Here is a 130925-nt window from a genome sequence, read left to right on the forward strand (position 1 = left end):
GTGGATAGAGCGTCGGCCTGTGGACTGAAGGGTCCCAGGTTCGATTCCGGTCAAGGGCATGTACCTGGGTTGCGGGCACATCCCCAGTAGGAGATGTGCAGGAGGCAGCTGATCGATGTTTCTCTCTCATCGATGTTTCTAACTCTCTATCTCTCTCCCTTCCTCTCTGTAAAAAATCAATAAAATGTTTAAAAAAAAAAAAAAAGAGAAGTGGGTAATATAAGATGGAACTTCCAGATAAGGGCAAAACCAAAGGTTTGATAACATCAGTCATGCTATTTGCCATCGCAGATAAAAACAATAACAATTTTTAGGCATTATCGCTGATGTTATGAACTATGTAAGGAAATTTTTGAAGCCTATATAAAAGCTTATCATGGAATCTCTATTTATTTCTTTAGATCAAGAATCATTTCAAAGTGAAGTCTGATAATTTTATCTAGTTAAAAATTTTAGCTAAGTAATTTAGAGATTAAAAACAGTTAAGAGATTAATTATACTGCAGTACTAATATATTTGGTCCAATGATGCATTTCATTAAAAAAATCTAGTTGAGTGGCTACTATAAGCAAGATACTGCCATATACACTGGAAACAAAAAGAAAAACAGTAATTTGTATTTTGAAAATGGAGGCAGATGTAGAATAAAATCAATAGAAAAATATATAATATATTCAGACATGTTTTCAAAAGCTGAGTGGAGGATAGGTAAATTTAGAGATAGGTGGGTATATAATTTTAAACATGGTGGTCTACGAGAGACTTTCCATAAAAGGAAACTTTTGAGTAAATACCTAAAGGAAGCAGGGGATCAGGGCTTGAGTGTTGAGGAAGAATATTTAAGGCAGAAGAAACAGGAAATACAAGGTGCTGGGGTGTGAACATGCCAAGATTGTTCAAGGGACAGCAAGAAAAGCGTTATGGCTGCAGTGGGGAGAGGAGATTAGGTCAGAGGGGTAAGGGCTTAATAAATTACTTCTAAGTTATTGGACTTTCATTCTGAGTGATATTGGAAAGCATTATAGGATTTGGACCATAGGTGACAAAATGGACTTCCTATTTAAAAGGATCACTCTATTAGATCTGTTGATAATTAAATTTAGCAGTATAAGAATGAAAGGTGCTAGAAAATTAGGTCATTGTCATTCTAGGTAAAAGATGATGATTTCTGGGATCAAGATGATAGTGTGAGAGAGAATGAAAAATTATCCACTTTGGGATATATTTCAAAAGGAGAGGTAACTAAATTCCCCGATATATTGAAAAAGGGGCATGAGAGATAGAGTGGGGTCAATGCTGACTCCAATTTTTGTATCGCGATACACAGAATAGTGTAAAGGAAGCAGATGTTTGGGGAAAGGGGGGAAAGAGATAATTTCATCGAGTTTGAGATCCCTTTTGGATATTCATGTAGAAGTGTTGCATAAACAATTGGATGTGCAATCTGAAGTTTAGAGATGAGAACTGGCTACAACAGATTAATTAATTTGAACTATGTTGGTAACTTCTAATGGTTCAATGCACATATATGTAATATTAAATCCACAAGATTAAACAGTACTACCAAAGGCAAGAGTTTAGACAGACAAAAATCGAAGTATTCTAATGTTACTGGGTCAAAAAGATGAGGAGATTGGTGGTAAGGGTTATGTAGGAGAGAAATTTGCCTGCACTTGAGGTGGCCACAAGGGAAGCTCTCTCCCAGGACACAGACTTCAGTTTGACCAAGCGTGTAAAAGGGACTTTCCGGAAAAACATTAAGAACATGTTGGATTATGTTGATGACTGACTATAAATTCCAAAGGGCACAGCAAGGTGATTTCAGGAGTTTAGCAGGAGTGGAAGCCAAGGTCAGTAAAAGGGATATATAGAGATGTGTAAGCATTATTTTGTTGGACTTCAGGGCTTGTATAACAATCCTCAGCTTCATGCTAGTGACATAGTATTAACTATAATAATGAGATTAGTCCTATGGTTCTCAAGGTAAGGGAAGGGGTTGGAAAGGTGATTAAATAGACAAAGGTCATGGCAGAAGCATGGAGAATTCCGGGCAGAGCTCACTCCTGCTATTAGTGGTATGAGGGCTAGTTACGCAGAGCAGAGTAACTAGGATATTCTCATGGTTCCTTAAAAAAAAAAGCACCCAAAACAAAACACCAACTTAAATCAATAGCACAGATACAGATTTCTCAAATTATGGGGAAATAACAATGTGCTAAGAATAGTTTCAAAACTTTTTATCAACTTTCTTCTCTACATGTGAAATGTTAGATTTAGATTTTAATCCCACATCAAAAAAGAAAGTTAATTTTGTTTTGAAAAGAAATTAAGAATTGTAATGGTTCTTTGAGGCATTTATTGATCTCTTATCATTCTTTGCTCCACAGATGGAAACTTCTTATGGGATGGAACACTGTCTAGTTGGTGCTCAGTAAGAACTAAAAAATGCAATCTTCCTGGCAAAATGCTCTCTGCCCCCAATGTAAATCTCGTGTTCTTCAAAGAATAACACAAGTTCCAAAACTTTCTTGAAGTTCCCCCCAATCCTTTCTCTTTAAATACAATTATGTCATTATAATCAGTGGAATTTATCACTTTGTTACTCTAAAAAATTTTTAATTTTGTTATTCTTTTGTGTGAGTGGAAGTCATGATTCATAATGACTTAAGCTGCAATAGATATTGAGCATTTGCTATGCTCCCATCAACAAACTAGACACTGTGCTACTTTACTTCAATTAATCCTCACACATGTGAGATATTATCCCCACTTCACAGGCATGGAAACCGAAGATTGCCGACATTTAGTTACTGGCTTAAGACTAAAGAAAGTTGCAGAGCTGGAATTTGAAGCCAAGTTACTTTGAATCTAACTCTTAGCTCTTTATCAAGAAGAAATATTGCCTTAAACTTTTTACATTTAGCCTAAACTGGGCACAACAAAGTAACTCATTTAGTTGACTAGTTGATTAACTGATTAAGTTAATCTATCATTGGAAGTCAATGTGAATAATTAAAAAGCCCAAAGTGGGAATCAAATGGTTGTGTGATTTTGTGCAAATAACTACCTTTCTGGATCTTACTTAAATAATAAGAACTGGATCCACAAATGTTTACAACCCACCTCAAAGCTCAAAAATCCTCAAATAGTTAAAAAAGAACATAACTCTTTAATAACACCAACTGATGAGCCACATAAAGTGCTGGATGCTGTCCATGCCTTCATTCACTCCTTGAAGACCAAGTCCCTATGGTGCACCAAGCTGTGTGCTGGTTTCCAGGCCTGCTGAGATGCACAAGCAAGATACATTCCCTGACCTCAGGATAATTAGTAGACTGAGACAGTTATATAAACTGATGAATATTATGAGCTAGTTCAATTTTCCATTCCCAAGAGAGAGCATTGTTTTCTCATTTGCTTAGACTGTGTGATGGTAGTTTATCTCATTTACACTGTAATCCATTAGTTAGTAATAGTTAATAAATTGAGTGCCCAACCCCAGATAACTCTTTAATGGCAAAATAGAATTTGAGATCAGATCTATTTCCATAATTAGTTAAGTCTTATGTAATTTCACTGATCTTCATTTTAGTGCATTTTATAACTGATTCCCAAGCCTGATTTTTCTCTCATTATTATTCTCCATTTCTTTTCTCTCTTTTTAAATGTTATATTAGCTCCAAGATTACAAGAAAAATTTTTATTGATTTTCTCAGCAATTCTGAGATTAGTCAAAATAACTAATATCTCCACACTCCCTGAAAGAGAAAACTGAGATTAAACTGTTTAAATAAGCTTACACTTAGCAGAGACTTAAATCCTTATGTGCTTTTCCTCTATGTCACATGATAAATATACATGTTCTAATAGGATATCCACAATGTTTAGACTCTATGGTGGCCAGAGGGAAGGGGGCTGGGGCTGGGGAGAGGTGGGCAAAGGTGGGGGAAATGGGGGCATCTGTAATAGTGTCAATAAGAAAAGTAGTAAAGTTTGGCCCAGCCAGCATGGCTCAGTGATTGAGCATTGATTTATGAACCAGGAGGTCACAGTTTGATTCCCAATCAGGGCATATGCCTGGATTGTGGGCTGGATCCCCATTGTGGAGTGTGCAGGAGGCTGCTATACAATGATTCTCTCCCATCATTGATGTTTTCATCTCTTTCTCCCTCTCTTTTCCTCTCTGAAATCCATAAAATATATTTTTTAAAAAGAAGAGCTTTAAAAAAGAAATATTCAAAACATTCAAGCACAATCTTTAAATAAATCAAAGGAAAAATTACTTTTTGATGCATTTTCTTGATTACCTTTATCCATGCAAATTTATGCAGACAGCAGACTTGATCTAGTAGATTTATAAGTTTACCTTATTCCATGAAAAATACATCATACAAGTTCAGCATCTTCATATATGAGTGAATCTCAAATTAGAAATTCAGTCTGTGGTAAAAGTAAAGTCTTTCGGGATCTTCTTCATTAGTGTTTGGCCAAAGTTTTTAAAGTTCTCTGGAGGCAAGGAGAAACTGAAGGAAAAAACTCTATTGGCTTTGGAATCAGCTAACAAGAGGTCTAGCCCTGAATCTGCTGCTCATTTTTCTTAGGTAAATCACTTCACATGTTTGAGTCTTGATATGTTCATGTATAAAATGGAGATAATAAAAAGGCAGCTCAATAACACCCTCTCTGAATACTGCTGCTATGTAAGAAAGTAAGGACTTCCCTAAAATGCCTTACACTTGGTCAAGGATGTCCATCATAATCACAATCATTTTCACTATTATTTGCAGTTGTTTTCTTTTGACATTGCTTCTTGTTCTTAGAACTATCACAAGGTCATTATGGGGAAGGTCATTGTGGCTACTAGACCACTATTTAAAAATTAGATGAATAAATGAATGGCTAAAGGAACTCTGGTTCTTAGGCTGCCAAATGGAGTTAAGTGGATCTTGAAAGATTAAAAAATGAGAACGAGAAGGAAGTTATATAGTCATGGAACTCTCAGGGGACAATACCTTAAGAGTTACAAAACTCTTTATCTCACTTAACTGGGGAACAAGTGATTAATGTGTCTATGGGGATCCAGCTCTGCTTGTTGAGGGAGATCATGGGTTCATTTGCACTATTTGCAGCAATTCTCTTTGTTCATGCACAAAACAAGCCACAGCAGTAGTAGATTGCAGATAAGTATGAAATTTAACATACTATATACTCACTATTTTCATTTGCTTCTGACCCAAATTCCTTCCACTTTTTATTCTATACATTCCCCCAATTTTTCACACAATATTCCTCTTCTAGGTAGTGGCCAGTCCAGCTATTCCAAGTAAGAATTTATTTCCTGAGTCATGTTTTAGGGCGGTAGTGAGAGAAGTAATGAGAAACTATCCAATTCTGGACATATTTCTGGATTTTCTCATATATCAAATATGGAGCATCAGAGAAAGAAGGAACATTGATGACTTCTGGTGTAGTGATGTAAGCCATGGTGTAGAAGAAATAGATGTTTGGGAAAGAACAAGAGAGACCACTGCTGCTTAGTCATGCGGAGTTTGAGATTCCTTTTGGCCTTCCAAGTAGAAAGGTTGCATAAACAATTGGACTCACTGCATCAGATTATATTAACTACTTCTCTGAGATGAGTGTGATTGGTAGGATTAATCTTCTACAGACCACTTGTCCTCAGTTACTTCTGAGAAATGAAAATAATGGTAATAATTACCAAACAATAATATCAGTAATAGCTAATATTTACTAAGTTTTAACATGAGCTAGGCATTAGGTTGTAAGAATTATGCCAGGTAACCTCTATAAGACTTATCAAAAACATTACTATTATGATTGCCACTTTATAGACGGGAATTCTAATACTAAGAGATTTTAGTAATTTCCCCAGTGTTGCATCACCTGAAAATGATAAAACAATATTTAAAACTGGGAAGTCTGATGGCAGCAGCCACAGCCTAAGCTACATAATAAACTACCCCCCTGATTAAATAAAATAATTATATAATAGCAAGCACTCAATAGGTCAAAGTGATGACTAGTATTTTGTCTACTAAGTACTACCTTTGTGCAATCATACTTTGTGCTAGTCTACAGTCAAATATTTCTTTCCAGTGTCAGAATTTATTTTAGTTTTTGCAGGGTTTTTTCCCCAGCACCCCTGCTGATATGAAGGCTCAAAATTCTCTTAGAGAACAAGATTTTTTAATTCCTAAGAAGATATAGCATCTCTCCAGTATGCTCTGCAAAGCTCAAGCCTCTGGATTGGTGTCTTTTATCCTCTGTGCACTTATGTGCTCATCAAATTTTGAAAGGAAGTCCCTGAACAACAACAACAGAGAAAGGTTAAGAACCACAGCTTGGGTGACTATGGCTGAAGCCTGGCTGCTCTGTTTATGACAATCTGGGATTCGGTGCCTTCCTCCCTAGTTGAGTTTTTGTATTTAATGCCAGGTACCACCTAGATTCTCTTTCTGTCAAAGCTCTGTGGGACACTGGCATCATTTTATAAGTCCTAAAAATAATTCTGTGATATCAAAAACTTTTCAAAGTTTGGAAACAATGTTGAAAACATCCTAGAGTCAAATGCCCATTAGCCGATTAAAGATGCTGAGAAGTATTGCAGTAGACAAAGCTGCTTAACTGTAAATTGCTCAAGAAAACGCTTTTTCCTATGTAAACCTATTAACTCCCCACATTATTAGTGTTTGGGGAAAAGAATTTCCTAGTAGACAGAAGTTTGTAATCCATGAAATTCCTACCAAATGTACTCCCTGCTCCTCCTCCCCGCCCAGGAGCAATGCCTTTCAGAGTTACACAGTTCATGCCAACTTTCAGGGGATCATTTATAATTTTCTCAATTTCATGATTCTGTCTCTTAGCTTGAGCAGTCTGTGAGAACTCACTTTGTCATGCTTACCTTCCAAATACCTTCAAAATGTCCGAAATGCATCAGTTATTAGTAAATACTTTGCGAATAAATGAATAACAGAACCTTTTGTTTCATTGGTGGAGAATAGAGTAACCAACCATTCCCATTTACCCAGGACTGAGAGATTTCCTGGTATTTGGGACTTTTGCTGCTAAGTCCAGAAAGTCCCAGGCAAATTGGGGCAAGGTGTTCATGCTAGGTGGTAGTGATTCTTTTTTGTTGATTTTCGGTTTTAGATATTTGTTGTTGTTAATCCTCACTGGAGGATATTTTTCCATTGATTTTTTAAAGAGAAAGTGGAAGGGAGGGGGAGAAACAGAGAGAGATACATTGTTATGAGAGAGACATACCGATTGGTTGCCTCCCGCAGAGCTGGGGATGGAGCCTGCAAAAGAGGTGCATGCCCTTGACCAGAATTGGACCCTGGACCCTTCAGTTTGTAGGCCGACACTCTATCCACTGAGCCAAACTGGTTAGGGCATTTTTAGCTATCTTATATGTGCACTCTCTCTGTGTTGGGAACTGATTTAAACACTGGTGGTGAATTGTTTTCTTTTAATCCTCATAACAATGCCAGGAAATAGGTATTTTTTTATCTCCATTTCAATGATGAGGAAATTAGACAAAGATTCCATGCTTTCCCCAAGAACACAGCCTTAACGCCTCTCTAGCTCTAGAGCCTATGCCCTCAACCACTTGTTTTGTGCCTTCCAAAATGAATTCTGCAGGGACAGCAAAGAGAATAGAATCATGAAATTCATCTTTGAAAATAAGCACTCAGTAATTCATGCGGAAAATAATGTGGGCAAGCATAATCCACTTCCTGCTGAGTGAGAGAGATCCAGAGAGAGAAAAAACCTGGAAAGCCATAATCTTAACATTAATCCAAGAGGTGAGTGACTTTGAATATGAGCTTTTAATATGTTATATACAGGCCAAGCAAGCTGAGAGCTACTTTCAGCTGAGTTATGAAATGCAATCACATGGACAGGTGGCCTACATTTTAGTTTCATAGTTGGTGAAGAGTTGGTGTTTTTTTTTTTTATCTAAGTGAGAATGCCACTCCACCAACCATGTTTGGGAAAGGCAGCTGGAGTCCTAGAGATGCTGAGTAGAAGAACTAGCTGGTGTTGTGAAGTGGGAGATATAGAAAACCTGGGTTTGGCCTCTGTGCTGCCACTCTCTGGCAATATGACTTGGAAAGAGCTATGTAAGGCTTTTGTGCCTCAATTCCTCACCTGAGAAATACGAGGTGGAGGAGAGCAATCAAGATACAGTAGAAGGCATGGGAGAGCCAGAAAATAGAATAAAGTCCTGGTTCTACAACTTAGCACCTGTATATCTGAGCCACAGTTTCAGCATCTGTAAAATAGAAAATTTAACTCATCCCTCACAGTTTTATCAGGAATTTAAAAGAATGTACATTATGATATAGCAAACATATCTGGCATTATAACGGTACTTAATAATGTAATTCTCATTTGTTGAATGTTCAATTATTCATGCACTCAGTGAGAATCATTGAGCACCTGCTACCAGTATGTTCCAGGAAGTGATAGTTACCTTGGGTGAGGTGGTACCCTTCAGCTGAAGGCAATTCCTGGAGGTCCAGGCAGCTCAAGGCATCCACTGTGGATTGGGGGCGGGGGTCATTATTATTGACATGCAAAATTGGAATTAAAGAAGGAAAGTGTTAAGATTAGCTAACAGGAAACAAAGAAAAGAGATTGCTGCAATTAACTTGAAAGGCAATATATTGGCTCTCCAGCTGTGAACAGGCCAACTTGTCATTCAGGTATAAAGTGATCATTATTTGAGGAGAGAATGAGTAATGTGTTTATAAAAGCAAAGGATGACTCTATCAGAAATATGCAAGGAGAAGCAAGCACAAAATGGGTTGTGGCCACCATCCAGGGCAGCTGTGGGGTGTGCGGTATGGTCTGCAGTGGTGGAATACAGCATAAGATCTGTTGGGCCACTTCCTGGATGAAAGACCCTCAGAGGCCACTTCCCCTCCCCAGGCCTCAACTTCCTTGTCTGTAAAAAGCAACGGTGGAACAAACATAGACCTAAGATCTCTCTCTTTCTATGTACCAATAATTCCAGGTCTTTATCAGCATTGTTAGCAAGAAAAAATGATTGCAAATGGACGACTTGGTAATGACTTCCCTTTCTGCTGGTAAGATAAATGTGGCAATGCTTTCTCTGCATTACTAATTTTCATACAAATTTGCTAGTTGAAATGCTTACAGACACCTCTTGTGTTATTGAGAGTTTTTTAATTCTATGATTTTAGCATTTTACATGTCACTCTATTTTTCAATTTTTTGGAGGACAGGGACTTATCACTTGTTCAGTACACAGTTCTTGAAGGAGTAACTCTCATGTAGTAGATAAATGAGTTATATTTTATTACAGAGACCAACTCAGGCTAATGTAAAGGAAAAAAACCAGGAGGTAATTGAAAGGATATCAAGAGGTTGACAGAATCAAAGCCAAACTAGGCAAAAGGTAAGAACCCCAGAAACAAAGATGGCAGCATAGGTAAACACCGGAAATTGCTGCCTCCCACAACAACTTCAAAAATACAACGAAAAGACAAAACAGACATCATCCAGAACTACAGGAAGGCTGGCTGAGTGGAAATTCTACAACTAGAAGGAAAGAGAAAAGCTCACTGAGACTCAGAGGAGCTGTGGAAGTAAAGTGCAGAGGTATGGAGGCTCAAGTGCACACGGAAAGGGGCTGGTACCTGAGGACGCGGCTGTCTTTTTTAATCGGGAGGGAGTCAGAAGCTCCCACCTGCTCTGAACTCCAGTTCCAGGAAGTCTCTGGGGACCCAGGACTCATATGGGGAGAAACTGGACTGTCTGGCAGCAGGCAGAACTCGGAACTTGAGGGTGGCTTTCCCTCAGAGGTACTTGCAGCAATTACCAGGACACTGAGACACGGGGCCCCTTAGGGCAGGGCTGAGGATCAGCCATAGCTGCTTGCTCCGCCCTGTTGATCCCCTGAAACCCCACCCCACCCAGGCTTCAGCAGAGGCTTTTGCATATGAATGCCCTGGCCCTTTGCAATCTGAAAATTACCTAACAAATTGCAGCTGGGCCAGACAGACCCAGAACTTCCAAGAGAAAGCCCAAGGCCCCACAGCAGCTTGCATTGCTTCACAGCTGGGCCTCATCTGGGCACCTCCAAACCCCCCCAAAAAGAAGGGGAATCTGCAGATCTCTTCGTAGCTCCTGCTGGGTAGCCTCAGGCAGAGGCTAAATTAACACCTCCTTAGATCCAAGAGCCAGTGTACCCAGTTGTCAGAGTGGGACCATCCAGATTACAACTCCTCAGATCCATAAGGAACACACTCAGGGGGCAGACTCAGTGAGCACCAAAGCACCACGGAAGCAAGTCTTGCCCCAGAAGGGTGTCTTCAGCATAGAAGTTCTCCCACTGCAGACACAGCTGATTCTCACAGCCAATTGGCCTGGAGGTCAATTCCTCCCAGTGATACCTACAACAATCAAGGCTTAAATACAACAAGACTGTGCACAAAGCCCACAAGGGGGTGCACCAAGAGTGTCCACCTCAGGTAATTGGGGAGGCTGAGCCACTGGGCCCTATAGGACACCTAGCACACAAAGCCACTCTACCAACACAGGGAAGTGACCAAAATGCAGAGACAAAGAAACAGGTCACAAATGACAGAAATTGAGGAAAGCAAATGACTGGATATAGAATTCAAAACCACGGTTATAAGGTTTTTCAAGAATTTTATGGAAACTGCCGATAAATTTAGTGAGACCCTGGAGGATATGAAAAAAGACCAACTAGAAATTAAGCATACACTGACTGAAATAAAGAATAATATACAGAGATCCAACAGCAGACAAGAGGATCCCAAGAATCAAGTCAAAGATTTGAAATACGAAGAAACAAAAAATACCCAACCGGAAAAGAAAAAAGAAAAAAGAATCCAAAAATATGAAGATAGTGTAAGGAGCCTCTGGGACAACTTCAAGCGTACCAACATCCAAATTATAGGGGTGCCAGAAGAAGAGAGAGGGCAAGATATTGAAAACCTATTTGAAGAAATAATGACAGAAAACTTCCCCTACCTCGTGAAAGAAATAGACTTACAAGTCCAGGAAGTGCAGAGAACCCCAAACAAAAGGAATCCAAAGAGGACCACACCAAGACACATCATAATTAAAATGCCAAGAGCAAAAGACAAAGAGAGAATCTTAAAAGCAGCAAAAGAAAAAAAGTCAGTTACCTACAAGGGAGTACCCATACGACTGTCAGCTGATTTCTCAACAGAAACTTTGCAGGCCAGAAGAGAGTGGCAAGAAATATTCAAAGTGATGAATGCCAAGAACCTACAACCAAGATTACTTTATCCAGCAAAGCTATCATTCAGAATTGAAGGTCAGATAAAGAGTTTCACAGATAAGGAAAAGCTAAAGGAGTTCATCACCACCAAACCAGCATTATATGAAATGCTGAAAGGTATTCTTTAAGAAGAGGAAGAAGAGCCCTAACCGGTTTGGCTCAGTGGATAGAGCATCGGCCTGCTGACTGAGGGGTCCTGGGTTCGATTCCGGTCAAGGGCACGTACCTGAGTTGCGGGCACATCCCCAGTGGGAGATGTGCAGGAGGCCGCTGATCGATGTTTCTCTCTCATCGATGTTTCTAGCTCTCTATCCCTCTCCCTTCCTCTCTGTAAAAAAATCAATAAAATATATTTTAAAAAGAGATTTAAAAATATATTTTATTGATTTTTTTTACAGAGAGGAAGAGAGAGGGATAGAGAGTTAGAAACATCGATGAGAGAGAAACATCGATCAGCGGCCTCCTGCACACTCCCTATTGGGGATGTGCCCGCAACCCAGGTACGTGCCCTTGACCGGAATCGAACCCAGGGACCCTTGAGTCCGCAGGCAGACATTCTATCCACTGAGCCAAACTGGTTTCAGCAATAAAATATATTTTTTTTAAAAAAAGAAGAGGAAGAAGAAAAAGGTAAAGATAAAAATTATGAACAGCAAATACATATCTATCAACAAGTGAATCTAAAAATCAAGTGAATAAAAAATCTGATGAACAGAGTAAACTGGTGAATATAATAGAACCAGGGGCATGGAAAGGGAGTGGACTGACAATTCTTGGGGGGAAAAGGGTGTGGGGCTACAGGAAGAGATTGGACAAAAATCATACACCTATGGATGAGGACAGTGGGAGGGGTAAGGGCAGAGGGTGGGGTGGGAACTGGGTGGAGGAGAGCTATGGGGGGGAAAAAAGAGGAACACCTGTAATAATCTGAACAATAAAGATTTAATTAAAAAAAAAAAGTAAGAACCCAGGGCATTACAGAGGGTGAAGGAGTAGAAGTCAGCAGCAAAGAAACCATGAGGATGGCCCAACCAGAATCCAATCTCTGAGACAAATGAGTTCCAAGTCCTCATGTTGTCCTTGCATCACTTGCTGCAGATTCAAATCTGGGGAAGTGAGAACTTGTTATTGGCATAGCTATTGGCTCATGCCTGCCCCTCTACGTACCTCTATGCATTTCTCTAGACTTTTGAGTCTAGAGGGTACAGGAAAGAAAAGGCTCTCCTTGCCCAAGTTTCCATAGACTTGGGTGGGCATGTGGAGTTATTCTTCCATCTACACAATGATTAGGAGATCATTCTCCAAAGAAGTCAATGTTTTGAAGAAGGAAAATGGATTCTGGATACAATATCTGCTAGAACTGCTGCTCAAATAACTTTTTAGGAAGATATGTGCTCACACATAAAATGCTGAATAATTTGGCTGAAGCAACAAATGCTTTACCTTAACATAGGCATGTAAGCAAAATTGTTCCAAATGTTCTTCTACAGCAGATGGGATTCCACTCTTAGCTCTGGCATATGCATGATGCCCAGACTTTCTCAGTGGAGTTTGAATTTGAAGTTTAAATTTGAAAAATCTTAATCCCCTACCAGTTGAGTACCAATTTATAACATTCCAAACTTATTTTCCATTATTTCTTTTCATGCATATTATACTCCAGATGAACAGAACACTGTTTGCCTAGTACATCTGCATAGCTTCCTTCCTATTTCACTAAACCTATCTTCTTTGTCCAGAACAAATGTTATCTTCTTTAATTCCCCGTCCTGGGATCGATTCTTTCTCTATTCTATCATAGCATTTTATATGTATCTCAGGTTGGTTTTTATCACTTTCTACATGGAATTAAAGTTATTTATATGTAGGTGCTATCTCTAGTTTATACTATAAATTTCTTAAATATAAGAGCTCTGTTGAATATATCTTTTTTACACATTTCAATTGTGATATATATGTACATATGTATATGCATAAAACATCTAGCTTGAATTTATTAATAATTACAAAGCAAACACCAATGTACAGTTTATCCACCATCCCAGTCAAGAACAGAGCAGAGGCCTCTGTACATGCCCACTCCCACATTCTTTTTGTATCAATTGTGGTTTTCTTTATTTTTACACAACAATAGAAAGATGGCTGAAAGACTTGGGAAACACCCCCACAAAGGCGTGTTTAATTTCATCAGTAGTCAAGGAAATGCAAGTTAAGACAATATTAGCACTAAGGTCTCTCCAAATTGGCATAATTTAAAAACCTAGTAATACCAAGTGTTGGCAGTGGGAACTCTCAACACTGTTGATGGGAGTATAAATTGGTACAACCACTTTGGAAAATAGTGTCACATTATATAGTAAAGTTGAAAATATATCTAACCTATGATTTAGCTATTCCATTACTGGCTCTTTCTACATTCTCTCTTCAAAGCCTGGCTCAACTTTGACTAGTAGCTAAGTCTCCTTTCTTGAAATTCTGGGCTCTTTCTACATTCTCTCTTCAAAGCCTCACTCAGCTTCTACCAGGGAGCTTTCCCTGCCCACAAGATTCTTTCTCATCTCTGAAGAGTTCTAATTATTATTTCTATTTTACTCCCTTGACAATGACCACAAATGCCTTAGCATATATGTATGTATAAAGTGTATACATTAACTTTTTGCTGGTTAAATGTGCTACAATAATTTTATCCCCTACCTCCATCCCCAACACACATATCTTAAGAAAAAAATCAAACCAACAAGTGAAAAACCCCATGTTATGAATGGGAGGTAAGATTCTGGATAGCTGAGCCATGGGATTCTACAGAAATTCCTCTATAAAAGTGTCATTTCTCTGAAAGAACTTGTTTGTTCTCATAGGTCCAGGCTCTTCATCCAGTTCGATGAAAGAAGATCGAATGGCCCATAGAAGTAATGGACTGAGGAGTTGGAGGTTCTTCTTACAAGCTCCAGCCAACAGAAGCTGCTATGATGTTCCATCCATGTATAAACCTGGGTTCAGATGGCTCCCTATTGGTCAGGAGCTCAGGAGCTCTCCATTCAGCTCTGCTTATAATTACCAATGGAGATACTATTTAGGAAGAAGATTAACAATTTTTTGTTTGTTTATTTGTTTGTTGCCATATGGGCTTTCTTTTTTCTTTATTTAATTTTATTTTTTAAATTTTATTGTTGAAAGTATTATATATGTCCCCCTTTTCTCCTCATTAATCCCCTCCAGACTGCCCCCACCCCCTACCCCAGGCCTTCACCACTCTAGAAAGAAGATTAACAGTTATAAAATACTTTCCCACCCATTATCTTATTTGACCCTCATAACACCCTTGAGGAAGGTGTGGCTGGTGCCATTATCTCTACTTTGATGCTGAGGAAATTGACACCAAGATAAATGGCTTGTGCCAGCCTTACAGATGGGGGTAAGTTGTTGAGTTTTGACTAGAAGCTAAGTCTCCTTTCTTGAAATTCTGGGCTCTTTCTACATTCTCTCTTCAAAGCCTGGCTCAGCTTCCACCAGGGAGCTTTCCCTGCCCACAAGATTCTTTCTCATCTCTGAAGAGTTCTAATTATTATTTCTATTTTACTCCCTTGACAATGACCACAAATTCCTTGAATTGCTGTCTATCATGATGTATGTGCCCTGTTTCTCTGCACTGCTTGCATGCTGCTCCTGAAGCAAGAACAGTGTCATGTAGCACCTGGTTCCTTCACAGATCTCACACCCTGCCTCTCCTGCAGCTTGTGCCTACTAAACACTGTATGGAACTTGGCTGTCTCTGTGGACTGCAGCATTCAAAAAGCCAACACCAGCCGGAACCGGTTTGGCTCAGTGGATAAAGCGTCGGCCTGCGGACTGAAAGGTCCCAGGTTCGATTCCGGTCAAGGGCATGTACCTTGGTTGCGGGCACATCCCCAGTAGGGGGTGTGCAGGAGGCAGCTGGTCGATGTTTATCTCTCATCGATGTTTCTAACTCTCTATCCCTCTCCCTTCCTCTCTGTAAAAAGTCAATAAAATATATTAAAAAAAAAAAAAAAAAAAAAAAAAAAAAAAGGCAACACCAACTACCAAGACTAAAACAAATTTGCCCTGGTCCATTTGTGTTCCATAGAGTATGGGAAAAAATTGTTGCTGACAGAGTTATTGAACACTGAGTCATTAATCTCCAAGTACATTACATCAGTCACCATATATGCAGGAGGATTTGCTTTGTTCAAGAAAGAATTACATCTTATAGTCTTATATTTGTATTCTCCAGGGCGCCTTTCCACACAGCAGAAAATTATCATGAAAGAGTATCTGTGAATGATTCATACATCAAATAAGTCCTCTTTGAAATTTACTATCATATAAGGCTACTTTTCTCAGAGAATTGGTCAAAGAAGGCAAGATTGGCTCCTCAAGTTAACAGTAGGCAGTCAAGTTAACTTCTCAAAGCTTTGGTTTCTTCAACTGCAAAATTAAAGCACAAAAATCTGTCTCATGGTGAACAAATACAGATAAAAATGCAAAAATGTCTTTTGACACATCAAGAAATTTCTGGAATTTACAAGATGAGTAAGAATCAAGTAAGATTTGGTTGTCTGTGAATTTAAGCAAGTTAAATTGTGGGAATCAGGGTTTTCTATTATAAAATGATAGGGTTGGTTTAGACTATTTTTAAAAACTCTTTGAGGGCTAAAGAGTTATGATTCTGTAATGCTAGCCTCAATTGTCAAGAACTCCTAATATTTTATTTTTCCTTTTCCTATACATAAAGCTAAACAAATCATCTAATGCACAAAGGGAACCTCCTACTTGGACTAATGTGTTTTCACATTGTTTTCAAACATTTCAGAAAGGGGATTCTTCAATGCTTTTACTGCATTATCTTGATCTATAGGCCTTACTCACATTGTCTCTCACTCATCAGACCATTCCTGCAGGGAGAGGGTGATGTTGTTAATACCCAATGGGCATTTGGCCTCCATTTGACAGATTTCCCATGTGGAAGTGAAAAAGCTCCCCACAGGAATGTGTATTCTGGCAACAAGACATCTCCTCCTGAGTAGCTTCTATAAATGGATTCTCGTGTAGTGGCAGCTTGAAATTTGTCTGCTGTGGACTGGGAGTTTGGAGGAAAGAAAGTTAAACCATAAATGAAAATAAAGGCTTGGATTTGGACAGGATGGGGACAGTGAGGGTCCTTGAAAGTGATAAGTACAGGAACAGATACATGAGAGCTATTCCAGTAATCTCAGCTGTATCAAATACACATTAATTATGCCAAAACTTGTTCATATACTTTATTAAATGTATCTTCACAGTTTGTCCTGTGTGTTGTGTTCAAAGAAATGAAATGCCTCTTTGAGGTCACACAACTGATATGAAGAGTAAAAATTTTCATCCAATTTTGATGTCAGAGCTAGTACTCTTTTATACCCATTTTCAGTTAACTGTTACACTGTGGGATGACTTCAACAGAAAATTGAAATATGTAGGCATTAGGCCTTTAACTCTCAGATGATCCACATACATTTCTGCCTTAACTAAAAAAGGCAGAAAGAAACATGCCCAGAAACACATCTTACTATGTAATGTCACAATTACAATATACAAACTATAGACTTTAATTTCTTATGGGGACCTAATTAATGGCTTAGTGGTGAGGAAAGTTCTTGTTTGGGCTGAAGACAGAAAGCGATTGAGGAGGAAGAAAGAGGAAGAGGAGAAGGGAACAGAGGAAGTAGAAAAGGAGGAACAAGAGGAAGAGGAAAAGGAGAAGGGAATAGAGGAAGTAGAAAAGGAGGAACAGGAGGAAGAGGAAAAGGAGTCAATTCTATCAATCAAATATGAAAAGAAACTAAGCTAAGTCTAGAATGCACTCAGTGCTTGAATAGCAAATCTCCAAATTTGGGTACTTTAGCTTTTGTACCCACTGAGAAGGACTTCTACATGAAGTGGATCCTGACCTTGCAAGGCTGTTCTTTGTGTGTTGCTGGATAGGCTCCATTGTTAAAAGGGGGAAGCAGGAAAATGCATGAGGCAGATCTTGGTTGTCATGGCCTGGGATCCAGGAGAAGCTCCTGATATCTTAGGAGCCGGTGGCCTTATGCCAGAGAAATCTTCTCCTACAAATCAGCCTCACGTTCCAAAATTCTTTCTTTGCTCCTTTCTCCACAAGACTCATGATCAACCCTTCTTATACAGACACTGCCCTGTGCATAATAGAATTTGATCATCTCGAAGCTAATTTTCTTGATTTAGCACATCAAGATTTCTGGTTTTCACATTTAAAATATCCATTTTTTTGTGTGTGTGTAATCTTGAAATCATAAAATATGGGATGTCTTAGACTAATTATAGCTATAAACGCCATCAAGCAGTTGATATGTGAGAAGTTAAATTAATCTTCACTCCCTTGCCATGCACACACATTCACTCACACCCTCTAGCACATGAAATAAGACCTGCTGGTAGACTTGCCGTTGTGCGTCATAGTGCCTTTCCTATCTTAAGAATGCAATTTCCACGGGCTTTTTTATCCTCAGAGCATCTAATTACAGAACATCAGAAAGCAACAGGGTTCCAGAGGTGAACTGATCATTGAAAAAACAGAGGCAAAGAGGGCACAGAGAGCTATTATGTGTGTTTTCAATAGATTCACCAAACTTAAGGGTGCTGAGAAAGCCAAGCATTTAATTCAGAAGACAAATATCCTCTTTTATAACTCTTGTGGGAAATTGCTTTTTTTTTTTTTCCAAACCTTCTCTGCAAGTTTTGGTAATGATGTTAGAAAAAGGCCAAAAGCATAGAACAGAATGCAGCTCTTTAAAGAAAGATATGTTTATTCAGGTTAAAGTTTAAACAATTTATCTGCTGAAGCTGTCACATACACAAGGTAACTAATTGTTTTCTACCAAGGCTGTCCCAATACTTCAATGGAAGGAGATGGAGAGTATGACACACAACTGGTGAGCAAGAGTGACCTATGGGTGGGCACAGAAGGTGGGGAGTTGGAAGGATTTAATACTGGGTCACCTGACTCTTGGTCCAGTGCTCTCTAAGACATTACAACCTTCTCTAAGACATTATTAAAAATACTGAAACATCTTTTTCAGCATTAGAAACTTTACTTTGCAATCCATGGACCAAAGAGATGAAAAGCAACACACTGTTCAGCCCAGTTGAAAAATATTATACAGGGACAATGTGATCCTGACACCAATTTTTATTTTTTTAAATTTCTTTATTGATTAAGGTATTACATATGTATCCTTATCCCACAATTGCCTCTCCACCCCCACCCCCTCACCCCCACTTATGTCCTCACCCCCATGTTGTCTGTGTCCATTGGTTAGGCTTATACAAGTCCTTTGGTTGATCTCTCTCCCTTACCCCCACCCTCCCCTACCTTCCCTCTGAGGTTTGATGATCTGATCAATGCTTCTTTGTCTCTGGATCTGTTTTTGTTTATTAGTTTATGTTGTTCATTATATTCCATAAATGAGTGAGATCGTGTGATATTTATCTTTCTCTGACTGGCTTATTTCACTTAGCATAATGCTCTCCAGTTCCATCCATGCTGTTGCAAATGGTAAGAATTTTAATAGTGAGTGGAAATTTCTTCCCATTAAAAATAGGAAGGGGAAATTCAGTGCATTCAGCTTGTTTTCATCTTTTGCTTTAAACCATGTCAAGAAACAAATGCAAGAAGGATGTAAATGTCCCATGCTGCCATTCACCAAAAATAAAATTATCTTCCTGAGTGAGACATTTCAAAGTGCTGCTTTTACAACATCTCCTAATAGCAGAAGTAACCACTGTTTTTGGAAAAGAAAAAACTGAAATCTGTCAAACCTCAAAAGTCAGGAAGGCATTTAGGTCTGATATTTTAGGTATCTGCCTATTTCCTTCTCACACCTAAAGATTGGGAGTGAAGTATGTTGAGCATTTTCCAGAGAGCATTTTTCACTTCTTTGTTTCGAAGGCTATAGATCAAGGGGTTCAGCATGGGAACCACCACCGTATAGAACACAGATGCTGTTTTGTCCGTGTCCATGGACTGGCTGGAGCTGGGCTGTAAGTACATAAAGATGACTGAGCCATAGAATATGGTCACTGCCGTGAGATGCGACGCGCACGTAGAGAAGGCTTTCTTCTTTCCTTCAGCAGACTGTATCCTCTGAATGGAGATGTATATGAAGAGGTAAGAGATGAGAATGACCGTGAAGGTGAAAAGGACATTAAAGCCAACAACACAGAAGACAAACAATTTGCTGATATATGTGTTGGAGCATGAAAGAGCTAGGAGTGGGGGAATGTCACAGAAAAAGTGATTAATTTCATTAGAACCACAGAAGGAGAGTCTGAAGGTATTTGCCGTGTGGATGGAAGCATTGAGGAAGCCACAGATATAGGAGCCGATTGTCAGGAGGGCACACACACCTGTGGTCATGGTGCTGGTATAATGAAGAGGCCTGCAGATGGCTGCATGGCGGTCATAGGCCATGGAGGCCAGGAGGTAAACCTCGACAGTGGCAAAACCCACAAACAAAAATAACTGAGCAGCACATCCATTGTAGGAGATGACTTTGTTCCCTGACTGCAATGCAGCCACCATCTTCGGAGCTACAGCTGATGAGTAACCCAGGTCTACAAAGGACAGGTTGCTGAGGAAGAAGTACATTGGAGTGTGAAGGTGAGAGTCTGAGTGGATTATCACCATGATCCCACAATTCCCAACCAGAGTAATGAGGTAGATGAACAAAAATACCAGGAGGAGGGGAACCTGAAGTTTGGGGTCATCTGTTAATCCCAAAAGGATGAACGTTGTCACTTCTGTGCTGTTCTCCATTGAGGTCAACTTGAGTTTACCCTGGCAATTAAAGAAGAGAAGCCAATGAAACTCAGATGTACAAGAGGAATTTTGGGATGTTATTGTCAGGAAGGGGGAGAAATCCCCCCTCTACCCTTCTTCAGTTTCTAGAGCTTGACTAATAATAAAATAATAACATTGATGCAAGAATAGATTAATAGGAGAAAAAACAATTTAATATGTGCACACAAGAGAACCACAATATGATGCTCAGATCATAAAATGAGGCTCAAAGAAATGATCAGACTAGGCACCCTTTTGTACTTTTTTAGACAAAGAGGCAATAAATTTATGAGAAATTGACAGGACAACATCAGTGCTCACTAGGAAGGAATCTAAGCAAGGTTGGGCTTGGGTAGTAAAGGTTATGAAGTGTGTTTATACAGACTTTTTCAACACTGACTTGGGATTTTTTTAGTATAATAAATTTTTTATATATTTATTTTTATATAAATAATATTATGCATAAACAACTATTACCTTTTTGTTTATGGAGATCGATTCTCAAAGTCTTTTTAGTTTTGTTTTCCAAAGGCCAGTCATATTTTAAAAATAGGAGGATGATTGCTCAACTAGAATCTATTAAGATTACAAGTTGTCAGAAGCCTAAACTAACCAGAATTTTTAATAATGCACATATTAGGAATGATAAATGTTTAGAAAATAACAGTTATTCTTTTAAGAATGCATTATTATATCAACACTGACAAAATTTAGCTCATTTTTCTACCTTCTAAAAATCCAGATCAACCCTAGCCCAACTGAACTTCAAAGAGCCTTAGTTAATCTGCACTCTGGATTTTTTTTTTGAGTTTTGTGATGGGGTTGTCTCTCAGCCCTCAGGAATGGAGAGGTCACCTATCACACAGAGATTTATTTTCTGCATTTAGAGAGACAGAGGAGAGACAGAGAGCTCCTCCCATTCCTGCTGCTTCTCAAATCACTTTAGTTTGAAATAATCAATATGCCATTGTGGGATATCTTGGGGCATCCTGCTCTGGGCCCTGACAATATAAAAATAGAAAACTAATATATATTGATAATCCCTCACTATAACCCAAGCATTGTTCCAAGGGCTTTACTAGTGGTTAACTCATTTAATTTTCACACCAATTTTTTGAGTTGATTTTCTTATTTTCCTCATTCTACACAAGGAGTAACTGTACAGATGAACATAATCCACTCCCTCATTTCCAACTTGTCACCTTCACAAACAATGCCCCACAGGATAAAACATGCAAACAGAGCATTTTGCTTTCTTATTGGGTTATATCCAGCTGTCAGTCTAAGTTACACTTGGTCTCTTTTTTCTGACTACTCTCTGCTCCTAAAGTGTAGTAGCTTTTAGATGGGGACTGGAGAGCTATTACTATAAAATGATGATAATAACAAGAAGAAGAAGAAGAAGAAGAAGAAGAAGAAGAAGAAGAAGGAGGAGGAGGAGGAGGAGGAGGAGGAGGAGGAGGAGGAGGAGGAGGAGAACTACTGCCCAAAGTCAGATAACTGATAAGTGTTGGAAGTAGAATTCAAACCTTGGTCTGTTTGATATTAAATCTAGAGCTCTGAACTACAACATTTAATGTCTTTATGAGTTTACCTTTCAACAATGATTTAACTGAAAGTCATATTTATATATTTACATGGAGATAGATACATCTCCACATCCTATCAGAAGTCTTTGTTATTGATCCTGGTTACTTACCATTAAGTCCTTCCTTCTCTGCTCTCTCAAAGCACACAGGTCTTGGTTGATTATCACAGTTTGTTGGACAACCACCCAGCTCCTTAATGGGTCTTAAGCCCTTTGGGATAGAGATGTCTTCATCTCTTCTGCCCACCAAGCCTACCATGGTCCCTTGCACACATAAATAAATATTTGGAAGAACATCAATAGCGAAGTGTTTAAACAAATTTTTCATGCTAACTCTACAACAAACAGCTGATTGTTCTCTTGTCTAGCTGGATCCAAGTTTCCTGCCAAAATATTAGCTTCGACTTGTGGTATGAAAAATATTCAGAAGTAAAATGAGATTGGGGATGGGCTGGCCTGGAGAAAGGCTGGTGACCTATTTCTAGAGTACTGTCTCTCATTGTTTTTCCTCAGACTGAGGTGTTTATAGGCCTTCCTGTTCTTGGTCACAGAGTGGATGGCAACAGGCCCAGATAAGGGAGGAGAGGAAAGATGTGGAGAAAGGAGAGAAAACAAGAAACAAGGGACTAGAAGGAAAAAAATGTTTCAGCTCTGCTTGACCTTGGCTTACCTTGGAAAGAAACTGCAGTGATCAGATTGGAAGGAGCCTTTTCTATATCACAAAAAGGGGGTGGGGATGTGGGGTGGGGCACCAAAAAAAGGGGAATGGGGGGGTGGGGCACATAAAAATGGGAGGGGGGGCAGCCCAATCTGTCCTGCCAGGACAACAATTACACACATAGTATGTGGCTGGCATCCTAAGAACTGGCTCAACCAGCTTGTGAACCAGTACTGGTCAGGAACCAGGATGACATTCCACTGCTCTTTCCCAATGTTTCACCTAAAAACCATGTTCCAGTGAATACCCTCAGACATGTCTTCTCACCCCTCTTTCGTTTTCCTTAGGATAAATTCCTAGAATTCTATACTTTCATCCGTTTTTTGTTTATTGGTAGAGTTCTATCCAATAATGTACCAATTGACTTTAGAACCAGCAAAAATTTCCGTTACATTTATCCAATCCTTTTGATTTTTTTTCCTTTTGACTTTTGGCATATGCATTACTCCCAAATTTAATGGACACAGTGTTCTATAATCTGTGCCAAGTAGTTTCCTGATCTTACCTATTAGAAAACTGAGGTATGTGATGTCCTTCAAGGTCACACAATTACTTAACTGCAATAGCTATACAATGCTACAGAGCAGAATTTCTCATCCTTGGCTCTATTAGCATTACAGCAGGACAGTTCTTTGGCTGGAGGTGGGGTGGGGGCCAGGGGAGGCTGTTCTATGCATTACAGGGTGTTTAGCTGTATCCCTGCACTCTACCTACTAGATGCCAGTAACACCTCCCTTCCCCAGTTGTGACAACCAACATTGTCTACAGACACTATCAAATGTTTCCTGGAGCAGGGATAGGGGAAGGCAACAACATCATCCCTGGTTGAGAATTCTAGAGTCTTTAAAACTCTGTTTTCCCTTCTTCATGTAATCACAACTATTCCATGAGTTACATATTTTATATATTTTATAGCATACATATATATTTTATGTCTATGTGAGATAAAGTGGCTGGTTTAAGGTCTAGAGTACCAACCAAATATTGCTGCATTGATGGGGGGAGTCCAAGAAGAGAAAACTCCTTGCCGAATACTATGGTTCTTTGACTAAAGAGATATTCACCCCCTTACCTCATAAACTAACCACTTTCCCAACACAAGCTAGAATAATTGACCTGGGAAAACTCCAAGAATGAAAGGCATGGATTCTGAATTCTATTCCAAAACACCTTCTCAAATGCTTATTCAATCAATTTCCTTGGTTAATACTGACCACCCAGTTACATTCAGCTATAGGTCTGATTTCTAACAGTTATCACACACTGCCTATATTGAACTGCCTCAGATTGCCATCTCCATACAGCAGCAATTAATACTCAAGGGATGGTCTATGACCTCTTGATGAGCAACTCTTCCCATTATGCATTGCAGTCACTGTTAATAATTGTGCCTGGATCCAGAGCAGAGAGAAATCTGGAGTCATGCAGAGAGAGGAAAGACCCCAACCCAAATCTCATTTGCTTCTGCTGCTGGTGTATTTCCTCCCACCCAAATCCTGCCAAGGCCAAGGTCTACTGCATAGGCTGAAAATAAATATCTCAAGGAGCCTCAAATGAGCAAAGACATTTTGAAAATATTTGAAGATAATACATGTTGGACTGTTTTATTGAATAGCAAATGAGAAACTGTGTTAAGGGGTTATAGAAGTCTAAGCCACCAAGATAGACAGTCTGAAAATAAAAGTTTTATCAAAGTTGTTTCCAAAGGGATTTGAAGAATTACTCCCCCCTCACCCCCACCCCCCAGTCATCACATTCCATTTGGGGAGTTCCAAAGAAGACTCTTAATAGAAAACTATCAGACTAAATTTCATGAAGAGACAAAGTTGTCACTGTTTTGTCAATCAGTATTCATGGCCTAGACTAGTGCCAGGCATATAGATTTTTAAATATTTGTTAAATGAATGAATGGACTAGAAGCTGAACCATTGAGTTAGAATAATGGTCTAAAGCTTAATAGCTGTGGGACTATAAAACAAGTCAAGTTCTTTCCATTAATAGAGGATTAGTAAGATAAAATATGAAAAAAATCAAGCCACTGTGTGGCCTATGGTGGGTTCTCAACACAAACTAATTTATTTATCTTTTTATTAAACTGTTGATTGATCATATGGACTTGGTTCCTGGGTTTTATTAATGCCAGTTGGTAGCAACATTCTATCTAGCAATGACTATGTCCCTTTCTATTTAAGAAAATGTGACCTAAAATTACCTATGGGAGGCTTACACTATCTTGATTTTTTGTAAGATTGTGGCAGAGGAGAGTGGGGAAAATGGAATTGAATCATTTTTATACCCACTTCTGAGCCCTTTTCTCCTAGACAAACCCATTATTTCTGCCCACAGTGTGAAGAATGCGGCTTTAAAAAAAGGTCAGGGAAAACATACCTCGCTCCTTGGGAATTGTGAGATCTTAATTTAGAGCTGCCTTCAACTACTGGACTTTTTGAAGTCTGAAAAGGAAAAAAAAAAAAAAAAAAAATGCTGTTTTGGTTTCTGAGGACCTCAGATTTCAAAGAGGAAAAGTTTACCTGAGGCTGTGTGCTAAAAGTATAAAGGCATTTCAGCTGCCTTTGCAGTTGGTTTCAGAGTGAATGGTACCAAACTATGTGGTAAGGCCTGGGTCCGCCAGAAGCTGGCATCTATGTAGATCTGGGATCCTTAAAGGGAAGGTCTCTAAGGTCTCAACCCCAAGCGACCTAAGGTTCAGTGACAGTCAAACAAGTAATCAAGTGAGGGGTTGCTTTCCTGAGGGAGTGAAACATTATTATGCCACGGAAGCAAAGGCTCAGGGGGGAGCCCGTTCTTCAGGCTAAATGATTGATGATCAAGTTCCATCAAAAATACCTTCAAAGGAGCTGGGGGGTCCAACCATTTCCTACTCAACCCACAGAAGAGTATTGCTGTGAGTATTGGGACCTAAAACTAAATGGGGAGAAGTTTTAAAATGCCAAATAAAGATGATAAACATCAGAATCTCTATTTTGCCCAAACCCAGCTCTGACTAAAGAACCCCACGTTCCTAGGAGCTCTGTGGGTCAAAATACTTTCAGAAAAAAATATTTCCCAATCAACTTGGTTTTAAATGAACTTTACAGAAAACAACAGATTTTATTTCAGCCTCTACTACAGCGGTTCTCAACCTGTGGGTCATGACCCCTTTGGGGGTCAAATGACCCTTTCACAGGGGTCACCTAAGACCATCAGAAAACACATATATAACTACATATTTTTTTTGTGATTAATCACTATGCTTTAATTATGTTCAATTTGTAACAATGAAAATACATCCTGCATATCAGATATTTACATTACGATTCATAACAGTAGCAAAATTACAGTTATGAAGTAGCCATGAAAATAATTTTATGGTTGGGGGTCACCACAACATGAGGAACTGTATTAAAGAGTCGTGGCATTAGGAAGGTTGAGAACCACTGCTCTACTGAATTTTCATATACTGGATGCCTTCTATATTTCAGGCCCTTGTTAAGTACTATTTGTGTGTTAGTTCACTTAATATTCACACAACCCTATGAGAAATCTATTATCTTTCCAATTTTACAGATGTGAAAACTTCAGTATATAACCAGTGCCCAGATCTTGGTTTCTAAAAATATCTATGATAATAAAAGCATTATTCCGGACATCATTCTGACGTCCTTCCAGACGAAGCTGCTGCGGCAGGGGCTGAGGCAAAGGTGGTTAGGGGCAATCAGGCAGGCAGGCAAGCGGTTAGGAGCCAGTGGTCCCGGATTGTAAGAGGGATATCCAACTGCTAGCAGTCGGACACCCGCTGAGGGGTCCCGGATTCTGAGAGTGTGCAGGCCAGGATGAGGGACCCAAACTCTCCCCCAACCCCTGTGCATGAATTTCGTGCACTGGGCCTCTAGTTTTTCAATAAAAAGAATCAGGGCTTCTTAGAGAAATGACTGATTCTAGAACTAAAGCAGGAAATTACCATATAGACCTGGAACATCTTGTAGTTCCAGAAAGAAAAGAGATGCTCAAGTCTGTCTGACTCAAAGTCTACATACTTTTACCCTGTGCCTACTGCTCCTATCAATGTATCTCCAATCAATATGGTGAGCAGAGTCTAGAAAAAATTCCTAATTCCCATGGGGACTCACAAATGCGTGTTCCAGTAAAGCCGGCTACAAAAGTGAAGCTTATTTACCTTTTTTATTTCATAATACTATTTTCATAGAAGAAGTTTTTGTTAGAATAATTTTAAAAATAAAAATGAGAAAGGGCCAATTAAGTGGCAAGCAGGTGATAGGAGGCCAAGGATATTTTTGTACCACTCTTGGAATTTTGTAGCATCTAATATCCTGATCCCAAAGACTATATTTCCTACTCATTATTTTTTTTTAATATATTTTATTGATTTTTTACAGAGAGGAAGGGAGAGAGACAGAGAGTTAGAAACATCGATGAGAGAGAAACATTGACCAGCTGCCTCCTGCACATCTCCCACTGGGGATGTGCCTGCAACCAAGGCACATGCCCTTGACCGGAATCGAACCTGGGACCTCTCAGTCCGCAGGCCGACGCTCTATCCACTGAGCCAAACCAGTTTCGGCTCCTACTCATTATTGTAGTGGATCAATACAACAACCAAGCAAAAACAAACAAGAGGAAGAGGGAGAGAAATAGGGAAAGAAGAAAAAAGAAAGAGAAGAGAGAAGAAAAGCAAGGAGGAGAAGGAGAAAGAAGTGGGAGGCGGAAGGGGAGAAAGGGGAAAGAAGAGGAAATTTCACCTGTAGCTTGAACACCCTAGCAACTGAGACAATCTAACCCAAATATCTGGTTCTATGAAATAATTTAGTGCTCTCCTTTATCAGCGTTAAACATTCTAAAAAAAATTAAATAGCCTATGAAGACTATTAACATGGCAATGTGTAATGGTCATCTGCTAGTTACTAAATGGATATCTTAGATAAATCATTAATCTCTTTGAGACTCATCAATTCCTCATGGCACTGAATTTATCTTTCTTTTCCCTCCCAAAGGCTCTTCATTTCTGGGCCAATAATTCCACTTTGACCTCTCTGGCTCCTTCACTGTTGGCCTCCTTAAAAAAATCAAATAGTGACTTTGCCTTCAAATAGTATATGTTAAGGTTTTGGAAAAATAAAGGAAGGAGAAGCAAGAGGCCAACTCTGACTTTTGAATTAGTTCAAGGCCAGATGGCAGTATCTGTCCATCCATCTTCAAGTTAATGCTTCCACCTACTGGCCATTTCGAGCCTTTCATGTGATGAGCTATCCCATGGTGCTGGCTGGGAAAAATGAGAGGTTGTCTTCCTCTGAGGCACTAGCCAGTAAGTTCATAGAGGAAAAATACTTTGGACTTAGAAGAGGAATCAAGAAGCTACTAGCCTGTCTAAAAATGTTAATTTCATGGTCACATCGGATGTCAGTACCTTTTAAGACCTAAGCAACCACTAGTTGTTAAGGTGCACAAGGCACCATAGCCCAGAGGTGATAAGTACAGTCCCTAGAGCTAGATGCATAGATTCAGATCCCAGCTCCCCCTTCTAATGCTTGGAAGGCTCAGACAAGTCATTTAGTCTCTCCAATCCTCCCTTTCTCATTACAGGGTTGTTGTGAGAGTTAAGTTAATAAATGTAAAGTATTTATAAAACGAGCATTATATAAATATGTCTTGCTTTGTAAATATCTAATTTGATCAAGGAATAAACTGAGATTGTTAGAGGTGATCTGCCTAAAGCCACTCATTGAAACCTGTGACTCTAAGACTCTCGACTTATTTCTGTTCATCGATTTCCCCAGAATTTCCCGAGTGTCTGTTGACTCTTCAGGCCCATTCAGATATCCGCACCCTCTGGATGGCATCTTCATCTCCTTTACTAAGATTGGGGCCATCTAATGTTAATTTCCCCTTAACCTCTCCATTTAAATCAACCTCGTCCTCTTCTGCCTTCCTGTCTCAGGACCTCTCCTCTTTTTCTCTTGCCCCCTCCATCTATACTGTTGATTCTCTCTCTACTTACTTTTGTGAGCTCTCACAATAGCAATTAGTCCCTGTTCTTTATATTCTTCTTTTCTTGCTCCTACCAGACTTATCCACAAATATGCTTGTTACCTATCCCTTCTCTCAAAACTCTAAAGAAGCTTTCTCCCACCCTAATATACCCTAGTACAGATGTCCCTCCTTCAATTATCAAGAGTAGTCTACATTCTATCTTCAGTCCATTGTAGTCTAGCCTCAACTACTTCCACCCTCATTCTACTGAGACAATATTTAAAGGTAATTCCAGAGCCAGTTTCACAGATAGGCATCCAGTGTTGTCACACGGGTCTCAGAAAGGCCCCATCTTGGGGTTGAATGCCCTGCACTTGCCATCTTCAAATCATCAATAATTTTACCTTTGCAACTGTGTTTTGTAAGTAAAATCCAATGGGATGATGGAGCATGCATGGGAAGCTTGGACCCTCAGCTGCTTCATGGTCCCACCTTCCACTGTCTCCCATTCTTTCTTCAGTCTATGGTGTTCAAAACCTGATTACTTGCTTGCTGTCTACAAGATAATGAGCAATAGAGGTGGGATGGATCATAAAGTCTTCCTTACCTTTCAACTATAACTTCAATACATCAATCTCAAATGAACCAAACTGATGCAGGAACCATGACAGTGTGTTAACTAGAAGAAAACAGGTTTATGACTCAACAAGTAGAAATCATTGACCGTGGAGGCCAATTTGAATACATGGACGAAGATATGTTCACCAAGACACAACTGGAGATCACTCCTCAGCAAATAATGTCTGTGATTGTTAATTTTTTTTAAAAAAGATTATTTTGGAGTAGAATGACTTTTCATCCCTAAGAGCAGAATATGCAAAAATAAAACTTGAAGTACATCAGTTAAAATAATAGTAACAAGTGAACTGATCAAAGTCTGAACCGTTGCAAAATTAGACTTTAATCTAGAAAAGAGGAGAATAAAAGAATCGTAACCATTGAGTGAAAGGAAGCTGCTGGAAATGAGGACAGAAATGGTGGCCTGCACGCCCCGCCAGATCAGGCCCTCTCCTAGACAAAGAGAAAAACAGAACTAAGGTTTCTCACCTCAAAATCATTCTCTAGAAACAGAAGTTTGATAATATGAAAAATTTAGTAAGGTGTGTATTTACGTGCCTACCAGTAGCTCTGGGATTTTTATCACCTGTGGATATAATAAAATGTAGTGAGTTAGGGATTGGTTAACAGAATGAAGCCACCTAGCTGGAGATCAGATGTGGAATTATATCCTTGCTACTGTATTCTTTTAAGTAATTGCATTGTAATTCTTTAAGTTTTGAACTGGATTGTGTCCCCACAAAATTAACATGTGAAGCCCTGATTCCAAATGTGTTTGAATTTAGAGACTGGGCCTTTAAAGCAGTAATTAAGGTTAAATTAGGTCATGGGCTGGGGTCCTAACCCAATAGGACCAGTGTCCTTATTAATAAGAGGAAGAGATACTAGAGAGGCACACAGAGAAAAGGCTATATGAGGACACAGCGAGAAAGCGGCCATCTGTATGCCAAAGAGAGAGACTTCAGGAAAAACCAAACCCAATGACACCTTGATCTTGGACTTTCAGTCTCCAGAACTGTGAGAGAATAAATTTCTATTATGTAAGCCCCCAAGTTTGGTGTTTTGTTAAGACAGCCCTAGCAAACTAATACAAGTAACAGTGATGATAGGAATTTTCCTGGGAATTTCCCTTGAACTATGGTTAGGCCATTGATAGGCAGTGAAAACCACTGCAGTGGAAGCTTCCTGAACTTTTTTTGTGTGGTTCTGCTCTGTTAAACAAACTTAGCTGTTTTCTATCTGTGGGAAACAGCTAACTGGATGGGTTTCCTGTGCCACAGAAATTCACTTTGGAGCATTACTTTGTCAATATGTTGCCGCAAAGGAAGATTATGAGCTCAAACTCAAGCTCTTCTCCTAATCTTCCAGTATTTTCAGTTCCATCAGCTTTCATCCTGAGCCTTTAAAAAGATTTGTGAAATCATCCCAGAACAACGAAGGGCCAGCTACAGTTTCAGTCTCTGTGGAAATGCTAGAAGTTGACTTCACTTATCTCTTGGACTATTTTGCTAATGCCTTTCAGCCTTTCATGTATGGTTCTTGGCAGTTTACAAAGCCCCTTCTCACTTATTATCTTGGTTAATCCTCACTACAAACCCACATAGGAAGTATTATTGCCCATGTTTAGCATACTATGAAACTGAAGTTTGGAGAAGATAAATAGCTTAACTGAGGTTTACACAGTTTGTAAGTGGTAGAATCAACATTTGAGTGTTGGTTTGTCTTGTGCCAAGGCTACTGCTCTTGTTACTATCCCCCAAAACAGCATAAGCTACAGCCGTGAATCATTGTCCTGCCTTCATGCCCATACTTGTCCTTAAAAATTCACCCTGTGGGCCATGTTTCTGAACTGTGCTTCACATTGTTGATATAGAGCTTTATATATATACTAGAGGCCCGGTGCACAAAAATTTGTGCACTGGAGGGGGAGGGGGGTCTGCCAGCCTGGCCTGTGCCCTCTCGCAGTCTGGGACCCCTGGGAGATAACGACCTGCTGGCTTTGGCCTGCTCCTGGGTGGCAGAGGGCAGGCCCAATCCCTAAGTGCAGCCCCTGGTCAGGTCAGAGCAGGGCCGATCGGGGAGTTGGGGCACCGCCCCGTCATGCACAGAGCAGGGCGGATTGGGAGGTTGCGATGCCACCCTCGGTCACGCTCAGGGTAGGGCCAATCAGGGGATTGGGGCGCTGCCCCCTGTCACTCACAGAGCAGGGCCGATCAGGGGGTTGGGGCGCTGCCCCCTGTCCCTCACAGAGCAGGGCCGATCAGGGGGTTGGGGTGCTGCCCCCTGTCACTCACAGAGCAGGGCCCATCAGGGGGGTTGGGGCTCCGTACCCTGTCACACACAGAGCAGGGCTGATCAGGGGGTTGGGGAGCTCCCCCCTGTCACACACAGAGCAGGGCCCATCAGGGGGTTGAGGAGCTCCCCCCTGTCACTCACAGAGTAGGGCCGATAGGGGAGTTGGGGCACCGCCCCCTGTCACACACAGAGCTGGGCGGATCAAGGGGTTGGGGCGCTGCACCCTGTCACACTCAGGGCAGGACCAATGGGAAGGTTATGGCTCTACCCTGTCACACACAGAGCAAGGCCTGTGGAGGGGGGTTGGGGCGCCACCCTCTATCACCCACAGAGCAGGGCCGATCAGGGGGTTGGGGTGCCGCCACTGTCACACTCGGGGCAGGGCCGATGGAGAGGTTATGGCTCTACCCTGTCACACACAGAGGAGGGCCTGTATGTGTGTGGTGGGGGGGGGTTGGGGCGCTGCACCCTGTCACACACAGAGCAGGGCCGATCAGGGGGTTGGGGCGCTGCACCCTGTCAAACACAGAGCCGCAGGGCAATCAGGGGATTGGGGAGCTCCCCCCTATCAGGCACAGAGCAGGGCTGATCAGGGGGTTGGGGCGCCTTCCCCTCTCACAAACAGAGCAGGGAGGATAGGAAGGTTGTGGCCCCGCCCCCTGTCACACACAGAGCTGCAGGGTGATCAGGGGGTTTGGGCGCTGCCCCCTGTCACACTGATCCCGGTGCCGGGATCCTCGCTGCTCCGCTGATCCCAGTGCTGGGAGGCATATTACCCTTTTACTATATAGGATAGAGGCCTGGTGCACGGGTGGGAGCCGGCTGGTTTGCCCTGAAGGGTGTCCTGGATCAGGGTGGGGGTCCCCACTGGGGTGCCTGGCCAGGCTGGCTGAGGGGCTGAGGGCTGTTTTCCGGCTGGCAGGTGACTAAAAGCTCCCAACAGCTCCTTGTTTTCTTTTTTTTTTTATTCTGGGCCAGCTTTAGCTCTGAGGCCTCACTGCTGAAAACATCGATACAATGTTGCGGTCCGGGGCTGACTGAAAGCCGGTTTCTGGGGTTTTGTTTAGCTTCTATATTTGCAACATAGTACATAGTTGCTTAGAGTTGCAGCTGAGAGGCCGGCAAGTGAGGCGGGGAACGTTGGAGTCCACAGTCACTGGAGCAAGCAAGCCTCATGTTCACTTCCAGCTGCCTGGCTGCCGGCCGCCATCTTGGCTGACAGTTAATTTGCATAAGGATATGCTGATTAGCCAATGGGAAGGGTAGTGGTCGTACACTAATTACCATGTTTCTCTTTTATTAGTGTAGATAAAAAAGGTCTTGGGTAAAGACTAAGCAAACCTTGTTCTGGTTCTAGTGTTATCACTAAAATTGAATGATCTGTTCATGTAATAGATCATTTTTTTCATAAGTAAAATGGAAATAATAATCTTTGTCCACTCCCTTCCTCAATCCTCTCCACCATTGCAGCACTAGATTAATGCATTAAGCTCCATAGAGCTAGGAAAATTGTAAAGCTTTGTAAATAAATGTCTTACCACACATTCAAAGTATTGTGATTATTAGTGATTTGAATAGCTTTCCAATGAATTTTTTCTTATATGCTTACCCTTTCCTAATTGTACCCAAAGATGCTGTAAGTTCCCCACCCGTATCTGTTGGCACTTACTGCTAGGTGCACGTTGATGCTTTCAGGCACCTGTGACTTACACTAAGGGCTTTCTTCGACCAGAGAAGCATGTCCAGCTTGCATACAGGCCAGGCCAGAGAAGGCAGAGTGGGGTTGGGGAGATTGATTGACATTCCACATGTCCTACGCTAAATCCCAGAGGTTCTCAATAATATGAGCTCCGCCCTGACTGGTTTGGCTCAGTGGATAGAGCGTCGGTCTGCGGACTGAAAGGTCCCAGGTTCGATTCCAGTCAAGGGCATGTACCTTGGTTGCGGGCACGTCCCCAATGGGGGGTGTGCAGGAGGCAGCTGATCGATGTTTCTAACTCTCTATCTCTCTCCCTTCCTCTCTGTAAAAAAAGCAACAAAATATATATATATATATTTTTAAAAAATAATATGAGCTCCAACTTCATACAGCAATAACCTGGTCTTTAAAACATACTGCATTGGCCTAATTTTCTTTGCTATCTTATTTCTTCATTCTTCTACCTGTGTATCCAGAGTTGCCATAATAAATAGATTATTGCATATAATCCTCATCTCAGGGTCTGCTTCAAGGAAAACCCAAACTAAGAGACACCATAGGGTAAGTGATAGTTTCCCCAGGCAGTTTGTATAAAGAAAGTAATTGAATGAAAAGACACACCACCACCACACCCTTCTTTTTCTCAGGAGAGTGTGTTATATGTAACCCTTCTGGTTTCCCATGTTTCCTCCTTTGCTGGAAGCTCTGGAAATTTCAACTTGCTCAACTCACAAGTTCTTTTAGGTATCTTATAACATTCTCCCCTCCTATTTTCCTCTTTCAAAAATTTCACATTATACTAGAAAACTCTCTCTCCTTCTAAGCATCTCACTTTATTTTTACACCTTCAATATTTAATTCATGTCTGAAAATTCAAGAACCCCAGAGTGAGAAAGTCATACTTTCCAAGTGTCATTGAACACAATGAAAATCATCACCATCAACCTCCAAACTGAAAAGTTTCTCTAAAACCTCCTCTCAGATTCATTGGAAATGTCTTCTTTCTCTTCTTTGACCTCTTATAAACCCAATTTTCCTCAAGGACCAACTTTTCAGGATAAATGTAAATCTAATTATGTTGTGATTTAAAAATTTTCTTTGTTTTTATTTGCAAGGAACACATGAAGATTTTTTAAAACTATTTTTATTACAAACTAGAGGCCTGGTGCACAAAAATTTGTGCACTCGGAGGGTCCCTCAGCCAGGCCTGTGCCCTCTCGCAGTCTGGGAACCCTCGGGGGATGACCACCTGCTAGCTTAGGCCCGCTTCTAGGGGGATTGGGCCTACGCTGGAAGTCAGACATCCCTCTGGGAGCCCAGCAGCCCTCAGGGATGTCCACTTGCCAGCGGGGAGCAGGCCTAGCTGCAGTCAGACATCCTTAGCGCTGCTGAGGAGGCGGGAGAGGCTCCCACCACCACCACTGTGCTGGCAGCCATCAGCCTTGCTTGTGGCTGAGCAGAGCTCCCCCTGTGGGAGCACACTGACCACCAAGGGGCAGCTCCTGCATTGAGCGTCTGCCCCCTGGTGGTCAGTGTGTGTCATAGTGACCATTGATTCCCAGTCGCTCTGCTGTTAGGGTCAATTTGCATATTACCCTTTTATTATATAGGATAGAGGCCTGGTGCATGGGTGGGGGCTGCCTGGTTTGCCCTGAAGGGTGTCCCGGATCAGGGTGGGGGTCCCACTGGAGTGCCTGGCCAGTCTGGGTGAGTGGCTGATGGCTTTTTGCAGGCTAGTCACAGCCCCTTCAGGGTAGGGATCCCTGCTGGGGTGCCTGGCCAGCCTGGCTTAGGGGCTGATGGCTGTTTTCAGGCTGACCAAGCCCCCCAGCAGGGACCCTCATCCAATGAAGGTGTGGCCAGCCTGGGTGAGGGTCTGATGGCTGTTTTCAGACTGGCCAACCCCCCCAGCAGGGACCCTCATCCAATGAAGGTGTGGCCAGCCTGGGTGAGGGGCTGATGGCTGTTTACAGGCTGGCCACAGCCCCAGCCACCCAAGCTCCCAGTGGAGGCTGGCTGGAAGCAGGTATCTGGGATTTATTTGTCTTCTATAATTGAAACTTTGTTGACATGAGGGGAGGCCACAGCCGCCTCAGGGCAGGCAGGAAGCTTGGCTTCCTCCATCGCCCAGGCAACCAAGCCTCCTGCTTGCTCCAGCTCTGTGGCTGCTGGCCGCCATCTTGGTTGGGTTAATTTGCATATAGTCACTCTGACTGGCTTGGGGCGTAGCGAAGGTATGGTCAATTAGCATCTTTGTCTTTTATTAGTGTACTCAACATTACAGTAACATTGAAGATTTAATAGTTTTTTATGGATGAACACTAGACAAAGCAGCATACATAACATATTTGACAGCACATTTTTGCATCTTAGAGGATGACAGTACCCTCCACTTTCCTTACTGATATTGATACACATTATTCAACTTTACTAACAAATTGGACAGGAAAAAGAAGTTTTTATTCTAAATATATCAGCTATCCACAGGATACCTTAGACTTAAAATATGAAGTGTTTTACTGTACGCCAATTTAAAAGCATGGGGAAGTGATCAGATACTATTTTTGTCTATTTGTTTTTCATGGTGACATGCACATTCTGTGCCACTGTTGAGTGTATTTGTTCATTCATTTATTCATTCTTCTGCAACATGTTAAGCTTGTAAGAGAGAGAACATATCTATTGTGCTTACTCAGTTAACTGGTGAAAGATATCCACCTCAAATAAGTTCAAATAAAAAGGGGTGTGCTGAGCCAGCTCAGCCAAGGGTTCAAAAGCCTGAGTGAGGGTGGCAAATGGATGAAGAAATGACAGACAAAGAGAAAAAGCTGGGTCTAGGTGGATCTTCCTGTGCCTGGCTGAGGCCACAGAGAGGGATCCAGAGGCAAGCTGAGCCTTTATTTTATAGCCAGAGGTAAACAAGGTAGTGGTCACCATAGTTACAATGTTCTTGTGAGTTTCACTTGTTTTGGCAGCACTTGCTACACCTCCCTCAGCCCATTAGCTTCCCAGATAAGATCTATGGAGTGTCATAAGGTCAAGCCTAATTATGCTAAGAGGACTGTGCCCTCTAAGCTGGGACTTGTTTGTGGCTTTACCAGCAGGTCAGTCCGAGGCTTAACCCTATAACCGCGCCCTACAAAGGGGAATTTATTTATTCACATAATTTCCAGTCTGGGATTAAGACACTGATGTGGCAGGATTGAGTGCTCAAAGAAGATAAAGTCTCATCAGTACTCAACTCTACTTTCCTCTGTATTGGTTTCTTTCTCAAGCAGGCTCCCCTCTAAATGATCATAAAGATATTTCTCAGCAGCAATGAATTTTTTATTATTCTATAGATAGAATCCCAACAGAATGAGAATACCCTTTTCCCAGTAATTCACAAAGGTCCTGGGGAGCAATCTGATTTGCTTTGCTAGGGTCACATATCTACTCCTGATCCAATCACCTTGGTCCAGAAGAACAAAATAGCTTACTGGTCAGGCCTGACACTTGTATATATTCCAGGAGCTGATGATAAAGTCAGCCCATCATAAATAACTACATGGATCAAGCAGGAGAGAGATGTGGTTCCTTGTGGAGAAACTAGACTGAAAAAAAATAATGCTGAGAAGTGTGCTCCCATTCTATTTCACATCTTTGATTATGTTCAGTCATATTAGTTATCATAGTTTATCATAGTCTAACAGCAGTAAAATCCAAAATCAAATTGTCTCACCTCCTTCAAGTTCAAGTTTAAAGGAAGTAAAATCCTTTGTCTTATTGGTGTGCTCATTCTCAGCTGTACAAATTGTTCCAAAAACACCTATGATCTGAGGTATCTCTCATAGGAATTGGGGTAGTTACAGGCAAAACCTTATTTCTAGAGTAGTTTTATTTTTTGTTTTGTTTTATTGTTTTGTTTTTTTAAAAAACACATTTTTATTGATTTCAGAGAAAAAGAGAGAGGGAGAGATAGAAACATTAATGATGAGAATCATTGATTGGCTGCCTCCTGCACGCCCCCTACTGGGGATCAAGCCCACAACCTTGCATGTGCCCTTGACAAGAATCAAACCTGGGACCCTTCAGTCCAAACGCCAACGTTCTATCCACTGAGCCAAACCAGCTAGCGCCCTAGAGTAATTTTTGTTGAGATTTGGTGATATCCAAAATACAAAGGGGAGATGGATCATTCTCACCAAAATGCCAGGAAGTCTATGTGATTGTCCAGACTATGAACCTAAACACAATTAGGAGCTGTCTTTGCACAGGAAATTAATTTGGACACAGTGCATTTGATTAATTTAGACACAATCAGGAGGTGGAGCCTCTTACATAAACTGTCTCCTTTCTTACAGAATCAATTTAAGACATTGCTGCTTCCTGGCAAAGTTATACATTTGCCACAAGCACAACTCAATCACCAACTCTTATCTGACATTTCTTTCTTTCTCATCCTGCAAATCCCAGTAGATTCCAGGTTCTCCTTAGAGTGTGTTCTCAGCACTTTCATGCTGTCCTGATGGTGAGTTTTATCTAGTGAAAGAGCCTCCACAGTGTTGTGGGGCAGACTGATGCTTCTTAAGTGCCATATTTTAGTGGCTGCCACTACTACCCTTATTGAGGACTTGTTCATGCCTAAGACACTTGCTCCTAAAGAAAGTTGTTGCATTTTCTCACCTTTATTTCAGCTAGAAGAACTCCCTTTTCAGATTCCCAGACTGACGCTGCTGAGGATGCTTCTTATTGCTGTGCCCTACGGGCCTAGGGAAGACCAATACCTCCGGCCTGGTGTTATTTATAACACCATTATTCCTGGCTCTCTTCTATTTTTGAACTATGCAGAGTTCTCAGACATGTTCCCTCAGGGCACTGGGAATATCTATTTGCTTACTTTCTGTATTACCTTGAAACTCAGAAAACACTTTAATATTTTTGCTTTAAAAAATCTGAAATGTATATGTAATACTCTTTGTAATACTTTAAGCAATAAAATGATTTTAAAAATCTGAAATGTAAAGCTTTTTAAATTAAAGTATAGTTGACACACAATATTATATTAGTTTCATGTACAACATAGTGACATTTATTAGAAAGTGATCATCACAAAAAGTCTACTATCCATTTGTCACCATACAAAGTTATTGCGATATTGGAATATGTAGTCATATAAATTGAAGATTTGTTGTCTCCTTTCCAGTAATACCCAGATTTTTTTAAGTATTCACATCTCCTCCACAAAGTCCTTGTGTTTTCAGGAATTTAGTCCTGCTCCTAACTCTGGGAATGGTCCAGTTTGGTTTAAGACAAGCTGTATAGTCCATTCCCCCAGCAAAAAATCACTTGCAGGTGAATGACCTAAGCTAGCCCAGTTAGAACCTCTGGGCTTTTCTTGCTAAACTAGACGAAAGCACTCTTTCTCCCTCTACTGGTCATGAAAAAGAAGTTCATGTGGCTGGCAGCCTTCCTACAACCAACGGTAAGAGAAGTACATGTCAGAACGTGTACGACAAATAATTGTCTTTAGCAAAGTATCACCTTGGAGGATTATATACTTATTCTAAAGAATAATTGGCCAACAAATTGGTAAATTCCTATTTGAAAATAGAGTTTCCAATGTATAGCACAATTCTTTTAGGTATATATACCTCACTGGTAGAAAAGCACTGCTCTTTGAGGGTAGCTTTTATTTTTATTTAAAAAAAACTATGAGTTACTCAGAATCAAGGGTAAATAGGTGATCAGTTTGAGTAATAGTACTTATGGCTTTTTTTAAAAAGGAAAATATTTCACTTTCAAGTGGCTTCCTTGTGGCTAAAACATTAGTCCCAAAGGCATCATATCTTTTTGAACAAGTATAACCACTTATATTTATTGTGAGAAGAAAACATCTTCACTTCTTAGTTGCACCTTATTGAACTCTTGCTTTTCTCCGACATTTTAAAATATTTAAACCTACTGAGATTTCAAAATAGCTCATCCTTAACGAAAAGTTTTAGCACCTGACATTCTTTCTTAAAGGCTAAAACCCCAAGTTTACTTTGTCAAATAGCCCAGGCAACCATGAACACTGCCATATTAACACCTGCATATGACATCATAGAGTCAAATACAGTAAAGGGGATGTTTAGAAGTTGAATGTAAATTTTGCTTAGTCTGGTACTCTCAGCCAACCAAATAGGACATGAGGCCAGATGGCTCCCTATCTGTGTGGCCTCCTACATAGCTTGGATGCATTTGAAGTTCCTATAACTGTTACCACTTTCTCTTAACTCTCAAAACCCCTTATTATTCATTCTAACAAATGGGTGCATGTGAAAAATGTATCTGCAAAGTCACTAGATAGCAGGACCCAGATAGATGTAATAAAGCTTGGCAAGAATCATTTAATCTATCAGTTCTCCAAGAAGTTCTGTGCCCCTACCAATCTAGACACCAAATCAGTTCTATTTTCAAGAAATACCTTTAGTTAAGGAGTTTTCCACAGTCCCTTAATCTACTTTTTAACAAATAATCCTATGGTATCTTTAATACCATTTTACGAATGATATAGTACAGATCTCATCACTATCTCTTTTGAATAAGGATAACTCCTTTGAGGCTTACTTGAGGTAGGACATGAGAAGGTAAGATTTCTTTAATAACCTGACTAGCTTTTCTACAACTTTACTTATAATATTTTGCAGAGGAGGAAATAATTAAGTGGAGACTTTCACCGGGGGCTTGAATTTCCTAATCCAAAGTAGAAAATGGTAAATGATCTTTTATAACATCTGTCTTCAGAGATGTTCTAAGAACAGCCACCCTGTTTGTCTTCATGAGACAATTGTGATGTTGAGGAAGATGCATTTTCATTTTTTAAAGAACAGCTTTATTGAGATATAATTGATATACAAGAAATCTGGACATATTTAATATATACTTTTTTTTTTAGTTTGGAGACATGCGTTTATATGCAAATAAAGATTTGCAAGTGCCCAGTGCAGATACAGTTTTTCTCCTTTAGTAAACAAAGTGATGAGAACAATTTTAAGAGGCTTTGCCATATTTTAAGATGATTTAATTACCTAAGTGCAAATAAAATAAATGTTATAGGTCCAAATTAATTAAAAAGTTATTGAAAAGGAGTCCCTCCTTTTAATTTAAAAAAAATGCTTTTGTATGGATGTAAACAAGAGGCACGATATAAATGTAATTAGTTGCACAAAAGTGCTTAGTTTATTAATATGAGAAGCAGAAGGATCATCTACCAAACTACATGATATTGAGTCATCAAAACACAAGCCACTTGCCCTGGCCAGTGTGACTTGGTTGGAGTGTCGTCCCATACATCAGAAAGATCGAAGGTTCAATTCCTGGTCAGGGCACATACCCAGGTTGCAAGATCCATCCCTGGTCAGGGTGCGTATGGGAGGCAAATGATTGATGTTTCTTTCTCACTTCTATGTATCTCTCTCTCTCCCTTCCTCTCACTCTAAAATTAATGAAAACATATTTAAAACACATACACAAAAGCCACTTTGTCAATTATGTCAACACTCAAATTTGTCCAGTTAAAATCTAATACCTCTTGAAAAAGAGAAATACACTGAAAGGAGATGCAAGGAGCTTAAAAGTGCTATCATGATTCCTGACAGCAAGGAGAAAGTCCACAGCCATGACTCAGTGGGGAACTGAGTCACATGGAAATATGGAAACTTGAAAAGGAGATTAGATGTGAGCAGGGCCATCATAGGGGTGAAAATGGAGAAATCTGAGAAAACCAGTTATGAAATGAATGTCTGCATGTGGAAAATATATTTGCAGAGGCACTGGCTAGCAGGCTCCAGATCTAAATCCAAGTACTCAATTAAAAAAATTAGACTAGAAATCTGAAACTTAAGGCTACAAGCCTAACATCTAGACACTCCCTTCTTTGTTCATCACCTTCTCTTTCTCTTAAGCCTATTGAGCAGAAGGTCAGTAACAGCAAATGTACTCTTTCCTCTCTTGGTTTAAATGTTAAAGAGGATCTGGAGGGGCTGTGGGTTCAGCTGAGATTATATTTGGAAGAGCTTATTGAAGCAGGGTGGACAATAGGTCTTGCCATTCTGTTCCCTAAAGATTCCCTTCGACAACTGCGTCAGGCAGAAAGCACAGACGAAGTGCTCAGGATGGAACTTGTGGCCCATGGCACTGATGCAGCGGCCGGTGATGGGCTGCTCACACCCATAGCAGAGTGTTCCTCGGCGATGATGGTAATGGAGCTCGCAGAATGGACGTCCATCTAGTTCAAAGAAGGAGCCAGTGGAGAAACTGCTGAAGCAGTCCTGGGGGTGGAGAGAAGAGAAAGGAAAGGAAGGCAGATGTCAGGAATAAGACATCAGCAAAGTAAAACTTTCAGCCTAGAAATTCCTGCCAGTTACCTGCCCGTAAGTAGCAGGAATTCACTTGGGTCCTTGACAAATGAAGGCTAGAATATGGCCCACTTGCAAAACGGAAAGCAAATGCCACAACAAATGGTGTGTTTCGTGTCTCCTTTAGGAAGCCCACATCAATCCCTCATCCCAAGCTCTGAACCCTCTTAGCAGCTCTGCCTCTCAGAGAGGAGAACCCCTGACTTTCCTTAAATCCAAAAAATAACTGAGTGTACAGACCCCACAAACAAAGCACTCTGGGTGCCAGACAGTGTCCATGGCTGAGAGGTAGTTTTCCAACACCGGGCGGTTGCAGCCCCCACACTTGGGTGAGAACATGGCTAAGAAATCCTTTCGGCAATATGGCTTCTTGTCCTTCTCGTGAAAACCTACGGGGAGAAAAATCAAGGGTTCATTGTTGCAGTTTGAGACTGAAAGCCAAGCTGGAGGTTGAAAAGAGGCCAATGATTTTAAACCCTCCCAAACTTGGTGCCTTTGTATTCAGAATGGAGCTAATAACAAATACCTACCTCAAAGGGCCATTCTGAAAAATACAGTGATAATGCAGGTAAAGTGTTTCAGTATTGTTCCTGAGTCATAGTGAGCACTTAACAATGTTAAGAGCTATTGCTTCTTAATTCCTGAGTATTAACTATTCAGATAGCCTTGACAGTTCTGCCCCAGGTCTCGATATGGCTAGCCTCACCTTGTCATTCATAAATCAGCTAAAATATCATCTTATCGAAGAGGCATTTCTCCAGCCTAAATCTATCACTTGGTATTTTTCATTGCCTTTATTTACCATTATCTAAAATCATCTTTGTGGTCTGTCTTTCCTATTGGAACATTAGCTCTGAGAGAAACTAGATTTTGTTGGTCTTGTCACACTGAATCTCCAGTATCTAAAATGGCATTTGGAAAAAACCTGCCTCATATTTAAAAATAAAGAAATATGAAATAATAATTTCCAAATGGATGTAAGATCTAAATGTAATAACTCAAACCATACAAATATTTGAATTAAAAATGGATGTATTCTTCTCTAATCTGGGAATGAAATAAGAACTGTCATAAAATGTCTCAAATTTCAAAAGCAAGTTAAATAACCAATTTAGCTACATTAAAATATATATTAATGACTTATGCATGACCAAAAAACACTGTAGGCATAGCTAAGAGAAAGGACAAAGGAAAAGATTTGTTAATTATATCTCAGAGAAATATAATGAATACAAAGGTCCCTAAATAATTATATGGTTTAGGCCAGCTGGTGTGGCTCAGCGGTTGAGCATTGAGCCAGGAATTAAGAGGCCACTGGTTCCATTCTGGGTCAGGGCACATTCCCGGGTTGCAGGCTCAATCCCCTCTGGGGGTGCATGCAGGAGGCAAGTGATTGGTGATATTTCTCTTATTGATATTTCTATCTCTCTGTCCTTCTCCCTTCCTCTCTCAAATATATGTTTAAAAATAATAATTATATGGTTTCAATTATTGTTTTATGAAATTTATCCCTAAAAACTGAATCAAGTGGAAACAAATTAAACTACATAACAAATGGGTGATATGACAAGGAAAGGCAATAATTCATTCTAGTGTCCTTAAAACATAGTATTTTGACTGTACAGTCCTACTGGATGAATTCTAAAGACAAAAAGAACTACAAAGAAATCTCAACACATCCCGACCTTGACCTCTCTGTGGGACCTGATAGTGTTGGCTGAACCCAAATATCATAAGCCAATATCTCTGCAAATACGAAAGCTCCACTTGTACCTACTAAAAGAGTGTGAAAGTAAAGCATACTCAGTGGATTGGAAAGTAGCCCACAAAGAACACTATTTCTAGAAATCTATTTTGATAGTAGCAGCCAAATGAAAAAAGAAAAAAGGCAATGGGACCCAAATCAGGTGGCTGTAATCTTCCCATGATCTCCAGTCACTGTTTGATATACCTTGCCTTGTTCAATGATGCTGTCGTGGAAAAGAAAATAGTTTAACAGACTTCTGAGGCCTATCGATCTAACATTCTAAACTAATAATTGTGTTCTTTTCTCTGAGACAGAGATGAGCTCGCTTACTTTTTTTCACTTTATCAAAGAATTTCTAGAGTCTGATCAAGTGCAACTGACTGTGGGCAAGCCTAGTATTTAAGAAAAACAAATCAACATGTACAACCCCTTCCTTACTTTTGTGTGCCCCAATATTTCTTATACATTCTTGTGCATCCATCACATGGTGAGATTACTGGGTGGGCCCCACCCCAGAGTTTCTGATTCAGTAGGTCTGGGATGGGGCCTGAGAATTTTTATTTCAGACAAGTCCTCAGGCGATGAAATGACCTAAAACTGAGCTTGCCTGTAGGAATGACCCTCATCTAGGCATTTGTAGGGTAGCTGGTCATAAGAATGAGATAGCAGGGAAGTAACAGCCTCTGTGTGAACTCAGGTGAGTCTCAGGAGAGGAATCAAAAGCAATGAGCCAAACTTGCTGTGATGCCCCTTGCATATGTTATGCAATAAATTGAGAAAGTTTCAGCACCTACTTGCCTGGAGGCTCTCTCTGGGGCCAATTACCTCTGGAGGATGGATGAGAAACTCTAACAATTAAAAGTGCCATACTCTGGTGCGGCTCTTATCCACCAGGGAAATTAGGGAGCACTTGCATGGCCTGGATAATGAACAATTAAAAAGAAGGTAGGCAATGAGAACCTGGTCCCTATGGGAGGGTGTTAAAGCCTGATGTGCTTAGAAACTTGAGGCTTAAAGAGGAATTCCCTGAACTGAAACAAAAAAATGCAGATGAATTTAATTTCCCAGGAGGCTCAAGGGTTTAGCTGTCATTATAGAAACTCTGTGTGTGACTTGGGTAAGGCAGGATGCTACCTAATTAATAGACTAACCCTATAGTGGGAGACCCATTTACAGAAAACAAAGAATAAAAACAAAAATGCTACTCAAGAGGAGCTTCTGATTAGTAAATGGCCTTTTTAATCAGTTGTCTAAATAAATATAGCTTATGTGTGGCTTCATATTTATGTGAAATTATAAATAACCTAACCTGCCTGTCAGTTTAGAAGAGGCCCAAATCAAAAGCAATGATGCTTCCTGGCCATCCTATGAATAGGATATTTTCCTTTTGTTTCTAACTTACATTTCTTCTTGAAATACATCTTTATCCTCTTGTTCTATTCTCAGGCAACGTCCACATCATAATTATCTCTGGGTTAAACTCTTATTTACTATTTACTCAACTCTTAGACTTCTATGGCTACTGGTGCAATAAAAATTTACCATGACACATTTCAATATGCTTTAGATTTTAAATCCAAATGAAAAATATGCTTACCTAAAGTGCAATTTAGAAATGAAAGGCCTAATGATTTGTGAAAAGCATTGAACAAGCTTCAGTGAACACGCAAATTACTACAAAGCACTTAGCTAGTGGATTATATCAGTGCTACTCAATCCAGGTCTACTTTCAAATAAAGTGCATCATGTCGGTGCCAAGAAAGTACAAAGTTCCAACAGAAGAAGAGGAATTGAGACTCTGTCAAAGGGCACTTAGGATGTTGTAGAAAAACAAACAAATATGAAACTTGCTAAAATAAGACCTTAATTTAAATTCCAACTCTTTGACGTTCCAATTTTATGACTTTAAGAAAATCACTTTTTCTTTCTGAGGTTCAGTGTTTTCATCTATAACTAGATAAAATGTGAAAAAAATTAATCTTACACAGTTGTGGATGGGATTAAATGAATGGTAATTAGAAATATACATAATAACAGGCCTGACATTAGTAGAGTCCACATTGGTGAGGGCAAGACACATAGGGTTATCTTCACTTCCGCTTGAAACATCACTGACATGATAGTTAAAGAATAATCTAAAATAGAAAGACCAGTGGGAAAATGAGAAAAGGAAAAGAGATGCCACAAACGAGATATCAATAAAACTTTCAAAAATTTAAAGTAGGCATAAGTGTGACAACTAGCTTGGCAAAAACAAGAACACTGAAACCTACACCTCCAGAGAGAAGAGGTGCCAATAAAACTTAAGCCATCTGGAGCTCCATAACATCAGAGGGGCTCAGGAACTGAATGCATAAAATAGTCTCAAGACTGAGAACAGGATTGGTTGCAATTCTGAGGAGCTGTTAGAAGATCAGATTCCCCACCCTACCATAAGATACAGTAATTAATTCTGGAGATATCAAATGAGAGCTACTGAGCACCATGAGGAAAGAAGTAAAGCTTTCTACTGAAAAAAAAATAAAAGGAATTACATACAAATTGACATTCTGAATGGTGAAACCTCATTTTCTAATCCTTTAAAAAAAATTTTCATAAAGCTGGGAGAGAGAGCATCTCTTGAATTGATTCAAGATTAAAGGCCTAGCCCTAACCAGTTTGGCTGAGTGGATAGAGTGTCAGCCCTCAGACTGAAGGGTTCCAGGTTCGATTCAAGTCAAGGGCATGTACCTTGGTTGCAGGTTCCCCAGTCCTGTTCAGGGTGCGTGCAGGAGGCAACCAATGGATGTATCTCTTTCACATCGATGTCTCTCCCTTCTACTCCCTCTAAAAATATCCTCAGGTTAGGATTAACAACAACAGCAAAAAGATTAAAGGCCTAAAATATTAATATTCAGGAGTCTCCCAGCAAAATGGCCAGAGCATCCTACCTAAGTACCACACAGTTGAGTCCAATAGTCTACACATTCTGCCTATATCCCAATTAGCATTTTAATGTCTCATTCTTAAATAGGAAATGGGCAACCAAAGATCAGCAGGATTTGTCCAAGACCAATATAACAAGATGGAACGCACTGAGATGTCATAGATACCAATTCCAAATTGAGCTACAAGACATTCCTCAAAGAAGATAGCCATGGTCTATTCTCATGATTCTGGAACTCCTCACTCACACTGAGGATCAAAACAGGTAAAGAGGAAGGGAAATTCAGAGAGGGAATTCAGAGAAGGGAAATTCTTTGGAGAAAATTGTGCTATGGGTACTCCACCCCTGTCAAGAGAGATGAGGCATGGCTCTTGCTAACTCAAGTCAAGAGAGGGACTTTAATAGGAACATTCAGAGAGCTGGGTATATGTGTCCTGCCATTAGTGGGGTATTTGACTTATCTCTGGAAAAAGTCCATAGGTGAAAGTCTGGCTGAAAGTACAGCAGTTAAAAAGAGAGATGCACATGAAAATTAATTTCAATCCCATTGACTGTACGAGAATGGTACAAGTTTCCTGTGATCCATATATGCAAATGTGAAAGAGATGATCCAGAACCATTATAATAATTTCTAAGAGATCGGCAGGAGGAAATAATGTAAACCCTGCAAAAATGAATCTGTGTGGAATGGATCCTCAAAGAAATGTGCCAAGGGAGAACCAAGATAAGTGAAGGGCAATTAAGAGTTTACAATTGGGGGCCCAAGTCCTCCTGAGTTTACAATTGGTCCTGTACTAAATCCACAAAAAGATCCAAGAAAAAAAAGCCAGAGTTAAACATCTGCCAGGCCCAGACAGCATAAAGAAGATTTATAACAATACTAGACAAATTAAATTTTTCTGCCCTCCAGTCTCAACTCCTTCCATCTCTGTTTCAACTCTGGAGGGATCAGATATCAAGAGCATTATGCGAAGCCAAATAAATCGAATGGAAAAGGATAAGAACCATATGATTTTACTTATATGTGGGATATGAAACAGAAAGCAACAAGCAAATAAAAAAAATCCTCATAGAAAACAGGATGGTGGTTATCAGATGGTAAGGGTTTGGGGGGAGGATGAAGAGGGTAAAGGGAGTCAAATATATGGTGATAGGAGACTAGACTTTGGGTGGTGAGTACACAATGCAATATACAGATGATGTGTTGTAGAATTGTAGACTTGAAACATATAATTTTATTAACAAATGTCACCTCAATAAATTTATTACAAACTTTTTAAAGAAAAGAGGAATCAGAAAAGACATGGGACTGCCCAACTTTTTATTTTGGAGAGAGGACAAAACATTCCCTATGGAATTAATTCCAAAAAGACAGGAAAAGACAAATAAAGAAGCTTTCTGAATCCATGCATGAGTTATATTTGTTCAAAACATAAAAAGAAGTCAGGAAAAAAATCAAGACAATTCAGAAAACAAAAGGAAAAAGAAACACACAAAGAGGGAAAAACAGAAAATATAGAAAGGGTCAGGAATAAGAACAAAATCTTAGGCAGCAAAATCTCAGACATCTCCCAAAGCAATATGTTTACAGATACATCTCCTAGGGCAAAGGAAACTAAGGATAAAATAAACAAATGGGACTACATCAAAATATAAAGCTTCTGTACAGCAAAAGAAACCATCAACAAAATGAAAAGGGAGCCCACTGTATGGGAGAACATACTCAGCAATGATACATCTGATAAAGGGTTAATGTGCAAAATATATAAGGAACTTATACAACTTAACAAAAGGAAGATAAAACAATGCAATTTAAAAATTGACAAAGGACCTAAATAAACACTTTTCCAAAGTGGACATTCAGATGGCCAAGAGACATATGAAAAAATGCTCAGTCACTGATCATCAGAGAGATGCAAATTAAAATGACAATAAGGTATCACCTCACACCTGTCAGAATGGCTACCAGCAACAAATCAACAAATGACAAGTGCTGGCGAGGATGTGGAGAAAAGGGAATCCTAGCACACTGCTGACAGGAATGCAGAATGGTGCAGCTATTATGGAGAACAGTACGGAGTTTCCTCAAAAAATTAAATATGGAACTGCCATTTGACCCAGTGATCCCACACTGGGTGTTCCTAGGAATATGTCCTAAGAAACCTGAAACACCAGTCAAAAAGAATGATCCACACTCCTATGTCCATATCTGAGATCTGGAAACAGCCCAAGTGCCCATAAATAGATGGGTGGATAAAAAAGCTGTGGTACATTTGCAACATGGAATACTATGCAGCAGTAAAGAAGAGAGACCTTTATTTTATTTTTTTTTTCAGAGAGGAAGGGAGAGGGAGAAATATCAATGATAAGAGAGAATCACCAATCAGCCACCCCCTGCACGCCCCCTACTGGGGATCAAGGCCACAACCCAGGCATGTGCTCCCAACGGGAATTGAATCCGGGATTCTTCAGTCTGCAGGCCGACGCTCTATCCACTGAGTCAAACTGGCCAGGGCAGAAGAGGGATCTTTTACCCTTTGAGATAGAATGGAGGGACCTGGAGAGTATTATGCTAAGTGAAATAAGCCAGTTAGAGAAAGACAAGTATCACATTATCTCACTCATATGTGGAATCTAGTGAACAAAATAAACTGATGAACAAAATAGATCCAGAGACATAGAAACATGGAACAGACTGTGGCATCTCAGAGGGAAGGCAGGGGGAGGGTGGGTAGGTGGGAAGAGATCAACCAAAGAACTTGTATGCATAAATGCATAACCCATGGACACAGACAATAGGGTGGTGAAGGCCTAGGGCAGGGGGTGAGGGTGGGCTAGAAGAGGTCAATAGGGGAAAAAGGAGATATATGTAATACTTTCAACAATAAAGATTTTTAAAAAATAATAAGAAAACAAAACAAAAAAACTTCCCAACTATGGAAACTGGAAGACAGTGAAGCGAACAAAGTCTTCAGAAGTATGAGGGAAAATAGGTTCCACCTAGAATTGTCTGCCCAGGCAACTGAAGGTAGACAACAGAACAAAAATATTTTCAGATATTCAAGGTCTCGAAAGTTTTACCTATTCTCAAGAGCTACTACAGGATGTGCTCTATCAAAATAAAGTCAGTAACATGTATTAAAAGACTTGAGATCCAAGAAACAGAGGATCCAAAGAGGAAAACAGTAAAAGGAATTCCCAAGATAATGACCCAGAATAACTGCTTCTCAACAGGCCTCAGGTTGGAGCAGGAATATGGGCGTCTCTGGGACAGATGTCTATGAGAAAGAACAAATGGAACTGACCTATCATCACATGTGGTTGACCACTTTGAGAAGGATTTCACAGTTCTGTCAGATAAATTAGTGGTAAGTATAATGAAAATTAAGCTAATGAAAAAAGGATACAAACTTCAGGGGAAAAAGATATACAAAAGGACTCCATGTGCCACACACTGTTTTAAACACTAATCATGACTCTTAAAATCCTCATGATGATCCTAGAAGGTAGGCATTATTAGGCCCATTTTACTGATAAGGGAAGTGAGATACAGAGAGGTTAAATGACTGGAACAACATCACCTAGTAAATAAATGTCACAGCCCAGATTTAAACCAGGTAGTCTAACTCCAAAAGCCGGGCTCTACTGTAATCACAGTTTTCTACCCAGGCTCAACTGTGAGCAATATTTACATGATTATCTACCAGTACACACTGAATATTGATCTGACCTGTAACTATGACCTAATTATAAACTGAGAAAAATGTGAAAGGGGAAATATGTTGGGGGTGAAAATATGGCATCCCTAAATATGGTGGAATAGTAATAACATTTCTAAATCCTCATCTTCTCTGATAGAAAGTGAATACATAATCATTAAAATTTGGGGGGAAATAAATTTATAGTAATGTGTCACTTAAAAAAAAGTAAATAACAAAAGAAAAGGCTAAAAAATCAAGAGAGAAGTAGGGTTGGGGTGGAGAAAGGAGGAGCAAGGGACTATTCACTTTCAATATCACCCTTGAAGTAATGTTTGAGTTTTTAAACTATGCAATCATATTTCTTTGATTAAAATAATTCGATTTTAACAAAATCTATAAATGTTGGAAAAAGGTAGGGAATGATGGCATGTGGTACTGCAATGGACACTTGGGTGGTAGAGGCAGAATCCCGGACAACCAGGACAGATCAAGGTACCCCAGGCCATACCTTCTGCACCAAACACTTCTCCACAGTGAGAGCAGAAGAAGTGTTCTGGGTGCCAGGTTTGGTTCATTGCCGTCAGCACTCTCTGGAAAAGGAACACACAGAGAGAATTAGAATGCCTCAGAACTGGAAAACATGACCCTGGTTCTAAAGGAGTGAGGAAAAGCTACAGGAAAGCAGGGGGAGAGGGGTTTACTTACATCCAGGATGGGAGCAGCACAGTAAGCACAGCGTGGCGAAAACAGATGGTGGTAGTCCTTGGGGCAGTAGGCCAAACCACTGCGCTCAAAGAAGGGACTGGAGCCAATCTCTTGTTTGCAGTGACTACAGATGAAGTGCTCTGGATGCCAGGCTTGCCCTAGAGCATGGATCACCTGGAGGAGGAAATAAAGCCTGGTGTGAGAGCCCAGTAGGGTGCTCTAGGGCCTGCAGGTTGCACGTCATGGTGGGCACTCTTCACACAGTTTTCTGAGTAAATGACACCCTCTGGAGTTACACAACACTAAGGCCTAGACCAGTGATGGCAAACCTTTGGAGCTCGGCGTGTCAGCATTTTGAAAAACCTTAACTTAACTCTGGTGCCGTGTCACATGTAGAAATTTTTTGATATTTGCAACCATAGTAAAACAAAGACTTATATTTTTGATATTTCTTTTATATATTTAAATGCCATTTAACAGAAAAATCAACCAAAAAAATGAGTTCACGTGTCACCTCTGACACGCGTGTGATAGGTTCGCCATCACTGGCCTAGACCTATGGGGTCTGTTGCCCATGCTTTATGGAGAGAAAAAAAGTGCCCGCTTTCTTGACTGCTCACCCTGATAAAAGCCTGTAAATGTTTGTTACCACTATACTGCCCCAGATGGTATAAGAAACAAAATAGAGCGCAGTAGTGATAGACAGCAGATAACTACAGCCTTGGTGTGGCAGGGATCCCTAGAAGAGTAAAAAGTCAAAAGACAGTTTTTATTCCTCTGGTTTGAACATCTCATCTCACACCCCATGCAGAGTTGGGTCTCAAAACCCTGTTATGGTTTTGGTGGAGTATGATGCAGAGCAGGAGTTAGTGGCCATGATTTGGAGCTGAATGCAGCTGAAAATTGTATGCAATAAATTTAAACTAGGAATGTTTGCACAAAGGGAACAGTGAGAAAGTTCATTTCAGTACAGGCAGTACAGAAAGGTTAAGAGCTTAAACTCAAATTAAAAGCTTTGACTTTCCTGGGTTCAAATCCTAGCTTTACCTCTTACTAGACCTTGGACCTGAGCCCTCAGTTTCTGCTGGGGTTCTTGTTCCAGCATTAAGAAGGGTTCAGCAATCTGGAGAAGGCTGTGTGTAGATTAAATAGGAGTCCAGAGACGAAATATAATTTTGAAAGGCACTTGGGGGTCAGAGGAGCCTAGTTTAAAGGAAACTAAGATCTAAGTTCTAAGGTCTAAGGTCTAAGGTCTAAGTCTAAGGTCTAAGGTCTCCTCATCCCAGGACCCCATGCTTTTTATTAACACAATTTGTTCTGAGGAGAGGCAGAGATATATACTTCCAAGGGTATACACAAGCATTGTCAGAATGGGGGAATTAGCCTACGGCTGTTCAGGTGTTTGGCCAGTGGAGGCAATAACATGTAGATTAAGATGCCCTTTAGCTTTCTGACAGCCAAGCAATTAATTTAATGTATCCTATTCAGGTTTGGGGAAATGCCCTTGCCACTCCAGATGATTCAGCCCTGCTGAACATGCTGGAATTGGTTTCCGGCAAGTTTCCTCATCTTTACAAAGGGAATAATACTAGAGTCTCCCTCAAGGACCAATGTGACCATTAAATGAAGAAATACTTGTAAAGCACTTAGCCCAGAACATTATAAATAATCAGTAATTATTAACTACTAGAGGCCTGGTATATGGATTCGTGCACTGAGGGGTCCCTCAACCTGGCCTATGCACTCTCGCAATCCGGAACCCCTCAGGGGATGTCGGACTGCCAATTTCAACCCGATCCCCACAGGCCAGGCTGAGGGACCCCACTGGTGCATGAATCCATGCACCAGGCCTCTAGTATGCATATAAGATCTTTGGTTAATCTTTTCCTGCCCTCCCCCCTGCCCCTTTCCTTCTGAGATTCATCAGTCTGTACCATGTTTCCATGCCTGTGTGTTGAGCGTTTGCCCCCTGGCGGTCAGTGTATGTCATAGCTACCAGTCGAATGGTCAAACAGTTGCTTAGGCTTTTATATAGAGAGATTATTAAAACTTCTTAGAATATAAGGAGAAATAACAATCTTTGGTGGGACAGAGAGAGACACACACAGAGACATAGATGGCTGTAGGACCAACATCTTGGCCCGTCCCACCTTTCCAGCAATCAATTTCTGGCAGGAAGCACAATGGCCCTTGGGCACTGTGGCAATCCCAAGGTCCTGCAATTCCTGCTCCAATCCCCCCAGCATTGAGTCCAGGGAGACCTTGTGATCCTGCTTGTCTGGCAAGTACTTCTTGCTGGCATCTGCTTTCACTGCCACCTAGTACCAAGGAGAGAACCATGAACAGAGTCAGCCTCATGGAATTCATTCTCAGTGGCATCTTCTTCATGACCCTATAAAATCACCTCTACTGATGGACCTTTAGTCTTTCCTGAACCTTTTTCTAAGGTATGGGAGAATTCAACATTATAACACCAATAAAAATGTTTTCATCTCTTCTTCATTCTAAATTCCTCATGCCGAATGAAATCTGACTAATCTTCCTTCATTTGTAAGTCTTTTCCTGACTATAGGAAATTGAGTGGATGAATATAATTCTGGTTCTTGTGATGACCACAACTCAGCAGTCTTCTTTTTATTCATTTATTCTGAAGTGTTTACTGAGCACCTAGTTTTCCCCAAACCCTGCTCTAGGCTGGCTCTTGGTAGAGACAATGTACAAAAGCAACCAAGTGTCTCTCCTCATAAAGTTTACATTCCCTGGGTGACAGACAATAAACAATTAAAGTGAATATATGATGGGCTTAGCTGGTTTGGCTCAGTGGATAGAGTGTCGGCCTGTGGACTGAAGGGTCCAGAGTTCGATTCCAGTTGGGGGCACATACCCGGGTTGCGGGCTCGATCCCCAGTAGGGGGCATGCAGGAGGCAGCCGATCAATGATTCTCTCTCATCTCCCTTCCTCTCTGAAAATCATTGATGTTTCTATCTCTCTCTCTTACTCTCCCTTCCTCTCTGAAAAATCAATAAAAATATGTTAAATAATAATAATAATGATAAATGAATATATGATGCAATGCCAGAGAGAAATATGATATACATTATACATCAAGACAAAAGTGACAGAGGGTGGGATGGTGAGGAAGAATTGATTGAGATGATGGTGATTAGAGAAGGACCTCTAAGGATGTGATATTTTAGTGGATATTTAAGTGATGTACTTAGGGAATCAGAAATATTGATTTTTGTGGAAAGCATTACAGAGGGAGGGGAGACCCAGAGGAAGGAAGCTTGGCACATTAGAAGAATGGTACGAAAAGTCAGTGGGGCTAGAACAGAGAGGGTGAAGTTGAGTGTGGCAGGAGAAGATAATAGAGAAGGAGGCAAAGATCACAATGATCACATTTTTACCCTCATGGTAAAAGATATGATTTTATTGCAAGGGTGATGGAGCCATTGGAGGGTGAAATAATCTGATTTATAAGATCCCTATGGTAGCTGAGTGAGGAATTAAGTGTAGAAGGGAATTAGAGGCATTAGTTAGGTAGAGACTATGATAACAGTTTAAACCAGAAATAATTACTTGGACCAGTGTTAGCGGAAAAGGTGGTGAGAAATTGTCAGATAAGACTTGCTTATGGATTGTAGTTATTGAAGCAAAATTCCAAAATAGTTATAAAACATTATATTTATTTTAAAAAAGAAAGAAACTTTTATCATCTAACAGATTTCCTTCCTCCTCTATTATATGACATTAGTTAATGTTGAAAAGATTAGTGTTCAAAAGGTTAATGTCTAAAAGGCCTGCAAGGCCCTAGCTGGTTTGACTCAGTGGATAGAGTGTCAGCCTGTGGACTGAAAGGTCCCAGGTTCAATTCCAGTCAAGGGCATGTACCTTGGTTGCGGGCACATCCCCAGTAGGAGGTGTGCAGGAGGCAGCTGATCGATGTTTCTCTCTCATCAATGTTTCTAACTCTCTATCCTTCTCCCTTTCTCTCTGTAAAAAAATCAATAAAATATATTTTAAAAAAATAAAAATAAAATAAAATAAAAGGCCTGCAAGGGTGACCAATATTAAGTAAAAAAAATAAGTAAAAATACAATAATATATCTGTATCTACAACTACATTTACATCAATATCCCAGAATACTTCTGAATAGGTATGTAAGAAACAAAAAAAAGATTGACTGTCTCCAGGTGGCAGAACTGGATAATTTGGGATGAGCTGATAAGGAAACCATTCATTACAAACTTTTGTGCTTTTGAATTTTGTGCAATGTGAATGTATGGCCTATTCAAAAAATTAACAAATATTTAAAAATGTAAATTAAATCAAGAGACATGCTAAATCAATTAGATAACACCACACAATTAAACATAAAGGCTACTTTTCTAGTATTTCCAAATATACAGTTCAATGAGGAATAAACTCAGCTTTAAAGAAAACTTGTTTCTGATGTTTATTCATTTGTTCCTCTAATAAGTATGTATTATTCATTGTCAGGAATTATGCTGAGTATTGGGAGTTCAAAAGCGAGCCACAAAGATAAGGTTCTTATTCTCACCAATAACACACATTTTTATATACTGCCTTGAAATTATTTCATAGTCACTTCATGTATGTGTATCAAATCCTCCAACCAATTTAGAATGGTTGTAGTCTCTACTTTAAGGATTCTAGGTGATATTTCTCTTGATAAATTCTTAAGCCCATGTAGTTGATTTCCATTCCCTGCCAGGCCACATGAGCTCGCCACTCATGCTCTGGAGGCTAGAACAAAGAGACGGATTTTATCTCAATGTAGGGCTTAGGACTCCTCATGATACCTATTTTGAAAAACCACAATTGATTTCTCTTGTGTGCCCTAGCTTGTGCATAGCGCTCCTCTATCCTGCTCAGGCCGGTCCCCTTAACAGTCTTGCCACACTTTAACTAGCATTAGAGACCAGTGCCCACAGGGCTCACTCCAACTGAAAGGACGTCTTCTTTCATCTCTTTGTGTTCAAACTCTCTTCATTCTTTAGTCTATCCCATACCCATGCCCACCTCTGATGAACTCTCCTTGACCTCTCTACATTCCTGATGTTTGCTCCACATTATTTTGATAAACGAACTGTCTCTTATTCTATAAATATTATAGAGGTTTATGCCTCATTTTGCCAAGAACAGGCTAAGCTCCTTGAGATCAGTGCTTGGATCATAGTATCTTTTGTGTCCATATAATACATTGTACAAGGTTGAGTTCATTTATTGAATTAAATTTAGTCTGGGAAAATAAATGACAACTTAAAAGTGTCCCTCAAGGGGGAATGCAGAGCTGTGTTCCAAAGAGATACTGTAAACCCGAAGGTTTTATCACAGGGACTATGCTCACCTTGGCCTGCATTTCACACAGGTGGGCCATGAGCTCATCCAACTGAGCAGCTGCTGAGGTTTTGGAATGTGGCAGTGATTCATTTGGCTCTTGGATGTCACTATAGGGAGAAAACAAAAAAAATCATTCTAATACATCAAAATTCAAATAAATGTAAGCCACACATAAAGCACTAGAAAATGTAGTTTTAGCTATTAAATGCTTAGGTGTCAGTAAAACTAGAGACCAAGAGAGTATTTTAAAATACATATAGGTACCAGACTAAAAATGTGTCTCCATGTTCCTGCTCTGCTCATCTCAAAAAGTGATTATTGTTCTCAAGTGCATGAAGAAAAGCACTGGACGTATAACTGGCAGGCCATTCGCCCCCCAACAGCCACATACAAAGCAGGCTCTGCAAAGTGCTTTAAGACCTTGGCCCAAATGTTTGTTTTTATTTTAATAGCATTCTTTTACAACTTTAAAGTATTATATCTTCTCTCAGTTATGGTCATGTGAGAGATAAAAAAAAAAATGAGAAACTAGAACAGGCATTCACCCATAAATTGAGGTCTGTGGGCCAAATTCAGCCATGCCCATTCATACTGTCTATGGTATAGCTGTTTTCCTACAGAGTTTGACAGCTGTGACAGAGAGAGATCTTATGGTCCACAAAGCTAAAATATTTGCTATTTCTCCTTTACAGAAAAAGTTTGCAGACTCTTGATAGTTTAGATAATGTGCATAATGTTAATAGATTATGACTAAATTATTAATAAATAAAAATTTGAACCAAAGACACAGAACACAGTTTATTAAAATACTTGTACAATTTGGCCAGCTGGCATGGCTCAGTGGTTGAGCATTGACTATGGACCAGGAGGTCACAGTTCAATTTCTGGTCAGGCCATATGCCAGGGTTGTGGGCTGGATCCCCACTAGGGGGGGCGTGCATGAGGCAGCTAATCAATGAACCTGTCCCATCTTTGATGTTTCTATCTCTCTCTCCCTCTCCCTTCCTCTCTAAAATCAATAAAAATATCTTTTTAAAAATACTTGTACAATTGTGTGTGAGAGAGAGAAAGAGAGAGGGAGAAGAGGAAAATGGAGGAGGGGGGGAGGGGAAGAAGAGAAAGAGAAAAGAGAAGAGAAGATAAAGACAAAGGAAATGTGTTTAAAAATAACATGGCTAGGTAGTGTTTATACTAGTCATACAAGGATGGTTCCACATTACTAATGGATTAATATAATCCTACATAATAAAAGCACAATATGTTAGTCGACCGAACAGCCGAACAGCAGAACAACCACCCGAATGACCATCCAGGACCATGCTATGACACCCAATGGCACCAGGCCAACCAAGGTGGGTGTGATGCGATTGGTCAGGGGCCCGGCCATCGCCCCATGACTGCCCCGCAGAGGAAGGCCCAGGCCACTGGCCGACAGGTTGATCAATCGGGGGGCTCCACGGTTGCCCCAAAGAGGGAGGCCCAGGCCACTGGCTGGCTGCAGCTGGTGGGCAGGACCTCCCTCGCAAAAGGGAGCCCAGGTCCCAGGTCCCAGGTGCCAGAGGGAAGCCAATACCGGCAGCTAGGAGAAGGAAGGCCTACTCTTGCACAAATTTCATGCATTGGGCCTCTAGTGCATTATAATAATGTATGTGAGTGTCAGCTCAGCCAAGGGTTCGGTGAGCCTGAGGGGGGTGCGGCGAACAATGTAGAGAAGACAAGACATAATAAGCTGGGTCTAGGTGGATCTCTTGTACCTGGCTGAGGTCACAGAGAGAGATCCAGACAGCAAACTGAGCCTTTATTTTATAGCCAGAGGTAAACAAGGTAGTGGTCACCATAGTTACAATGTTCTTGTGAGTTTCACTTGTTTTGGCAGCACTTGCTACATCTCCCTCAGCCCATTAGCTACCCAGATAAGATCTAGGAAGCTTCACAAGGTCCAGCCTAATTATGCTAAGAGGGCTATGCCCTCTAAGCTGGGACTTGTTTGTGGCTTTGCCAACAGGTCAGTCCGAGGCTTAACCCTATAGCCGCTCCCCACAAATTATAAGAAAAACACTTTATAAATACATTGATAAGTGCTCAAAAGCAGTTGAAAACAAATTCAACCACCATTCCTTTGTTGAAGATAGATGTTTTTCCATATCCTTCTGCACATCCTTATCTGTCCTTTGCAACCATAACAGCTAACATCTATTTGAGTGTTTTCACTAAGCCAGGCCCTCTGTAAAGGGTTTTATATGTGTCCTCTTTAAATTCTATAACAATTCTACATCAGAGTGATGTACTGTCACTCCCAAATGAAAAAAAACACTGGGACTTAAAGAAGGTAAAAACTTTGCTCTACATGATACAGCTGGCAAACAACAGAGTGTAAGCCTGAAGACTGCAAAGCTTATGTTCTCTATCACTATGCTAAACTATCCTCCAAATGATGTTTAAAGGCTATATTGTTTTCAGATGCATAATGTACCATGATTTATTAAACCAATCGTTTATTATTAGACACCTACACTGTTTCTGATTTTTGCTGTTATCAATGCTGTCAAATAAATATTTGATTATTTCCATAGAGTAAACTTTAAAAAGTGGAAAAACTGGATCATGCAGGCAACTGACTCAAGTAATGTTTGTAATCAACATTAACCAAGTCAGCTTAGCTAACTCCCCACCAAACTGACGCTCTCCCTCTCTCTCTCTTTCTCTTTCCCTCTCTCTCTTTTACACATACACACACACACATACACACACACGTACACAAAACCAAATATTCTGTCTTTCACTAAGTTTATTTTCAACAATGAAAATATAGATTTACTATTTTACTTATTTTTTATGTATTTATCAACCAAGAGCAAAGCAGAAAGAAATATATCTCTTTCTCTCTTAAGAAAAACAAGACTGTCTCTTGGGTTTGACAGTTTCACTCCTGACTTACTTATGATTGAGTATTTAACAGCAGGGAAAATGCAGGAGGAAGGTGCATATCTTCTCCCCCTAAGATGAAAGACTTAGTCTTTTAAGTACAACATGGCATCCTGGTAACAAAAATGATCAAGTGACTGATTCATTCCTTGGAGGTGTCCAAGAAAAGTGCACAGGAATTCACCCTAGCAACTCTTTTCAGCTATAATCCCTTAGCAATTGTTGCCACAGAGATGTGTCTTGGAGGTACAAAAGGTGGCTGGACAGTGAGCACATTCTGCTGTTCTGTGCCCCAGGGGAGGATAAATGTAGTTTCATGTATGGGTTTGTAGAAACCTAACAACCTGTCTATCTTGAATTCCGGGTTTATTCAAAGAATTCTCACTGGCTTTTAACTAGACCCCTAGTGCAGTGTATAAAAGGAGGTAAATCATTGTCATGCTACCCTAATAGTAATTGAGTCAACAATTTAACATTCTAAGTAAGAAATGGGCTGATGGTTATATCACTATAGCAACCTTTGATTTGTCCCCTGACCTGTTGAAGATGGTAAAGGTGCTTTGCTATGCCATCAGTAACAACTTAGTTCACTTTTCAGAGATTTTAATCATATAAATCACAAAGTATCTATAATAATAAAAGCATAATATGCAAATTGACCAAATGGCCAAACAGCAGAACGACCTTCCAGATAACCTTCTGGATGAAGCAGCAGCTGTGAAGGCCTACTCTTGCACGGATTTCGTGTATCGGGCCTCTAGTATGCTTATAAAAATCCAGACATCTCATGGGAGAGGCTTCATTGTGCAGGACTTTTCTCCCCATCCTTTCCTCTGCAATATTTTTATGAATTGTTTCTCCCTCTTCTTATTAAAATTATTTTTGTGCATGTAAAAGATACAATTTCTAAATATTTGGTCACAATGCTGCTGATATATCACTATATTAGAAATAGTATTACAGTGTTATACTCACAACTGGTATTGAATATGCTTTCTAGGTCCAAAGCAATGTTTACTTTATTTAAGCAAACTAGAGGAAATGGTGAACACAGAATGCAAGAATCTAGATCAGGGGTCCTCAAACTATGGCCCGCGGGCCACATGCAAATACAAATATTGTATTTGTTCCCGTTTTGTTTTTTTACTTCAAAATAAGATATGTGCAGTGTGCATAGGAATTTGTTCATAGTTTTTTTTTTTTTAAACTATAGTCCGGCCCTGCAACGGTCTGAGGGACAGTGAACTGGCCCCCTGTTTAAAAAGTTTGAGGACCCCTGATCTAGATTCTGAGTCCCATGCTCTGTCTGTACACGCCAGCCTTATTCGCTCTGAATTATACCAGCCTCAGGGATTTGTACCACTCTATTACATATTTACTAGGTCACCTGGATTTTGTCTCACTCTCCCATAAAGGTCTACACAGCATGTATCATTCAGTAATGGAAAGTGTGTCAGTCGAGGTCCACTCAGGAAAATACAGATATTGGGAGTCAGCAGAAGGAATTTAATCCAAAAATTTGATTACACCGATGATGGGAGAGCTATAAAAGCAAACAGAAGACACTGAGGGATCCCAGAGATTAGTCACAGCAGGAAGTCATTAGGCTGAAGGGACAAAGCAAAGAGGCAAAGTGATCAGACCCCAGGGACCCAGGTCAACAGGCAATTGCTGGAACCATCGCAGACCTGTTTTGCTCCATCTGAAGCCATAAAGATGTAACTGCAAATGGAGACTGTGGACAAATATTGGGGGAGAAATGCCTTAAATTTCTGTGCCTTTCACCCTCCAATCTCTCCACACTGCCTCCCATTGGTTGAAGCCTGGAGCCTACAAAACCCCACCCATAGGGATCAGCTCCTCTCGAATGCTAGCAAAGCCAAGAGAAGAGGGGGGAATAGGCCTGATGAGAAATCTACCAAAGGTTCCTATGGGGGAGGAGACATTGATAAGTTAGTATGATATGCCATCAATTGATCACAGTGCTAGACAGACAGGAAATGGTTGTTGTTTGGACTGGTTTTTATGTTATGTTACAGGCCCAGTGTGCGAAATTTGTGTGTGTGTGGGCCGGGGGTGGGGTGGGGGGCGGGGGGGGGGGGGGCAAAGTCCCCTCTCTCTCTCTTCCTCTCTCTCTCTTTTACACACACACATACACAGAAATCCATTGCGATCCAATCCTTCTCACAATCTGGGACCCCTAGGGGGATGTCCGACAACCAGCAGTCGGACATCCCTCTTGCAATCTGGGACGCTGCATGCACCAGTGACCATACTTTTCATCCAGGTGAAAGGCATCTTGCTGTTGTACGGGCAGCTACGTTTTTTCCCCCTGATTATAAAAAGTAGTACATAACATGATCCTTCTGAGGCAGTAGTACCATTTTCCCCATCTTATGGATGGAAAAACTGAAGCAGAGAGAAGTTAAGTAATTGGCTTTGTCATACAGTTATAAGTGTCAGAATCAGGGCTGACCACAAAATGTGCAAGCCAGAGTCCATGCATGTCATCGCTGCATCATCCTGTTTTTTCAGTGTTAAAGTAGCCTTGCCAGGTTTTAATTTTTAAATCTAAGAGACTGTTCCCAATATATAGGGTAGGGTCCCTAGGCCTGGCCCGCGATCAGAGCAGATCTGTGGGGCGACGGGCGGGTGGGGCAATCAGGGGCCCAGCTGGCACCCACCTTGGCTGGTGGCCTGGCGGCCCCGCCTCCCACCACTGGTCTGCCCCCTGGTGGTCAGTGTGCGTCATAGCAACCAGTTGTCCTACCTTTCGGTTTATTAAATAGGATGTTCATATGTTCATTAGTGTTTGTATCAAAGAATTGGTTTCCTGAATTTAAAAAGCCAAAATTTACTGTTAACCTATTATGTACCAGGCACTGTTTTTGATGTTGTTGTTTTGCTTTGTTTGCTTTTTACAAAGGGGCATGACCACTGGAACTGGAACACACTGACAATTGTATTAATAAATTGGCCTTCCTCCCATTACAGTAGAAAGTGTCCTCAAGTGCAAAGCTATAAAAAGACTTTTTGATAGCATAGGTCCTTTCCTTATTTAGCATCATGTGTGCACTATTGGCTGCAATTCTGAAACCAAATAAGGTGTGGCGTAGTATTCTTTACCAAGTATGAGCCCTTACTATCTACATTTTAAGGCTTTTATTTTGTTTTCCAGAATGTTGTCTGACTTTTTAAATTTCAAGCTACAACTGAAAACAGAACAAGAAAAGTGGTCTTTTTTTTTTTTTTTTTTTTTAACAGGCTGCCAATTCTGCTTTGGCCAGTAGAAATTATTTAGTAAATGAATCTGTTCCAATCTGTAACTTTTGTAAAAAGGCAATCTCTCCATCTGCTAAATAAATTTTGAGAAAATATGAAAAGAAGTATATATTCATTAGTCTGTTATGGAGATCCAATCTCTTAGTTCAACTCTGAAATTAGCTCTTTTTAAAAAATCCTCACCCAATTTTCCCATTGATTTTTAGAGAGAATGGGAGGGAGGGGGAGAGACAGAGAGAAACATTGATGTCAGAGAGACAAATCGATTGGATTGGTTGCCTCCCACACATGCCGGGGATCAAGTTTGCAGCCTAGGTACATGCCCTTGATGAGAATTGAACTCAGGACCCTTCAGTCTGAGAGCCAATGCTCTATCTACTAAATTAAATCGGCTCGGGCCTAGCTCTGAATTTGTTAATATCTTGCTGAAAATTCATTTGGTGTTTTTCTTCTGTGACTTGGAATAGCTGGGCCAAAGCATCTGTGATGATTAGAACTATTTACACTTTTTCAGGTGGTAAAGGAAAGAGCAGAAACCATTCCACCTTTGCTCAAAAACTATGGAAAGAAAAGGAGAGCAGTAGGAGTTCCAAGCAAAGTATTGTCCAAACACAGATTGACAACAACTATCTAATAACTTTGCTTAAGAATTTAATATTAAAAAATACCTGTAGACGTGGGGCTCCTCGATATTAGTAGTATACACGAGCTGCACCTAAGACAGAGTGACAGAATGGATTTCTGTTAGTGAAATCTTGGTGCTTATCTACACCCAGAATTAAAGAATGTTTTTAGATTCTAAAGGAGACTGATGACTAGCATGTCTCTGAGATATCCTTTTATAAGGCAGAGGAATACCAGCCATCTCACAGAGAAAGGCCAAATTCTAAGTAGAATAGCTGCCATGTGAGTAAATAGTGACCCTCTCCCTTCCCTAAAAGCACTGAATTAGAGAAGTACTCAGACAAAAATCATAAAACAACAAAATAAGCAAAGTCCCTTTATAGACCATAACATGATTAAAATTAGCATACCAAAAGAAAGAATGTGCCCTAGCTGGTTTGGCTCAGTGGATGGAGCATCGGCCTGTGGACCAAAGGGTCCCAGGTTTGATTCCAGTCAAGGGCACATGCCCAGAGTTGCAGGCTCAATCCCCAGTAGGGGGCGTGCAGGAGGCAGCCAATCGATGATTCTCTCTCATCATTGATGTTTCTATCTCTCCCTCTCTCTTCCTTTCTGAAATCAATAAAAATATATTTTAAAAAAAGAAATAATGTGTGCCTCTAAAGGGTAGTTGGCTAACAACTCATTTATTTGTTGAACAAATATTTATTGAGAGCCTGTCATGTGTCAGGGCTAGAGATGTAGCCATCAAAAAACCAAAAACCAAAAAATAAATAAACAAAAATTGTCTACCCCGGATTTACATTGTGAGAAACAGATAATAAACAAATTAATATCTAAAAATAAATTAATGAACATGTAATATCAATCAGGGGTGAGAGATAGAAAATGCAGAAGAAATGGCAATTATAAATATATTCATCGCCATAAAAAAGAATTAAATCTTACTGTTTACAACAACACAAATAGACCTAGAGAATAATTTGCTAAGTGAAATAAGTCAGACAGAGGAAGACAAAACCATATGATTTTAGTCACATGTGGAACCTCAAAAACAAAATAAGCAGCCCTAGCTGGTTTGGCTCACTGGATAGAGCATCAGAATATGGACTGAAGGGTCCCAGGTTCGATTCCAGTCAAGGGCATCTACCTTGGTTGCAGGCACATCCCCAGTAGGGGGTGTGCAGGAGGCAGCTGATCAATGCTTCTCTCTCATCAATGTTTCTAACTCTCTATCCTTCTCCCTTCCTTTCTGTAAAAAAATCAATAAAATATATATTTTTAAAAAACACAAAATAAGCAAACAAAACAAAAACAGACTCATAGATATAAAGAACAAACTGATGTTTGTCAGATGGGAGGAGTGCTGAGGAGATGGATAAAAAAAGCTGAAGAGCTTAAGAAATACAAGTGGACATAATACCATAAAAATCCTAGAAGAAAACATAGGTGATAAAATCTCTAACATTTCTCTTATTAATATTTTTTTCTGATCTATTTCTCCAGGCAAGAAAAGCAAAAGAAAAACTAAATGGGACTATATCAAACTAAGAAGGTTTTGCACAGCAAAGGAAACCATCAAGAAAATGATAAGAACACCACTGAATGGAAGAATGTATTAGCCAATGGTAGATCTAATAAGGGGTTAATATCAAAAATTTATAAAGAACACATACAACTCAACAAAAAAAAACAAACAATCCAATTTTAAAAATGGGCAATGGACTGAATAGATACCTCTCCAACAAGGACACATAGATGGCCAATAGATATATGAAAAGATGCTCAATGTCACTAATCATCAAAAAAATGCAAATTAAAACCACAATGAAGCCCTGGTTGGTTTGGCTCAGTGGATAGAGCGTCGGCCTGCGGACGGAAGGGTCCCAGGTTCAATTCTGGTCAAGGGCACATGCCCGGCTTGTGGACTCAATCCCCAGTGTGGGGCATGCAGAAGGCAGCCAATCAATGATTAGCTCTTATCATTGATGTTTCTATCTCTCTCTCTCCCCCTCTCCTTCCTCTCTGAAATAAATAAAATGTTTTTTAAAAAACCCACAATGAGATATCACCTCACATCTGTCAGAATGACTATCATCAATAAATCAACAAACAAGAAGTGTTGATGAGGATGTAGACAAAAAAAGGGAACCCTCTGGGAATGCAGATTCGTGCAGCCACTGTAGAAAACAGAATGAAAGTTCCTCAAAAAATTCAAAATGAAACTGCCTTATGATCCAGTGATTCCACTTTGGGTATATATCTTAAGAAATACAAACCACTAATTCAAAAGAACTCCTATGTTCATTGCAGCATTATTTGTAATAGCCAAGAGATGGAAGCAACCCAAGTGTCCATCAATAGCTGAGTGGATGAAAATGTGGTAGTAAAATATACAATCGAATATTACTTGGCCAGCATGAATGAATTTAAAGGGTATTATGCTAAGTGAAATAAGTCAGTTAGAGAAAGACAAATACCATATAATTTCACTTATATGTGGAATTGAAAGAACAAAAGAGATGAACAATCAATATAGAAACAGACTTATAAATACAGAGAACAGACTGATGGTTGCCAGAAGCAAGGGGGGGTTGGGAGATTGGGTGAAAAAGGTGAAGATATTGAGAAGTACAGATTGCTAGTTAGAAAATAGTCACATGGATGTAAAGTACAGCATAGGAAATATAGTCAATAATATTGTAATAACTATATATGGTGCTAGATGGGTACTGGAAATATCAGGGGGAACACTTTGTAAAGTATATGATTGTCTAACCACTATGCTATACACCTGAAACTAATACAAAATAATATTGAATGTAAACTGTAATTGAAAAAAATTAAAAGCCTAATAGAAAAAGAAATACAAATTGAAGTTACAAAATAGTCATGGGGATGTAAAATACAGCACAGGGAATACAGTCAATACTATAGTAATAATTATATATGGTGCCAGGTGGATACTAGACTTATGGGGGGGGGATCACTTCAAAAGTTATAAAATTGTCTAACCACTATGCTGTACACTCAAAACTAATATAATATTAAATGTCAACTATAATTGAAAAAAAATTTTTGAAAGAAAGAGAGAGAGAGAAAGAAATTGACCTGGGAAGGATTAACTGAGAAGGGGACTCTCGAGCAAGGACTGATAGGAGGAGGTGAGAAAAGTTTGAAGATAGCAGGAGTAACCTGGTCCAAGTAGAAGGAACAGCAGGGAGAGCACCTTTAAGTTATCTTAGAGGGATTTTCTTCTCTTTCTTGGATATATAATTGTCCTCTCACATTATATTGTGTAGGATGCAATTCATATTCAGAAAACACTCAAACATCTGTAGTCAAGGCACTCCAATAAATGAAAAGTTACCTGCAAGGGGCTTGTGTCATCCTGAACAGAAGGGATGTCTGAAGTCTCAGCACTCTCTTTTCCGGAATACTGATCCTTGGGAAGAGGAGCAGGGTTGGAGTATTCACCACTGTCCTGGAGGGTAGAGCGTTCCAATTCCTCCAATAAAGCATCTATATCATAACACACAAGGGAATCATAGTATAGAACACGGAAGTCTTCTGAAATAATTTTCCTCTTATATCACTCCCCCTGCACCCCCATGCATCTCCCTCTTCTCTTGGGTTAAGGCTATTTTCCTTAAAACATCTTCCCTTCCTCTGTATTTTACTTCTAGAACGTGGTTTAAAGCCTCCATATCCTGTGGCCTATTTCTTATTTCCTATGGCTGCATTCAATTCCATAGTCTCGCTCTATAATTTGGCTTATTTTATTGCAGCATATTAATTTTTGTCATTTATTTGGGGTGAATCACTCATAAAGATTCCCACTTAGAAAAAAAGTAAATTCTAAATAGTTTTCCTATCAGAAAAATATGAGCAATTACACTACAGTTTTTAAAAATATACCAGGATAGTAACATCTATTCTTAACCTTGATGATTTTTTTTCTTATATCCCAAGCACATAACCAGATTCTCAAAGGAGAATATAAGTATTCTGTCTTTTTAGAGTATGGGGAGAAAAGGAAATTGGGGGAAAAATACAGATATTACAAAATCAAGCAAGATTTTACAGTCCAAATAGTTGATTGTTTCTCTTATATTTTCTTAGGAACAAACAATGGACTCTGACTTCAAGTATTACAATATTACCTTTCTGTTATGATGAAATTAATAACAATTAATAAAAACTAAGGTTTATATATTTAATTTAGTTATCTTAATTCTTTGAAGGAGATGACATTATTATGCTTATTTTGTAGTTCAAGAAATTACCAAATAAATTGTTTGAGTTCACACTGTTACTGTGTTCAGAACCTGGCTGTCTGATCCCCAACCCCTGCACTAACTTCAAGCCAGGAATTCCAGACCTCATTCTCACATGGATTCTCTGGGTCATCTGGGCATGACATGTTCTTCTCTGAAGCTATTTGTTCATCTAAATAATTAAGCAATTATAGTACAACTAGAGGCCTGGTGCATGAAATTCATGCACCTTAAAAGGGAATTAATTAGAGAAAATATTTTAATATTGCTATTTGCCCTTTCTCTATAATAGAAGTGTCAGTGATGAAAGAAAATTAGTAAAATGTATATGAAAATCTCCCTCCTGTCAGAGTCTGGGGCACACCCTGGGACCCAGAGTCAAGTCCCCGCCCACGCACACATGCCTCGAAATTGTGCGAGACCCAAACCTGGCCGGCCCCACCCCCGCCAGGCAGGGGGGCGCAGCCTCAGGTCCCCCGGCATGTCCTCAGGTCCCCTGGCACTGGGGCCAGGGCAAGGGTGTGGCCTCAGGTCCCCCGGCCCCAGGGCGGGGGGTACAGCCTCAGGTTCCCTGGCCTGGCCTCAGATACTCTGGCCCTGGCGTGATGGCATGACAACCATTTGCATATTAGCTCTTTATTATATAGGATAATACTTTTCAAATTGTGGATCAACACCCATTAGTGATTCTCTAGCGGTTTCCTTACCACAGGTTGTAGTTTTTAAAAGTTTGCAAAACACTGGATTATATTGTTTCTAAGTATATGCCTATCTTGGAAGTCCTCAGATGAAGAAAATGAACTTCACACATTATGAAAAAAAAGATTATCATTTATTTCAGATATTGGAGGGATGAATACTTCTTGATGGCATAAAAAAAGATCTAATCATTTCTTTAAAATGAAAGCTATAGATCTTTCATACGTGAAATGTAAAACTGAAAGCAACGAATGAACAAACAAGACAAGCAAACAACAGAAACTCATAGATACAGACAACAGTATGGTGATTACCAGAGGGTAACGGGGTGGGAGGAAGTAGCAAAGGGTAAAGGGGGTCAAATATGTTGGGACAGAAGGATATTTGACTTTGGGTGGTAAACACACAATGCAATGCACAGATGATGTATTACAGAATTGTACATTTGAAATTATATAATTTTATTAACTAATGTCACTGCAATAAATTTAATAAAAAATCTACATATATTTCTAAATCATCCATCTCACAAAAGGACTGAATTTTATACACCACTTTAGAGAGAAGCAAACTGGGCTAAATTCTTCAGGGAAAATTACCCTTCACAAATAAATTTTAATGAATAAAGAGATCGAGAGTGAACCAATAGATTAAAAAAGACTTTAGAAACATAACTAATTTTAGTATATGAACCTTAACTTAAAATAATCTGAGGATAAAAGTAAAGTAAACAAGCAAACAAAAAATAAACTATCAGGAATATTAAACACTGAGTGGATATTTAATAATACTAAGTACATACTATTAATTTATTTTGGGTATGATAAGAATATTTGATTATTTCTGTTAATATTTTAGGTGTGATAATGGTATTTCATAATATTAAGGAATTACTATTAAAGATTTTTTTGGGTGTGATAATGGTATTATGGTTATTTGTGTAAGTATGTATAGATTTATTTTAGAGAGTATGATGAAATATTTACAGATGAAATTTAATATCTGAGATTGTTTTAAAATAATACAGTTATTAAAGGAATGGGTGGGTCTATAAATGAAAAAAGATTGACCAAGACTTGATAGTTTAAACTGGTTGAGGGGTACATCAGATTTCATTAAACTATTTTCTTTACTTTTGCATATTCTTAAATTCTCTATTAAAAGATTTTTACAGAAGAAAAAATAAAACAAAAACTGAGGTAGAAAGAAAAAGCAAAACTTCTTTTCTCATACAGTCAGACTGAATTCCAAATTTTTGAGTTCCAAATTTTTAGTCTATATCCATCAAGATATAGCCCCTTTCTTTTCTATTTCTAACCTTTTCTCTAAACTAGAAGTCATGGATCCTCTTAGATTCAAAATAAAAAGGCAACCTAATTAATAAGGATCCGTCACGACCTAAACATCCAGATGGATGACTGAACACCAGGCTAGGGTCCCCGGCTGGCGCAGCAGGAGTCAGTCCTGGTTCCTGGCCGCCCACGGGAGGGAGCTGTGGGAACGGAGCCATGCTGCCATCAGACTGGCCTCTTGGTCCCTACCCTGGCCCACAGGCTCTGGGGAATCGGAGCCATGCTGTGATCAGACTGGCTTCTTGGTCCCTCCCCCCTGCCTGCAGGCCCAGGGAACCAGAGTCATGCTGCGATGGGTCTGGACCCTACCCGAGGGGGTCCCGGATTGTGAGAGCGTGCAGGTTGGGCTAAGATCCCCCCCCACCCCGAGTGCATGAATTTTCGTGCACCAGGCCACTAGTTTACAATAAAGATTAGGAGAGAGGAGATACCATTTACAAGAGAAACAAACCATACCACTAAGAGTAGAAGGTTACCCTTAGAAGGACCTGCTCGCTAAAGTTATTGCAACTCTCTTTCTGGGTCAGGAGTTAACAGGCCCTTCTCTTCCTATTTCCTGAGTGCACGTATCACCAACACCCAAAGATCATCTTGCCTTTTGCCAGATTCCGTAATTTGAAGATGACTAATTTCAGTATGACAAATATGGGATGACTGGTGGTGGGGGATACTAGACTGAAAATTCTACAGTCCTTCTCTGTAGTCCTTCATCTGCAGAAATCAAATACTCATCAGTATTAACATGAAAAGATTTGTAAAGCAAGGTTTCTTGGGGATCTCATTGGATTGTAATGATTTCATTCAGAGCCAGAGTTTGCTCTTGGTTTTTCTTTATCTAGTATCCCCGTGTAAGAAGGACGCAAAAAGGAAATACAGGCATACCTGTGCCAACCTGCCCTTCATTCTACCTCTCCCCAGCAGGAAGAGACCCATCCTAAGTTATTAGGGTAGCAATTGGGCTGACGACAATTTGAAGAAGAGGTTTAGCCTCCTGAATCATCAACAAGAATGTTACCCTCCAAGCTGTGTGGTTCCTTCTACATTTGTGGACCAGATTTCTCTATAATTTTTCCTGCTTAAGAAATGCAAAGCTGTGCAAATCTTTTTATTTCATGTTTTTGTTACCTAGGTTACTCTGTCAGCCAGAACATCTGAGCCAACACATTTCTAAAATAGGAGAATAGCTTGTAGCTTGATCCGTTTTGGTGTCATTGAAATAGTTATTTTGCTTTTCTTATTTTAAAAAAAGTTTTCTCATTTAAAAAAAAATGTGGATAATACTCATTTTAGTGGATTGCTAAAATGGTTAACATATGTAAAAATGTCTAGTTTTAGTTTAAGTGACCACAAAAAGTATTACTTGCTTTTTTAATTATCTGCATAAAGGTCATTAGGTACCCCTAACATAAAAAAGCAGAGCTGAACTCTAGTGGAACTCAGATAAAAATATGAAATTCCCCAACCCTCACGCAAGATAAGAATTTGGATTCTACCCCAAGTATCCAAATAGACTTTACCTCTAAAACAGTTCAATACATATTTATCAAACACCACCTTTTCCTCTTCCCTCCTGCAATTTGCCTTCCTTCCTCTACTCCTCCTACTTTCAAATTACACTCTAAACAATTTTTAAAAAAGACAATATGTAAAATATGTTTTTGGTCATTGTTTGCACTTTTGACATGCCCCAAATATACAAAAACCCAGGACACCGTGTAATTAATACAGCTTGGAAACTGGGTTAGTGACTGTTAGTTAAGGCTGTTGGCAACAAACGTTGGCAAAGGATATGGAATGCATTCCCAAGAATGATAAATCTTACGTTACTCCAAAGGCTTGAAATCAGAGATCTTTCTTGAGCAACATGGCCAATAATTTCACTGCTGGTTTTTATTGCTTTGGAATGGAAGGAGGTATTACACTTGCAGGCCATAGTAATCTGTTCCTTCAGAGTTCCTCTGAATAAAAAGCTGAGCAATAAAATCCCTGGAGTTATTAGTGCTATGTTGTCTTGATTTAATACTAAATCCTAGAACAATTGAAACCACCCTGGCTTCTCTCCAATCTTTGTGAATCCCTCATTCTTGTACTTTTTTTCCCTTCTCCTCATAACACTCATTTCTTTTTCTCCTCAAATCACATCTCTACCGTTGCCTACCGTGTGATCACTCTTTGATCTCCAGTAGCCCCCAAAGGGCAAATGCTCATAATAAAATGACCACTTTAATCACAATTCAATCCAAAAGTATTTGTGTGGAGTTTACCAAACTCTCCGCCTTCTGTGCCACAGAAACAGTGAACCCATATTTCCCCAATTATAGTTCCTCGTGCTTTACTCTTAGTGAGGTCAGGAGAGAAGTGAAAATAAAATCTTCCTGCACTACCCTCCATCTGGCTAGTAGTACACCCCACCACACATGGAGATGGCAGCCTGGTCTTTATTCCCTCAGAGTTTCTCCACCAGGAAGCTCCTCACTCACCCAACTCTTCCATTGTCACACACCCAAGATGCTCTGGTGCCACAGGTTGTGAGGAACCGCTTTGGTCTGTGCTGAAGAAGAGGACCGCAAAGGAACTGAATGAGACAGTGTGAAGCAGCCTCTATAACCTTTTTTGGTTCCTGTATTTGCTTAGCACTTCCTCTCTTTTGATTTGGTGAGTTTCTTTCTTTTTTTTCTTTTCTTTTTTTATAGGTCAGAGTTTTTAAAATGGGACTGACATAGAAAAAAAGGCAGGTAGTAAAATTTGAATTCTGATGGTACACTGGCCAGGGCAATTAAGATTCAAAAGTAATTTTGAAAAATTTGAGCACCTACTACATGCCAGAATTCATCTGGAATTCATGGGAATGGCAGATTTGCGCTTGTGTTTTTGCCCAATGTAAGTATCGCACTGCAACTATGCATCAGGAAACTCCCCCAGGCCCCCCCCCGTGAAGCTGGTGGGCCATGGAGGCATTGTTTGCTTCATAGCTAGCACCCAATTCATTTTGCTATCTTTATTTAATTATCCAGAAATTTTGTTTACCTAATTTCCCGAGTAGATTGTAAAATCCATTAAATGCAGCAGAGGTGTATTCACTTTTGGATTCTCAGGGCTTGGTTTATTTCAGGGGTCCAAATGCAAACAACCAAAGGAGTCAAGAAGAATGAGACTGGGAGATTTAAGACACAGGCGCTAAGTTGCAGACATCTCAATTAAGCATATAAGTAATTCCTGCCTACTCACATTGCTTTACAGCAGTTTTCTGAACAGTGACGCTGAGATTAACTTTTACCTTTTTTTAAAACCACTGATTTTATTCACCTTCAACAAAATAAAACATTTACAAAGGCCTACTATGGGAAGAACTATAATTTTGGCCTGGTGAAATAGGTATTACCCCATTTTTACCAGTGGAGAAATATTCAAGGAATAGTAACTTGCTCAAGTAATAGAGTTAATAGGTAGCTTTTCTACCTAATAGAATCTATATTTAACTTCAAAGCCTGTGAACTTTCCTCTATAACACAATGGTCTTTTTTTCAGATGATCTAAAGCAGCGATTCTCAACCTGTGGGTCGCGACCCCTTTGGCGGTCGAACGACCCTTTCACAGGGGTCGCCTAAGACCATCCTGCATATCAGATATTTACATTATGATTCATAACAGTAGCAACATTACAGTTATGAAGTAGCAACGAAAATAATTTTATGGTTGGGTTACAACATGAGGAACTGTATTTAAAGGGCCAGAAGGTTGAGAACCACTGAAAAGGAATCATTCATTCTACATTCCCTAGTGACGCTGAAGACTTTTTTTTTTTAAATGAAGATTCCCACTCTGCATTACTTTGAGCAGCCATTGGATGTCAGTGCTGTTCCAAAAGCCTGCATACCTTAAAAATGGATTTGCAAAAATTCCCATCCACCTATGCCAGTTTTTACAACTGAAACGCCATTAGCCCCATGAAAGTGCAAACACACTCATTAGAAAATAGAAAACATTTGCCGCCCTAATCTGAAGTGATAACTGAGCCAAAGCACTGGAAGGAAAATTGCACGTCAGCACTTGGCTTGCATATATTGTACTGTATCCGCAGCCTTAACTGAATGATTAATGTGAAATTTAAATTGGATTCCCCAGATCTTGTTTCCATCCGCTTTCTTTAGGCATTTTACCCCCGGATGCTTATTTTCCAGGGCTAAGAACGTGGTCCTGCAAATCGCTCCTTGGTTATAATGGAAGAAAGAAGAAAGGAATGTGAGAGGCCCACGGCCATCACCTTGTAGATAAGCAAACGGAAACCCCCGTTTATCGGATTAGGACAATTTAGTTGCACACGTTATTGGGCGGAAAAGAAATTCCGACAAAGGGGCTCATCTGACTGTGCTTCCTGCGCAGCAGAAACATTTAAAAGCCGCAGAAGCCGTTGGCTTCAGAGCAGGGAGCCTGAGGGAGGCCCTCCGGTTTCTCCGGTTGGCGACGCGACACGCTAACAACTTCCCTCCAGCCCAGTGACCGCCGCCAAGTGAAGCAGGGGGCGCAGAATCCAGTAGAAACGCAACTCCACAGTGATCTCCCCAAACTTTTATTAGTAACCAAATAATTGACGGGTAGGCCCCCGAGGATCCGACAGAACCAGATTCAGCCCCTGACCTCCAGGGGCTCCCAGGTTGGTGGGTCAGACACAGGATGACGAGACGAATACTGCAGGCATGAGCGCCAGCCGGAGAAGCCATCTAACCAAGACCAAGGTAAGAGCTATGACGTGACTACCCTAGAAGTGCTTCGCCAACGCCAAGAAAACAAGCCGGGAAAACCTTCCCAGGAAATCCTGACAGGTAACTGGCTCAAAATTTGCGCCGGGATCTCCTTAGGTGTCGCGCCTTAACCCGGAAACACTGCCTCCCAGGAAAAGTACACTTGGACTGTGGAAATACTAAAAACTACTTTCCCCATCCTGCATCGGTCAAAAACTCCCAGCAACCATTTCGCCTCTGGTTTCCTACCTTCTATGCCCCCTCCCCCACTAAACCACAGGCTAAGTAGGACTTCAACTCCCAGAATGCTTTTGAGCAAGGTAACTATGCGCATGCGTCGAAGAGGCGGATCCTCCATGCCCTCATGACCCCGCCTCTGTTCTACCGCCGCCATTTTTTCAGAGACTTTCATCGGGCAGCGACGGGGCTTTTTTTCTTAAAGGAGAAGCGACAGCTCAAAAAAATTCCCCCCTTCTCCCTCAAGACCTCGCAACGCTGGGGACAGAAAGGCCACATACAGGGAAGTGGGGTCTGGGTGGAGGTAGAAGAACGCCGGGGCTACTTCCGTGCCTTTGAGGAAGGATAGAAAGAGCCCTTGTGGCATTAGCGGATCCTTAGGGAGGCAGGTGCGCGCGCAGCCACTCCAGGGAGCGCGCGAGGCGGGGTAAGAGGTGCTTTTTTTCCCACCAACCTCTTCGCGAAACCGGCCCCTCCCCCTGCCCCTAGCGCGCGTGGAACTCCGGAGAGGGAAAGGTCACTAGGATTGTCGCGGGACGCGGCCGTTTAACGGTGAGAACGGGTGCGCGGGGAAGGAAACCTCGCGCGCTCCCTTGGAGCTGTCCCCTGATTGGTTGAAGGAAGGGGAGGGGGCGGGAACCCGGTACGTCGCTGCGTGAGGGAGGGCGGGGCGAAGAAGCCATTCTTCCTCTCCGATTGGCTCGCGGAACGTTTTGTCGGGCGCGCGCGCGGCGCCAGGGGTAGGGGGCCTTGAGTGGCAGGGGGCGGGGGGTACGCTCTGAGCCGGGCGGAGGGGTGGGGGGGGAGAGAGGAGCGCAGAGTGAGAGAGTGCAGGACGCTCCAGGAGGCAGGGGGCGGGGGGAGCAGCGCCGCGGCCACCGCCGCCTCCGCCTCCACCGCCCGGGACGAGGGGGTGGGGGACGGGCGAGCCCCGATGCCGGGGGAGACAGAAGAGCCGAGACCCCCGGAGCAGCAGGACCAGGAAGGGGGAGAGGCGGCGGTGGCCGAGGCGGCTCCAGAGGAGCTCCAACAACAGCCCTTGGAGGCGGAGGCGGTGGCGCCTGCGGGGACCACTAGCAGCCGCGTGCTGAGGGGAGGACGGGACCGGGGCCGGGCCGCTGCGGCCGCCGCCGCCGCCGCTGTGTCCCGTCGGAGGAAGGCCGAGTATCCCCGCCGGCGGAGGAGCAGCCCCAGCGCCAGGCCCCCGGACCCCACGGGGCTGCAGTCCCAGGCCGCGAAGCCCGCGTCTCCAGCTCAGGGCAAGAAGAGTCCGCGACTCGTGTGAGTAACGCAGTCTTTCAGGCGGTGAGGTAGACCCCCCTGTGTCCGCACGCTCCCCTCTCGGCTCCCGTAGTGCCCACTCCACGTGACATCCTGCCTGCCCTGCCCCCTGCCGGCTCGCACGGCAGATGTCACGCCGCTTCCCTGGTGGCTCCCTTATCCTTCCTCGTTGTTCCCGTGTCTGCGGGGCCACTTCCCCACTCCGTGAAGTCGGCCTTTGTAGCAGATACCTCTTCCGCTCCCTCGTGACTCACCCTTCCCTGCCGTCGCGGGCTGATCCCGCACTCGGGCATCTGCATCCCTTTGTCAGCCTATCGCTTTCCCTCCGTGCGCGGCTCTCCAGTATTACATCACATCCCCATTAGGAAATCCACAGCGCGATCTTGCCTTCAAAAGGGGGTCCGTCCCCCACTCCCCTCCCCTTTAATTAGCTTAGGAGCCGGTTGTACTAGTAGCTCCGTGGAGCTTTTACTCACTACTAAGTTTTCACATTACTTTGTACACGTTTTAGAAATCTGGTGCTTACTAGCAGGAAAAAAACGTGACTTTGCCAGTTTTGTTAAATGTAGTCTTTCCTCTAGCAAGCTTAAATGGGTAATCTTTTTTTTTTTTTCCAAGTAACATGTTTTATTGTTTGCTTTTGCATACGTTTTAATGTAGGAACTTCATCCTTAAAAATCGGACTAATCTGAAAGGAATGCCTTTATTTCCTAGAGATAATAGAGGAACGAGGAACATCAATATTTAAAGCTGTTTATTAAAATAACCTTCCTATGTTGCAGAAGCACACATTTGTAAATCCTAGAAGTTAATCACATTAGCCATCGAATTCGTGACTGATAACATCATTTGTGTCTTGACTTTCAAGTGAAAAAAGTTAGTAAAAGCAGGGAAAGTTGAAGAGGGGAAGGAATCAGAGTTTCAAGTCCCCCACTTTCCTGATAGAGTGAGGCAAGATGTGGTTTATACCAAACCCAGTAGATTTAAAACACACCTGTTCCAAAATAAGAGCTAGTTACTATGAGCCTTATTTGGATCTCAGTTTCTTGCGCAAATTTCGGAAACAGCCTGTGCCTCATTTTCCTCATCTATAGGCTATAATGTTAATCCCTATGAGATTGGTTTATGAGAATTAAATGCAGCATGTGTAGCGCTTAGCACAGCTATTTTCAACCTTTTTTATATATCATGGTACACATAAATACTAAAATTCTGTGGCACACCAAAAAGATATTTTTTGCCAATTTGACCAAATAAAATAGGTATAATTTTGATTCATTCGCATCGGATGACTATTTTTGTGTTGGCTGTTGTCATTATTTTATTTAATAATCTAAGGAAAAAGAGGTCAGTGCCTCTGACTAGTCTGGTATAGCATGTTTTAAAAATTCTTGCTGCACATGGTTGAAAATCACTGACTTAGCACAAAGTCTGTTACATAGTGAATATTTATTAATTGTTTTTAATAGTGATGGCATGTAAAAGGTATAAGTGTGTAGGGGTGTATTTTCATGTAAAATTGAACTTCTTTATTTTTTTCCCTATTACCATATATAGGAAGGTAATAACTTAATGATTTTTAACATTCCCTTTTCTTCTCACCTACCTATTTGAGAGTGCAATATACCTATCTCCTTGACACCTTTCCCCTCCTTCTGTTTCAACAGTTTTGCTTATAGAAATGATCTCTTAAGTTTAAGATAATTGTAGCTACAGTGGTGGTAGCTTTACCATAAAAGTTTATTTTTTCCCTAATTCTTGACCAAAAAGTACCAAATGAGTCTTTACTTCCACAATATAAATGTTACAACATTCAATCTTGGATAAGATTATTAAATTAAATCTTTTTTTCCTCCACAATATTTCTGTGGGGAAGAATAGTCTTAATTCTTAGTGTACCTCCCATAATTTTTTTGTTACACATTTTCAATTTGCTGCATGCCCTGGAAATCAAAGGAGTTTGGTAAACCTTGATTGAGTGGTAACTGGGCCTAATGGTGTGGTGAGCTAGAGTTTTTAAAGATAATGAACCCTAGTCCATTTGACTCAGTGGTAGAGCATCGACCTGCGGGCTCAAGAGTCCCAGGTTTGATTCTGGTCAAGGGCATGTGCCTTGGTTGCAGGCTCCATCCCCAGTGCGGGAGGCAGCCACTTGATCTGTCTCTCTCACAATGATGTTTCTCTCTGTGTGTCTCTCCCCCTCCCTTTCACTCTCTCTAAAAAATCAATGGAAAAATATCCTTGAGTGAGGCTTAACCGAGGACCTTGCGGTATAAGAGGAAGATTCATTGATTAGTGGAGGTTTATAAATATGTGTCTGGATTATAGATGTTCAGAGTGATGAAATAAAATTTAAAACTAATTAAGTAGGATGTTTAATCTTTTACGACATTTCAAGTGTTTTGAGTTTCAGTTTTTCTAAACCCTGGTCAAGTGCCTTCTGACCTTGATTCATCTCTGTTTTCCTAATAACAAAACACATTTTTAAAAAATGAAGTAAGAAATTTAATCTTTCTATTAATTGTTTTATTCAGGTCTTTTTTCCATATGTCAACATTGCCCCCCTTATAAACTCCTGGTAATCATCTGTTTAACCTACATTTCTTTCTCATGATTGAAGAGACAGCAAAATGTGCAACAGCTTGAAAAGGTCAATAAATACAGCAAATTGGATTGATTGAAACCTCTTTTCCTATTAGAAGGCAAAATAATATAGTGGCAGAAGCATTAGACTTAGAAAGTTTCAAGTCCCAGCTTTTTGCAACTCACTAAGTGACCTTGGACAAGTCACTTAACCTCTTTAAATCTTTTCATCTATAATTGGTAATTTATGATTTGTGAAATGAGATTTATAGTTAGATGATAGGTTACAGTTTTTATAAACTTTCTTAAATTTATAAAAATTCCATTTGCATTGAAATGTTCAGAAGTTAATGAAAAGAGTAGGAAATTTTTGTGAAGGGAAATAAATTTTCAGTGGATGCGCTCAAGAGAATAAATAAAAACCTAAAGCTAAGGAAAGATAAACCAAAGTTGAAGAAAGGTTTTATATCAGTACTCTAAAAATTAGGCTCATCATTTTCCGTATTTTAGCCAATAATTCCGAATCACTGTAGAAGAATCTGAGATAAAGATTTGTGCTTTAAGAAAGTGTGCAAGATTGTTCATTTAATTTTTTTTTCTTTCAGATGTATAGAAAAAGTAACAACAGACAAAGGTAAGAGTTGGTCATTCTAATCTCTAATGTACATTACACTGATGATTGTCTTATAACCCTATTGATAGGAAATAGAATTAACTTCAGCCGGATCATTTAAATTGTTCCCATTTAAAAGTGACTTTTATTTAGTTAAGAATTATTGGAATAGATAGAACCTATTTAGATAAAGGCAGGTTTAGGTAATTGGAACATTTTGACTTTATTTAGAAACCTAATAATGGAAAAAGCAGGTTATTTGATACCAATTTATTGCAGTTTTTTAATCTTTCTCTCTCTCTCTCTCTCTCTCTCTCAACAAAAAAAAAGGAATGATACACAATATCAGAGTAAAGTATAGGCAAAATCTTGATGCTGATAGAGACTCAAATTATAAATGCAGCTTGAAGAATGTGGAAAAAAAGTGTTCTAAGATGACAGCCTGTTGAATAATTAAATGAGGTCATTAGGTCGTTTCTCTTTAAAGAGTTTTACCAAACCAAATGTATATATTGAATATAGTCTTATCTGAATTATGAAGGGAAGCTAATGTTCACTTTTCCTTTTTTGAACACTTTTTAAAGGAGACTTCATTCTGGCTTTGCAGATTGGGTTATTAAAATTGATCCTATTATGTTGGGCCAGTTGCTCATTTGTTTCATTTTTTTCTAGTCATTGACTGTGTTCCTTGATACTAAGTTTAAATGTATAGCATCCGTCTTAAAACTGGAACAGATATATTCTTTAAGCTTTTTTTTTAAAGTATTTTTCATTTATCGTATCTGACAGGAATCTACTTAACTGAAGTGTGACTGGTTAATTTACTCCTATTCTCTCTCATAATAAAAGCGTAATATGTTAGTTAGACCGGATGTCCTTCCAGACGAAGCTGGAGCTGTGAGGCAAGCCTGGGTCCCAGGTGCCTGCTGGCAGCCAGAGGGAAGCCGGTGCCCGCAGCCAGGGGAAAGAAGACTCATTCTTGCACGAATTTCGTGCATCGGGCCTCTACTATAAGTGTGTGTGTGTGTGTGTGTGTGTGTGTGTGTGTGTGTATCAAGTTAAAACCTGGATCTTATGCCATTTTAGAGAATGACAATGTGTTAGACCTCAGTAACTTGAAGTGGTGGCTGTTTTGAAAATAATTAGATGTTAATGCTCAGGTTTCTTTTTCTCTGAATTTTAGATTCTGAGGCTAGTATTTCCATAGTATCAGGCAGAAGTATTTTGTATGAGGCAAATTTTTGTGTAGAATTTTTTATGTGACTATTTTGTCTAGCAAGTTTTGGGTTTTGTTACTGTTGCTACTTGCAAAATAGGGTATGTCTGCCAAGAAGGGAAGAGCTTGTGTTCATTTTGGAAATTTTGTGAAGTGGGGAAAATGTAGAGACAGCTGGCAATCAAGTATCAGAGCAGTTCTTACTAAAACAACAACAACAAAACAAAATTCCATCCTGCTTTTATCAGAGCTAAAAGTACTTTGTGTATCTAAAGAATATATCGAAAAAATTTGGATTGCCTTGAGGATAACTTGGAGAGTGTGGTTGAAATTTTGAACTCTTGTTGGGAGATAAATTAATTGCTCTTTGTGTAGATGTCTTAAGCCAGAAGTTGGCAACTACTTAAACAGTAGTTGTGCAGCTGTGGAGAGATTAAAAACGGCATCATGGGTTATTTAATCATGATATCAATCCTACTCTAATCTACCAGTTAAATGCTCTGGATCTAGAGTTAGAGCTCAGGGTTTGAATTCAAGTTCTGTCTTTTATTGGAAATAATTCCAATGCCTAGCATCCAGTGAGCACTCAATAAATAGTAGCTGTTAAGTTTGTAAAATTTTGAAGAAATGGATACTCTTTAACTCCCATCTCCATCTCTTCATCATTAGTTTACCTATTACAGTAGCTTTCAACAACTAGATCAGTGAATAAAGAAATGGAGAGTGTAGCAGTCACTTTTTTCTGTGCTGTTTAATATTTAGAATTCACCTCAATTCTTTCTCTTTTCCTTGTCTTTTAGCTTCTCAAAAAGTTATTCTGTTACTCCAGAATAATTTTCATGTTCAGTCTACTGAATTTTAACTGAAGTAACTCATACTGATTCCAAAGGCTGAAGTTTTTAAAAACTTTGAACAGGTTGTGATATTTTCTAGAGGCACAACTCTTTGTTTTATTAATATTGAAACAACTCTGCTGCACAATTTAAATTAGTGCTAAAGTTGGATTAGATATTAGTTTTAAAAAAGTTCACTTTTCCTGACTTCTCTTAATACTTCTGAGGTTGTCTAATATTTCAATATGGACTTTACTAATTATTTATGGAAAAAATAGAGCTAATTATAGAAATACACAGAGTAGTCTGATCAGGTTTCAGAAACTCAAGTGTCTGACTGTTACAATAATGCTTATGTCTCAAATGGGTGACAGTACATTAGATAAGCATTTTATTTGCCCTGTTTCCTTCCTAGCCTTTTATCTTAAGATGGCAGAAACCATATTATTTCTCTCAGTGTGAGAATGATCTACTTGGACACCCTTGTTCCTTCTTAGGATGGCCCATATCTTTAAATCCTTTTCCTGGTTCAGACATCCAGAAGTACAGACATAACTCATTTATGATGTATCTGAATTGTCAAACAGGCTTACAAAGCCTTGATTATCAGCTCATTTCAGTTTATAGGACATTATATAAATGAGTCTTTCTGTCTCTTACCTACAAAGAAGTAACTATAACACTGTGCCAGTTACATTATAAGAACACTAGGGGCCCAGTGCACAAATTTGTGCACCTTAAAAGGAACTGGGCTGCAAGGCTGCGGTGGGCATAGGGGAAGCTCTTGGCCCATCCTCTGCGCCCCTGCCCGGCCCCTCCCAGCGCAGCTCCTTGTCCCATGTGCTGGCAGCCCCACTCCCCACTGCCACCGCCGCCACTCCCTCGCGCTGGTGGCGCTGGCCCCACTCGCACCTTCTGACAGCACAGAGCATTTGGGGCTGGCACCAGCAGCGGGTGTGAGCAGGGCTGGCGCTGTCCGGGTGTGAGTGGCAGCTGTTGCCCCGATCGCCCCTCAGGAGCAGGTGGAGATGGAGAAGCCCTGAGGGGCGATCGGGGCCAGCAGCCGCTGCTTGCACCCACAGATGGTGCCGAGCAATTGGGACCGGCACCAGGCACTGGCTGCAGGTACGAGTGGGCCGGTGCTGGCAGTGGGTGTAAGCGCCCAGTGGGACCGCAGCTTGAGGTAGCAAAGAATTTTTAGTAACTACCAGAGGCTTGCCCCAATGACAGCGACCGGCGCCCCACCTTGGTCTGGCGCCCTCACTCACCTGCTTCACCATCCTGCCATGGCTGATGCCCGCCATGTTCCACGCTCTGCTGCCAATGCCTGCCATGTTCTGCACTCACCCCCTGGTGGTCAGTGCACATCATAGCCACCGATTGTTTGGTTGTTCCACCATTTGGTCTATTTGCATATTGGGGTTTTATACATATAGACTAGAGGCCTGTTGCATGAAGAGATTCATGCAATAGGCCTTCCCTTCCCCTGACTGCCGGCACTGGTTTTCCTCCTGCACCCGGGACCCAGACCTTCACTTCTCCAGCCGGAGCCTTCAGTCTTCGCACCTATGTATGCAAATTAACCGCCATCTTTATTGGGTTGATTTGCATACTCCTGATTGGCTGGTGAGTGTAGTGGAAGGACAGTCAATTTACATGTTTCTCTATTATTAGTTAAGATTCTCTAACACAGCTATAAGTTTATTTTGTTATATATAGTAATTACTTTATATTGAAATTCCTTTCCATCCCAGAACTACTTGAGAGTTGCATCAGAATGCCCTGGTAGAAGAAAACTGAAGCAGAGAAAATCTAAGGTGCTGAATGGGGAAACCTATATTCAGTTAATAAGACTCTAAAATCCATAAGAGACATCCATCTCTACGTGAGTCCCTAATGTTATTCTCACACTGAGATGATCCTGAGTGGACCAGAACCTCTGACAAAAAGAAATTAGCACTAATGTAATATACTCCCTGACATTTTAAGTCCAAGAAGGATCAAGCGCCTCTGAATTAAAACTAGCCAGATTGATTTAATTACATCTGGCAAGGACCCCTTTAGCTTCAGTACAGTTAATTCCCTTATGGGTGACTATGGATTAGTCTTCTGCCTGCCTACCTCATTAAACCTGCCTTGCTCCTTTGATCCTAGTTATATGCCCAATTTGTATCTTAACTTCTTATTGGCTGTTTCTGTTTGTAATTTTGCCACTATGAGAATTTCTAAACTCTGTTTTCTTTACTGTGACTCTGGGGTTGAAGGAATGGGTAAAAGGGGGAAGGGGAATATAGTTAATTGTGTGATGCTTACACATGACAGATGATTACTAGGATTAGTGGGGCAATTACATTGTAAGGTATAAAAATGTTGAATCACTGTATTATATATCTGAGACTAATATAACCAATATAAGATTGTACATCAACTATACTTAAATTGTTTTTAATTAAAATTAAAAAAAAAAATTTTTTTAATTTAAAAAAGATACAATTTCTCCCCTTATCTATATATATAAAAGCCCAGTGACCATTGACAGCAGAACGACCAGAACGACTTGTCGCTATGACGCGCACTGACCACCAGGGGGCAGATGCTCAATGCAGGAGCTGCCCCCTGGTGGCCACTGTGCTCCCACAGTGGGAGTGTCTCTCAGCCAGAAACTGGGCTCTGCTGGCGAGCACAGCAGCGGGAGCCTCTCGCACCTCTGGCAGCACTTAGGAGCAGTGAGCCAAGTGGTAAGGAGCCAGCAGGCAGGTGGTTAGGAGCGAGGGGTCCTGGATTGCGAGAGGTGGCAGGCCGGGCTGAAGGACCCCCACCCCAGCCCCCAACAAAGGAATTACATGCATCCGGCCTCTAGTTCCAACATGGTTTTTTCTGTGGAGAAATTTGAAAAGTTCTTGGGGAACCTCTGGAGTATACAACTTACACATTGAAAACTATTAGTTTACACTAATCAGGGAATTCCACCCTCTTTCTAAGAGTGGGATTGATTCCTTAAGGAAAAAATAAGAGGTGAAGAGATACTTTGTGGGCATCCAAGCATGGCTATTGCACATGTGTATACCATAATTTATTTAATTATACCTGATTAAAGGACATTTGATATTTCAGTATTTTTTTCTGGGATTACAGGTGATATACCAAAGCACACTTACCGTAAATGTATAGTTTTGTGAATGTTCACAGGGCTTAAGAATCAGGACATGATCAACCACCCTCAAGGGTAAACAACATTTTGACTTTTGGTAGCAAAATTTAGTTTTGCCATTTTTGAATTTTATATAAATGAAATAATACAATATGTGCTCTTTGGTGCAGGGTTTCTTTGCTCACCATTCTGTAACAATCCTCTGTGTTGTGTTTGTTATAGATTATTTTTATTGCTGTATATTGTTCTGTTGTGGGAATATATCACTATTTATCCATCTTACTATTTATGGGCATTTGGGTAGCTTATGACTACCCAGATGCCCATAAATTAATTATTGGCCTTTATGACTAGTGCTGCAATGCATATTTTATTAATGCAACTTTATTGAGGCATAATTTATACACCATAAAATTTGCCCATTTCAAGTATGCAATTCTATATATAGATTTGCCTTTTCTAGACATTTTATAAATATGTGTTTATTGTTTTTGTGTCTCTTTTACTTAGCATAATGTTTTTTGAGGTTAATCCATGTTGTAGCATGTATTGGTATTTTCATTCCTTTGTATAATATTGCTTTATATTAAAACTAGAGGCCTGGTGCATGAAATTTGTGCATGGGTAGGGTCCTTAGGCCTGACTGGCGATCAGGGCTGATCGGGGCCTTCTGGCTGCTGGCCAGGGCCTTCCTTCCCCGGCTGCCGGCTGAGGCCTTCCTTTGTTCCACGCTGCCCCCTCATGGCTATTAGTGCACATTATAGTGAGCAATTGGACTCCCAGTCGAAATCCCCAGGGGACAGTTTGCATATTAGGCTTTTATATATATAGATAATCCACTTGATTTATCCATTCATCAGTTGTCCACTCTCTAGCTATCATGAATAATGATGCTTTGAATATTCATGGAGAAGTTTTTGAGCAAATGTTTTTATTTAGGGTAGATAACTAATAGTGAAATTGCTTGATTGTATGGTAAATGTATGTTAAATTTAAAAAACTGCAAACATTTCCATAGTGGCTGTGACACTTATGTCCCATCATCTATCAATGAGGGTTTCTGTTTCTTCATAATTTTCACCAATTTTTGTTATTGCCATCCCACTATTCTCTCAGGTCAGTTTCTTTAGGATGGTGGAGAAGGAACATGGTAAGACTAGTGAATTCCATAAACATGGGCCCATTGCTGCGTTTCATTTGCTGTGAAGTCATTTCCTTGATCAGAAGAAGTGTTGTGTGGAATACCATGACTGTGGATAAGGTATTCTGTAAGTCCACAAATGGTTTTAGCAGAAGTATTATGTGTAGGGGAGGCAAATACATATCCAGAGTGAGTATCTAATCCAATATGAACAAAACACTGCCACTTCCATGATAGAAGTGGTCCAGTGTAATGAGCCTGCCTGTCACCAGGAATGGAGCCATATCAGGGACTCAGTGTTGGTCTCTGTCTTTAGCTCATTAGACTATAGGTAGCAGTAGCTATAGGCAATTTTGCCTTGGTGTGAGATCCTGGATTTGGTTTTCAGCAACCTCAGCTCTGCAGCTATAGGAGATAAGGATTTCTTTCAGATCATTTATGTGATACTTGAATTGGGAATTTGAATCTCTGAGCACATCTTCACCTTTCCCCACTTTATCCAGCACAATTTAGGAGTAACAGGCCAATCTCATTATACTTGTTAGTTTGAAATGTTCTAAGGTATCAAATACATGATCAACTTGGCCTCATTATATAAGTATTTAATTGGGAGTATCCATTGTTGATATTTTTGCCTATTTCTGTTGTCACATCATAAAACGGACTTTTCAGTGCTCACTTTATTACTGGAAATACTAGTCGATTTAATGCCTTTAAATCTGATCAGCCCACAGAACCTATTCAGAATCTCTTAAGGTTCTCTTCCTCTGGAATCACTTTCAGTATCAGTCTGTTTTAGGGTTCTTCAGAGAAACAACCAATGGAATATATAGAGAGAGAGAAAAAGAGAGAGGTTTATTTTAAGGAATTAGCTCACATGAAGGTGGGGTAAGAGCTGGTGTTGTAGTCTTGAGTCTGAAAGCCACAGGACTGGAAACTCAGGATTTCTAGTTGAATTCTCAAGACCAACTCCCTTTCTTTGCTCTTAGTGTCATCTACATTATGGAAGATAATTTATTCAGTCTACTGATTTAAATGTTAATCACATCTAAAAAATATATTCACAGCAACATCTAGACTGGTATTTGACCCAATACCTGCACATTATAACCTAGCCAAGTTGACACATAAAATTAATCATTACACTCATATCCTTAATTTTGGGCAAGTTTTCTGTTCTTTTTGCCTAACTTCAAAACTCTTCTTCAAGGTTTTAATTTTTGCTATTCTTTTTTCCCCCCCAAGAGCTTTTTTTTTCAGTGTACTTTTGTTAAATACAGGATGGGGCAAAAGTAGGTTTATGTTTTTTTGTATGGAAAATAATACAATAATAAATAATAATACAAGAATAAACTGTTTCGTGTATTCACAACTGTAAGCCTACTTTTGCCCAACCCTGTAGTATACTGTTTTTATCTAATGGTGTAATTGCCTCCCATTCTAGGATATGTAAAAAACATGTTTTTCTGTTCCCCGAATTGCCCATTTCTTAAGTTGTTTTTCCTGTTTGTTTATTTAACTTCTGATTAGAGATTTTCCTCAAGGTTCAGGTGTTCTCTAACTTACTTTTGATTTTTTATTTTATTTTATTTTAGAGTAAAGTACTGAAATGCTGATTGGAAGATCTGTGTATGCACAGTTTTACTCAGTGGATACTTCTAACTTACATGTCCAAAATGAAACACACTCTCTCTAGTATTTCCTCAAAACAACAAAAACACTGTCTTTTTCTGTGAATGCTCCCACCATCCATCCTATTGTTTAAGTCATAAATCTAGAAACCAATTAAATCCATGACACCTTTCTATCTCCTGTTCCTTTATGAAGTCTTTGTCTGGTTTGTCTCCTAAGTATTTCACATATTTCTAATTCTTTCCATCTCCCATGACATTATTCTTTATCAAGCTATTATTCATTGCCTAACCCAGTGGTTGGCAAACTGCGACTCGCAAGCCTCATGCGGTTCTTTGGCCCCTTGAGTGTGGCTCTTCCTAAGCCTTAGGAGTACCCTAATTAAGTTAATAACAATGTACCTACCTATATAGTTTAAGTTTAAAAAATTTGGCTCTCAAAAGAAATTTCAGTCATTGTACTGTTGATATTTGGCTCTGTTGACTAATGAGTTTGCTGACCACTGGCCTAGCCTATTGCAGCAGACTTTTAGCAAGTCTCCATGAATCTACTCTTACCTACCTAAGTCATTCTCCCACCTGCAACCAGAGTGAACATTAAAACCAAATCTGATCCTGCCTTTCTACTTAAACTCTTCCCTGGCTTTCTGTGGCTACCTTTATTATTAGAATTTCTCCTGCCTCTTCAACAACATGTTCTCTCTGCTCCAGTTATGTTGGTCTTATTTTCATTTTCCATCTCATGACAATTACATGCCTACTTTCTCCTACTCTGTCATCCACCCATCTACTCAAGAGTCCAACCGTATTTATTCAAACTTAAATGTTAAATTTTGAGCTAATTGTTAGCTATAGAAACCATTCAGTTATTAACATGTTTTCAAATTGGCAGTTTCAAAGAGAAAGCATCCTTTCACTTTCTCAAACCTATGTCTAAGCAGTCTTTTAATGTGTTGAAGAGACTGAGTGTATTTACCTAATGCCTTACTTTGAAAATAAGTGGCACTAGTTTGTGATTCTAATTTATCTATAGAAATGTTGCTAATGCTCATTAATATTTTTTTTCCTTTTAGTGTTCCTGTAGCTGTTGTCTGCTGGGAATAAAATCAAAACATAGATGTAGTAAACAGTGAATCTGGTGACTATAACAAAAAAGAAAAAATCTAATTTAAGAAGTAACACACATATATACACAGTCTTGTTGATTTAAAAATGAGTAAACCTGCCCAACTCGTGTGGCTCAGTGGTTGAGGGTCAAACCACAAACCAAGAGGTCACCAGTTCAATTCCTGGTCAAGACACATGCCTGGGTTTCAGACTCAATCCCCCTAGGAGTGTGCAGGAGGTAGTCAATCGATGGTGCTTCTCATTGATGTTTCCATCTCTCTATTCCTCTCCTTATCTCTCTAAAAATCAATAAAAACATATTTTAAAAGAGAATAAATCAGATTGGAATGTACAAAAAAATCTCAGTTTTTTTGCTGGGTTTTAATTTAAAAATTTTTCCTTCCATTCTGTTTTGCAGCATAACAAAAATAGTGCATACAGTTTTAGATTAAAATTCACTTTTATATAGTAACTAGAGGCCTGGTGCATGAAAGTTGTGCACAGGTAGGGTCCCTAGGCCTGGCCAGCGGTCAGGGCTGATCTGTGGGGCAGCTAGTGGGGCAATTTGGGGCCCCCGCTGGGGCCTGCCAAGCTGGGGGCAGCTCCTGTGTTGAGCGTCTGCCCCCTGGTGGTCAGTGTGCGTCATAGAAATTTGCATATTCGGCTCTTATTATATAGGATTCTTGTGATCTTTTAGACCAGTATATTACATAAACAGGGCCCTCTCTTGGCACTTGAACCTAAGGTTGGGTGAAAACGAACCAAATCTGAAGGAAGCCCTGGGCCTTCTTTATATGGTTAGGTGTATTATATGAAAAAAAATATAGACTTTGGACTTACATACACCTGGGTTCAAATCTCAGCTCTATAATTTTATATGTGAGCCTAGAGAAGTCGTTACTACTTGCATTCTTCAACTATAAAGGTAAGAATAATAACTACTTGACAGGGTTATGAAGACTAAATTTAGAAAGATGAAAAATATATATACTGCCAAGCACTTAACCAATATTTAAGATTTGTTAATTTCTCAGAGGAAATGTAAATATTTAGAGATGAGAAGACCTTTACTCCAACTTCTTCCTAGCCTATCAACCAACCACTCCGTTTCACCCAATAGTGTCTATGTTAGCTTTGTAATCTTGAAGAAATCATTTCATTACTCTAAGCTTCAGTTAGAAAAATGGGGAAACCTGGAGGAGGACCAGATCGTATTAGAATGATCCTTCTAACTTCAAGTATTTTATCATGATGAAGTGGCTATCATCTTTTGGAATTTAATGAGTTAGGTTGCTTTGAAAGAACCTGTTGCTGTAGGATGGACATAAATCACTTACATTTCATCTTTTGCTACCTAGAAGAATTAGGAGAAACATTACCTGCTGGTAGTAAGTACTAATTAATATCTTTTTGTCTAAATTCACACTATCAACCATTCTTAGGTTGTCCCTTCATCCTCTTTCAAGAACATGGTTGTATTCACTGTGCCTGCATGTTCAGGCATTGGCTTATCTGATGTTGTCCTTCACCTAGGCCCATGGTCGGCAAAATACCACATGTGGGCGCCCACGTACAGTGCAATTGAAACTTCGTGGCCCATGCGCAGAAGTTGGTATTTTGTGGAAGAGCTCGTATATTGTGGAAAAGCCACACTCTAGGGGCCAAAGAGCCACATGTGGCTCACGAGCCGCAGTTTGCCGACCACTGACCTAGGCTGCTGTGGCTTTTCTCTCTTTTTATTACTTATATATCAGGAAGCCTCCTCAGATCAGCTGCTATTATGAGAAACAACTAGTAATTGCCTTTGAAGTATCATATAGAAGAAACTTGGTTCTTATTTTCAAGAATTATTCATGTTTTAGCATTCATTAGTACTTAGTTTTTTGTTTTTTTAATGTTAGCTGGGTAGGTAGGTAGATTTGTGTCTTAGTTTTTCCATTTAACAATGTTTTTGCCAATAATTTCATGTCATTTTTTACAGATTTCTCTATACCACATCTTATTAATATAGCCTGGTTTATTTAAACACTTTCTTGTTGATGGAGGGTTAGGTTGTTTTCACTCTTCAGTTATATAAACACTAGGGGCCCAGTGCATGAATTCATGTACCTTGAAAGGAACTGTGGGCTGCGAGGCTGCAGTAGGCACAGGGGCAGGTCTCGGCCCATCCTCCGCGTCCCCGCCTGGCCCCTCCTACTGTGGCCCCCAGTCCCTTGTCTGCTGGCAGCCCCCCTTCCGCTGCCACTGCTCCCATGCGCTGACAGCGCCACTCCACTCATACCCACTGATGGCAAGGAGCAATTGGGACCAGCGCCGTCAGTGGGTGCTAGCAGCAGCTTCTGCCCTGATCACTCCTTAGTAGGAGCAGGGAGAGGTGGAAAAGCCCTCAGGGGCAATCAGGGCCAGTAGCCTTCACTCGCACCCACTGATGGTGCCGAGTGATTGGGACCAGTGCCGGGCAGCACTGGCAGTGGGTGTGAGTGGTGGCTCTGACGCCAGCAGGATGCTAGCGGGGCCAGCGCCGGCAGCAGGTGTGAGCACCGGGCGGGACTGCGGCGTGGGAGTAAAGAATTTTCAGTAACCACCAGAGGCTTGCCCCGATGACAGTGACTGGTGCTCAGCCTTGGCCTGGTGCCCCCACTCACCTGCTCCACCATCCCTCTGCAGCCAAAGCCCACCATGTTCCGCACACGTTCCCTGGTGGTCAGTGCACAAAATAGCAACCAGTTGTTCTGTTCTGCTGTTCAGTCTATTTGCATATTAGCCTTTTGTTAGGATGCTACAGTGAACCTCTTCTTGCCTGTTTATTTTCCTTGGGTAGATTCTTACAAGTATAATTGCTGGATGTATTTTGGACCTTCCCTGTAGGTGACTGATATTTGTCAATTTCTTGTATAGTCCTCCAAAAGTATTACCATCTATAAGAAATTTATCTTTTATATATATTACATGTGTATTTGAGATGTCAAAATTCATATAACCAGTCCCTCCCTGATATTTAGTTTTCTACTCTTGTACTACCAAAATTAGTGCTAGGATGACTATATCTAAGTCATTTTATAAGTGCCAACATGGGGAACAGTGGTGTCATACTATCATTTTCATTTGAGTTTTCTGCTGTTATGAGTAGATTGAGCTTTCCTATTTGTATGTTTGAAAGCCATATTTTATGTTTATGTAGTCAGTTGTATTAGTCTTAAGACGTGAAATTTTGTGCTATTCTTAGAAAGGCCTTTTTTATTTTGAAATTATTAAAGGAATCTTCCATAGTTGAAATAGGCTCACTTTTAATATACTAACTTATATAGAAACAACAGCCCTAGCCGGTTTGGCTCAGTGGATAGAGCGTCGGCCTTCGGACTGAAGGGTCCCAGGTTCGATTCCGGCCAAGGGCACATGCCTGAGTTGTGGGCTCGATCCCCAGTGGGGGGCGTGCAGGAGGCAGCCAATCAATGATTCTCTCTTGTCATTGATGTTTCTATCTCTCTCTCCCTCTTCCTTCCTCTCTAAAATCAATAAAGAAATATATTTTTTAAAAAAAGAAACAACAAACTACTCTAGGTTTGAAATCCAATTTCTAATGCTAAATTTTTATTGCATATTGTGCAGACTGGGGTGACCCTACCTCACCTATTCTCCTTTTAGAGTATGGGAAAAGTATAGGGTAACAAGAATCAAGGGAAGCATTCCTGTTAAGGAATTTCTTGGTTGTTAAAACATCTAGAGCTATGATTCTTTCTTTCTAATGCCTCTACTTTTTCAGTCATCTTTCTGGGATCACTCACTTAATTTAGGTTCTTTTGTCTTAGATCTAAAAGTTAGAATCCATGAATTGAATTACTTGGGTATATTTTATATACTCCTCTAAGCGTTCCACTTTTTAGTAGATAAAGAAGTAGAAAATAACAAGTTTTTTCTTTAAAGAGATGATAGTAAGATAAGTTTTACCTGATTTTTCTCTCATTTTATTGTTCCTATTTTGTTTAAAAAGCCTGGGGGTTTTTTTTCTCTGAAAAAAAAAATGTTTACTGTGCTAGCTGGTTTGGGTCAGTGGATAAAGCATCAGCTTGCGGACTTGAAGGATCCTGGATTTGATTCCATTCAAGGGCAAATGCCCAGGTTGTGAGCTCGATCCCTAGCAGGAAGGAGCCAATCAGTGATTCTCACTCATCACTGATGTTTCTATCTCTCTCTCCTTCTTGCTTCCTCTGAAATCAATAAAAATAAATATTTTTTAAAAAGTTTACCTTCTTGACTGAATTTACGATAGTAGATATACAAGGATAGTTTTTGGTTAACTGTCAACTTAAAAAAGAATGATGTTTTCATCTAGATCCCAAGGAAGAGAAAAAGGAAGAAGACGATTCTACCCTCCCTCAGGAAGTTTGCATTGCTACAACTAGGCCTAGCCGGGGCTGGCGCAGTAGCAGCAGGACATCTATCTCTCGGCATCGTGACACAGAGAACACCCGAAGCTCTAGGTCCAAGACTGGTTCATTGCAGCTCATCTGCAAGTCAGAACCAAATACAGATCAGCTTGATTATGGTATGGAGCAAGCAGATAATGGTTATGTAAGAACCAGTTGTCTGTTGGTTTTAAATGTAATGCTAAACATTTACAAAAACAGCTTAACTTTCAGGGGTAGGTGTGGTGATATAGGAAGGGTTCTTCTTTTGACAATGTGGGCGAAAGGGGCCACATGCTTACCTGACCAGCTCAGGGGAGGTCTGCATGACAGTCTTGCAAACTTAGAGACCTAAAGTTACCACAAAGGATGGTCTGAAATAAAACTTGAACTAAAAGCAGTTATGGTGGGCAGTTAGGTCCTAGGCCAGTATCTTCACTGACAAGGTCAACCTTTACCTTAACTGAGCCTATCTGTCTTTTTGCATCTAGGATAACATACCCTTGAAGTGTCTGGGTAACTTGTAACTTTCCCTTTTTCTGGACCCCGCTGGGGCACAACCAAATGTGCTGGGCGGGCACCAGGACAGATACCACAAATTCCTTCATTATCATGGTAATTGTTCCTGCAACCACCTAAGTATGTGTCCATCATTTTACCCAATCCCAGGGGTTTCCCCCCTTTGCTTTCTTCCACCTCTTTAATCTATCACCAATGAATTTCATGTAACTCACCTACAGCCCTCCTTTGACTGCAATGTATAATACAGATGTAACCCGCCATTCTCTGGAGCATTATCTCAATTCCTTGAGGTTCTGCTTCTGGCATATGTCGACAGTTTGGCTCAAATAAACTCACAAAAATTCTTTACAGGTTTCAATGTTTTTTTTATGTTAACAACAATTTGCAGATACTCTCCTTTTGCATGATTACCTTAGGCAGCAATTTGGTCTCTTAGCTGCAGGGAGAAAACGACATAGGTAATGTTTTGTTTTGGCTTTATTTTTCCAGAAGTTGCAGAAGAGCATCAATCTCCAGGTGGCATCAGGTAAGAAACATTTCCTATTTCATCCCTTGGGAACATGGAACAAAGCCACATTAAATTCTTAAAGTTGTTTTCTATTTGAATTTTGAGCTATAACAGAGAAAGTAACTTCAGTTTTGGTATTTAGTTTAAATCCCACTTTGTTGTTTTTAATCCTCATCAGAGGATATTTTTTCCATTTATTTTAAGAGAGAGTGGAGGGGAGTGGGAGACAGAGAGGAGAGAGAGTGACGAAAGAGAGACACATCTATTGTTTGCCTCCTGCACGTACCCCAACCAGGGCCGGAATTGAACCTGCAACCCTTGACTGGAAATTGAACCCAAGATCCTCAGGCCAGGGCTCTAACCAATGAGCAACACCTGCCAGGGCCCACTTTGTTCTTGATTAGAGCCATGACCAGGTAATCCGTAGAGTTATAGAGTTCAGAAATCATTATCTCAAGCATCTTCTATGTTCTGGTTTATTCCATGCTTGGCACCAATACAAAATGAGGTTGTTTAGACCAGGGTTTTGAAATGTTATCAGTATCTTTGGTGGTGAGTCACGTGATTTTTATTTATTCTTTTGTGTGTTGATAGGTGTTTTTTGATACAACAGATTACTAAACATAGTATTATGAAGTCAATTGGATTTTAGCCCATCATGCCATTGAACAGTCATCACCTTGCATTTGTTTAATAAAGTGATAACATATCTAGGATTTTTAGTTACATTTTTTTCTTCAGGATAGAGCAGCTAGATGCATTTCAACTAGATCATAAGGATAAAAACTTACTGTAAATCTTTGGCTACCTCCAAAAATATTTACTTAATAACATATACTAAATTAGAAAATCTCCTCAGATTCAATCTTTACAGCCAGAATTTCTAATCATCTTTGCTTCTTTTTAGTAGTGAGGAGGAAGAAGAAGAAGAAGAGATGTTAATCAGTGAAGAGGAAATACCATTCAAGGATGACCCAAGAGATGAGACCTATAAGCCCCACTTAGAAAGGTAGGTCTCATTTTACTCTAGGCATGTCAATGAAAAATAAGTTTGGAAAGCACTGTTGCATGTTTTTATTTTGGCTTGTTGCCAAACTAATGGGTATAGACTTAATTTTATTTAATTAATTAATTAATTTGTTTATTTATAAAATACTAGAGGCCCAGTGCACAAGAATTTGTGCACTGGTGGGGAGGGGGAGGTCCCTCAGCCCGGCCTGTGCCCTCTCGCAGTCTGGGACTGCTCGGGAGATAATGACCTGGCTTAGGCCTGCTCCCGGGTGGCAGAGGGCAGGCCCAATCCCTAGGTGCAGCCTCTGGTCGGGCTCAGAGCAGGGCCGATTGGGGAGTTGGGGCACCACCCCCTGTCACACACAGAGCCGCAGGGCGATCAGGGGGTTGGGGAGCTCCCCCCTGTCACGCACAGAACAGGGCGGATAGGGAGGTTGTGGCCCCGCCCCCTGTCACACACAGAGCCGCAGGGCTATCAGGGGGTTTGGTCGCTGCCCCCTGTCACGCTGATCCCGGTGCTGGGAGGCATATTACCCTTTTTTACTATATAGGATAGAAGCCTGGTGCACAGGTGGGGCCGGCTGATTTGCCCTGATGGGTGTCCTGGATCAGGGTGGGGGTCCCCACTGGGGTGCCTGGCCAGCCTGGGTGAGGGGCTGAGGGCTGTTTTCAGGCTGGCGGGTGACCGAAGCTCCCAACCTGTCCTTTTTTCCTTTTTTTTTTTATTCTGGGTCAGCTTTAGCTCTGAGGCTCAGCTCCAGCTATGAGACCTCCATTGCTGAAAGCAGGTTTCTGGCCTTTGTTTACCTTCTGTATTTGAAACAATGTTGCGGTCTTGCTGGCTGAAGCCCGGCTGACTGAAAGGAGGTTTCTGGGGTTTTGTTTAGCTTCTATATATGTTACAATGTTTCTTAGAGAGCAGCTGAGAGGCCGGCAAGGCAGGCAGGGAACCTGGCTTCCTCTGTCACTGAAGCAAGCAAGCCTCCCTGTTCACATCAGCTGCCTGGCTGCCGGCCGCCATCTTGGTTGGCAGTTAATTTGCATATCTCATTGATTAGCCAATGGGAAGGGTAGCGGCTGTACGGCTAATTACCATGTTTCTCTTTTATTAGATAGGATTTTTATTGATTTCAGAGAGGAAGGGAGATGGAGAGAGAAATAGAAACATCAAAGATGAGAGATAATCATTGATTGGCTGCCTCCTGCATGCCCCCTACTGGGGATTGAGCCCACAACCTGAACATGTGCCCTTGACTGGAATCAAATCCAGGACCTTTCAGTCCACAGGCCGATACTCTATCCACTGAGCCAAACCAGCTAGGGCTAGACTTAATTTTAAATGGGTAATTAATTATGCACTTATTTTGCAAATTTAACATTCTTAATTACCCCTCATAAAACCCTTTCTTCCATTATAGAACTTTACTTTGATCATATCCATATTACTATGATGTTTGCATGTTTTATCATAAGATATCATGAATTGCCTGAATACTTGGAATTTTCTGCTTTTGTTTATCTTTGTAACTATAGTGAGATTTCATTTTAGGGCATCATTAGCCTTGGGTGGAGGTCATCCCATAGACTTGAAATATTTGTCATTACTGTGCATATGAGGAATGGTTAGCTGGAAATCACATTTTATGAGCCAAGGATCATCATTTTATAATAAATCCATAATAACCTCAGGCTTTACCTTGTTATCAAGTTTTCCTTGAAAGGATACTTTGCTAGATGCCAATGTTGAAATGTATTTGTGCTTTCAGGGAAACCCCAAAGCCACGGAGAAAATCAGGAAAAGTGAAAGAGGAGAAAGAGAAGAAAGAAATTAAAGTGGAAGTAGAGGTAGAGGTGAAAGAAGAAGAGAATGAAATTAGGGAAGACGAGGAACCTCCTAGAAAGTGAGTGAGCAATTACTACTAAAAATGGAAACTTAACATTTTGAAAGCACAGTGGAAAAAAGGTGGGAGTGTGAGGGGAGATGTTGACATATACATATAGGGTGGGGCAAAAGTAGGTTTGCAGTTCTTATGGAAAATAATAAAATAAATAATCTATATATATAAAAGCCAAACAACCGTCCAACTGTTCGTCCGGTAGCTATGACGCACACTGACCACCAGGGGAAAGACAACGCAGGAGCAGAAACCATAGGTTTGGAAACATGGAACAGGCTGATGGATCTCAGAGGGGAGGGTGGGAAGAGATTAACAAAAGATCTTATATGCATATAGAGGCCCAGTGCACGGATTCGTGCACCGGTGGGGTTCCTCAGCTTGGCCTGCAGGGATTGGGCTGAAACCGGCTCTGCGACATCCCCCGAGGGGTCACAGATTGAGAGAGGCTCAGGCCAGGCCGAGGGACCCCACCAGTGCACGAATCCATGCACCGGGCCTCTAATACAGTAATAAACTGTTTCCTGTACTCACAACTGTAAATCTACTTTTGCCCCATCCTGTATTCCTGCCTTGAGCAGCTAACAATTGTATTGCAGAGACTCTTCTCAAAAAAGCTTGAAAAGTGTAATTCAGAGGCAGTACTTAAAGACATACAAATGAATAGGCAAGTCAGTAAATTACAGGGATGCAGAAGGAGTAGAACAGCAAGAAAAAGTATGGCAAATGTGGATCTTCAAAAGAAGGGCAAATGCTGTAATAACCTTGATCGGGTAAAACCTTTCTTGTCTAGTAACCATTTCTTGTTGCAGTAGTAAGACTTTTGTGTGTTTAGGCTTTCTGGTTCTAGTGCAAGGAGACTATAGTTTATATATTTAGGGTTTTTTTAGATAATAGATTTTTTTATTCTACTTTTTAAATTAATATTTAAGTGGTATACTTTTCACTGAAACAACTCTTTAAGTAGTAACCTTGAGGTTTATCCAAATCTTCTGTAGTATTGTATAGTTTATGAACAGTATATTTTTAACTTGTGATGCAGACTTTTTGGAAAGTAAAATTACTTGGGAGTGAAATCTTGGTTTGGTTTGCCAGATATGTATTTGTGACTTTATGTATTCTGCTACCTGCTCTTTGGTCTTGAGTATAGATGTCTTCAGCCATCCTTCACTCAATAAACTTCAATCCAGAATATGTGTACAGTTTACTCTTTTTTTTTTGTTATAGGAGAGGAAGAAGACGAAAAGATGACAAAAGTCCACGATTACCCAAAAGGAGGTGAGGATTTGTATTCCTGTGTTTTACCTTGTTTCTGGTGGTAGGTATTTTACTCACATATGCCCTTAAAATAATCCTGCAGGAATGGACAAAAGCAACTTTATTAATGTCCGTCATGCAAAGTTACTGTGTTTTTATTTCCACTGTAGGATCTGAGTGTTTCTAAAAATCTTAATACTTTTTTACCCATTGAGGGTATGGGATTACTAATTTATTTTGTATTATTTTTTGTATAAACATTATTTTAAACATTTTGCAATTGCTGTTTACTTCTAACAAATTATATGGAAACTATAATGATAGTATAAAGTTGCTATTTCCTAATAGTGCAGTTTGAGTTGAAGGTCACTGGGCAGACTGTGTCTTCTCTGTTGCTAACTTTTCTCCTACATGCTGATTTAGGAAAAAACCTCCAATCCAGTATGTGCGTTGTGAGATGGAAGGATGTGGAACTGTTCTTGCTCACCCTCGCTATTTACAGGTCAGTGAAGCTGTTGTGTAAGAAAGCTTTCCAGGTTATGTCCCATTACTAATTTAGTTCTCAAGCTTCATGGGACTTTAGAATGTGTGATTTTGTGTAAGCTTTATCATTAACATGCAATGTCAAGAAAAGTCTTTATTTAAACATAAAATTAGTTTACTCATTGGTTAAAAAAAACGAAGAAGAAAAATGTCTAAGAACCTGAGCCCAAATGGAGGATTTTCCTTGGAATCTTAGAAAATTCCAGTGTTTCCCATTATAGTGCAGATATTTTTTATATGAGATTATTATAATGACACACCAAGACAAAGGAGAACAGATTTTATTTTAATGTGTAGTTTTAAAAAATAAATTTAGTAACTCAAACCAGTGATTTTTTGAATACTGTTTAAAATAAATTTAAAATTTTTAGTTTGCAGAGTTTTTTAGAAGTGAATAGGTTTTTTAAAATATGAATAAAGATAACAGCTTATGTTTAGGTGTCACCGAAAATCTGTAAATGAATACAAGTCACTAAAGCCTAGGAAATGCCTGTTTGATATTTAGTTTAGCAGCAAATATAACATGAGATTTAGGCCTTACTTTCTGTTTCTGGTTCTGTTACAATAATGATAGCTAGTGTTCTTATGCTATGTGTCATTTGCTGCACTAAGCACCATGCACCATGCAGTATATGATCTCTAGATCCTTACAACACTACAAGACGGCTGATCTCCATTTTACAAATGAGAACTGGAGCTTACAGTATTAAGTGCACATCTCCTGAGATCATGCTGTTAGTAAATGACAGGCCCTGATTGGAATTCAAGTTTATTTCTGTAGCCTATCTATGTTCTTAACTATCTATATCAGGGGTCCTCAAACTTTTTAAATAGGGGGCCAGTTCACTGTCCCTCAGACTGTTGGAGGGCCAGACTATAGTTTAAAAAAAAACTATAAACAAATTCCTATGCACACTGCACATATCTTATTTTGAAGTAAAAAAAACAAAACGGGAACAAATACAATATTTGTATTTGCATGTGGCCTGCGGGCCATAGTTTGAGGACCCCTGATCTATATATAGAGAGAGAGAAGCCTGAGCGACCTGAATGACCGAACGACCAATTGACCGGTTGCTATGACGTCCACTGAACATTAGGGGGCAGGTGCTCAACTCATGAGCTGCCCCCTGGTGGTCAGTGTGCTCACACGGCCGGCCATCCTCCCACGGTTCCTCCCACCAGCCAGCTGGCTGAGGGACCCCATCCATGCACAAATTCGTGCACCGGGCCTCTAGTTTGATTATATAGCCTCTCTATCCATATACAAAGTATTTGATTTTTCTTCAGCACTTTGACTTAGCAAAGGATCAGATATCTGAGAAGTTTTCATTTTTATCCCTCTACACTTTTACTGTTTTAGCACCACATTAAATATCAGCATTTGCTGAAGAAGAAATACGTATGCCCTCATCCCTCCTGCGGGCGACTCTTCAGGCTCCAGAAGCAACTTCTGCGACATGCCAAACATCATACAGGTACTTTCAAAATAAAATTTTTCAGCAAGTATATAAATGCACTGTACTTTTAAGTGCAGGTGGTAATTATATTCTTTTTCTAACATAAATCTTAGAAGAATCTATAGTCAAATATGAGAGAAAGGTGGGAAAGTAAAATGTAATGACATAAATTTTACAAGGGATGGCCTGCCGAATCAGCATCTGCATTTAATAAGGTCGCTTGGTAGTTTCTAAGTACATTCAAGCTTGAGAAAAACTTGGCTCTTCTCCCTACTTAATTTTAAAACTGCTTGGGATGGAATATAGGATTAATTTTGTTATTCTTTGCCTTTTAATTTATCCTTGTGTTTTCACTCTATTTGTAGTAATTTTAAGTGAAAGACATAGGAAATGTACTGGTCATTCAACAAATGGTATTAAGCATCTGTTTGTGTGCACTCTTGTGAACCAAGTGATGAAGAAATAATTAAGTATGATGCTCCTTTGCCACATAGATTCCACACAATGTTATCAAATTCATCAAAAATCCTGTGAAATTTGAAGGGCTTGTGAAATGACAGAAGGTGGTAGTTGAATGGTGCAGATGATGTGGGGTAGGAGAAGAAGGTAAATACAGGTACTGTGCTGTATATTTGATAGCAGCAATTCGAGAGAAGTATAAAATCCATGAAAAATGTAGTTGTTTACTTACCACGCAATTTATCCAAGATCTAGATTGCTGGTAAAATTAAGATTAGGATTTTAGTTCTCATATATTTCTATTGGTTTTTTGTTTTGTTTTTGTTTTTAAGTAGGTGCTTACACTATTGAATGCATGGAGTTAAAAAAGAAACAAAACTGTGTATTTTATTCTAAATTCTTGTTGATCCAATTTTTATACATTGAAGACAGTGTTGCTCTTACTCTGAATTGACCTGCCCAATCATCTGCTTACTTACTGTAAACTAGGAAAAAAATACTTAGAGGGTTTCTGAATGGAACACTAACCACAATTTTTTCTTTCTAGATCAAAGGGATTATATCTGTGAATACTGTGCTCGGGCCTTCAAGAGTTCCCACAATCTGGCAGTGCACCGGATGATCCATACGGGCGAGAAGCCATTACAGTGAGTATTTATTTATTGGTAAACATCTGGGTGAGAAATACATTTATTTATCCCACTTGAGGGTTAGCCCCTTTATAAACACTTTAGCTTCTGCTATTCTTTACTTTTACCAAATCAGAGTGGGTATGGTTTGGGTGAGCCTACTTAGTGAACTTTTTCTTTTGTTGTTTAAAGAAACAGAAGAAAAGTCAGGTTAGCTTTCCATCTGGTAACTTTTTCTAGTCTCTCACAAGAAGTATATGTTACTCTATTGCTTATGTATGTGATCTCTAAATCACACCTGACTTTGAATAAGAACTCTTTATTTTTCTATCTGATCAATCATTTTCTTTTCCTCTCCTTAGATGTGAGATCTGTGGATTCACTTGTCGGCAAAAGGCATCTCTTAATTGGCACATGAAGAAACATGATGCAGACTCCTTCTACCAGTTCTCTTGCAATATCTGTGGCAAAAAATTTGAGAAGAAGGACAGCGTAGTGGCACACAAAGCAAAAAGCCACCCTGAGGTGCTGATTGCGGAAGCTCTGGCTGCCAATGCAGGCGCCCTCATCACCAGCACGGATATCTTGGGCACTAACCCAGAGTCTCTGACACAACCTGCAGATGGTCAGGGTCTTCCTCTTCTTCCTGAGCCCTTGGGAAACTCCACCTCTGGAGAGTGCCTCCTGCTAGAGGCCGAAGGGATGTCAAAATCATACTGTAGTGGGACGGAACGGGTGAGCCTGATGGCTGATGGGAAGATCTTTGTGGGAAGCGGCAGCAGTGGGGGCACTGAAGGGCTGGTCATGAACTCGGATATACTCGGTGCTACCACAGAGGTTCTGATTGAAGATTCAGACTCTACTGGACCTTAGAAGGGAAGACTTTAGGCACTGGGACAGCTCAGACTTTGTATTTAAAAGATAAAAAGGACAAAAAAAAATTTAAAGCATTTAAGATCTAGTAAAATAACTGAAGGGCCTGCTCTTTCCAATGTGGATCACAGCACACACACATATATCTACTCTCTCTCCTCCTCCTGTCTCCTTTATAAAATTGATGTTGCCTTTACCAGAAAGGTAGACAAAAAATACAAAGCTCTTAAAGCGAGGGTTATCCTTATGCTCGGTTCCAGCCAGGCAAACTTTCTGCTGATAAGCAGATTCCCTTTCCCAACCTGTAAATCTTACACGTTCTGGATCAGCTTTTAACTCTTAGTAATATATACTGTCCTATAATTCCCTTCTCCTCCTTTACTGCTGCCCTATGGTCTGGCTTCTACCCACTGCAGCACACTTACTCTCAAAGTATCATATAATTCTAATCTCTGGAGGCTAGCAGCTTGACTTGGCACTTTAGGGCCCCTTAGCAGGGTGAGCTGTTAAAACAGCACACATCTCTCACCCCCTTTTCCTCCGTTCCTCACCTGGTTTCAGAAAGGAAGGATACATACATGGGGACCACTTTGACCCCACCACCTCAATCCTCCTCCCAACACCTTTATATGGCTCTCAGTGGTGCTCACTTGCTTGGAAGCAGGCTCCCAACAGGGAGGGGACTGCCCTTTACATGGTCCCTTTGACCATAGGACAGGGCTGCATATCAGTGAGACAGAAAAGTCCCAGTTTAATGGCAGAAATTTGCACTTTGAACATGTGTGTTTTTGTGTTGTGGAACCTGAGATTTTTTTATTTATTAACGGAAAGTCTGATTTTTCTTTTTTTTTTTTGTCTTTGTTGCTATATTTTGTGGGGCTGGGAGAGATTACATTATTCTGACATGGGGTCCTTTCCATAAGAGGTACTTTTGAAGGCAAGATAAAAGGTTGAAGAAGCACAGCCAGCCTCTAAAATCATAGCTCTCCAGTGGCCTTGAAGCTGGTCCTCAGCACTAAAAAAAATCACTACAGTAGCTTAGTGCTTTTTCAGAAGCCTTTTTAGGGGAGAATGTTATATTTGTGGTCATTAGTGCTCTGTGAGTTTTTAGAACATTGAGATTTAGGAATTTTGAGGGGATGAGGAAGGTTGTTCAGGGTCTGAATTACAGATACGAGATTTTCTCTTGTGAATTTGTTTTTGTTTTTATTTTGTCCCCATCATTTCTTTACACATACCTCCCTATTGGCCCAACTCTGGCCCCTTGCTTTGTTTTTGTTTTTGCTTTGCTTTATCATTGGTTCATTCCAGCTCCCGATTACTGAAGGACACTGCCATTATTGAAGGAATAGTCTAGGAGCTGTACAATTTTAAGTCAAAGAAAATGCTCTTGTTTTGTTTCCTAAATTTAGTAACACTTCAGAAGAAAAAAGGCTTCAATAGACAAAATTAATGTAATAATAGCTTTGGCTTCCACCTGAAATCCTGGGAATTACCACTTCCCTTGAAATAGGGATTTTCATGGGATGGATTGCTTATTACTGTGTATACGTTCGTAACTCCCAGAAGACAAAAACCTATTTGGGCTCATTTTTAGGGAATTAAAAGGGCAATTTCTGTCCTGTGTACCTCAGAAGTTGGAATTCAAGGCTTGCCGTATGCCTTGTTTGTCAGAAATGTGTGATGGCTGTTGGAAAGAATGAAGTTTTGCTGAGAACAAAAGGAACAGCTTGTTTTTCACAAACACTAAAACTACAAAGTTTATCAATTTTCTCTCTTGATTTTTTTTCCCCAAGAAGAGGGTAACAAAATGTCATCTCTGAAAGAGGCTTACTTGACACCCACTAGTGTCCATGGCTGGGATACCAGGGAGTGGGGAGTGAGACACCTACAGTGCACAGTCTTAAATGCACTATTGTTTCTCTTCAGCATGTGGCAGCATTGCCATCCCTCCAGTGTGGGGGTAGAAAGTGGAATAAGGATAGAAGGGATGTAGAATGTGCTTTCCTGCCCACAGTAAGGATTTGGAGTTGACTTTGGTATGTTGATTAGATATGAAAATACATATGACTGACTGGGAGGGTCTACAACAAAGTTGTTCTCCCCTTACCACCCTCCCCCATAGAAGTCTATTTTGTACTGTTTCACTAGCTAACATCCATTCCCCATATTTACCTTTATCTTTGTTACATTTATTTTACCCTTTGTGTCCATAAATTACATCTTTGGTAGTTAGTAATGAGATATTTTAGCCATGTATATGAAAGCAAACTGCATTTAAAAAAAATCTTTATGAGATAGAGGTAAATATGTTCTCACACTCCTCTCCCTGTCAGAGTTCTAATAATTGAAACTATCTGTTCTTTCTCCTTTTGTTGTCCTTTTCATAGCTACCATTTGCCTATAATATGCTTCAATAAATTATTATAGCAGTTTGCAATAAACTTAAGTATTTTTCATGGACTTTATCTTTTTCCTTTTGAGATGAGGATGCTAGCATAGGAAAGAATTGGTGTATGTACTGGGCCCTCTTCCCTTTTTCTTTTCTGCTCCTCATGCTGTTTACTTTGTTGTCCTTCCAAGGAGCTCTTTGAATCTTAAAATTCTGCATTTCCTACTTCTAGTCAATTCTGTTATCTTTTCCCCCCACTGCATATTCTCCATCTTGAATTGGCAATTCTAGATTCTGAAAATGTAGTTGAGATACAAGCATTATTTCTGTGCTTCCCCCTTGTTTGATTGCCCAGGATTATTTTCCATAATTGAGACCTAATATGCTTCAGAAAGTTTAGATAAACACTGGCCAGGATTACTGGGAGTAAAAAATATATATATTAAGGTATGGAAAGGCATCCACATAGAGCACTTGAACCTCCTTTGTACTTGTTTGGAGAAAAAAATATAAAAGAGTGTATTAAATCTGAGGTTATTACAGTCTGGTTGTTTGAAATTCCATTTTTCTCTCCTGTCTTTTTCCCACTTTCCAATGTACTCAAGAAGATTAAAAAATTGTAATGGATCAATTTAAAATATTTTTATTTCCTTAAAGCCTTTTTGCCTATTGTAATGTGCAGGACCCTTCTCCTTTTATGGGAGAGACAGGTAGTTACCTGAATCTAGGTTGAAAAAGTTATGTAAAAAGAAATTATAATAAAAGGGATAATCTGCTTTTCAAATTCTTGTTTTCTCTTAATCTAGGTAAGACATATCCAAAATAAATATGTAAAGAAGAAAATAAAATTGTCTTCATGGAAGCAACTGGTCTTCCTTGGTTGTACTGAGTTACAGTTGTCCCAGGGTGAAACAATTGATGCTGCTAAATAAGAAAACCAGGTGCCCTCGGAGCAGGCTTTCTGTGGCAGATCCTGTTTGCTCTGTGGAAAATCGGGGGGTTAACTTTTGACTGTGTTTAGTTCTTGATTTCTAATGCTGATATGCCATGTGATCAGTTGGCAAAGTACTAACTTTAAAAAAAAATAGTATCCTTTTACCTACGTGAAAGACTACTGTGACAGCCACCCATGCTTCATTTCTTTCTCTCTTGTTTTCCTCTTTTGTTTACATATGGACATTTGCCCTTGAGAAGGCATGTTTTAATTTAGAGGCAATGTCTATGATAGGAAATAGTGAAAGCTAATTGATTCATTTGAAGTTGAGACTTACAACTTCTACCAATTAGCACCATCCTCTAACCTACTGAGTTAAATGCAATAGAATAGCAACTCTACAGCTGCTTTGAAACTCTTTTGCCCTCATTTCAAAGCCCAACTCATTATCTTATTTAGTTAAGAAGCATGTGGTATAACTGCGATAAGGAAGAAAAAGAAAAACGTGTTGTCACTTGAGTGAGACTGCCTTAGTAATGTTACCATGTCAGGGTTGGGTGTTTACTGTCCTTTGGAAAAGAACAGGCCTAAACAGTATCTTCCTCATCCTGTAGCTATGAGGAAGGCACTGTGATTGAGATCAGAGATGCCTTCTTAGCTAATTTTTAATCAAATGTAAATTAACTTTAAATACACAGCGAAAGGATGGGAGTAAAAAGCTGTATTTATTTTAAAGGACCTTTTTCACATAAACTTACTTTCTTGAACAAAATGTGAGCTACCTAGACAATGAAATTGAAAAGTCAGTTGGAGAAACAGATACAGAATCAAAGACCTACATTTAAATTTTGAGCCTAAGTTATTGTATTTTGTGTTCATAAGTTTTTTTTTAATGTAAGATGAGGTAAATAATACTTATTTCAGAATCATTCTGAAGATCAAAGGCTTTACAATCTTGAGCAGTGTCTGGTCCAGGATAGGTTCTTACTAAATGGCAGCCATATCAATAATAATGATGAATATTATTGAAGACTTTACCAAGCCAAAAAGAAAAAGAAAAGGACATGGGGAGCACAAGGGAGAGTGGTAATAAAATGAACTGATTATATGTGTATATAAAATAGATTGCATTAGGTATCATGAGGATTAGTGTGAGAGTGACCTTGTTGCTAAGTGCAAAAGCAAAAACAATGACATAAAAACAAGTAGGCTAGGCACTCAGTGGAGGAGAGAGATGGAGGCAGACGTTGCAGGAAAAAAAAGCTGAGTAAAAGGGGCCTTTGATTCCACAGGCACAAAAATCCACAGCCAGGAATTTGCTGCCACCTCTGAGTCAGGCAGGGGGTGGGGGTGGGGAACACCATTCCTTTAGAGAATGCCCAGTGGATTTAGTCTGAGTGTCACATTTCTTATTTGGAACAGTGTAGATAGAAACAAACTCAGCTCACTTGTTTCCTGGGACAGTTGAGTTAGGGGATGGCTTTCGCGGAGCACTCACCGCTGACCCCTCACCGTCGGGATCTCTGTAGCCGCTCCATCTGGCTAGCAAGAAAGATTCGTTCAGACCTGACAGCTCTTATGGAATCTTATGTAAGTTGCCTATTTTGCTGTAGTCTATTTTGACTTCATCTATTCTGATCCAACCCTTTACCATCATGCTTCAGCCCCATTACCAATTGTGAAAGCCCTAATACAGTCAGTTGTATAGTGGGCACATATCATTTGATATGGCCCCTTCCCTTAAGGAAACTTACATGAGTTTATTTCCTTCCTCTAGGTTTTTTAGGAGATATGTTCCTGAGTAAGAAAATATCCATGGGTGCTAGGTAGGGTTGGCTATATGTCTTGGAAGCTGTTTCTAATTTGATTGCCTACAATCTGAATTCTATCAGAATAGATAAACTATGAGCCCTTTAAATTTGGGTTCTTCATATTGGTTGTTCTGAATTTTTGAACTATGTAAATGAAAGGCAGAGTAAGGTTTATAGGATTGGGAGAAAAGCAGTGTAAACCCAACCAATTTCTCCTATATAGTATTAGCCACCCACTTTTAAATTGCACACATCAAAAGTGTTTCTGGAGTGCCCTGGCTTGGTTGGTTGGCACATTGTCCCATGCACCAGGAGGTTGAGGGTTCCATTCCCGATCAGGATATACCTAGGTTTCGGGGTCGATCCCTAGTCGGGGCATGTACAGGAGGCAACCAATCGATGTGTCTCACATTGATATGTCTCTTCCATTCCTCCCTCTCTAAAATCAATATATAAGGAAGAAATTGTTTCTGGATCTAAACAGAAAGGTCACCTACACTATCAAGAAGATTTCCTTTAAGATTCTCTGGGAAGTGTTATATTCTTAAAACATTAACCATGGGTTCCAGATTGGTTTTCTGGTAGTAGGAGATTCTCTACCTAAGAGCTGCTGTGAAAACACTGCAGACCCTGTGGAGAATATCTGCACAGCCCCACCAGTTTTTCCAACTGATTTCCACTGAATCCTCTAAAGCAGCGGTTGACAACCTTTCGGATCTCACGGAACACCAGTGGTCTGCGAACCACCGGTTGGTGACCACTGCTCTAAAGGATTGTCCTCACTATGGAGAGTAGGTAATGGAGAAGAGATAATTAGAAAAAATCCTATGGCTACATTCTAGGGCTTCCTCACTGTGGCCAGTGTCTTCAAGTATGTTTAAAATACTTAAAAACTTCAGTATGATTAAAATGGCCGGGAGGAAGTTTGAAGTGGGAAGGACAAGTTACTCCAGACCAGTGGTTTTCAACCTTGAGAACCTAAGGAAAATGGCACATTCTCCCAAGAAAAATAAACAGGTAGTCAAAGCAATTTGTATACTTTCAGGGACAAAAGTATCTCCCGAAAGTCCAATCGTGGACCCTGAATCAAGAGTTTCTGTTCTACATTTTATTTTCTTTATCATTTGGATCCATGACCAGGGAGATGAATAAGATTTTATATGAGATTTAGGGATTTTTTAAGTGAGAATGTGATGTTTTTCTGTATCCTTGGCCAGGTGAAGCATCAGGGCCTGAACGAGGACATGGACCTGGATTCCGTGGATGGTGTGCCAATGGCAAGCACTGATCGGTGGAGTGAGCTGCCTGAGGCAGAGCGACTCCTAGAGAACCTCCAAGCTTATCGTACCTTCCATGGTATGTTGATCAGGCTTTTAGATGACCAACGGGTGCATTTTACTCCAGCTAACAGTGACTTCCATCAGGCAATACATACCCTTCTGCTCCAAGTTGCTGCCTTTGCTTACCAGCTGGAAGAATTAATGGCACTCCTGGAACTCAAGATCCCCCCCAGTGAGGCTGATGAGATGCCTGAAATTGTTGGAGACGGTGGTCTCTTTGAGAAGAAGCTGTGGGGCCTAAAGGTGCTGCAAGAGCTTTCCCAGTGGACAGTGAGGTCCATCCATGACCTTCGTGTCATTTCTTCTCATCAGACTGGGATCTCAGCACATGGAAGCCGGTATATTGCTAATGACAAGAAAACATAGCAGTTAGTCCGGCTGGAGTGGCTCGGTTGAGTGTCATCCTGTGCACTAAAAGGTTGCTGGTTTCATTTCCTGGTCAGGGCACATACCTGGGTTGCTGGTTCAATCCCTGGTTGGGGCACATATAGAAAGAAGGCAACTGATTGATGTTTCTTCTCTCTCTCTCTCTCTTTCCTTCCCTTTGTCTCTGCCTCCCTTCCTCTCTCTAAGCATGTCCTTGGGTGAAGATCAACAACAAAAGTAGCAGTTACCCATCTCTCCCTTTCTTTCCTAACGGAATATTTATAGTTTTCTGAGGCCTCACTTTCCCATTTTAAATTTTTTAAAACCTTTGAGACCACAGGCATTTTCATCGAGTAAGGTTGGAGACCTAGACAAATGGGAATACAGGTTTAGTTGGTGGGAGTATGGGGGTGATGCTGGGACGGTATGGGAATGGGGCAGGGGCACCATTGTTCCAACGCAATGCTCCAACCTTTCCTACCCACTAAGTAACCTCTACAGACATTTGACATTTAACAGCCTCACAGGGCACATATATATATTTTTAACTCTAGTTCTGGAAGACTCTACTAAGAGGACTATAACAGGAAATTAAGAATCATGGACTCTATTCAATTCAAACTCTTGGAAAATAAAGATAGTACCTAACATTTATTGAGTATCTACTATATTGAAGCAATATGCCAGGGGCTTTATGTATATTACCATTTTTACAACCATGATGAGGGACGTGGTGTTATTCCCATTTGGCAGATGAGGTAACAGGTTCACAGAAACATATAATTTGTTTGAGATGACCCACCTAGCAAATGGTGCACTAAGTTTGAACTCAGATCTTTCTGATTTCAGAGCCTATATGCCCTTCACTTAGAGGCCTGATATGAACCTCTATCACTGCACCTTTGCCACAGAGGGTTGGAAAATGGATCCATGGAGTCTATCCCTAGCACTAAAAAAAACAACCCCCTTACGGTAGTCCCACTATCTGCGGTTTCACTTTCCATGGTTTCAGTTATCCATGGTCAACTGCAGTACAAAAATATTAAATGGAAAATTCCAGAAATAAGCAATTTATAAGTTTTAAGCTGTGTGCTGTCCTGAGTACTGTGATGAAATCTCATGCAGTCAGCTCCATCCCACCCTGGACATGAATCATTCCTTTGTCCAGGGTAGCCACGCTGTATACACTGACCCACCCATTAGTCACTTAGCCATCTCAGTTATTAGAGATCACATTCACTTAACGTTTATTACAGGATATTGTTATAATTGTTTTATTCTTCGTTATTGTTCATCTTTTATTAAGAAAAAACAGGGTTCTCTACTATCTGCATTTCAGGCATCTTCTGGAGGTCTTGGATGTCTCCCCATGAATGAGGGGGGGACTACTGTACATGTCCTGAAGGGCACAATGTTAGTGTCAATGTTGTCCATTCTCGTCAAAGAAGAGAGCAGTAGAGATGTGAAGATTGTGCTTGGGGAAAAGATTAGGCCCACCTAACTTCTAAACTTGGGAAGCTGGGGGTGTGCGGTAATGCTTCGTGCTTCAAAATGTCCACCAATGTTGGTGAGTTCGGGGTTGGGCACATATTTATTGTAATCAGCAATGCTGCAATACAGTTACTAACCCAAGCATTCATGGACGATGCGGGGAATACTGCTCAGGTTAAAAAGTCACAGAACTACTTCACCACACATTCTCTGGACTTAGTCATGAGGAGAGGGTGAGGCCCACTCTTCCCAGTGGGAAAGCCAGTGATACTAAAACAATACACAGCAAAGCCTCCACGCTTCACAACAAAGCGGCAGCACTCTGTGTTTAATGTCTTTGAGAGAAAGAGTAGGACAAGCGCCAACCAGTAAAGGAGGGCATTAATGGAAAAGTTCACTGGCAGTTGGGCCTATGAACTAGTACAAATGGGAATCCAAAAGTTCTCAGGTAGGTGTATCATTTCATAACACCAATCAATTAAGATGCAAGACCTTGGATTGGGGGGTCCAAATAAATTTCATATACCTATTTGAAATTTTTGGATTCTTAAATGAGCCATGTGTCAGAGAGAGCTAGCTCACATAGATTGCATGAGATGGAATGGGTGACTTACCTTGTGTCCTTTCCCACATGGGTGCATGAAGTCAATATGTGAAAACTCTGTGGTTGGAATTAAGGCAATACAAGGGAAGTAAGGCCCCGTTGTTTAGTATGAAAACAAAGTTGTATGCATATAAGAGATCAATAGTAGGTTGGAGTTGGGCATGGGTTTAAATGTTATGGAGTTAAAGGAAGGAGCTCACCCTTACCAGCTTGGCTTAGTGGATAGACTGAAGGGTCCTGGGTTCGATTCCAGTCAAAGGCATGTACCTTAATTGTGGGCTTGATCCCCAATGTGGGGTGTGCAGGAGGCAGCTGATGTTTTTCTCTCGTCAATGTTTCTAACTCTCTATCCCTCTCGCTACCTCTCTGTAAAAATAAATAAAATATGTTTAAAAACAAGAAGGAGCTCAATGAGGACCAGAAAACACTTATTCCCGGAGGAGGGAGGAGTTAGTTGTGCCTCAGTGGTTGGATGAGTATCAAATCAATAGAAATCATGAGAGAAACAGGAAAAAGAAGAATGTGAGGCAATAATATCCCTAGAGGACCAGCTACCCCCTTGAGGTTTATTGTTTGGTTTTATTTCATTTGTGATTTTGGTGTAGGTCGATAGTCCCCAGTGAGTGCATAGAGGTTTATTTAATTCAAGCTTTTCCTATTTAAATTGTTTCTTCTGCTTACAAGCAGTATTTCTGATCGATAAAGTCCTGCTTATTGGTGTGGAGTTCTTAAGTTTATATAGTATTTTGGGCTCTTTGTTTAATGGGGAAAGATGACCATAAAATTTCTTAATGGGAAATAAAAAACATTACAAACTTGCTAAATTTAAAAAGCATGACCCCTCTTCAAGGGTTTTGCTTCTATATTTGGATGTTGCAGTGCAGAAGTTTCAGGGATCCTTGGAGCATGGCATAAGCTCTGCCGAGTTGCACGTGAAGGAATGTTTATGCATAAGAGGCACATTTGAAGTGGCAGAGAGTCCAGAAAAGGTACAAGTACTAACCACTGACTGGGAGGAAATAGGAAGATGTGTAAGTAGCAGGTCTGTTGAGTGCACCTCCAGCACTGTGCTGTGTATCCATTTCTTCAAGAAACTCACAGGATCCTCCAAAGACATGTGGGGAGACTCCTCAGAAAAAAAAGATGAAGGAAGGGGAAAATGAGCACTTAGCTGTAACAATAAAGACATGAGCATGCATGGATCTGCACGTTACACATCGCATCAGGCCTACCTGAAGTGGATGAAACAGACTGAATGAGGGTTTGACATTAGGCCAGGGCTGTAGGTGCCTGTCCTATAACACAGTGAAAATGGTGACCCTGGGAGTCTATATATTTTTAACCATCCACAATCCAAAAGAGATATTTGATCTTTAGATATCAGTTCTTTTCTTCAGATCTGTATATGGATAGGATCTCTGGGGAAGTAATATTTTTATATACATATAAACTATATATATATAAATATGTACATATAGCCATATCCTATATGTGTGTATATGATTAAAATGCACCAATTTAGTTCTTTGCCCCTAACTTTTTTAAAAAATATATTTTATTGATTTTTTTACAGAGAGGAAGGGAGAGAGATAGAGAGTTAGAAACATCGATCAGCTGCCTCCTGCACACCCTCCACTGGGGATGTGCCTGCAACCAAGGTACATGCCCCTGACCAGAATCGAACCCGGGACCCTCAGTCCGCAGGCCGACGCTCCATCCACTGAGCCAAACCGGCCACGGCTCCCCTAACTCTTATTTTGTAAAGAGGATTCCTTCCATCCCACTGTCTCCAGAAACGCTCCTTTCATGGGGAAAGAGACTATTTTCCTGACTGTCAAAGAATCACATGTGTGAGAGTTGATAACTTCCTCCTGCATTAATTCAAGAGAGCCATTTGGAAAAGATTTGCAAATTAGCACGAACTTGAAGGCCAAGCATAGAATAAAATTAGCTTTAAGATAATCAAGTTTGAGGGAAGTGAGAGTTTTAATAAAAATGGAAAGTGTAAAGTCATAGCCCTGGTATGGCTGTTATTTCAGGACGCTATGGATTAAAGCCCAGTAGATGACTCATCATGGTGACTGCTGGTCAAACCATGAGAGGACAAGTAAATATTCAGGGAGACATATCTGAAATGTTTAGAATGATTTTTGTAAATCCTCACCTTATGAAGTAGCTGAGAATAGGGTGGTGGTGGGGGAAGGAGCTTTCATCAGGATAAGAAAGGGGTTGGGGAAGAGGAAAAGGAGAAAGAAAATAGAATTTGGATATAACTTTAATTGATTTATTGTGTGCATGGGTGCATATGTACGTACATGTGTGTCACCAGCATTGTTTAGCTCAGGACATTTAAAAGAATGGTTTGGCCTTTTGTCTCATTCCACCTAGGCTTAAAGCCTCAGATCCAAAAATGGACCTTCTGAATGATGATGGTACATTCAAAAAAATGAATGTGACAAAAATTTCCTCTATCTGCTTAAAGCTTCTGTAGAGCTCAAAGGTTTACAGATAAATACAGACAAAAAAAATATAATTTGTTCTTTTGATGTAATGTGTGTGGGGCATGACATAAGAAAATCCACGTGCATGTGATTCTTATAGTAATGGGTGGATCAATTTTGGGCAAATAGAAAATAAAAGATGCAGGAATGGCTCACAATAAAGATCTCACCTCAGCAAGATCATGAGTTTGCTTCTTTCATTTCTGTATCTTTGGATGAACAAGAGGAATTTAAAGTGATTTCAATTTTGTAATCTTCCCAGCCAGGCCAGGCTCAATCAGGCGTGTTGGGTAAATCTCCATAAAGCCAGGCCCTAGGGTAAATCTCGGCAGGCCACTCAGCTCAGGAAAGGTAGACTGCCCCTACACCCGCCAGCTCGCTTGCAGATGGGGAAGATTTTCTTTAATATGGCCTAATCTCAAGTATTTGAACTCCAATCAAGCCTTTCAAAGACGGAAGAACTCTACCTCATTTCTGGTCAGTTTGAGGATAGAAACTGAGTTGTGGAAAATCGCATAGGGGAAAATATAAAAAAATTGCTAATAGATTCTGTGTTTTTAACTACCTGCTTAAGGTGGCATAAAATGAATACTGCATTTACTCATGTCAGACATCTCTACACTATTTCATGTCATTTAATCCTCTGAGATACGATCTCTCTTTCACAATAAGGGGAATGAGAATGAACATTACTGGTCTAAGCCCCCTGCTCCAATGCTATCTGATAGGACTGCAGTTTTAGTTCTGTCTATGAAGGTCACTCCACCCCACTGCCATGGGACATCTAGTCATTGAGATCATCTTATCCTGCAATTCACTTGTTTTTGGACAAAGCCAGTACAGACTTGTACCAAATCTTGCTCTATGGCAAGTTCTATGAAGTCTCCAAACTTCGGGACAAATTACTTTTTCTGAGTTTCCTCATGTATGAAACAGAAAGGACAAATACTATCTTCACAGGTCGTCACATGATTTAGACAAACTTGAGTATCTGAAAGTGCTTATAAATGACATACAAACATCCAGTGTATTTAAGGTCTGGAATAGCTTGGATTAATGTAAGACTTCAGACTGAGAAGAGGGTTCTGTAAGCTTTTCAGAGATCCATCTGGTCACAGCCTAGACTCTGCTCTGCCCTGCCCTTGGGCCTTTGGCCACTAGAGACTGACCCAGTCTCACACAGCCTCCAGGAGTCATCTACCTGTGAAGAGTTGAGACTCAGGCTGTTCACTGCACCCAGAAGATGGCTTTCACAGTAGGCGGGTCAGACAAGTTCTGGAGAAGCCTGGCAGGCTCTCTGGATAGCCAAGGAAACATGCAAACCAAGGCACCACCCAGGATGTGTTAAAGCCTGCATTTGGATGTATAGCTATCCTGCCATATGTCAGCACCCTCCTGTTAATACAGGAAGGAACTCAAAGTTCATTTATTTCTATCCCACCATTAAACACAGTACAATGGAGTCAAAAAGGTTCAGTAATCCATTCCAGTGTCCCAGCTAGAAAATAGAACTTAGTCCAGGACATTCCCTCCCATTGCACCTCCCTGCTTCCCCATTAGACCAACTTCATCTTAGGAAACATTGGGTATCTCTGTTTACATTCTCATTACTCTTCACCCAGTGCTCTCTAGCATCCTTATCTCCAATCAGCCTTTGGGAGCCTGGGAACAGCAACTCAACACACACTTTACTTTAACCAAGATGCTAAAATGATTGACATTATGAAAGTTGAGCATTCGTGCTCTGACTAGCCTGGGAACTTAAACTTTTTGAACTTTTCAGTCCTGTAGATAACTCTCTGAATACCCCCTAAAGGACGAATGTATCCAGACCTACTGACATCCGTCATCCAGACTGGCCAATCTGACTAATAACCATCCTGGACCAATCCTAGGAATAAGAATATAGGACTGATTATTCTCAACAATGCACTTTTTACTAAAAGAATCCTTAACTTTTCTTTCTTTTTCAAAACACTTTTCCGTTTTTTGCCTCGCTGTGTTCCAAGCTTGCAAACTCTAAGACTCTTGAATAAATCTTTATTATTTGTTTCTAGCCAAAGCCTCCAAACTCTTCTGTCCTTTCAACATATATGGTGTCAGTATCATGGCATCTGGTGCTGCTGCTGGATTCCAGCAAGGTACCTTCTTGAGCCTTTGGTGCTCTGTCAGCTTCATGACTGCTCCTGAATTCCAGTGGTGAGTTCTACTGGTTCAGAGCTTTAATTCTTGGCTCCTCTGATACTGGTTCTAGTAACAAGTGCCCACTTTCTAAGTCTGTTTATGGAGGGACAACCACTTTCATTTTACAGTGCCAGCTGATTTTATAGGCTGTCCTCTGCAAAATATTTGTCTTGATGGACTTCTGATAAGGACCGTTTGAAATTACAGTGGCCACTTTGTGTATCTTTTGAGATTCTGAAATTAATATGTTTACATGCACAATTAGAAAATCTTAGCTCTGCTAAACAAGCCGAGCGATATTTGGAGAAATTCAATGGTTCAAAGATAGCCTCCCTCCAAGAAACAAATTTGAAACTAACTAAAGCAAATTCTGGACTAAACAAAAAGAAATTTAAACTCACTTATTATTGTGCAACTTCCTTGGCCAACCAATAAGAAAAAGATTTCATAGGGGAGCACACAGACATACATTCTATAAACCTGTTTTCCAGGCCCACTCCCACTCCCAAAACTAATGAGCTTGCAGATAAACTCCCTGGGGCTTTTGACTGATATCTCTTTTGTCCTCCCCCCGCCCCCCCCCCCCCGCAGCTGTGACACCTTTAAGGAGAATTTATCTTTTAAAAAAAAAATTATTGATTGATTTGAGAGAGATAAAGGGAGAGAGAAACAAACATCAAATTGTTACTCCACTCATTTATGCTTTCATTGGTTGATACTTGTATGTGCCCTGTCCAAGGATCAAACCACAACCTTGGTATATCATGACCATGCTCTAACCAACTGAGCTCTCTGGTCAGGGCCAAAACTTATCTTTAACATAGAATTTTCAACCTCTAAAAGTCCCCAAAAGCTCTTTCCTCAGGAACTCTAGCTAGTTATATGTACAAATATTTTGGTCCCTCCTCGTCTGCCTTTTGAATAAAACCCGACCAACTTAGCCAAAATAATTTAAAATTCTAACAGCCATTAAGGAATAACTTTAATTCCACCTCCAGGGCCCTTCCTTAGAGAGGGAATTCTAAACCTCTCAGGGACGATGGAATGTATTCTTTGATTTGCAGAAGCTTCTAAAAAAAAAAACAAAAACAAACTTACTTTAAAAAAACAGCTCTAGAAGAATCCCAAAAGAAACTTTGATCATCTGAGAAGGTAATGAAAAGCAAGAATCTCCTGTAATAGGCTAACAAAAAAAAATTGAAGATGTAAGAAGTACCTAAAACAAAAGACCAATTGGTATTTATCCTGTCTCTCCCAGGGATAGCTGTTGCCTGTGCCCTAAAGGCTTGGCTTGACTTTTTGCCTGCCTGGTGTTATTGAACAGAAAGAGGTCATCCACCCAGGGCTGGCAGAGCCAAAACTAGGCACCGAGAAATATTGCAGTGGAGAAATATTGGCTATTTATTTATAAATGACACCATCCAGCAGAACAGGAAGCTAATACTCAAAGCCCAAACTCCCGGATGGCCTTTAGGTAACAGATTATATAGGGTGAAATCACAAGGCACCATGGGTTTGAGATTGGGGTTGTTGGGAGCTGATTGATCAGAAGTGAGGTAAGGATAGTGAATCATTTCTTCAGATCTTGAGGACAGTTCTAAGGTCTGTTTCAGTGTCCCTCTGTTGGGAAGTAGCCAGAGGGTCATTCCACCTCAGGGCTCAGGAGCTGAAACATAACTTAGGTCAAGATGTTATCTTTAGCCTGCAGAGGTCCAGGCACTGTCTTCTTCTGCCTGGGGGTTGCTGATGAGCAGGAGGCAAGGTTAGGTGTCTGAGGGTTGTAGAAGGAAAAAGAAAGAGGTGGTTTCTAGAGCTAGAATTTAAAACTAAATTTAATGGAACTCATAGGACCCTCAGTTTCACTGGGAGGAGCAGGCTGTCAATTATTTCTTTTGGCTCTCAGAGAAAATGACCCTGGAAGATAAGGACCTGCGTACCCTCTAGAGTCCATGAAATTATTTAATATGGCCAGAAATATTTATCCACACTGAAATCTGACAGATTTGAAAGGATTTGATAACTTTTTATCAGAAATTTGGGAAAATTGGAAGCTAAAAATGCAAAGCCTAGAACAACAAACCTTTATCTTTCTTTCTCCCTCTCTTCCTCTCTCTCTCTCTCTCAAATCAATAAATAAAATTTTAAAATAAATGGAGGAAGGAGTAGGGAGAGGACTAGCTGGGAATTATATTAAGTTCTATATGAAGACTGGGCTCAACTGTAAGGGCCTTGAACTTTAAATTCATTTTATAGGCAATGTGGAAGCATTCACGGTTTTATTTTTATTTTTTTAAAATATATATTTTTTTATTTCAGAGAGGAAGGGAGAGGGAGATAGAAACATCAATGATGAGAGAGAATCATTGATTGGCTGCTTCCTGCACGCCCCCCCCTGGGGATCAAGCCCGCAATCCAGGCATATGCCCTTGGCTGGAATCAAACCCAGGACCCTTCAGTCCGCAGGCCGACACTCTATCTACTGGCCAAACCAGTAGGGCCATTCACGGTTTTAGATCAGTGACCCTCTTATAGTCAGCATAAAAGAGACCACAATAAGAAGGAAGGGAAAGGAAAGAAGGAAAAATCACCAGGGGTCAGGTCAGTTCTTCTGCCTTAGTCCTAAAGGGAACTGCAAGGGTCCCCTTGTCTAAATCCAAGTGCAGAGCGTCCTCTATTCCGACAGTCACCAGAGTTTAGTAGACCTAAGGCATATCAGAAACCACCCCACTCTCCCTCTCTCAACTTGGGCAAATTTGCGTCTCCCCAAAAGGGTTTAATTTTTTTTTTTTTGTCCCACTACCTCCCTCTCCACATGAGTAAGTCCTGTCCTGCTTTAAGACTCAGATCATATTTCAACTTCTTTGTAAAAACATCCCTGGTCAATACACCTATATCACTGCCCCGTCATCTTTGCTGTGACTGTATCTTATACATTATCTCTCACTATTGCATCTACTTCTGACTACTATTACTACCACTGCCACTAACAACAACGATTATTTTGAATTCTGACATTGAACTAGATGCTCTGCAGCTCAGTAATCCTCACAACACCCCATCACACTTGATGCAATCATTTCCACTTAACAGACAAGAGAACCAAAGCTCAGAAAGGTTAAATGACTCACCCAACATTGCAGAACTGATAACTGGCAGAACTGGTATTCAAATTGAGGCATTTGGGTGTACAAGCCGTACTTTTTCTTTACATCACGATCATAAGACTGCGTATTAACTGTTTGTGTGTATGCCTCTCTCTCCTGCTGGCATGTGGGCTCCTTGGAGGCAGGGGCTGCATCTTGCCTGGTATGATGGGAGGGCCGGTTTGTCTGACAGTCTCTCAGTCCCCACTTGGTTACCATGGTGTTGAAAGGATGAATACATCTTGGCTCTGTTGGACAGTCTGTGCTTAATCTGAAAGGTTAACAAACTATTTCTTAAAGGGGCAGATAGTAAAATATTTTTAGGCGTGGATGCTACAAGATCTCTGTTGTAGACTCTGCCATGGTAGCATGGAAATAGTTACAGACAGTATGGGATCAAATGAGTGTGGCTGTGTTTCAATACAGCTTCCTTTGCAAAAGCAGGCGCCCAGCCTGGGAGTCCTGTGCGCTTACCCATATTTATATGAACGTTATGCTTCAGAGCTTTGAATTCTTTTAAGTTTGGAGGAAGTTGTAAAGGAGCAAGACTTTATTCCTACTCCTCTTAGGTCTTCAGCTGGGTCTCTTATCACAAAGAAGAATTAACAAGGGGAAAACTTTATTAAGGCATGCAGCGCACACGATGTGGGAGAAACCTGCACCAAAAGTCACTCAAGTGGCGGCTGAGAATTCCAGCTTATCTAGCATCTTCCACGGGGCAGAACACATTTTTGGAGAAAGGACAGGACAAAGGGAAGCCGCCTCTGGGAAGGTAAACCGCTGGAGGGAGGTTTCTTTGCAGATTCCCCTGGTGCATCTCTGGGTTGATTAAGCATCTGTCTCTAGTAAAAAGAATTTGCCTTTAGGTCAAAAAGGAGGAGGTTGTGTGTGTGTGTGTGTGTGTGTGTGTGTGTGTGTGTGTGTGTTTGCTGCTCCTTACTTGCTTTTAGCTCAAAATAATTTTTATGTCAAAGAGCATATTTTGGGATGACATATTTTGGTGTCCTTCAAAGTCCAACTTATTAACCTGTTCTTTTATGGACTGTGCTTTTGATGTTTAACTCAAGGTCACAAAGATTTTTTTTCTCTATATTTTACCCTTCAGTGTTGTTTTTTAAAAATCTTCAGTACTTAGTAAAGGGTCATTCTTCTTAAGAATGAATGAATGATTTAAATGCCTTACTTTCTTTATCTTTTACTCTCCCCATCCTGGACTCCCTGCCAGCGGTTCTCAACCTGTGGGTCGCGACCATCGGAAAACACATATTGCATATCAGATATTTACATTACGATTCATAACAGTAGCAACATTACAGTTATGACGTATCAACGAAAATAATTTTATGGTTGGGGGTCACCACAACATGAGGAACTGTATTAAAGGGTCGTGGCGTCAGGAAGGTTGAGAACCACTGCCCTAGACCACGAAGCTCAACAGAGATTCCTTGAATCCTAGTCTGATTTTTGAGCTCCAAACCTGCTGATTTGTTTGCCTACAATTTAATGATTCCCAACCATTTGGTGCTTCAACACATTTTTTAATAATATACACCATTCCACTTTTATCTACATCCCCAACCTGATTTTAAAAACTAAATTTAAAATTAATTTTCAATGTCAAATTTTCAGGAACTCCCTGAGATCACCAGAGACCATCTGGGTTACAACAGCTCCCCTCTCTGAAGTACAGAGAACAGTCACTAGACAGGATGGGTTTGGACCAACCTAGACCGGAGGTAGGAGATTGTGGCTGAGATAAGGACTGGGCTCCGGGTGTGAGACTCCGAGGTGGATCAGGCCCTTCCTTGTATATCAGTCATCTGCCACAACTGCTTAGCTCTGTATACATTTCCTTTATTAAAAAAAAAAATAACTGATGGTGTTTTGTACAAATACATATAACATAAACCTTTGAAAACTGAGTTGATCTGAAGGGAATATAAAGGCAGAAAGTTGGACCTAAGATTGAATTTAGCAACAAAAATGTTGTAGAAGGGGTCAAAATTTAGGTCTAAGTTTTCTGGAAGTCAAAATAAGGAGAAAGGTCTTTTTGTTTTACATCACAGTGCCCATAATATAGCGTCTAAGAGAAGTTTGTTCCAGAAGACACTGTGCAATGTCACAAGGAAGGTCTCCCTGACATTTGTCTAGCAGTCCCCATTCTGTCATCAGCTGGGATGAAATTTCAGCAGCCTCTCCACCCTGTTTCTCACAGTTCCAAAAGGAACGTGCGACTGGAAGCTCCCACCATGCTAATACCTTCCCCTTTCCCATCCCTTTTATTTTTATCTACTTGCCTAGAATATTTTGAGACAATGAAAACTGAGTTTTATTCATCTTCACATTTATTCAAGCTCTTATTATGGGCAAAACAGGGCTTAAAACTGGTTTATTAATGAAATAATAATAATACATTTAAGAATTCCAAGAGAGGCAAGCAACCTAAAAGGATTCGATAGCTGGGTCTCATCACCTGGGACCACACAAGACCTCTTGTAGAGCACCTGCCAGCTATTCTGTCTGATGCTGAGCTCTGGAAGCAACTGTGATGAGCATAACACCATCCCTCCCTCATACAAAGAGCTTGCAGTCAGGTTGGGTGAAGAACTCATACAAAGTAACACACTCCTAGTCACATGCTGCTGAGGAGGTAAAGAGGAATAAGACATGCATCCTTCCTGGAGATTGAAAACTATGTGAGAGTCCGGGGAGAGGGGGCAAATGAAAAGGCATTCTTGGGGAAGAGGACATGTGAGCCCAGTCTAGATTGATGAGTAAGACTTCCACAGACAAAGGCACGGCCAGGAGTTGACATGACATGGGGACCAGCGGGTGGGTGTCAGAGGGAGAAGTTGGCAGAGATCAGGGTGACTGGGTAGGTCAGCCCCATGGCAAACAAGTCCCCTATAAAAGTGGGGTGACACATTCCAGTTAACATGTCCTGTCTAATTATTAATAGCACCTCCTTTGGTCTCAACAACAGTTCAGATTTGGACTTTAGGGCAGACCATTCTGCACCCTTCTTTTTTAATTTCATGTCAAAACCTTCATTATGCTCCAATCGCCACCTCATCCCTTTTGGTGGTATTGCTCAGTGTTGGCAGCCAGCGGGTGGGGGCCCTTATTCCAGGAAATGAATTGAGACCATCAGAAACGGGCCTTCAGCTGCTATTGAAAGGATCCTCTCAGGCCAGAACTGAACAAACCTGAACATGTGCCCAGCTGAGAGGAGTCCTACTCCATCTCATAGCCTTACCAGTGCCCTCCCACTTAGAATTTGTGTCCCTCATTCATTTTCCCATGTTTTGGTTGATGCTCGGACATATTCACAAGGAGTAATTAATATTTTGTGGGTGCCTGACCCACTCACTGTGAGCCCTGATCATATATCTTTGTGTATTCAGCACTCTGCTGTTACTCACCTCCACATGTCACCATCAGAATTACCTCCACATCGTGCCAGGCACTGTACTAAAGGATTTCCTTGCATTATCTCCCTTATTCCTTGTGATAATAGTCATATGATTATCTCCATTTTGTAGATCCCACATTCCCTCCCCCCCGATTTCTTTGTTCTGCTTTCCCTCTCCCTCCTTATAAAAAACACCTACCTATGAGAGGGAGAGATGGGTTTTTGAGGACAAAAAAAGTCCCCCATCTCCCCAATTGCTGGCAATTGAAATAAACTTCTCCCCTTCACCTCAGCACCTGTCTCGCAAATTTGGTTTTCAAGGCAACAGGCCGTCGGAACCTGGCCACAGGTTATTTCCCCAGTTACAGTCCGGCATGCCCTATGCTTCGGAGGTTAGGGTTTAATGGGACACCAGTTTCCTGTGACAACCAGAGACCCAGACTCTGAAGTTAAATTGGGTTGAGATCTGTGTTCCAAGAACATTACAAAACTCAACCCTGTCCCCAAGAAATTGCTGTCTTGGGTTAGAGAATGGCAATTTACTGTGGCGAGCTTGAGCTAAACAGGACGCCCAGAAGGAAGTCTCTTCCACGGAGACTGGTCAGGGTGAGAGAGGGGTGGGGATGCACATATGCTTTTCAAAGCTAAGCTTCATGGAACATCCACTGGAAACATCCAGTGGCTTTTAAATGTTTTGACTGATCACAATTTGAAATATATTTCATGTTGTGACCCAGTGTATTGGATACATATAGTAGTTTAAACCACAGAAAACGGCTATTTTTTGTGTGTGAGTCAAAAATGATTAGAAATGGGCAATTTTAGATGATCAACTTAATATATTACTAAAACAAAATTTCACAAAAATCATTCTTATATGTTTATTTTATGCAATGCACTATATTTTCTATGTCATCTCATGACCCACAAGTAAATCAGGTCCTATTAGGAAAAACAACAAAACCTCTGACTCAGATCCAGCCCAAGAGAGAACTTTCAGGGTCCGAAGCAATGATTCTGAGAAAACAGGTTGATAGAATCCCAACTTCAAAGCTATATTTTATCTCTTATATGTTCTATCCTCTCTATTGAGCCCCCCTGCCAAGGATCACCAGGAATACATCTGTATTTGAACTAAGTTGGGTTTATTGGCTACATAAAACAAGGGAGGCAGCAAAACACGGGAACTCACCATGGAGAACAGTCGGGTTTCTGGGCAGAGGGTGTTAGGGAAAGGGGTTGAGGAAGCACAGTTTAGTTCTACATTGTACCTCCAGAAAGTGGGGCTGATTCTGTGGTTAGTATCTTACCATTAATCTAGGTGGTGGAAGGAACAGAAATGGGCTAAAGCCTTAATTAGTAACCAGGCACAGTCGTGTTTGTTTTTTTCTGTTGCCTGTGCATTCAGACAGAGCTGGGGACTGCAGTGGTTTCAGTGGCCCCGTAGGCAGTCTGTTCCCCGGTCAGCATGTTACCCTGTATTTTTCCATAGACCTTTTTCTTGTAGTACCTGAAGGCATAGCTTACCCCCAGAGCAACAGCCACCACACCCACTATGCTCCCCAGGCAAGCGCCAACAATGGCCCCGACACTGGGCCCGGAGGCAGCCTGGCTCAAGAGGTTGGCTGGCAGAGACTGGTCATTGATGTTGGCCTGCCGCCAGTGGTCGCAGCCTTTCTGCCTCACCCAGACCTGCTGGCCACTGGAGTCCACCAGGACAGAGAGCCTCTGGGAGCAGCTGCTGTTGTTGAGCAAGAGAGGGCGGGGAAGAAATGGGGGCATGCGGATAGCTACCTGCTCCTGGTCCGAGAGGGTCCCAGCCCTGAGGCAATAGAGGATTTGGCACCCATCGCTGAGGTAAGCCTGGTGTTGGCTGTATCCTTCTGGACACTTCATGGGGTGGACTGTGGGACTGTCCTGGTAGAACATCTCCTGCAGGAACCCAGCGCTCTGGCCCTTCATGAGGCCAGCCAAGGGGTTGCCCACCTGGCAGCTGAAGAAACCCCCAAAGGGAACTGCCTGGGCTGTCCCCATCTCTAAGTCGCTGCTGACACACACCCTGAGGTCGCCAAAGAGTGTCAGTGGGTAGAAGTAGGAGGGGCAGGTCTGGCCTCTAGTGAGCGGGTTTGGGTGGTTGGGGCTATAGAGGCCTCCAAAGAGGAAACCTACAGTGGCGGGCAGGGAGGCCTGGGTGGGCGCGCACCAGGAGGCCGCCAGGCGCACCACGCTGCGCAGCTCCCGGAGGGTGCACACGGGCTGGCAGCAGGAGAAGAAGAGCCAGCACGTCTCGCACTGCTGCTGGCACACAGAGTGGGTCTTGCTTGATGTCTTCAGCTCGCTGTTCAGGACACTGGCCTCGTAGTTGGCCGGGCAAGAGGCGTTGCCGGTGAGCGGGTTCGGGGTGCGATAGTTCTGGCAGAGGTCACCCGCGTCCTTTCCGGACACAGCCTCGCATTCCTGGAAGACGCCCCCGAAGCTGTAGTTGGCTCGTCCGCCGCCAGAGCAGGAGCCGTCCTCCACGTTAGCCTTGGGATTGAAGGCGGGCTCCCCGCGCTTCAGGCAGCCGGGGTGAGCGTTGACCTCGTAGTAGCGATAGATGGCGCTGCGCACGGCGGCCGCCACCCGGTGCACCGCGGGCGGGGGGAGCTCCGGCAGAGCCTCGGGCTCCAGCAGCGCGGGCAGGGGCAGGCCGGACCTGCTAATGGCCACCAGCCGGTTGCCGATGCCCCCCTGCCACGTCTGCATGGTGATGCCCGGGTAGAAGGGCAGCCCGCCGTGGCTGCGCGTCTTGGAGGCCACCATGTTGCGCATGTAGTTCTGGATGAACTGGTTCTGCTCCTGCCAGGAGGCCGCGGCCCCGACGTTGACCGTGCGGTAAAACAAGGCAGAGGCGGCCAGTGTGATGTTGCTCTCCTCTCCGGCCTGATTGCCCACAAATTCCCGCTTTACCTGGTCCTCCTGCACCAAGGTAGCGCCGGCCTCCACGTGGGTGAGGACGTGAGTGCCGTACTCGAGCACAAGCATCTCCGCCAGGTACTGGGCCTCGCGGGTCAGGTTGTTCTCCAGGTGGTCGCTGAGGATCAGCAGATGCTGCAGAAAGTCAGGATGGAAGCCGGGGGCCTCCGAGGCCTTCACAGAGTAGATGTTGTGGCGGAGCTGCACTCTGGCCGTGACCGTCTCATACTCTAGGCTGTACTTCCTGACGTTCTGGAAGTCCACGGAGAACTTACCATTGAGGCTGGGGAGGAAGGAGAGCTCGGCGTTGATGGAGGCCGCCCAGGTGTCGGTGTAGCTGAGCCACTCGTCCATGAGCTCGGCGCGGGTCTCCACCACGCTCTCGCGCCGTGGCACCACGTACACTTGGTCTGGGATCAGGTACTCGCCGTCCTCCGTGGTGCGGCACTGGGAGTAGCTGCGCCCCAGCACCAGCCCCAGTTCCACGTTGCGCAGGTTGTCCCAGCCGCCTCCAGGCAGCGCTCCCAGCACCGACACATTCAGTGCCTGCTTGCAGCCTTGGATGGCGGAGACTTCCTGATTCCCCATGCTGCCCCGCCCGGCTGAGAGCAGGGCCAGCAGTGATGCCAGACACAGGGCCATGGTTGGAGGACAGCTTCGCCTTGGCAGTCCGCTGTCCCTCAGCTCCTTCATGGTGTGGAGTCGCAGAGGGAAAGCCTTGGCCTGAGAGCTGAAATAGGCCCAGCCACCGGACAATGACTCAGTCCGCCTCAGGCCCCTCCCCAGCGAGCCGTCCCCTCCCCCAGGCGCCTCTCTCTGAAGTCTCCAGGAAAGAATGTGAAGCGCATGCCTTATCAGGAGCACCAAGGAGAGTGAAACACAGCAGATTCCAGGCCTGGGAGATACGGACTGGTCTGGTGAAGAGCTCGCTGCTGCCCTAGGGGCCTGAGAATTCATCTACTAGTATATGAAGAAAATCAATCTTTACCTATTGAACACCTGATATTGAATCATCGCTATTGCAAGTGTCAGGCGCAGAGTGGGTGAGGAAGTGGCCTAGGGACCGAGCCTGGGCCTCTCCCCAGGTGGCCTACCAGCCTGTGTCACTGTGGCTGGGAAGTCAAATGTCATATTCATTCCAGGCTGATTTCCTGGAATAGCAGCAGATACTGCAGAAGCGAGCCCCTTCCTGGACTGTGGCAGGCTCGGGGCAACTCTGAGATGAGATGTGCCAATGGTCCAGAGTACTGGGTGTGGACAGGCAGAACAGAGTTTCTAAAGGGGGGCTTAGCATATCCCCCAAACAGTCCAGGGCCCAAGAATTTTCCTCCTCCTTTTCCATCTGCTTGGAGCCCTCTAGAGACCCTCTTCCCCTGAGATTATCCACTGCTCAAAATGAAACCCTGGGCTAAGTGCTTTATAATCTTACTAGAGGCCCAGTGCACGGGATTCGTGCACTGGTGGTGGGATCGGCCCACTATGGGAGGGCCGCTCATCTCGGTCTGCTCAGCAGCTGTGGACCTGCCCTCTGAGCGGCTGCTCCCTGGTCCAGCATCTTGCGTGGAGCCACTGACCACCATGGGTAAGCTCCTGCATTGAGCTTCTGCCCCCTGGTAGTCAATGCGCATCATAGTAACTGGTCGACCGGTTATTCTGGTTGCTCCGCTGTTAGGTTGCTGGGCTTTTATTATATAGGATATTAACTTCTCAGCAGTCTCTCACCACACATAAGGAGACCGAGGCCCAGAGTCACAGTGAGGTACATGATGGAGCCAGCATTTGACTTCAGGTTCATCTGAGCCAAAGAACAGTTTCCATCCACTCATCTGAGCATGATGCCTCTTCTTTGTAGTCCGTGTCAGGGTCTTGATTTTTGCCCCTCCTAGGGCCTTTGCAGTTAAAGAAGACTCCTGGAAAGGGCACACGGATCACTTAACTCAGTGGTGTTTGTCTGGGTTAGACCTGGTTATAGCAGTGAACTCGGAGCAGAAGTCTTTTGTACCCATCCAGAGGGAGAGGTGCCACCATCCAGAAAAGCAGGTGCTGGCCTTGACCTCTCAAGATCTGAATAGGAATCTGGGCTTCCTCATCATCACCTGAGTTCTCCCAGTGCAGGGCCTTCTTCCGAGTCCCAGTTCCCTGGTCTGTTACAAGATGAGAACAATAGTAACATCTCCAGGCTCGAGCTGTTGGATGCAAAATGCTCAGCAGAGTACCTGGCACCAAACAAGGTATTCATTCAGTAAAGTGGGGTAAGTGACTTGTCAAGGTCTGGATTTGCATCCAGATTTGAATCCAAAACCACATGCTCTTTCAACCACCACAGTTCCTTCCAACCTCTATTTTTACATTCTTTTATTATAAAGTATGATTTATTTATCATAAGGTAATTTGGGATAAACAAGACTGCTAGAGAGAAGACTGTTTCCTGAGAAAACAGTAAAACTTATCTCTCCCCTCTTGGTGTATCTTCCTGGGACAGGGACAAGTTTTCATTCTGTTTTCCCATACCCTGCTCAGTCCACTAGGCTTGTGACTTAGGAACGGACATCTCATGACATTATAAATCCAAAGGAGTCTGGAAATCCATCAGGTTTGGTGGGGTAGGTTTGTGGGCATTTTATAGCAGTGGACACAAGAGAAGATAAACATCCTTTGACTGAGCGGTGGCTGGGCATTTGCTGACGTAGGTCAGATGCCAGCAGGGCGAGGGCAAGGAAAACTCTGTGAGGATGTCTGGTTACCAGCCCTGGGCAGCATTTGCGGAGGTCCAGGATTAGGATGTGCCCAGCTTCACATCCCCCAGTTTTTCTGAGGCAGCGTAAGGAACACACAGGCAGGACAGCCTTGAGTCAGATGCCAAGGCCTAGTGTGACCTTGGATAAGAAGTGTGACTTTCTACAAAACAGGAACCAATAGGACTTTTTAAGTTGCTAACTTTAAAAAATTACAACAAATGCTTGTTATAAACAAAGTGGAAAGACTTCCCTTCCCCAGGTCCACTCCCCAGAGACAACCACTGTGTATATCCTTGCCCTCCTGCTCCTGTGTGTGCACCCGGGCTCATAGTAGATACTGTTTTCTTTTACAAAAACGGTAGCAGACCATGCACACTTTTTTTACCCATGGAGAAGCTGATTTCCAGAGGAAGTGATGTGCACAAGGTCACATGAAGGCAGATTGTAGCAGGACTGGATATGAGTCCCTGCCTCCCAGGCTCAGTCCACACCCCACCCTTGGGCTGTGCACATTCAATCGAGCACCATTAATGGACACACACACACAGTTACTCTGGCCCATAGGCAGGGAAATGACACAAACATTTAATAGCCTGCAACTAGCAGGCCCAGCCAATCAGAACTGACAGTGGCTACCAACGACCTCCCTGAGGTTACTGGCTAAATACTGGCCCTGCATGTAGGGATCTCATTTTATACCCTACATGTCTCACAATGCATAATTGGGGAGGGAACACACAAATGAATGAATGAATGAGGAGGCAAAGTGGCCTTAATACCACAAAAAAAGAAACTTCTTTCGATGGAATTACAACGTTATTAACTGCAGCATTATCTGTCCACATAGTTTCATAACAAGGACAAGGGATTAGTCATCAGACTGCCTGAAAAAATCCTGCTGCTGTGAAAAGGGAAGAGGCAATAATGAAAAAGGAAAGACACAGAGAAGGGGAGTTAGTTGGAGTTTGGCAGAACTGGTTTTAGGAGATACCTTTGCACTTAGTAGTTCTGTGTCCTTGGATGAGAAACATCTGTGAATGTGAGGAGAAGGAGAGGAACAAAGAGAAATTTAACCAAGATCACATCTACTATATAAGGGGTCAGATAGGCTGAGAGGTCTGGGGGACTTCTAGTCCAGTGAGCTGACAGTTTAAGTCAGGGGCGGCCCAGGGGTCCTAAATTATGGCCTCTCTCACTCTGAATGCAAGTTGATGAAGATTCTGGGTTGAACCTCTAAATCATTCCTCTTCCCTCTATGTGCACACCCACTCCCACCCTGCCATGCACATCTATGAGTCGCTGACTAAGGAGCCTGTAGGCTCAAGAAGCTTCCAGTTCCCCCGTCCCTCCTTCCACAGGCACCTGGGAATCCCTGCTTCCTGCGGCCTCCCTGCCTTTCCTGTGATGTGTTTCCTCAAGGATTTCTCCTGGCTCTGCCTTCCCTGGCCATGGAGACAGGTGTTCTCTGCCGCATAGCTTGGAGAAGACCCAGGGTCATCAAAGAGATGAGGAAGATGGAGAACAGAGAGGCCTTGCCCAGCATCATGGAATTAACCCATGTCCTCAAACTCACAGTTTATACCACCATTCTATCTTGTTTGGATGATTGCTGGGTTCCCCGCACAAGTGTCTGTGTCTCCCAAAGCACAGCTGGGATCCAGGCAAGACATGAAGACGCAAAGGCTACAGTGGTTCACTGCTTTGTAGGGGATGAAAAAGAAATTCCCTCTATCCTTCTGAGTTCTTAACTGAGACCCCCTATATAAAAAGAAATAGATTAACAAGAGAAAAACAGAAAGCTAGAACAGATATACATGGGAGATACCCAGGGAAAAATGAATAACTCAGAGGTGGCTTTAGAATCTAGTCTTAAGTACCATGTTATTAGGGAAAGGAATGGGGAGTGTGTAGACCTTGTAAGGGAGAATAAATGATTTTTTAGGAAGATGAATAGGCCCTTAACAGGAGTGGGGAAACTTTTTTCTGTCAAGGGCCATTTAGATATTTATAATGTTATTCTCGGGCCATACAAAATCATCAACTTAAAAATTAGCTTGCTATATTTGGTCAAACATTTAATTAACTCACTACTAATGCCTTGGCAAGGCCAGACCAATGATTTTTTGGGCCTTATATGGTCTTTGGGCCAGATGTTCCCCACCCCTGCCTTAGAAGAATAGATGGGATATGATTGTTTATGACAGTTTAACTGGTTGTGGTGCCAAGTTCTAGTTTCTTCTCATGTGTTAAGAGTGGACCTACCCTGGTTGATGAAACTTCCAGGGAGATGGACTGGTGATAAGAAAGTTCCTTTTGGAGGGTCTGTCTTTAGACAGAGAAGGGAAGTTCAGAGAAATCTTCTCCATGCATTCACTATTTTTCAAATGCCTTTAGCTCAAAATAAGTAATATACCAAGGCAGCATATTTTGGGGTGGTGTGTGGGCCCCTCTATCCTTCAGCTTATAGGGTTGATTCTCAATAAAGCCTGTTAAGAATAAAGGTTCTTGGGTTTCATTGAATTAGAGCTGTTGAAGATGCATTCTGAGAATCTGTATTTTGACAAAGTTCTGAGAACCAAATTACCTACACTCTAGAGAGCTTACTCGACATTAACATGACACTGCTATTCCATTGTCTTCATCAGCAGAACCTTATTATTCTAGGAGATTCTTGCCTAGACAATGCCTTGATGACTCGTCATAAAAATTTCCCAAAATATATATCAACTCTTCAACAAAAGCATCAACAGACAGCTTGTGCCTTAAGGTGATGGGAACCCTTTGCCTACCTTGCTTTGCTGTTAACCTTAGATAGTTGTGTTGTGATCTTTACCCAGTCTAATCAAGAGCCTCTCATCTCTCTAGTGAGGGACCTGCCTGAAACCAAGCATCCAGTTCTCAATGAGTTCTAACTTTGCCTTTCCTCCTCCAAGACACTACCAAATCTCTGCTGAGATGGTGTTCTCTCTGTCTCATCAACAGGTTGTATTGATGAGTTTGGGGGAGCTGGCATTCCGCAGTCCCCAGGAGGTTCGGTGGCTTAGTTCAATTTGACAACTACCGGATGAAATTCAATTCAAATTGCTAAGCCTGACATTCAAGGTCCCAACCTTCTGACTGTGGACTCACTTTCGAACCAGACGGTCCATTTACTCTTCTTTTCACACTGTATAATTTAAACAAGCCCTATCTCTTGTATTTTTTTTTTGGCCAACTATATGCTTTATTCGGGCCTTTCTCTCTGCTCAGCTGTCTACATGTTAGCATCTTTTTCTTACCCATTGTTGTAACCAGTCTTCAAGGATGGTCCCCAATTAATCACCCCTCCAAGGATTCCTGCTCCTGTGAGGTCCCATTCCACAGGGAATTAAGCCTGCCCCTGTGGCTCACTTTAACCAATTCCATGTGTCAGATGTGAAACTGTGACAGTTCGGAGCCTATATCTTGCACATCTGAGCTGACCAGATATTTGCTGGAGGGCCACATGGAAAGGAGACACCATGAGACTTATTTGGAGAGACAGAGGGCCCAGCTCTGTCAGCATCCTAGCTTAACCCAGCCTTCATGCCATCTTTAGACAGGAAATGTAAGAGCCACCATAGACATCCTGCCCAAAAGAGCTCCCTCCTGGCCAACATCCCATGGAGCAGTCAAACCACAGGATAGTGAGGGATAAGAAATTGTTTTAAGCCACTAAGTTTTGTGGTGGCTTGTTATATAGCAATAGATGACCAAATACTCACTTTCAAGGCTTATCTCAAAAGCTACCACTTGATGAAGCTTCTTACATGATCCCACTCAACTCCCTCCTCCTCCCCACAGCTGGAAGTAGAAACCACCCAGTTCCCTGCTGAAGTCAAATGGAAGGCGTTCAACTTCCGGAATGGAATC

At 41.1% G+C, this 130925-nt stretch overlaps 5 protein-coding genes across 7 annotated transcripts; 2 read left to right on the top strand and 3 right to left on the bottom strand.

The window, feature by feature from the left end:
- Window positions 1-19199: 19199 nt before the first annotated feature.
- LOC139017962 (olfactory receptor 5B21-like) lies at window positions 19200-20153 on the bottom strand. The gene has a single exon (XM_070426584.1). The coding sequence runs from the start codon at window positions 20148-20150 to the stop codon at window positions 19200-19202; it is 951 nt and encodes a 316-aa protein (XP_070282685.1). The 5' UTR covers window positions 20151-20153.
- A 19818-nt stretch (window positions 20154-39971) lies between these two features.
- LPXN (leupaxin) lies at window positions 39972-71622 on the bottom strand. Its single transcript, XM_070426585.1, has 9 exons — window positions 71546-71622; window positions 66108-66259; window positions 62782-62828; window positions 55914-56013; window positions 52691-52858; window positions 50541-50714; window positions 50344-50425; window positions 41702-41850; window positions 39972-41374 (listed from the first exon to the last, which is right to left on the bottom strand). The coding sequence occupies exons 1-9, from the start codon at window positions 71556-71558 to the stop codon at window positions 41105-41107; spliced, it is 1155 nt and encodes a 384-aa protein (XP_070282686.1). The 5' UTR covers window positions 71559-71622; the 3' UTR covers window positions 39972-41104.
- Window positions 71623-74873: 3251 nt separating this feature from the next.
- ZFP91 (ZFP91 zinc finger protein, atypical E3 ubiquitin ligase) lies at window positions 74874-104339 on the top strand. 3 transcript variants are annotated; one of them, XM_070428061.1, is made up of 11 exons: window positions 74874-75325; window positions 78514-78542; window positions 91934-92146; window positions 93018-93054; window positions 93947-94045; window positions 95814-95948; window positions 97170-97220; window positions 97623-97701; window positions 99106-99220; window positions 100209-100308; window positions 100653-104339. In XM_070428061.1, the coding sequence occupies exons 1-11, from the start codon at window positions 74979-74981 to the stop codon at window positions 101161-101163; spliced, it is 1716 nt and encodes a 571-aa protein (XP_070284162.1). In that variant the 5' UTR covers window positions 74874-74978; the 3' UTR covers window positions 101164-104339. The 3 variants fall into 3 exon arrangements, with proteins under 3 accessions (XP_070284162.1, XP_070284161.1, XP_070284163.1); XM_070428060.1 differs by having other exon boundaries at window positions 74875-75325; window positions 93944-94045; XM_070428062.1 differs by lacking the exons at window positions 74874-75325; window positions 78514-78542 and adding an exon at window positions 88737-88988 and having other exon boundaries at window positions 93944-94045.
- Window positions 104340-105115: 776 nt separating this feature from the next.
- On the top strand, window positions 105116-108656 carry CNTF (ciliary neurotrophic factor). Its single transcript, XM_070428063.1, has 2 exons — window positions 105116-106079; window positions 107518-108656. The coding sequence occupies exons 1-2, from the start codon at window positions 105966-105968 to the stop codon at window positions 108004-108006; spliced, it is 603 nt and encodes a 200-aa protein (XP_070284164.1). The 5' UTR covers window positions 105116-105965; the 3' UTR covers window positions 108007-108656.
- Window positions 108657-122208: 13552 nt separating this feature from the next.
- On the bottom strand, window positions 122209-125087 carry LOC139018968 (macrophage-expressed gene 1 protein-like). The gene has a single exon (XM_070428064.1). The coding sequence runs from the start codon at window positions 124987-124989 to the stop codon at window positions 122746-122748; it is 2244 nt and encodes a 747-aa protein (XP_070284165.1). The 5' UTR covers window positions 124990-125087; the 3' UTR covers window positions 122209-122745.
- Between the last annotated feature and the right edge of the window lie 5838 nt (window positions 125088-130925).

The sequence above is a fragment of the Myotis yumanensis genome, unplaced genomic scaffold (assembly GCF_028538775.1).
Source record: "Myotis yumanensis isolate MYYU_CA2020_CCGP unplaced genomic scaffold, mMyoYum1.0.hap1 SCAF_10, whole genome shotgun sequence".
NCBI lineage: Eukaryota > Metazoa > Chordata > Mammalia > Chiroptera > Vespertilionidae > Myotis > Myotis yumanensis.

Coding starts and splice junctions, on each gene's coding strand:
- LPXN (XM_070426585.1), bottom strand. Junction 56,014..62,781: donor GAGGAGCCCCACGTCTACAG/GTATTTTTTAAT, acceptor TTCTCCCTATAG/TGACATCCAAGAGCCAAATG. Junction 41,851..50,343: donor AGAAGTGTTTGGTGCAGAAG/GTATGGCCTGGG, acceptor TTCTCCCCGTAG/GTTTTCACGAGAAGGACAAG.
- LOC139018968 (XM_070428064.1), bottom strand. CDS start 124,989: ATGAAGGAGCTGAGGGACAGCGGACTGCCAAGGCGAAGCTGTCCTCCA.
- LOC139017962 (XM_070426584.1), bottom strand. CDS start 20,150: ATGGAGAACAGCACAGAAGTGACAACGTTCATCCTTTTGGGATTAACA.
- ZFP91 (XM_070428060.1), top strand. CDS start 74,979: ATGCCGGGGGAGACAGAAGAGCCGAGACCCCCGGAGCAGCAGGACCAG. Junction 97,702..99,105: donor CTCACCCTCGCTATTTACAG/GTCAGTGAAGCT, acceptor TTACTGTTTTAG/CACCACATTAAATATCAGCA. Junction 99,221..100,208: donor ACATGCCAAACATCATACAG/GTACTTTCAAAA, acceptor TTTTCTTTCTAG/ATCAAAGGGATTATATCTGT.
- CNTF (XM_070428063.1), top strand. CDS start 105,966: ATGGCTTTCGCGGAGCACTCACCGCTGACCCCTCACCGTCGGGATCTC. Junction 106,080..107,517: donor CAGCTCTTATGGAATCTTAT/GTAAGTTGCCTA, acceptor ATCCTTGGCCAG/GTGAAGCATCAGGGCCTGAA.